Source organism: Coregonus lavaretus (assembly GCF_964263955.1).
Source record: "Coregonus lavaretus genome assembly, chromosome: 17".
Taxonomy (NCBI): Eukaryota; Metazoa; Chordata; class Actinopteri; order Salmoniformes; family Salmonidae; genus Coregonus; species Coregonus lavaretus.
This window is the reverse complement of record NC_140004.1, coordinates 36153474-36297652: the sequence shown is the minus strand read 5'-3', so window position 1 is coordinate 36297652 and position 144179 is coordinate 36153474.

Here is a 144179-nt window from a genome sequence, read left to right as displayed (position 1 = left end):
TTTTCACAGTTGATGACATGTATCAAACTCTTAATCACTGTTATTTTGTTTTCACTTCACCATTTGGAGCAATTATCTGTGTAGAATAACTTCTACTTTTTTTAGGGAAAAGGAATGTCAGAAGTGGGATTTGAACCCACACCTCCTATCGGAGACCAGAATGCCCCTATATTTAGGAAGGCTGCTCACCTTGAGTCTGGCGCCTTAGACCACTCGGCCATCCTGACATCTGTATGAAATCCATTTATTTTTAATTTTTTTACTTTTCTGTAACATGAAGTCTGAACTGTAGGTTGGATACAAGCGGGACTTTAGCAACAAAGAATAGAATAAGAAAAAATGCTAAAACTTAATAAATCATTTCTTAAAAAGTATTTTTTTTAAGGAAATTGCAAAAGTGAATTCAAATGTAGGCAATTGATGACATATCAAACTATTATTCCAGTTTCATGTGTTTTCTTTTCACAGTTGATGACATGTATTAAACTCTTAATCACTGTTATGTTGTTTTCACTTCACCATTTGGAGCAATTCTCTGTGTAGAATAACTTCTACTTTTTTTTGAGAAAAGCAATGTCAGAAGTGTGATTTGAACCCACACCTCCTATCGGAGACCAGAATGCCCCTATATTTAGGAAGGCTGCTCACCTTGAGTCTGGCGCCTTAGACCACTCGGCCATCCTGACATCTGTATGAAATCCATTTATTTTTAATTTTTTTTACTTTTCTGTAACATGAAGTCTGAACTGTAGGTTGGATACAAGCGGGACTTTAGCAACAAAGAATAGAATAAGAAAAAATGCTAAAACTTAATAAATCATATATTAAAAAGTATTTTTTTAAAGGAAATTGCATAAGTGAATTCAAATGTAGGCAATTGATGACATATCAAACTATTATTCCAGTTTCATGTGTTTTCTTTTCACAGTTGATGACATGTATCAAACTCTTAATCACTGTTATTTTGTTTTCACTTCACCATTTGGAGCAATTATCTGTGTAGAATAACTTCTACTTTTTTTAGGGAAAAGGAATGTCAGAAGTGGGATTTGAACCCACACCACCTATCGGAGACCAGAATGCCCCTATATTTAGGAAGGCTGCTCACCTTGAGTCTGGCGCCTTAGACCACTCGGCCATCCTGACATCTGTATGAAATCCATTTATTTTTAATTTTTTTACTTTTCTGTAACATGAAGTCTGAACTGTAGGTTGGATACAAGCGGGACTTTAGCAACAAAGAATAGAATAAGAAAAAATGCTAAAACTTAATAAATCATTTCTTAAAAAGTATTTTTTTTAAGGAAATTGCAAAAGTGAATTCAAATGTAGGCAATTGATGACATATCAAACTATTATTCCAGTTTCATGTGTTTTCTTTTCACAGTTGATGACATGTATTAAACTCTTAATCACTGTTATGTTGTTTTCACTTCACCATTTGGAGCAATTCTCTGTGTAGAATAACTTCTACTTTTTTTTGAGAAAAGCAATGTCAGAAGTGTGATTTGAACCCACACCTCCTATCGGAGACCAGAATGCCCCTATATTTAGGAAGGCTGCTCACCTTGAGTCTGGCGCCTTAGACCACTCGGCCATCCTGACATCTGTATGAAATCCATTTATTTTTAATTTTTTTTACTTTTCTGTAACATGAAGTCTGAACTGTAGGTTGGATACAAGCGGGACTTTAGCAACAAAGAATAGAATAAGAAAAAATGCTAAAACGTAATAAATCATTTCTTAAAAAGTATTTTTTTAAAGGAAATTGCAAAAGTGAATTCAAATGTAGGCAATTGATGACATATCAAACTATTATTCCAGTTTCATGTGTTTTCTTTTCACAGTTGATGACATGTATTAAACTCTTAATCACTGTTATGTTGTTTTCACTTCACCATTTGGAGCAATTCTCTGTGTAGAATAACTTCTACTTTTTTTTGAGAAATCAATGTCAGAAGTGGGATTTGAACCCACGCCTCCTATCGGAGACCAGAATGCCCATATATTTAGGAAGGCTGCTCACCTTGAGTCTGGTGCCTTAGACCACTCGGCCATCCTGACAACTGTGTGAGCATCCATTTATTTATTATTTTTTTACTTTTCTGTAACATGAAGTCTGAACTGTAGGTTGGATACAAGCGGGACTTTAGCAACAAAGAATAGAATAAGAAAAAATGCTAAAACTTAATAAATCATTTCTTAAAAAGTATTTTTTTTAAGGAAATTGCAAAAGTGAATTCAAATGTAGGCAATTGATGACATATCAAACTATTATTCCAGTTTCATGTGTTTTCTTTTCACAGTTGATGACATGTATTAAACTCTTAATCACTGTTATGTTGTTTTCACTTCACCATTTGGAGCAATTCTCTGTGTAGAATAACTTCTACTTTTTTTTGAGAAAAGCAATGTCAGAAGTGGGATTTGAACCCACGCCTCCTTTCGGAGACCAGAATGCCCATATATTTAGGAAGGCTGCTCACCTTGAGTCTTGCGCCTTAGACCACTCAGCCATCCTGACAACTGTATGAGCATCCATTTATTTTTTATTTTTTTACTTTTCTGTAACATGAAGTCTGAACTGTAGGTTGGATACAAGCGGGACTTTAGCAACAAAGAATAGAATAAGAAAAAATGCTAAAACTTAATAAATCATTTCTTAAAAAGTATTTTTTTTAAGGAAATTGCAAAAGTGAATTCAAATGTAGGCAATTGATGACATATCAAACTATTATTCCAGTTTCATGTGTTTTCTTTTCACAGTTGATGACATGTATTAAACTCTTAATCACTGTTATGTTGTTTTCACTTCACCATTTGGAGCAATTCTCTGTGTAGAATAACTTCTACTTTTTTTTGAGAAAAGCAATGTCAGAAGTGTGATTTGAACCCACACCTCCTATCGGAGACCAGAATGCCCCTATATTTAGGAAGGCTGCTCACCTTGAGTCTGGCGCCTTAGACCACTCGGCCATCCTGACATCTGTATGAAATCCATTTATTTTTAATTTTTTTTACTTTTCTGTAACATGAAGTCTGAACTGTAGGTTGGATACAAGCGGGACTTTAGCAACAAAGAATAGAATAAGAAAAAATGCTAAAACGTAATAAATCATTTCTTAAAAAGTATTTTTTTTAAGGAAATTGCAAAAGTGAATTCAAATGTAGGCAATTGATGACATATCAAACTATTATTCCAGTTTCATGTGTTTTCTTTTCACAGTTGATGACATGTATTAAACTCTTAATCACTGTTATGTTGTTTTCACTTCACCATTTGGAGCAATTCTCTGTGTAGAATAACTTCTACTTTTTTTTGAGAAATCAATGTCAGAAGTGGGATTTGAACCCACGCCTCCTATCGGAGACCAGAATGCCCATATATTTAGGAAGGCTGCTCACCTTGAGTCTGGTGCCTTAGACCACTCGGCCATCCTGACAACTGTGTGAGCATCCATTTATTTATTATTTTTTTACTTTTCTGTAACATGAAGTCTGAACTGTAGGTTGGATACAAGCGGGACTTTAGCAACAAAGAATAGAATAAGAAAAAATGCTAAAACTTAATAAATCATTTCTTAAAAAGTATTTTTTTTAAGGAAATTGCAAAAGTGAATTCAAATGTAGGCAATTGATGACATATCAAACTATTATTCCAGTTTCATGTGTTTTCTTTTCACAGTTGATGACATGTATTAAACTCTTAATCACTGTTATGTTGTTTTCACTTCACCATTTGGAGCAATTCTCTGTGTAGAATAACTTCTACTTTTTTTTGAGAAAAGCAATGTCAGAAGTGGGATTTGAACCCACGCCTCCTTTCGGAGACCAGAATGCCCATATATTTAGGAAGGCTGCTCACCTTGAGTCTTGCGCCTTAGACCACTCAGCCATCCTGACAACTGTATGAGCATCCATTTATTTTTTATTTTTTTACTTTTCTGTAACATGAAGTCTGAACTGTAGGTTGGATACAAGCGGGACTTTAGCAACAAAGAATAGAATAAGAAAAAATGCTCAAACTTAATAAATCATATATTAAAAAGTATTTTTTTTAAGGAAATTGCATAAGTGAATTCAAATGTAGGCAATTGATGACATATCAAAATATTATTCCAGTTTCATGTGTTTTCTTTTCACAGTTGATGACATGTATCAAACTCTTAATCACTGTTATGTTGTTTTCACTTCACCATTTGGAGCAATTCTCTGTGTAGAATAACTTCTACTTTTTTTTGAGAAAAGCAATGTCAGAAGTGGGATTTGAACCCACGCCTCCTTTCTGAGACCAGAATGCCCATATATTTAGGAAGGCTGCTCACCTTGAGTCTGGCGCCTTAGACCACTCGGCCATCCTGACAACTGTATGAGCATCCATTTATTTTTTATTTTTTTACTTTTCTGTAACATGAAGTCTGAACTGTAGGTTGGATACAAGCGGGACTTTAGCAACAAAGAATAGAATAAGAAAAAATGCTAAAACTTAATAAATCATTTCTTAAAAAGTATTTTTTTTAAGGAAATTGCAAAATTGAATTCAAATGTAGGCAATTGATGACATATCAAACTATTATTCCAGTATCATGTGTTTTCTTTTCACAGTTGATGACATGTATTAAACTCTTAATCACTGTTATGTTGTTTTCACTTCACCATTTGGAGCAATTCTCTGTGTAGAATAACTTCTACTTTTTTTTGAGAAAAGCAATGTCAGAAGTGGGTTTTGAACCCACGCCTCCTTTCGGAGACCAGAATGCCCATATATTTAGGAAGGCTTCTCACCTTGAGTCTTGTGCCTTAGACCACTCGGCCATCCTGACAACTGTATGAGCATCCATTTATTTTTTATTTTTTTACTTTTCTGTAACATGAAGTCTGAACTGTAGGTTGGATACAAGCGGGACTTTAGCAACAAAGAATAGAATAAGAAAAAATGCTAAAACTTAATAAATCATATATTAAAAAGTATTTTTTTAAAGGAAATTGCATAAGTGAATTCAAATGTAGGCAATTGATGACATATCAAAATATTATTCCAGTTTCATGTGTTTTCTTTTCACAGTTGATGACATGTATTAAACTCTTAATCACTGTTATGTTGTTTTCACTTCACCATTTGGAGCAATTCTCTGTGTAGAATAACTTCTACTTTTAGAAAAGCAATGTCGAAAGTGGGATTTAAACCCACGCCTCCTTTCGGAGACCAGAATGCCCCTATATTTAGGAAGGCTGCTCACCTTGAGTCTGGCGCCTTAGACCACTCGGCCATCCTGACAACTGTATGAGCATCCATTTATTTTTTATTTTTTTACTTTTCTGTAACATGAAGTCTGAACTGTAGGTTGGATACAAGCGGGACTTTAGCAACAAAGAATAGAATAAGAAAAAATGCTAAAACTTAATAAATCATTTCTTAAAAAGTATTTTTTTTAAGGAAATTGCAAAAGTGAATTCAAATGTAGGCAATTGATGACATATCAAACTATTATTCCAGTTTCATGTGTTTTCTTTTCACAGTTGATGACATGTATTAAACTCTTAATCACTGTTATGTTGTTTTCACTTCACCATTTGGAGCAATTCTCTGTGTAGAATAACTTCTACTTTTTTTTGAGAAAAGCAATGTCAGAAGTGGGATTTGAACCCACGCCTCCTATCGGAGACCAGAATGCCCCTATATTTTGGAAGGCTGCTCACCTTGAGTGTGGCGCCTTAGACCACTCGGCCATCCTGACATCTGTATTAAATCAATTTATTTTTAATTTTTTTACTTTTCTGTAACATGAAGTCTGAACTGTAGGATGGATACAAGCGGGACTTTAGCAACAAAGAATAGAATAAGAAAAAATGCTAAAACTTAATAAATCATATATTAAAAAGTATTTTTTTTAAGGAAATTGCATAAGTGAATTCAAATGTAGGCAATTGATGACATATCAAACTATTATTCCAGTTTCATGTGTTTTCTTTTCACAGTTGATGACATATATCAAACTCTTAATCACTGTTATATTGTTTTCACTTCACCATTTGGAGCAATTCTCTGTGTAGAATAACTTCTACTTTTTTTAGGGAAAAGCAATGTCAGTAGTGGGATTTGAACCCACACCTCCTATTGGAGACCAGAATGACCCTATATTTAGGAAGGCTGCTCACCTTCAGTCTGGCGCCTTAGACCACTCGGCCATCCTGACAACTGTATGAAATCCATTTATTTTTTATTTTTTTACTTTTCTGTAACATGAAGTCTGAACTGTAGGTTGGATACAAGCGGGACTTTAGCAATAAAGAATAGAATAAGAAAAAATGCTAAAACTTAATAAATCATATATTAAAAAGTATTTTTTTTAAGGAAATTGCAAAAGTGAATTCAAATGTAGGCAATTGATGACATATCAAACTATTATTCCAGTTTCATGTGTTTTCTTTTCACAGTTGATGACATGTATTAAACTCTTAATCACTGTTATGTTGTTTTCACTTCACCATTTGGAGCAATTCTCTGTGTAGAATAACTTCTACTTTTTTTTGAGAAAAGCAATGTCAGAAGTGGGATTTGAACCCACGCCTCCTATCGGAGACCAGAATGCCCATATATTTAGGAAGGCTGCTCACCTTGAGTCTGGTGCCTTAGACCACTCGGCCATCCTGACAACTGTATGAGCATCCATTTATTTATTATTTTTTTACTTTTCTGTAACATGAAGTCTGAACTGTAGGTTGGATACAAGCGGGACTTTAGCAACAAAGAATAGAATAAGAAAAAATGCTAAAACTTAATAAATCATTTCTTAAAAACTATTTTTTTTAAGGAAATTGCAAAAGTGAATTCAAATGTAGGCAATTGATGACATATCAAACTATTATTCCAGTTTCATGTGTTTTCTTTTCACAGTTGATGACATGTATTAAACTCTTAATCACTGTTATGTTGTTTTCACTTCACCATTTGGAGCAATTCTCTGTGTAGAATAACTTCTACTTTTTTTTGAGAAAAGCAATGTCAGAAGTGGGATTTGAACCCACGCCTCCTTTCGGAGACCAGAATGCCCATATATTTAGGAAGGCTGCTCACCTTGAGTCTTGCGCCTTAGACCACTCAGCCATCCTGACAACTGTATGAGCATCCATTTATTTTTTATTTTTTTACTTTTCTGTAACATGAAGTCTGAACTGTAGGTTGGATACAAGCGGGACTTTAGCAACAAAAAATATAATAAGAAAAAATGCTAAAACTTAATAAATCATATATTAAAAAGTATTTTTTTAAAGGAAATTGCATAAGTGAATTCAAATGTAGGCAATTGATGACATATCAAACTATTATTCCAGTTTCATGTGTTTTCTTTTCACAGTTGATGACATGTATCAAACTCTTAATCACTGTTATGTTGTTTCCACTTCACCATTTGGAGCAATTGTCTGTGTAGAATAACTTCTACTTTTTTTTTTTTGAAAAGCAATGTCAGAAGTGGGATTTGAACCTACGCCTCCTTTCGGAGACCAGAATGCCCATATATTTAGGAAGGCTGCTCACCTTGAGTCTGGCGCCTTAGACCACTCGGCCATCCTGACAACTGTATGAGCATCCATTTATTTTTAATTTTTTTACTTTTCTGTAACATGAAGTCTGAACTGTAGGTTGGATACAAGCGGGACTTTAGCAACAAAGAATAGAATAAGAAAAAATGCTAAAACTTAATAAATCATTTCTTAAAAAGTATTTTTTTTAAAGGAAATTGCAAAAGTGAATTCAAATGTAGGCAATTGATGACATATCAAACTATTATTCCAGTATCATGTGTTTTCTTTTCACAGTTGATGACATGTATTAAACTCTTAATCACTGTTATGTTGTTTTCACTTCACCATTTGGAGCAATTCTCTGTGTAGAATAACTTCTACTTTTTTTTGAGAATAGCAATGTCAGAAGTGGGATTTGAACCCACGCCTCCTTTCAGAGACCAGAATGCCCATATATTTAGGAAGGCTGCTCACCTTGAGTCTTGCGCCTTAGACCACTCAGCCATCCTGACAACTGTATGAGCATCCATTTATTTTTTATTTTTTTACTTTTCTGTAACATGAAGTCTGAACTGTAGGTTGGATACAAGCGGGACTTTAGCAACAAAGAATAGAATAAGAAAAAATGCTAAAACTTAATAAATCATATATTAAAAAGTATTTTTTTAAAGGAAATTGCATAAGTGAATTCAAATGTAGGCAATTGATGACATATCAAAATATTATTCCAGTTTCATGTGTTTTCTTTTCACAGTTGATGACATGTATTAAACTCTTAATCACTGTTATGTTGTTTTCACTTCACCATTTGGAGCAATTCTCTGTGTAGAATAACTTCTACTTTTAGAAAAGCAATCTCAGAAGTGGGATTTATACCCACGCCTCCTTTCGGAGACCAGAATGCCCCTATATTTAGGAAGGCTGCTCACCTTGAGTGTGGCGCCTTAGACCACTCGGCCATCCTGACATCTGTATTAAATCAATTTATTTTTAATTTTTTTACTTTTCTGTAACATGAAGTCTGAACTGTAGGATGGATACAAGCGGGACTTTAGCAACAAAGAATAGAATAAGAAAACATGCTAAAACTTAATAAATCATATATTAAAAAGTATTTTTTTAAGGAAATTGCAAAAGTGAATTCAAATGTAGGCAATTGATGACATATCAAACTATTATTCCAGTTTCATGTGTTTTCTTTTCACAGTTGATGACATGTATCAAACTCTTAATCACTGTTATTTTGTTTTCACTTCACCATTTGGAGCAATTCTCTGTGTAGAATAACTTCTACTTTTTTTAGGGAAAAGCAATGTCAGTAGTGGGATTTGAACCCACGCCTCCTATTGGAGACCAGAATGACCCTATATTTAGGAAGGCTGCTCACCTTGAGTCTGGCGCCTTAGACCACTCGGCCATCCTGACAACTGTATGAAATCCATTTATTTTTTATTTTTTTACTTTTCTGTAACATGAAGTCTGAACTGTAGGTTGGATACAAGCGGGACTTTAGCAATAAAGAATAGAATAAGAAAAAATGCTAAAACTTAATAAATCATATATTAAAAAGTATTTTTTTAAAGGAAATTGCATAAGTGAATTCAAATGTAGGCAATTGATGACATATCAAACTATTATTCCAGTTTCATGTGTTTTCTTTTCACAGTTGATGACATGTATTAAACTCTTAATCACTGTTATGTTGTTTTCACTTCACCATTTGGAGCAATTCTCTGTGTAGAATAACTTCTACTTTTTTTAGGGAAAAGGAATGTCAGAAGTGGGATTTGAACCCACACCTCCTATCGGAGACCAGAATGCCCCTATATTTAGGAAGGCTGCTCACCTTGAGTCTGGCGCCTTAGACCACTCGGCCATCCTGACATCTGTATGAAATCCATTTATTTTTAATTTCTTTACTTTTCTGTAACATGAAGTCTGAACTGTAGGTTGGATACAAGCGGGACTTTAGCAACAAAGAATAGAATAAGAAAAAATGCTAAAACTTAATAAATCATTTCTTAAAAAGTATTTTTTTTAAAGGAAATTGCAAAAGTGAATTCAAATGTAGGCAATTGATGACATATCAAACTATTATTCCAGTATCATGTGTTTTCTTTTCACAGTTGATGACATGTATTAAACTCTTAATCACTGTTATGTTGTTTTCACTTCACCATTTGGAGCAATTCTCTGTGTAGAATAACTTCTACTTTTTTTTGAGAATAGCAATGTCAGAAGTGGGATTTGAACCCACGCCTCCTTTCAGAGACCAGAATGCCCATATATTTAGGAAGGCTGCTCACCTTGAGTCTTGCGCCTTAGACCACTCGGCCATCCTGACAACTGTATGAGCATCCATTTATTTTTTATTTTTTTACTTTTCTGTAACATGAAGTCTGAACTGTAGGTTGGATACAAGCGGGACTTTAGCAACAAAGAATAGAATAAGAAAAAATGCTAAAACTTAATAAATCATATATTAAAAAGTATTTTTTTAAAGGAAATTGCATAAGTGAATTCAAATGTAGGCAATTGATGACATATCAAAATATTATTCCAGTTTCATGTGTTTTCTTTTCACAGTTGATGACATGTATTAAACTCTTAATCACTGTTATGTTGTTTTCACTTCACCATTTGGAGCAATTCTCTGTGTAGAATAACTTCTACTTTTAGAAAAGCAATGTCAGAAGTGGGATTTATACCCACGCCTCCTTTCGGAGACCAGAATGCCCCTATATTTAGGAAGGCTGCTCACCTTGAGTGTGGCGCCTTAGACCACTCGGCCATCCTGACATCTGTATTAAATCAATTTATTTTTAATTTTTTTACTTTTCTGTAACATGAAGTCTGAACTGTAGGATGGATACAAGCGGGACTTTAGCAACAAAGAATAGAATAAGAAAAAATGCTAAAACTTAATAAATCATATATTAAAAAGTATTTTTTTAAGGAAATTGCAAAAGTGAATTCAAATGTAGGCAATTGATGACATATCAAACTATTATTCCAGTTTCATGTGTTTTCTTTTCACAGTTGATGACATGTATCAAACTCTTAATCACTGTTATTTTGTTTTCACTTCACCATTTGGAGCAATTATCTGTGTAGAATAACTTCTACTTTTTTTAGGGAAAAGGAATGTCAGAAGTGGGATTTGAACCCACACCTCCTATCGGAGACCAGAATGCCCCTATATTTAGGAAGGCTGCTCACCTTGAGTCTGGCGCCTTAGACCACTCAGCCATCCTGACATCTGTATGAAATCCATTTATTTTTAATTTCTTTACTTTTCTGTAACATGAAGTCTGAACTGTAGGTTGGATACAAGCGGGACTTTAGCAACAAAGAATAGAATAAGAAAAAATGCTAAAACTTAATAAATCATTTCTTAAAAAGTATTTTTTTTAAGGAAATTGCAAAAGTGAATTCAAATGTAGGCAATTGATGACATATCAAACTATTATTCCAGTTTCATGTGTTTTCTTTTCACAGTTGATGACATGTATCAAACTCTTAATCACTGTTATTTTGTTTTCACTTCACCATTTGGAGCAATTCTCTGTGTAGAATAACTTCTACTTTTTTTAGGGAAAAGCAATGTCAGTAGTGGGATTTGAACCCACGCCTCCTATTGGAGACCAGAATGACCCTATATTTAGGAAGGCTGCTCACCTTGAGTCTGGCGCCTTAGACCACTCGGCCATCCTGACAACTGTATGAAATCCATTTATTTTTTATTTTTTTACTTTTCTGTAACATGAAGTCTGAACTGTAGGTTGGATACAAGCGGGACTTTAGCAATAAAGAATAGAATAAGAAAAAATGCTAAAACTTAATAAATCATATATTAAAAAGTATTTTTTTAAAGGAAATTGCATAAGTGAATTCAAATGTAGGCAATTGATGACATATCAAACTATTATTCCAGTTTCATGTGTTTTCTTTTCACAGTTGATGACATGTATCAAACTCTTAATCACTGTTATTTTGTTTTCACTTCACCATTTGGAGCAATTATCTGTGTAGAATAACTTCTACTTTTTTTAGGGAAAAGGAATGTCAGAAGTGGGATTTGAACCCACACCTCCTATCGGAGACCAGAATGCCCCTATATTTAGGAAGGCTGCTCACCTTGAGTCTGGCGCCTTAGACCACTCGGCCATCCTGACATCTGTATGAAATCCATTTATTTTTAATTTTTTTACTTTTCTGTAACATGAAGTCTGAACTGTAGGTTGGATACAAGCGGGACTTTAGCAACAAAGAATAGAATAAGAAAAAATGCTAAAACTTAATAAATCATTTCTTAAAAAGTATTTTTTTTAAGGAAATTGCAAAAGTGAATTCAAATGTAGGCAATTGATGACATATCAAACTATTATTCCAGTTTCATGTGTTTTCTTTTCACAGTTGATGACATGTATTAAACTCTTAATCACTGTTATGTTGTTTTCACTTCACCATTTGGAGCAATTCTCTGTGTAGAATAACTTCTACTTTTTTTTGAGAAAAGCAATGTCAGAAGTGTGATTTGAACCCACACCTCCTATCGGAGACCAGAATGCCCCTATATTTAGGAAGGCTGCTCACCTTGAGTCTGGTGCCTTAGACCACTCGGCCATCCTGACAACTGTATGAGCATCCATTTATTTATTATTTTTTTACTTTTCTGTAACATGAAGTCTGAACTGTAGGTTGGATACAAGCGGGACTTTAGCAACAAAGAATAGAATAAGAAAAAATGCTAAAACTTAATAAATCATTTCTTAAAAAGTATTTTTTTTAAGGAAATTGCAAAAGTGAATTCAAATGTAGGCAATTGATGACATATCAAACTATTATTCCAGTTTCATGTGTTTTCTTTTCACAGTTGATGACATGTATTAAACTCTTAATCACTGTTATGTTGTTTTCACTTCACCATTTGGAGCAATTCTCTGTGTAGAATAACTTCTACTTTTTTTTGAGAAAAGCAATGTCAGAAGTGGGATTTGAACCCACGCCTCCTTTCGGAGACCAGAATGCCCATATATTTAGGAAGGCTGCTCACCTTGAGTCTTGCGCCTTAGACCACTCAGCCATCCTGACAACTGTATGAGCATCCATTTATTTTTTATTTTTTTACTTTTCTGTAACATGAAGTCTGAACTGTAGGTTGGATACAAGCGGGACTTTAGCAACAAAGAATAGAATAAGAAAAAATGCTAAAACTTAATAAATCATTTCTTAAAAAGTATTTTTTTTAAGGAAATTGCAAAAGTGAATTCAAATGTAGGCAATTGATGACATATCAAACTATTATTCCAGTTTCATGTGTTTTCTTTTCACAGTTGATGACATGTATTAAACTCTTAATCACTGTTATGTTGTTTTCACTTCACCATTTGGAGCAATTCTCTGTGTAGAATAACTTCTACTTTTTTTTGAGAAAAGCAAAGTCAGAAGTGGGATTTGAACCCACGCCTCCTTTCGGAGACCAGAATGCCCATATATTTAGGAAGGCTGCTCACCTTGAGTCTTGCGCCTTAGACCACTCAGCCATCCTGACAACTGTATGAGCATCCATTTATTTTTTATTTTTTTACTTTTCTGTAACATGAAGTCTGAACTGTAGGTTGGATACAAGCGGGACTTTAGCAACAAAGAATAGAATAAGAAAAAATGCTAAAACTTAATAAATCATTTCTTAAAAAGTATTTTTTTTAAGGAAATTGCAAAAGTGAATTCAAATGTAGGCAATTGATGACATATCAAACTATTATTCCAGTTTCATGTGTTTTCTTTTCACAGTTGATGACATGTATTAAACTCTTAATCACTGTTATGTTGTTTTCACTTCACCATTTGGAGCAATTCTCTGTGTAGAATAACTTCTACTTTTTTTTGAGAAAAGCAATGTCAGAAGTGGGATTTGAGCCCACGCCTCCTTTCGGAGACCAGAATGCCCATATATTTAGGAAGGCTGCTCACCTTGAGTCTTGCGCCTTAGACCACTCAGCCATCCTGACAACTGTATGAGCATCCATTTATTTTTTATTTTTTTACTTTTCTGTAACATGAAGTCTGAACTGTAGGTTGGATACAAGCGGGACTTTAGCAACAAAGAATAGAATAAGAAAAAATGCTAAAACTTAATAAATCATTTCTTAAAAAGTATTTTTTTTAAGGAAATTGCAAAAGTGAATTCAAATGTAGGCAATTGATGACATATCAAACTATTATTCCAGTTTCATGTGTTTTCTTTTCACAGTTGATGACATGTATTAAACTCTTAATCACTGTTATGTTGTTTTCACTTCACCATTTGGAGCAATTCTCTGTGTAGAATAACTTCTACTTTTTTTTGAGAAAAGCAAAGTCAGAAGTGGGATTTGAACCCACGCCTCCTTTCGGAGACCAGAATGCCCATATATTTAGGAAGGCTGCTCACCTTGAGTCTTGCGCCTTAGACCACTCAGCCATCCTGACAACTGTATGAGCATCCATTTATTTTTTATTTTTTTACTTTTCTGTAACATGAAGTCTGAACTGTAGGTTGGATACAAGCGGGACTTTAGCAACAAAGAATAGAATAAGAAAAAATGCTAAAACTTAATAAATCATTTCTTAAAAAGTATTTTTTTTAAGGAAATTGCAAAAGTGAATTCAAATGTAGGCAATTGATGACATATCAAACTATTATTCCAGTTTCATGTGTTTTCTTTTCACAGTTGATGACATGTATTAAACTCTTAATCACTGTTATGTTGTTTTCACTTCACCATTTGGAGCAATTCTCTGTGTAGAATAACTTCTACTTTTTTTAGGGAAAAGGAATGTCAGAAGTGGGATTTGAACCCACACCTCCTATCGGAGACCAGAATGCCCCTATATTTAGGAAGGCTGCTCACCTTGAGTCTGGCGCCTTAGACCACTCGGCCATCCTGACATCTGTATGAAATCCATTTATTTTTAATTTCTTTACTTTTCTGTAACATGAAGTCTGAACTGTAGGTTGGATACAAGCGGGACTTTAGCAACAAAGAATAGAATAAGAAAAAATGCTAAAACTTAATAAATCATTTCTTAAAAAGTATTTTTTTTAAGGAAATTGCAAAAGTGAATTCAAATGTAGGCAATTGATGACATATCAAACTATTATTCCAGTTTCATGTGTTTTCTTTTCACAGTTGATGACATGTATCAAACTCTTAATCACTGTTATTTTGTTTTCACTTCACCATTTGGAGCAATTCTCTGTGTAGAATAACTTCTACTTTTTTTAGGGAAAAGCAATGTCAGTAGTGGGATTTGAACCCACGCCTCCTATTGGAGACCAGAATGACCCTATATTTAGGAAGGCTGCTCACCTTGAGTCTGGCGCCTTAGACCACTCGGCCATCCTGACAACTGTATGAAATCCATTTATTTTTTATTTTTTTACTTTTCTGTAACATGAAGTCTGAACTGTAGGTTGGATACAAGCGGGACTTTAGCAATAAAGAATAGAATAAGAAAAAATGCTAAAACTTAATAAATCATATATTAAAAAGTATTTTTTTAAAGGAAATTGCATAAGTGAATTCAAATGTAGGCAATTGATGACATATCAAACTATTATTCCAGTTTCATGTGTTTTCTTTTCACAGTTGATGACATGTATCAAACTCTTAATCACTGTTATTTTGTTTTCACTTCACCATTTGGAGCAATTATCTGTGTAGAATAACTTCTACTTTTTTTAGGGAAAAGGAATGTCAGAAGTGGGATTTGAACCCACACCTCCTATCGGAGACCAGAATGCCCCTATATTTAGGAAGGCTGCTCACCTTGAGTCTGGCGCCTTAGACCACTCGGCCATCCTGACATCTGTATGAAATCCATTTATTTTTAATTTTTTTACTTTTCTGTAACATGAAGTCTGAACTGTAGGTTGGATACAAGCGGGACTTTAGCAACAAAGAATAGAATAAGAAAAAATGCTAAAACTTAATAAATCATTTCTTAAAAAGTATTTTTTTTAAGGAAATTGCAAAAGTGAATTCAAATGTAGGCAATTGATGACATATCAAACTATTATTCCAGTTTCATGTGTTTTCTTTTCACAGTTGATGACATGTATTAAACTCTTAATCACTGTTATGTTGTTTTCACTTCACCATTTGGAGCAATTCTCTGTGTAGAATAACTTCTACTTTTTTTTGAGAAAAGCAATGTCAGAAGTGTGATTTGAACCCACACCTCCTATCGGAGACCAGAATGCCCCTATATTTAGGAAGGCTGCTCACCTTGAGTCTGGCGCCTTAGACCACTCGGCCATCCTGACATCTGTATGAAAGTCATTTATTTTTAATTTTTTTACTTTTCTGTAACATGAAGTCTGAACTGTAGGTTGGATACAAGCGGGACTTTAGCAACAAAGAATAGAATAAGAAAAAATGCTAAAACGTAATAAATCATTTCTTAAAAAGTATTTTTTTTAAGGAAATTGCAAAAGTGAATTCAAATGTAGGCAATTGATGACATATCAAACTATTATTCCAGTTTCATGTGTTTTCTTTTCACAGTTGATGACATGTATTAAACTCTTAATCACTGTTATGTTGTTTTCACTTCACCATTTGGAGCAATTCTCTGTGTAGAATAACTCCTACTTTTTTTTGAGAAAAGCAATGTCAGAAGTGGGATTTGAACCCACGCCTCCTATCGGAGACCAGAATGCCCCTATATTTAGGAAGGCTGCTCACCTTGAGTCTGGCGCCTTAGACCACTCGGCCATCCTGACAACTGTATGAGCATCCATTTATTTATTATTTTTTTACTTTTCTGTAACATGAAGTCTGAACTGTAGGTTGGATACAAGCGGGACTTTAGCAATAAAGAATAGAATAAGAAAAAATGCTAAAACTTAATAAATCATATATTAAAAAGTATTTTTTTAAAGGAAATTGCATAAGTGAATTCAAATGTAGGCAATTGATGACATATCAAACTATTATTCCAGTTTCATGTGTTTTCTTTTCACAGTTGATGACATGTATCAAACTCTTAATCACTGTTATTTTGTTTTCACTTCACCATTTGGAGCAATTCTCTGTGTAGAATAACTTCTACTTTTTTTAGGGAAAAGCAATGTCAGTAGTGGGATTTGAACCCACGCCTCCTATTGGAGACCAGAATGACCCTATATTTAGGAAGGCTGCTCACCTTGAGTCTGGCGCCTTAGACCACTCGGCCATCCTGACAACTGTATGAAATCCATTTATTTTTAATTTTTTTACTTTTCTGTAACATGAAGTCTGAACTGTAGGTTGGATACAAGCGGGACTTTAGCAATAAAGAATAGAATAAGAAAAAATGCTAAAACTTAATAAATCATATATTAAAAAGTATTTTTTTAAAGGAAATTGCATAAGTGAATTCAAATGTAGGCAATTGATGACATATCAAACTATTATTCCAGTTTCATGTGTTTTCTTTTCACAGTTGATGACATGTATCAAACTCTTAATCACTGTTATTTTGTTTTCACTTCACCATTTGGAGCAATTATCTGTGTAGAATAACTTCTACTTTTTTTAGGGAAAAGGAATGTCAGAAGTGGGATTTGAACCCACACCTCCTATCGGAGACCAGAATGCCCCTATATTTAGGAAGGCTGCTCACCTTGAGTCTGGCGCCTTAGACCACTCGGCCATCCTGACATCTGTATGAAATCCATTTATTTTTAATTTTTTTACTTTTCTGTAACATGAAGTCTGAACTGTAGGTTGGATACAAGCGGGACTTTAGCAACAAAGAATAGAATAAGAAAAAATGCTAAAACTTAATAAATCATTTCTTAAAAAGTATTTTTTTTAAGGAAATTGCAAAAGTGAATTCAAATGTAGGCAATTGATGACATATCAAACTATTATTCCAGTTTCATGTGTTTTCTTTTCACAGTTGATGACATGTATTAAACTCTTAATCACTGTTATGTTGTTTTCACTTCACCATTTGGAGCAATTCTCTGTGTAGAATAACTTCTACTTTTTTTTGAGAAAAGCAATGTCAGAAGTGTGATTTGAACCCACACCTCCTATCGGAGACCAGAATGCCCCTATATTTAGGAAGGCTGCTCACCTTGAGTCTGGCGCCTTAGACCACTCGGCCATCCTGACATCTGTATGAAATCCATTTATTTTTAATTTTTTTACTTTTCTGTAACATGAAGTCTGAACTGTAGGTTGGATACAAGCGGGACTTTAGCAACAAAAAATAGAATAAGAAAAAATGCTAAAACGTAATAAATCATTTCTTAAAAAGTATTTTTTTTAAGGAAATTGCAAAAGTGAATTCAAATGTAGGCAATTGATGACATATCAAACTATTATTCCAGTTTCATGTGTTTTCTTTTCAGAGTTGATGACATGTATTAAACTCTTAATCACTGTTATGTTGTTTTCACTTCACCATTTGGAGCAATTCTCTGTGTAGAATAACTTCTACTTTTTTTTGAGAAATCAATGTCAGAAGTGGGATTTGAACCCACGCCTCCTATCGGAGACCAGAATGCCCATATATTTAGGAAGGCTGCTCACCTTGAGTCTGGTGCCTTAGACCACTCGGCCATCCTGACAACTGTATGAGCATCCATTTATTTATTATTTTTTTACTTTTCTGTAACATGAAGTCTGAACTGTAGGTTGGATACAAGCGGGACTTTAGCAACAAAGAATAGAATAAGAAAAAATGCTAAAACTTAATAAATCATTTCTTAAAAAGTATTTTTTTTAAGGAAATTGCAAAAGTGAATTCAAATGTAGGCAATTGATGACATATCAAACTATTATTCCAGTTTCATGTGTTTTCTTTTCACAGTTGATGACATGTATTAAACTCTTAATCACTGTTATGTTGTTTTCACTTCACCATTTGGAGCAATTCTCTGTGTAGAATAACTTCTACTTTTTTTTGAGAAAAGCAATGTCAGAAGTGGGATTTGAACCCACGCCTCCTTTCGGAGACCAGAATGCCCATATATTTAGGAAGGCTGCTCACCTTGAGTCTTGCGCCTTAGACCACTCAGCCATCCTGACAACTGTATGAGCATCCATTTATTTTTTATTTTTTTACTTTTCTGTAACATGAAGTCTGAACTGTAGGTTGGATACAAGCGGGACTTTAGCAACAAAGAATAGAATAAGAAAAAATGCTAAAACTTAATAAATCATTTCTTAAAAAGTATTTTTTTTAAGGAAATTGCAAAATTGAATTCAAATGTAGGCAATTGATGACATATCAAACTATTATTCCAGTATCATGTGTTTTCTTTTCACAGTTGATGACATGTATTAAACTCTTAATCACTGTTATGTTGTTTTCACTTCACCATTTGGAGCAATTCTCTGTGTAGAATAACTTCTACTTTTTTTTGAGAAAAGCAATGTCAGAAGTGGGTTTTGAACCCACGCCTCCTTTCGGAGACAAGAATGCCCATATATTTAGGAAGGCTTCTCACCTTGAGTCTTGTGCCTTAGACCACTCGGCCATCCTGACAACTGTATGAGCATCCATTTATTTTTTATTTTTTTACTTTTCTGTAACATGAAGTCTGAACTGTAGGTTGGATACAAGCGGGACTTTAGCAACAAAGAATAGAATAAGAAAAAATGCTAAAACTTAATAAATCATATATTAAAAAGTATTTTTTTAAAGGAAATTGCATAAGTGAATTCAAATGTAGGCAATTGATGACATATCAAAATATTATTCCAGTTTCATGTGTTTTCTTTTCACAGTTGATGACATGTATTAAACTCTTAATCACTGTTATGTTGTTTTCACTTCACCATTTGGAGCAATTCTCTGTGTAGAATAACTTCTACTTTTAGAAAAGCAATGTCGAAAGTGGGATTTAAACCCACGCCTCCTTTCGGAGACCAGAATGCCCCTATATTTAGGAAGGCTGCTCACCTTGAGTCTGGCGCCTTAGACCACTCGGCCATCCTGACAACTGTATGAGCATCCATTTATTTTTTATTTTTTTACTTTTCTGTAACATGAAGTCTGAACTGTAGGTTGGATACAAGCGGGACTTTAGCAACAAAGAATAGAATAAGAAAAAATGCTAAAACTTAATAAATCATTTCTTAAAAAGTATTTTTTTTAAGGAAATTGCAAAAGTGAATTCAAATGTAGGCAATTGATGACATATCAAACTATTATTCCAGTTTCATGTGTTTTCTTTTCACAGTTGATGACATGTATTAAACTCTTAATCACTGTTATGTTGTTTTCACTTCACCATTTGGAGCAATTCTCTGTGTAGAATAACTTCTACTTTTTTTTGAGAAAAGCAATGTCAGAAGTGGGATTTGAACCCACGCCTCCTATCGGAGACCAGAATGCCCCTATATTTTGGAAGGCTGCTCACCTTGAGTGTGGCGCCTTAGACCACTCGGCCATCCTGACATCTGTATTAAATCAATTTATTTTTAATTTTTTTACTTTTCTGTAACATGAAGTCTGAACTGTAGGTTGGATACAAGCGGGACTTTAGCAACAAAGAATAGAATAAGAAAAAATGCTAAAACTTAATAAATCATATATTAAAAAGTATTTTTTTAAAGGAAATTGCATAAGTGAATTCAAATGTAGGCAATTGATGACATATCAAACTATTATTCCAGTTTCATGTGTTTTCTTTTCACAGTTGATGACATGTTTCAAACTCTTAAACACTGTTATTTTGTTTTCACTTCACCATTTGGAGCAATTCTCTGTGTAGAATAACTTCTACTTTTTTTAGGGAAAAGCAATGTCAGAAGTGGGATTTGAACCCACGCCTCCTATTGGAGACCAGAATGCCCATATATTTAGGAAGGCTGCTCACCTTGAGTCTGGCGCCTTAGACCACTCAGCCATCCTGACAACTGTATGAGCAGCCATTTATTTTTTATTTTTTTACTTTTCTGTAACATGAAGTCTGAACTGTAGGTTGGATACAAGCGGGACTTTAGCAACAAAGAATAGAATAAGAAAAAATGCTAAAACTTAATAAATCATTTCTTAAAAAGTATTTTTTTTAAGGAAATTGCAAAAGTGAATTCAAATGTAGGCAATTGATGACATATCAAACTATTATTCCAGTATCATGTGTTTTCTTTTCACAGTTGATGACATGTATTAAACTCTTAATCACTGTTATGTTGTTTTCACTTCACCATTTGGAGCAATTCTCTGTGTAGAATAACTTCTACTTTTTTTTGGGAAATCAATGTCAGAAGTTGGATTTGAACCCACGCCTCCTTTCGGAGACCAGAATGCCCATATATTTAGGAAGGCTGCTCACCTTGAGTCTTGCGCCTTAGACCACTCGGCCATCCTGACAACTGTATGAGCATCCATTTATTTTTTATTTTTTTACTTTTCTGTAACATGAAGTCTGAACTGTAGGTTGGATACAAGCGGGACTTTAGCAACAAAGAATAGAATAAGAAAAAATGCTAAAACTTAATAAATCATTTCTTAAAAAGTATTTTTTTTAAGGAAATTGCAAAAGTGAATTCAAATGTAGGCAATTGATGACATATCAAACTATTATTCCAGTATCATGTGTTTTCTTTTCACAGTTGATGACATGTATTAAACTCTTAATCACTGTTATGTTGTTTTCACTTCACCATTTGGAGCAATTCTCTGTGTAGAATAACTTCTACTTTTTTTTGAGAAAAGCAATGTCAGAAGTGGGATTTGAACCCACGCCTCCTTTCGGAGACCAGAATGCCCATATATTTAGGAAGGCTGCTCACCTTGAGTCTTGCGCCTTAGACCACTCGGCCATCCTGACAAATGTATGAGCATCCATTTATTTTTTATTTTTTTACTTTTCTGTAACATGAAGTCTGAACTGTAGGTTGGATACAAGCGGGACTTTAGCAACAAAGAATAAAATAAGAAAAAATGCTAAAACTTAATAAATCATATATTAAAAAGTATTTTTTTAAAGGAAATTGCATAAGTGAATTCAAATGTAGGCAATTGATGACATATCAAACTATTATTCCAGTTTCATGTGTTTTCTTTTCACAGCTGATGACATGTATCAAACTCTTAATCACTGTTATTTTGTTTTCACTTCACCATTGGAGCAATTCTCTCTGTAGAATAACTTCTACTTTTTTTAGGGAAAAGGAATGTCAGAAGTGGGATTTGAACCCACGCCTACTATCGGAGACCAGAATGCCCCTAAATTTAGGAAGGCTGCTCACCTTGAGTCTGGCGCCTTAGACCACTCGGCCATCCTGACATCTTTATTAAATCCATTTATTTTTAATTTTTTTACTTTTCTGTAACATGAAGTCTGAACTGTAGGTTGGATACAAGCGGGACTTTAGCAACAAAGAATAGAATAAGAAAAAATGCTAAAACTTAATAAATCATATATTAAAAAGTATTTTTTTAAAGGAAATTGCATAAGTGAATTCAAATGTAGGCAATTGATGACATATCAAAATATTATTCCAGTTTCATGTGTTTTCTTTTCACAGTTGATGACATGTATTAAACTCTTAATCACTGTTATGTTGTTTTCACTTCACCATTTGGAGCAATTCTCTGTGTAGAATAACTTCTACTTTTTTTTTTTTTAGAAAAGCAATGTCAGAAGTGGGATTTGAACCCACGCCTCCTTTCGGAGACCAGAATGCCCATATATTTAGGAAGGCTGCTCACCTTGAGTCTGGCGCCTTAGACCACTCGGCCATCCTGACAACTGTATGAGCATCCATTTATTTATTATTTTTTTACTTTTCTGTAACATGAAGTCTGAACTGTAGGTTGGATACAAGCGGGACTTTAGCAACAAAGAATAGAATAAGAAAAAATGCTAAAACTTAATAAATCATATATTAAAAAGTATTTTTTTAAAGGAAATTGCATAAGTGAATTCAAATGTAGGCAATTGATGACATATCAAACTATTATTCCAGTTTCATGTGTTTTCTTTTCACAGTTGATGACATGTTTCAAACTCTTAAACACTGTTATTTTGTTTTCACTTCACCATTTGGAGCAATTCTCTGTGTAGAATAACTTCTACTTTTTTTAGGGAAAAGCAATGTCAGAAGTGGGATTTGAACCCACGCCTCCTATTGGAGACCAGAATGCCCATATATTTAGGAAGGCTGCTCACCTTGAGTCTGGCGCCTTAGACCACTCAGCCATCCTGACAACTGTATGAGCAGCTATTTATTTTTTATTTTTTTACTTTTCTGTAACATGAAGTCTGAACTGTAGGTTGGATACAAGCGGGACTTTAGCAACAAAGAATAGAATAAGAAAAAATGCTAAAACTTAATAAATCATTTCTTAAAAAGTATTTTTTTTAAGGAAATTGCAAAAGTGAATTCAAATGTAGGCAATTGATGACATATCAAACTATTATTCCAGTATCATGTGTTTTCTTTTCACAGTTGATGACATGTATTAAACTCTTAATCACTGTTATGTTGTTTTCACTTCACCATTTGGAGCAATTCTCTGTGTAGAATAACTTCTACTTTTTTTTGGGAAATCAATGTCAGAAGTTGGATTTGAACCCACGCCTCCTTTCGGAGACCAGAATGCCCATATATTTAGGAAGGCTGCTCACCTTGAGTCTTGTGCCTTAGACCACTCGGCCATCCTGACAACTGTATGAGCATCCATTTATTTTTTATTTTTTTACTTTTCTGTAACATGAAGTCTGAACTGTAGGTTGGATACAAGCGGGACTTTAGCAACAAAGAATAGAATAAGAAAAAATGCTAAAACTTAATAAATCATATATTAAAAAGTATTTTTTTAAAGGAAATTGCATAAGTGAATTCAAATGTAGGCAATTGATGACATATCAAAATATTATTCCAGTTTCATGTGTTTTCTTTTCACAGTTGATGACATGTATTAAACTCTTAATCACTGTTATGTTGTTTTCACTTCACCATTTGGAGCAATTCTCTGTGTAGAATAACTTCTACTTTTAGAAAAGCAATGTCAGAAGTGGGATTTATACCCACGCCTCCTTTCGGAGACCAGAATGCCCCTATATTTAGGAAGGCTGCTCACCTTGAGTCTGGCGCCTTAGACCACTCGGCCATCCTGACAACTGTATGAGCATCCATTTATTTATTATTTTTTTACTTTTCTGTAACATGAAGTCTGAACTGTAGGTTGGATACAAGCGGGACTTTAGCAACAAAGAATAGAATAAGAAAAAATGCTAAAACTTAATAAATCATATATTAAAAAGTATTTTTTTAAAGGAAATTGCATAAGTGAATTCAAATGTAGGCAATTGATGACATATCAAAATATTATTCCAGTTTCATGTGTTTTCTTTTCACAGTTGATGACATGTATTAAACTCTTAATCACTGTTATGTTGTTTTCACTTCACCATTTGGAGCAATTCTCTGTGTAGAATAACTTCTACTTTTTTTTTTTTTAGAAAAGCAATGTCAGAAGTGGGATTTGAACCCACGCCTCCTTTCGGAGACCAGAATGCCCATATATTTAGGAAGGCTGCTCACCTTGAGTCTGGCGCCTTAGACCACTCGGCCATCCTGACAACTGTATGAGCATCCATTTATTTATTATTTTTTTACTTTTCTGTAACATGAAGTCTGAACTGTAGGTTGGATACAAGCGGGACTTTAGCAACAAAGAATAGAATAAGAAAAAATGCTAAAACTTAATAAATCATTTCTTAAAAAGTATTTTTTTTAAGGAAATTGCTAAAGTGAATTCAAATGTAGGCAATTGATGACATATCAAACTATTATTCCAGTATCATGTGTTTTCTTTTCACAGTTGATGACATGTATTAAACTCTTAATCACTGTTATGTTGTTTTCACTTCACCATTTGGAGCAATTCTCTGTGTAGAATAACTTCTACTTTTTTTTTGAGAAAAGCAATGTCAGAAGTGGGATTTGAACCCACGCCTCCTTTCGGAGACCAGAATGCCCATATATTTAGGAAGGCTGCTCACCTTGAGTCTTGCGCCTTAGACCACTCGGCCATCCTGACAACTGTATGAGCATCCGTTAATTTTTTCTTTTTTTTCTTTTCTGTAACATGAAGTCTGAACTGTAGGTTGGATACAAGCGGGACTTTAGCAATAAAGAATAGAATAAGAAAAAATGCTAAAACTTAATAAATCATATATTAAAAAGTATTTTTTTAAAGGAAATTGCATAAGTGAATTCAAATGTAGGCAATTGATGACATATCAAACTATTATTCCAGTTTCATGTGTTTTCTTTTCACAGTTGATGACATGTTTCAAACTCTTAAACACTGTTATTTTGTTTTCACTTCACCATTTGGAGCAATTCTCTGTGTAGAATAACTTCTACTTTTTTTAGGGAAAAGCAATGTCAGAAGTGGGATTTGAACCCACGCCTCCTATTGGAGACCAGAATGCCCATATATTTAGGAAGGCTGCTCACCTTGAGTCTGGCGCCTTAGACCACTCAGCCATCCTGACAACTGTATGAGCAGCTATTTATTTTTTATTTTTTTACTTTTCTGTAACATGAAGTCTGAACTGTAGGTTGGATACAAGCGGGACTTTAGCAACAAAGAATAGAATAAGAAAAAATGCTAAAACTTAATAAATCATTTCTTAAAAAGTATTTTTTTTAAGGAAATTGCAAAAGTGAATTCAAATGTAGGCAATTGATGACATATCAAACTATTATTCCAGTATCATGTGTTTTCTTTTCACAGTTGATGACATGTATTAAACTCTTAATCACTGTTATGTTGTTTTCACTTCACCATTTGGAGCAATTCTCTGTGTAGAATAACTTCTACTTTTTTTTGGGAAATCAATGTCAGAAGTTGGATTTGAACCCACGCCTCCTTTCGGAGACCAGAATGCCCATATATTTAGGAAGGCTGCTCACCTTGAGTCTTGCGCCTTAGACCACTCGGCCATCCTGACAACTGTATGAGCATCCATTTATTTTTTATTTTTTTACTTTTCTGTAACATGAAGTCTGAACTGTAGGTTGGATACAAGCGGGACTTTAGCAACAAAGAATAGAATAAGAAAAAATGCTAAAACTTAATAAATCATATATTAAAAAGTATTTTTTTAAAGGAAATTGCATAAGTGAATTCAAATGTAGGCAATTGATGACATATCAAAATATTATTCCAGTTTCATGTGTTTTCTTTTCACAGTTGATGACATGTATTAAACTCTTAATCACTGTTATGTTGTTTTCACTTCACCATTTGGAGCAATTCTCTGTGTAGAATAACTTCTACTTTTATTTTTTTTAGAAAAGCAATGTCAGAAGTGGGATTTGAACCCACGCCTCCTTTCGGAGACCAGAATGCCCATATATTTAGGAAGGCTGCTCACCTTGAGTCTGGCGCCTTAGACCACTCGGCCATCCTGACAACTGTATGAGCATCCATTTATTTATTATTTTTTTACTTTTCTGTAACATGAAGTCTGAACTGTAGGTTGGATACAAGCGGGACTTTAGCAACAAAGAATAGAATAAGAAAAAATGCTAAAACTTAATAAATCATTTCTTAAAAAGTATTTTTTTTAAGGAAATTGCTAAAGTGAATTCAAATGTAGGCAATTGATGACATATCAAACTATTATTCCAGTATCATGTGTTTTCTTTTCACAGTTGATGACATGTATTAAACTCTTAATCACTGTTATGTTGTTTTCACTTCACCATTTGGAGCAATTCTCTGTGTAGAATAACTTCTACTTTTTTTTGAGAAAAGCAATGTCAGAAGTGGGATTTGAACCCACGCCTCCTTTCGGAGACCAGAATGCCCATATATTTAGGAAGGCTGCTCACCTTGAGTCTTGCGCCTTAGACCACTCGGCCATCCTGACAAATGTATGAGCATCCATTTATTTTTTATTTTTTTACTTTTCTGTAACATGAAGTCTGAACTGTAGGTTGGATACAAGCGGGACTTTAGCAACAAAGAATAAAATAAGAAAAAATGCTAAAACTTAATAAATCATATATTAAAAAGTATTTTTTTAAAGGAAATTGCATAAGTGAATTCAAATGTAGGCAATTGATGACATATCAAACTATTATTCCAGTTTCATGTGTTTTCTTTTCACAGCTGATGACATGTATCAAACTCTTAATCACTGTTATTTTGTTTTCACTTCACCATTGGAGCAATTCTCTCTGTAGAATAACTTCTACTTTTTTTAGGGAAAAGGAATGTCAGAAGTGGGATTTGAACCCACGCCTACTATCGGAGACCAGAATGCCCCTAAATTTAGGAAGGCTGCTCACCTTGAGTCTGGCGCCTTAGACCACTCGGCCATCCTGACATCTTTATTAAATCCATTTATTTTTAATTTTTTTACTTTTCTGTAACATGAAGTCTGAACTGTAGGTTGGATACAAGCGGGACTTTAGCAACAAAGAATAGAATAAGAAAAAATGCTAAAACTTAATAAATCATATATTAAAAAGTATTTTTTTAAAGGAAATTGCATAAGTGAATTCAAATGTAGGCAATTGATGACATATCAAAATATTATTCCAGTTTCATGTGTTTTCTTTTCACAGTTGATGACATGTATTAAACTCTTAATCACTGTTATGTTGTTTTCACTTCACCATTTGGAGCAATTCTCTGTGTAGAATAACTTCTACTTTTTTTTTTTTTAGAAAAGCAATGTCAGAAGTGGGATTTGAACCCACGCCTCCTTTCGGAGACCAGAATGCCCATATATTTAGGAAGGCTGCTCACCTTGAGTCTGGCGCCTTAGACCACTCGGCCATCCTGACAACTGTATGAGCATCCATTTATTTATTATTTTTTTACTTTTCTGTAACATGAAGTCTGAACTGTAGGTTGGATACAAGCGGGACTTTAGCAACAAAGAATAGAATAAGAAAAAATGCTAAAACTTAATAAATCATTTCTTAAAAATTATTTTTTTTAAGGAAATTGCTAAAGTGAATTCAAATGTAGGCAATTGATGACATATCAAACTATTATTCCAGTATCATGTGTTTTCTTTTCACAGTTGATGACATGTATTAAACTCTTAATCACTGTTATGTTGTTTTCACTTCACCATTTGGAGCAATTCTCTGTGTAGAATAACTTCTACTTTTTTTTGAGAAAAGCAATGTCAGAAGTGGGATTTGAACCCACGCCTCCTTTCGGAGACCAGAATGCCCATATATTTAGGAAGGCTGCTCACCTTGAGTCTTGCGCCTTAGACCACTCGGCCATCCTGACAACTGTATGAGCATCCGTTAATTTTTTCTTTTTTTTCTTTTCTGTAACATGAAGTCTGAACTGTAGGTTGGATACAAGCGGGACTTTAGCAATAAAGAATAGAATAAGAAAAAATGCTAAAACTTAATAAATCATATATTAAAAAGTATTTTTTTAAAGGAAATTGCATAAGTGAATTCAAATGTAGGCAATTGATGACATATCAAACTATTATTCCAGTTTCATGTGTTTTCTTTTCACAGTTGATGACATGTTTCAAACTCTTAAACACTGTTATTTTGTTTTCACTTCACCATTTGGAGCAATTCTCTGTGTAGAATAACTTCTACTTTTTTTAGGGAAAAGCAATGTCAGAAGTGGGATTTGAACCCACGCCTCCTATTGGAGACCAGAATGCCCATATATTTAGGAAGGCTGCTCACCTTGAGTCTGGCGCCTTAGACCACTCAGCCATCCTGACAACTGTATGAGCAGCTATTTATTTTTTATTTTTTTACTTTTCTGTAACATGAAGTCTGAACTGTAGGTTGGATACAAGCGGGACTTTAGCAACAAAGAATAGAATAAGAAAAAATGCTAAAACTTAATAAATCATTTCTTAAAAAGTATTTTTTTTAAGGAAATTGCAAAAGTGAATTCAAATGTAGGCAATTGATGACATATCAAACTATTATTCCAGTATCATGTGTTTTCTTTTCACAGTTGATGACATGTATTAAACTCTTAATCACTGTTATGTTGTTTTCACTTCACCATTTGGAGCAATTCTCTGTGTAGAATAACTTCTACTTTTTTTTGGGAAATCAATGTCAGAAGTTGGATTTGAACCCACGCCTCCTTTCGGAGACCAGAATGCCCATATATTTAGGAAGGCTGCTCACCTTGAGTCTTGCGCCTTAGACCACTCGGCCATCCTGACAACTGTATGAGCATCCATTTATTTTTTATTTTTTTACTTTTCTGTAACATGAAGTCTGAACTGTAGGTTGGATACAAGCGGGACTTTAGCAACAAAGAATAGAATAAGAAAAAATGCTAAAACTTAATAAATCATATATTAAAAAGTATTTTTTTAAAGGAAATTGCATAAGTGAATTCAAATGTAGGCAATTGATGACATATCAAAATATTATTCCAGTTTCATGTGTTTTCTTTTCACAGTTGATGACATGTATTAAACTCTTAATCACTGTTATGTTGTTTTCACTTCACCATTTGGAGCAATTCTCTGTGTAGAATAACTTCTACTTTTAGAAAAGCAATGTCAGAAGTGGGATTTATACCCACGCCTCCTTTCGGAGACCAGAATGCCCCTATATTTAGGAAGGCTGCTCACCTTGAGTCTGGCGCCTTAGACCACTCGGCCATCCTGACAACTGTATGAGCATCCATTTATTTATTATTTTTTTACTTTTCTGTAACATGAAGTCTGAACTGTAGGTTGGATACAAGCGGGACTTTAGCAACAAAGAATAGAATAAGAAAAAATGCTAAAACTTAATAAATCATATATTAAAAAGTATTTTTTTAAAGGAAATTGCATAAGTGAATTCAAATGTAGGCAATTGATGACATATCAAAATATTATTCCAGTTTCATGTGTTTTCTTTTCACAGTTGATGACATGTATTAAACTCTTAATCACTGTTATGTTGTTTTCACTTCACCATTTGGAGCAATTCTCTGTGTAGAATAACTTCTACTTTTTTTTTTTTTAGAAAAGCAATGTCAGAAGTGGGATTTGAACCCACGCCTCCTTTCGGAGACCAGAATGCCCATATATTTAGGAAGGCTGCTCACCTTGAGTCTGGCGCCTTAGACCACTCGGCCATCCTGACAACTGTATGAGCATCCATTTATTTATTATTTTTTTACTTTTCTGTAACATGAAGTCTGAACTGTAGGTTGGATACAAGCGGGACTTTAGCAACAAAGAATAGAATAAGAAAAAATGCTAAAACTTAATAAATCATTTCTTAAAAAGTATTTTTTTTAAGGAAATTGCTAAAGTGAATTCAAATGTAGGCAATTGATGACATATCAAACTATTATTCCAGTATCATGTGTTTTCTTTTCACAGTTGATGACATGTATTAAACTCTTAATCACTGTTATGTTGTTTTCACTTCACCATTTGGAGCAATTCTCTGTGTAGAATAACTTCTACTTTTTTTTGAGAAAATCAATGTCAGAAGTGGGATTTGAACCCACGCCTCCTTTCGGAGACCAGAATGCCCATATATTTAGGAAGGCTGCTCACCTTGAGTCTTGCGCCTTAGACCACTCGGCCATCCTGACAACTGTATGAGCATCCGTTAATTTTTTCTTTTTTTTCTTTTCTGTAACATGAAGTCTGAACTGTAGGTTGGATACAAGCGGGACTTTAGCAATAAAGAATAGAATAAGAAAAAATGCTAAAACTTAATAAATCATATATTAAAAAGTATTTTTTTAAAGGAAATTGCATAAGTGAATTCAAATGTAGGCAATTGATGACATATCAAACTATTATTCCAGTTTCATGTGTTTTCTTTTCACAGTTGATGACATGTTTCAAACTCTTAAACACTGTTATTTTGTTTTCACTTCACCATTTGGAGCAATTCTCTGTGTAGAATAACTTCTACTTTTTTTAGGGAAAAGCAATGTCAGAAGTGGGATTTGAACCCACGCCTCCTATTGGAGACCAGAATGCCCATATATTTAGGAAGGCTGCTCACCTTGAGTCTGGCGCCTTAGACCACTCAGCCATCCTGACAACTGTATGAGCAGCTATTTATTTTTTATTTTTTTACTTTTCTGTAACATGAAGTCTGAACTGTAGGTTGGATACAAGCGGGACTTTAGCAACAAAGAATAGAATAAGAAAAAATGCTAAAACTTAATAAATCATTTCTTAAAAAGTATTTTTTTTAAGGAAATTGCAAAAGTGAATTCAAATGTAGGCAATTGATGACATATCAAACTATTATTCCAGTATCATGTGTTTTCTTTTCACAGTTGATGACATGTATTAAACTCTTAATCACTGTTATGTTGTTTTCACTTCACCATTTGGAGCAATTCTCTGTGTAGAATAACTTCTACTTTTTTTTGGGAAATCAATGTCAGAAGTTGGATTTGAACCCACGCCTCCTTTCGGAGACCAGAATGCCCATATATTTAGGAAGGCTGCTCACCTTGAGTCTTGCGCCTTAGACCACTCGGCCATCCTGACAACTGTATGAGCATCCATTTATTTTTTATTTTTTTACTTTTCTGTAACATGAAGTCTGAACTGTAGGTTGGATACAAGCGGGACTTTAGCAACAAAGAATAGAATAAGAAAAAATGCTAAAACTTAATAAATCATATATTAAAAAGTATTTTTTTAAAGGAAATTGCATAAGTGAATTCAAATGTAGGCAATTGATGACATATCAAAATATTATTCCAGTTTCATGTGTTTTCTTTTCACAGTTGATGACATGTATTAAACTCTTAATCACTGTTATGTTGTTTTCACTTCACCATTTGGAGCAATTCTCTGTGTAGAATAACTTCTACTTTTAGAAAAGCAATGTCAGAAGTGGGATTTATACCCACGCCTCCTTTCGGAGACCAGAATGCCCCTATATTTAGGAAGGCTGCTCACCTTGAGTCTGGCGCCTTAGACCACTCGGCCATCCTGACAACTGTATGAGCATCTATTTATTTTTTATTTTTTTACTTTTCTGTAACATGAAGTCTGAACTGTAGGTTGGATACAAGCGGGACTTTAGCAACAAAGAATAGAATAAGAAAAAATGCTAAAACTTAATAAATCATTTCTTAAAAACTATTTTTTTTAAGGAAATTGCAAAAGTGAATTCAAATGTAGGCAATTGATGACATATCAAACTATTATTCCAGTTTCATGTGTTTTCTTTTCACAGTTGATGACATGTATTAAACTCTTAATCACTGTTATGTTGTTTTCACTTCACCATTTGGAGCAATTCTCTGTGTAGAATAAATTCTACTTTTTTTTTTTTTAGAAAAGCAATGTCAGAAGTGGGATTTGAACCCACACCTCCTATCGGAGACCAGAATGCCCCTATATTTAGGAAGGCTGCTCACCTTGAGTCTGGCGCCTTAGACCACTCGGCCATCCTGACAACTGTATGAGCATCCATTTATTTTTTATTTTTTTACTTTTCTGTAACATGAAGTCTGAACTGTAGGTTGGATACAAGCGGGACTTTAGCAACAAAGAATAGAATAAGAAAAAATGCTAAAACTTAATAAATCATTTCTTAAAAAGTATTTTTTTTAAGGAAATTGCAAAAGTGAATTCAAATGTAGGCAATTGATGACATATCAAACTATTATTCCAGTATCATGTGTTTTCTTTTCACAGTTGATGACATGTATTAAACTCTTAATCACTGTTATGTTGTTTTCACTTCACCATTTGGAGCAATTCTCTGTGTAGAATAACTTCTACTTTTTTTTGAGAAAAGCAATGTCAGAAGTGGGATTTAAACCCACGCCTCCTATTGGAGACCAGAATGCCCATATATTTAGGAAGGCTGCTCACCTTGAGTCTGGCGCCTTAGACCACTCAGCCATCCTGACAACTGTATGAGCAGCCATTTATTTTTTATTTTTTTACTTTTCTGTAACATGAAGTCTGAACTGTAGGTTGGATACAAGTGGGACTTTAGCAATAAAGAATAGAATAAGAAAAAATGCTAAAACTTAATAAATCATTTCTTAAAAAGTATTTTTTTTAAGGAAATTGCAAAAGTGAATTCAAATGTAGGCAATTGATGACATATCAAACTATTATTCCAGTATCATGTGTTTTCTTTTCACAGTTGATGACATGTATTAAACTCTTAATCACTGTTATGTTGTTTTCACTTCACCATTTGGAGCAATTCTCTGTGTAGAATAACTTCTACTTTTTTTTGGGAAATCAATGTCAGAAGTTGGATTTGAACCCACGCCTCCTTTCGGAGACCAGAATGCCCATATATTTAGGAAGGCTGCTCACCTTGAGTCTTGCGCCTTAGACCACTCGGCCATCCTGACAACTGTATGAGCATCCATTTATTTTTTATTTTTTTACTTTTCTGTAACATGAAGTCTGAACTGTAGGTTGGATACAAGCGGGACTTTAGCAACAAAGAATAGAATAAGAAAAAATGCTAAAACTTAATAAATCATTTCTTAAAAAGTATTTTTTTTAAGGAAATTGCAAAAGTGAATTCAAATGTAGGCAATTGATGACATATCAAACTATTATTCCAGTATCATGTGTTTTCTTTTCACAGTTGATGACATGTATTAAACTCTTAATCACTGTTATGTTGTTTTCACTTCACCATTTGGAGCAATTCTCTGTGTAGAATAACTTCTACTTTTAGAAAAGCAATGTCTGAAGTTGGATTTGAACCCACGCCTCCTTTCGGAGACCAGAATGCCCATATATTTAGGAAGGCTGCTCACCTTGAGTCTTGCGCCTTAGACCACTCGGCCATCCTGACAACTGTATGAGCATCCATTTATTTTTTATTTTTTTACTTTTCTGTAACATGAAGTCTGAACTGTAGGTTGGATACAAGCGGGACTTTAGCAACAAAGAATAGAATTAGAAAAAATGCTAAAACTTAATAAATCATTTCTTAAAAAGTATTTTTTTTAAGGAAATTGCAAAAGTGAATTCAAATGTAGGCAATTGATGACATATCAAACTATTATTCCAGTATCATGTGTTTTCTTTTCACAGTTGATGACATGTATTAAACTCTTAATCACTGTTATGTTGTTTTCACTTCACCATTTGGAGCAATTCTCTGTGTAGAATAACTTCTACTTTTTTTTGAGAAAAGCAATGTCAGAAGTGGGATTTGAACCCACGCCTCCTTTCGGAGACCAGAATGCCCATATATTTAGGAAGGCTGCTCACCTTGAGTCTTGCGCCTTAGACCACTCGGCCATCCTGACAAATGTATGAGCATCCATTTATTTTTTATTTTTTTACTTTTCTGTAACATGAAGTCTGAACTGTAGGTTGGATACAAGCGGGACTTTAGCAACAAAGAATAAAATAAGAAAAAATGCTAAAACTTAATAAATCATATATTGAAAAGTATTTTTTTAAAGGAAATTGCATAAGTGAATTCAAATGTAGGCAATTGATGACATATCAAACTATTATTCCAGTTTCATGTGTTTTCTTTTCACAGCTGATGACATGTATCAAACTCTTAATCACTGTTATTTTGTTTTCACTTCACCATTGGAGCAATTCTCTCTGTAGAATAACTTCTACTTTTTTTAGGGAAAAGGAATGTCAGAAGTGGGATTTGAACCCACGCCTACTATCGGAGACCAGAATGCCCCTAAATTTAGGAAGGCTGCTCACCTTGAGTCTGGCGCCTTAGACCACTCGGCCATCCTGACATCTGTATTAAATCCATTTATTTTTAATTTTTTTACTTTTCTGTAACATGAAGTCTGAACTGTAGGTTGGATACAAGCGGGACTTTAGCAACAAAGAATAGAATAAGAAAAAATGCTAAAACTTAATAAATCATATATTAAAAAGTATTTTTTTAAAGGAAATTGCATAAGTGAATTCAAATGTAGGCAATTGATGACATATCAAAATATTATTCCAGTTTCATGTGTTTTCTTTTCACAGTTGATGACATGTATTAAACTCTTAATCACTGTTATGTTGTTTTCACTTCACCATTTGGAGCAATTCTCTGTGTAGAATAACTTCTACTTTTTTTTTTTTTAGAAAAGCAATGTCAGAAGTGGGATTTGAACCCACGCCTCCTTTCGGAGACCAGAATGCCCATATATTTAGGAAGGCTGCTCACCTTGAGTCTGGCGCCTTAGACCACTCGGCCATCCTGACAACTGTATGAGCATCCATTTATTTATTATTTTTTTACTTTTCTGTAACATGAAGTCTGAACTGTAGGTTGGATACAAGCGGGACTTTAGCAACAAAGAATAGAATAAGAAAAAATGCTAAAACTTAATAAATCATTTCTTAAAAAGTATTTTTTTTAAGGAAATTGCAAAAGTGAATTCAAATGTAGGCAATTGATGACATATCAAACTATTATTCCAGTATCATGTGTTTTCTTTTCACAGTTGATGACATGTATTAAACTCTTAATCACTGTTATGTTGTTTTCACTTCACCATTTGGAGCAATTCTCTGTGTAGAATAACTTCTACTTTTTTTTGGGAAATCAATGTCAGAAGTTGGATTTGAACCCACGCCTCCTTTCGGAGACCAGAATGCCCATATATTTAGGAAGGCTGCTCACCTTGAGTCTTGCGCCTTAGACCACTCGGCCATCCTGACAACTGTATGAGCATCCATTTTTTTTTTTTTTTTTTACTTTTCTGTAACATGAAGTCTGAACTGTAGGTTGGATACAAGCGGGACTTTAGCAACAAAGAATAGAATAAGAAAAAATGCTAAAACTTAATAAATCATTTCTTAAAAAGTATTTTTTTTAAGGAAATTGCAAAAGTGAATTCAAATGTAGGCAATTGATGACATATCAAACTATTATTCCAGTATCATGTGTTTTCTTTTCACAGTTGATGACATGTATTAAACTCTTAATCACTGTTATGTTGTTTTCACTTCACCATTTGGAGCAATTCTCTGTGTAGAATAACTTCTACTTTTAGAAAAGCAATGTCTGAAGTTGGATTTGAACCCACGCCTCCTTTCGGAGACCAGAATGCCCATATATTTAGGAAGGCTGCTCACCTTGAGTCTTGCGCCTTAGACCACTCGGCCATCCTGACAACTGTATGAGCATCCATTTATTTTTTATTTTTTTACTTTTCTGTAACATGAAGTCTGAACTGTAGGTTGGATACAAGCGGGACTTTAGCAACAAAGAATAGAATTAGAAAAAATGCTAAAACTTAATAAATCATTTCTTAAAAAGTATTTTTTTTAAGGAAATTGCAAAAGTGAATTCAAATGTAGGCAATTGATGACATATCAAACTATTATTCCAGTATCATGTGTTTTCTTTTCACAGTTGATGACATGTATTAAACTCTTAATCACTGTTATGTTGTTTTCACTTCACCATTTGGAGCAATTCTCTGTGTAGAATAACTTCTACTTTTTTTTGAGAAAAGCAATGTCAGAAGTGGGATTTGAACCCACGCCTCCTTTCGGAGACCAGAATGCCCATATATTTAGGAAGGCTGCTCACCTTGAGTCTTGCGCCTTAGACCACTCGGCCATCCTGACAAATGTATGAGCATCCATTTATTTTTTATTTTTTTACTTTTCTGTAACATGAAGTCTGAACTGTAGGTTGGATACAAGCGGGACTTTAGCAACAAAGAATAAAATAAGAAAAAATGCTAAAACTTAATAAATCATATATTGAAAAGTATTTTTTTAAAGGAAATTGCATAAGTGAATTCAAATGTAGGCAATTGATGACATATCAAACTATTATTCCAGTTTCATGTGTTTTCTTTTCACAGCTGATGACATGTATCAAACTCTTAATCACTGTTATTTTGTTTTCACTTCACCATTGGAGCAATTCTCTCTGTAGAATAACTTCTACTTTTTTTAGGGAAAAGGAATGTCAGAAGTGGGATTTGAACCCACGCCTACTATCGGAGACCAGAATGCCCCTAAATTTAGGAAGGCTGCTCACCTTGAGTCTGGCGCCTTAGACCACTCGGCCATCCTGACATCTGTATTAAATCCATTTATTTTTAATTTTTTTACTTTTCTGTAACATGAAGTCTGAACTGTAGGTTGGATACAAGCGGGACTTTAGCAACAAAGAATAGAATAAGAAAAAATGCTAAAACTTAATAAATCATATATTAAAAAGTATTTTTTTAAAGGAAATTGCATAAGTGAATTCAAATGTAGGCAATTGATGACATATCAAAATATTATTCCAGTTTCATGTGTTTTCTTTTCACAGTTGATGACATGTATTAAACTCTTAATCACTGTTATGTTGTTTTCACTTCACCATTTGGAGCAATTCTCTGTGTAGAATAACTTCTACTTTTTTTTTTTTTAGAAAAGCAATGTCAGAAGTGGGATTTGAACCCACGCCTCCTTTCGGAGACCAGAATGCCCATATATTTAGGAAGGCTGCTCACCTTGAGTCTGGCGCCTTAGACCACTCGGCCATCCTGACAACTGTATGAGCATCCATTTATTTATTATTTTTTTACTTTTCTGTAACATGAAGTCTGAACTGTAGGTTGGATACAAGCGGGACTTTAGCAACAAAGAATAGAATAAGAAAAAATGCTAAAACTTAATAAATCATTTCTTAAAAAGTATTTTTTTTAAGGAAATTGCTAAAGTGAATTCAAATGTAGGAAATTGATGACATATCAAACTATTATTCCAGTATCATGTGTTTTCTTTTCACAGTTGATGACATGTATTAAACTCTTAATCACTGTTATGTTGTTTTCACTTCACCATTTGGAGCAATTCTCTGTGTAGAATAACTTCTACTTTTTTTTGAGAAAAGCAATGTCAGAAGTGGGATTTGAACCCACGCCTCCTTTCAGAGACCAGAATACCCATATATTTAGGAAGGCTGCTCACCTTGAGTCTTGCGCCTTAGACCACTCGGCCATCCTGACAACTGTATGAGCATCCGTTAATTTTTTCTTTTTTTTCTTTTCTGTAACATGAAGTCTGAACTGTAGGTTGGATACAAGCGGGACTTTAGCAATAAAGAATAGAATAAGAAAAAATGCTAAAACTTAATAAATCATATATTAAAAACTATTTTTTTAAAGGAAATTGCATAAGTGAATTCAAATGTAGGCAATTGATGACATATCAAACTATTATTCCAGTTTCATGTGTTTTCTTTTCACAGTTGATGACATGTTTCAAACTCTTAAACACTGTTATTTTGTTTTCACTTCACCATTTGGAGCAATTCTCTGTGTAGAATAACTTCTACTTTTTTTAGGGAAAAGCAATGTCAGAAGTGGGATTTGAACCCACGCCTCCTATTGGAGACCAGAATGCCCATATATTTAGGAAGGCTGCTCACCTTGAGTCTGGCGCCTTAGACCACTCAGCCATCCTGACAACTGTATGAGCAGCCATTTATTTTTTATTTTTTTTACTTTTCTGTAACATGAAGTCTGAACTGTAGGTTGGATACAAGCGGGACTTTAGCAACAAAGAATAGAATAAGAAAAAATGCTAAAACTTAATAAATCATTTCTTAAAAAGTATTTTTTTTAAGGAAATTGCAAAAGTGAATTCAAATGTAGGCAATTGATGACATATCAAACTATTATTCCAGTATCATGTGTTTTCTTTTCACAGTTGATGACATGTATTAAACTCTTAATCACTGTTATGTTGTTTTCACTTCACCATTTGGAGCAATTCTCTGTGTAGAATAACTTCTACTTTTTTTTGGGAAATCAATGTCAGAAGTTGGATTTGAACCCACGCCTCCTTTCGGAGACCAGAATGCCCATATATTTAGGAAGGCTGCTCACCTTGAGTCTTGCGCCTTAGACCACTCGGCCATCCTGACAACTGTATGAGCATCCATTTATTTTTTATTTTTTTACTTTTCTGTAACATGAAGTCTGAACTGTAGGTTGGATACAAGCGGGACTTTAGCAACAAAGAATAGAATAAGAAAAAATGCTAAAACTTAATAAATCATATATTAAAAAGTATTTTTTTAAAGGAAATTGCATAAGTGAATTCAAATGTAGGCAATTGATAACATATCAAAATATTATTCCAGTTTCATGTGTTTTCTTTTCACAGTTGATGACATGTATTAAACTCTTAATCACTGTTATGTTGTTTTCACTTCACCATTTGGAGCAATTCTCTGTGTAGAATAACTTCTACTTTTAGAAAAGCAATGTCAGAAGTGGGATTTATACCCACGCCTCCTTTCGGAGACCAGAATGCCCCTATATTTAGGAAGGCTGCTCACCTTGAGTCTGGCGCCTTAGACCACTCGGCCATCCTGACAACTGTATGAGCATCTATTTATTTTTTATTTTTTTACTTTTCTGTAACATGAAGTCTGAACTGTAGGTTGGATACAAGCGGGACTTTAGCAACAAAGAATAGAATAAGAAAAAATGCTAAAACTTAATAAATCATTTCTTAAAAACTATTTTTTTTAAGGAAATTGCAAAAGTGAATTCAAATGTAGGCAATTGATGACATATCAAACTATTATTCCAGTTTCATGTGTTTTCTTTTCACAGTTGATGACATGTATTAAACTCTTAATCACTGTTATGTTGTTTTCACTTCACCATTTGGAGCAATTCTCTGTGTAGAATAACTTCTACTTTTTTTTGAGAAAAGCAATGTCAGAAGTGGGATTTGAACCCACGCCTCCTTTCGGAGACCAGAATGCCCATATATTTAGGAAGGCTGCTCACCTTGAGTCTTGCGCCTTAGACCACTCGGCCATCCTGACAAATGTATGAGCTTCCATTTATTTTTTATTTTTTTACTTTTCTGTAACATGAAGTCTGAACTGTAGGTTGGATACAAGCGGGACTTTAGCAACAAAGAATAGAATAAGAAAAAATGCTAAAACTTAATAAATCATATATTAAAAAGTATTTTTTTAAAGGAAATTGCATAAGTGAATTCAAATGTAGGCAATTGATGACATATCAAAATATTATTCCAGTTTCATGTGTTTTCTTTTCACAGTTGATGACATGTATTAAACTCTTAATCACTGTTATGTTGTTTTCACTTCACCATTTGGAGCAATTCTCTGTGTAGAATAAATTCTACTTTTTTTTTTTTTAGAAAAGCAATGTCAGAAGTGGGATTTGAACCCACGCCTCCTTTCGGAGACCAGAATGCCCATATATTTAGGAAGGCTGCTCACCTTGAGTCTGGCGCCTTAGACCACTCGGCCATCCTGACAACTGTATGAGCATCCATTTATTTTTTATTTTTTTACTTTTCTGTAACATGAAGTCTGAACTGTAGGTTGGATACAAGCGGGACTTTAGCAACAAAGAATAGAATAAGAAAAAATGCTAAAACTTAATAAATCATTTCTTAAAAAGTATTTTTTTTAAGGAAATTGCAAAAGTGAATTCAAATGTAGGCAATTGATGACATATCAAACTATTATTCCAGTATCATGTGTTTTCTTTTCACAGTTGATGACATGTATTAAACTCTTAATCACTGTTATGTTGTTTTCACTTCACCATTTGGAGCAATTCTCTGTGTAGAATAACTTCTACTTTTTTTTGAGAAAAGCAATGTCAGAAGTGGGATTTGAACCCACGCCTCCTTTCGGAGACCAGAATGCCCATATATTTAGGAAGGCTGTTCACCTTGAGTCTTGCGCCTTAGACCACTCGGCCATCCTGACAACTGTATGAGCATCTGTTAATTTTTTCTTTTTTTTCTTTTCTGTAACATGAAGTCTGAACTGTAGGTTGGATACAAGCGGGACTTTAGCAATAAAGAATAGAATAAGAAAAAATGCTAAAACTTAATAAATCATATATTAAAAAGTATTTTTTTAAAGGAAATTGCATAAGTGAATTCAAATGTAGGCAATTGATGACATATCAAACTATTATTCCAGTTTCATGTGTTTTCTTTTCACAGTTGATGACATGTATTAAACTCTTAATCACTGTTATGTTGTTTTCACTTCACCATTTGGAGCAATTCTCTGTGTAGAATAACTTCTACTTTTTTTTGAGAAAAGCAATGTCAGAAGTGGGATTTGAACCCACGCCTCCTTTCGGAGACCAGAATGCCCATATATTTAGGAAGGCTGTTCACCTTGAGTCTTGCGCCTTAGACAACTCGGCCATCCTGACAACTGTATGAGCATCCGTTAATTTTTTATTTTTTTTATTTTCTGTAACATGAAGTCTGAACTGTAGGTTGGATACAAGCGGGACTTTAGCAATAAAGAATAGAATAAGAAAAAATGCTAAAACTTAATAAATCATATATTAAAAAGTATTTTTTTAAAGGAAATTGCATAAGTGAATTCAAATGTAGGCAATTGATGACATATCAAACTATTATTCCAGTTTCATGTGTTTTCTTTTCACAGTTGATGACATGTATCAAACTCTTAAACACTGTTATTTTGTTTTCACTCACCATTTGGAGCAATTCTCTGTGTAGAATAACTTCTACTTTTTTTAGGGAAAAGGAATGTCAGAAGTGGGATTTGAACCCAAACCTCCTATCGAAGACCAGAATGCCCCTATATTTAGGAAGGCTGCTCACCTTGAGTCTGGCGCCTTAGACCACTCGGCCATCCTGACATCTGTATGAAATCCATTTATTTTTAATTTTTTTACTTTTCTGTAACATGAAGTCTGAACTGTAGGTTGGATACAAGCGGGACTTTAGCAACAAAGAATAGAATAAGAAAAAATGCTAAAACTTAATAAATCATTTCTTAAAAAGTATTTTTTTTAAGGAAATTGCAAAAGTGAATTCAAATGTAGGCAATTGATGACATATCAAACTATTATTCCAGTTTCATGTGTTTTCTTTTCACAGTTGATGACATGTATTAAACTCTTAATCACTGTTATGTTGTTTTCACTTCACCATTTGGAGCAATTCTCTGTGTAGAATAACTTCTACTTTTTTTTGAGAAAAGCAATGTCTGAAGTGGGATTTGAACCCACGCCTCCTATCGGAGACCAGAATGCCCATATATTTAGGAAGGCTGCTCACCTTGAGTCTGGCACCATAGACCACGTGGCCATCCTGACAACTGCATGAGCATCAATTTGTTTTTTATTTTTTTACTTTTCTGTAACATGAAGTCTGAACTGTAGGTTGGATAAGAGCGGGACTTTAGCAACAAAGAATAGAATATGAAAAAATGCTAAAACTTAATTAATGATATATTAAAAAGTTTTTTTTTATAGGAAAGTACGTAAGTGAATTCAAATGTAGGCAATTGATGACATATCAAACTATTATTCCAGTTTCATGTGTTTTCTTTTCACAGTTGATGACATGTGGGGGCGGCAGGTAGCTTAGTGGGTAAGAGTGTTGTGCCAGTAACCGAAAGGTCGCTGGTTCTAATCCCTGAGCTGACTAGGTGAAAAATCTGTCGATGTTCTCTTAAGCAAGGCACTTAACCCTAATTGCTCATGTAAGTCGCTCTGGATAAGAGCCTCTGCTAAATGACTAAAATGTAATGTATTAAACTCTTAATCACTGTTATATTGTTTTCACTTCACCATTGGAGCAATTCTCTGTGTAGAATAACTTCTACTTTTTTTTAGAGAAAAGCAATGCCAGAAGTGGGATTTGAACCCAAGCCTCGTATCATAGACCAGAATGCCCATATATTTAGGAAGGCTGCTCAACTTGAGTCTGGCGCCTTAGACCACTCGGCCATCCTGACAACTGTATGAGCATCCATTTATTTTTTATTTTTTACTTTTCTGTAACATGAAGTCTGAACTGTAGGTTGGACACAAGCGGGACTTTAGCAACAAAGAATAGAATAAGAAAAAATGCTAAAACTTAATAAATCATATCTTAAAAAGTATTTTTTTTAAGGAAATTGCATAAATGAATTCAAATGTAGGGAATTGATGACATATCAAACTATTATTCCAGTTTCATGTGTTTTCTTTTCACAGTTGATGACATGTATCAAACTCTTAATCACTGTTATTTTGTTTTCACTTCACCATTTGGAGCAATTCTCTGTGTAGAATAACTTCTACTTTTTTTAGGGAAAAGCAATGTCAGAAGTGGGATTTGAACCCACGCCTCCTATCGGAGACCAGAATGCCCCTATATTTAGGAAGGCTGCTCACCTTGAGTCTGGCGCCTTAGACCACTCGGCCATCCTGACAACTGTATGAAATCCATTTATTTTTTATTTTTTTTACTTTTCTGTAACATGAAGTCTGAACTGTAGGTTGGATACAAGCGGGAATTTAGCAACAAAGAATAGAATAAGAAAAAATGCTAAAACTTAATAAATCATATATTAAAAAGTATTTTTTAAAGGAAATTGCATAAGTGAATTCAAATGTAGGCAATTGATGACATATCAAACTATTATTCCAGTTTCATGTGTTTTCTTTTCACAGTTGATGACATGTATTAAACTCTTAATCACTGTTATATTGTTTTCACTTCACCATTTGGAGCAATTCTCTGTGTAGAATAACTTCTACTTTTTTTTAGAGAAAAGCAATGTCAGAAGTGGGATTTGAACCCAAGCCTCGTATCATAGACCAGAATGCCCATATATTTAGGAAGGCTGCTCAACTTGAGGCTGGCGCCTTAGACCACTCGGCCATCCTGACAACTGTATGAGCATCCATTTATTTTTTATTTTTTACTTTTCTGTAACATGAAGTCTGAACTGTAGGTTGGACACAAGCGGGACTTTAGCAACAAAGAATAGAATAAGAAAAAATGCTAAAACTTAATAAATCATATCTTAAAAAGTATTTTTTTTAAGGAAATTGCATAAATGAAGTCAAATGTAGGGAATTGATGACATATCAAACTATTATTCCAGTTTCATGTGTTTTCTTTTCACAGTTGATGACATGTATCAAACTCTTAATCACTGTTATTTTGTTTTCACTTCACCATTTGGAGCAATTCTCTGTGTAGAATAACTTCTACTTTTTTTAGGGAAAAGCAATGTCAGAAGTGGGATTTGAACCCACGCCTCCTATCGGAGACCAGAATGCCCCTATATTTAGGAAGGCTGCTCACCTTGAGTCTGGCGCCTTAGACCACTCGGCCATCCTGACAACTGTATGAAATCCATTTATTTTTTATTTTTTTACTTTTCTGTAACATGAAGTCTGAACTGTAGGTTGGATACAAGCGGGAATTTAGCAACAAAGAATAGAATAAGAAAAAATGCTAAAACTTAATAAATCATATATTAAAAAGTATTTTTTAAAGGAAATTGCATAAGTGAATTCAAATGTAGGCAATTGATGACATATCAAACTATTATTCCAGTTTCATGTGTTTTCTTTTCACAGTTGATGACATGTATTAAACTCTTAATCACTGTTATATTGTTTTCACTTCACCATTTGGAGCAATTCTCTGTGTAGAATAACTTCTACTTTTTTTTAGAGAAAAGCAATGTCAGAAGTGGGATTTGAACCCAAGCCTCGTATCATAGACCAGAATGCCCATATATTTAGGAAGGCTGCTCAACTTGAGTCTGGCGCCTTAGACCACTCTGCCATCCTGACAAATGTATGAGCATCCATTTATTTTTAATTTTTTACTTTTCTGTAACATGAAGTCTGAACTGTAGGTTGGACACAAGCGGGACTTTAGCAACAAAGAATAGAATAAGAAAAAATGCTAAAACTTAATAAATCATATCTTAAAAAGTATTTTTTTTAAGGAAATTGCATAAATGAAGTCAAATGTAGGGAATTGATGACATATCAAACTATTATTCCAGTTTCATGTGTTTTCTTTTCACAGTTGATGACATGTATCAAACTCTTAATCACTGTTATTTTGTTTTCACTTCACCATTTGGAGCAATTCTCTGTGTAGAATAACTTCTACTTTTTTTAGGGAAAAGCAATGTCAGAAGTGGGATTTGAACCCACGCCTCCTATCGGAGACCAGAATGCCCCTATATTTAGGAAGGCTGCTCACCTTGAGTCTGGCGCCTTAGACCACTCGGCCATCCTGACAACTGTATGAAATCCATTTATTTTTTATTTTTTTACTTTTCTGTAACATGAAGTCTGAACTGTAGGTTGGATACAAGCGGGAATTTAGCAACAAAGAATAGAATAAGAAAAAATGCTAAAACCTAATAAATCATATATTAAAAAGTATTTTTTAAAGGAAATTGCATAAGTGAATTCAAATGTAGGCAATTGATGACATATCAAACTATTATTCCAGTTTCATGTGTTTTCTTTTCACAGTTGATGACATGTATTAAACTCTTAATCACTGTTATATTGTTTTCACTTCACCATTTGGAGCAATTCTCTGTGTAGAATAACTTCTACTTTTTTTTAGAGAAAAGCAATGTCAGAAGTGGGATTTGAACCCAAGCCTCGTATCATAGACCAGAATGCCCATATATTTAGGAAGGCTGCTCAACTTGAGTCTGGCGCCTTAGACCACTCGGCCATCCTGACAACTGTATGAGCATCCATTTATTTTTTATTTTTTACTTTTCTGTAACATGAAGTCTGAACTGTAGGTTGGACACAAGCGGGACTTTAGCAACAAAGAATAGAATAAGAAAAAATGCTAAAACTTAATAAATCATATCTTAAAAAGTATTTTTTTTAAGGAAATTGCATAAATGAAGTCAAATGTAGGGAATTGATGACATATCAAACTATTATTCCAGTTTCATGTGTTTTCTTTTCACAGTTGATGACATGTATCAAACTCTTAATCACTGTTATTTTGTTTTCACTTCACCATTTGGAGCAATTCTCTGTGTAGAATAACTTCTACTTTTTTTAGGGAAAAGCAATGTCAGAAGTGGGATTTGAACCCACGCCTCCTATCGGAGACCAGAATGCCCCTATATTTAGGAAGGCTGCTCACCTTGAGTCTGGCGCCTTAGACCACTCGGCCATCCTGACAACTGTATGAAATCCATTTATTTTTTATTTTTTTACTTTTCTGTAACATGAAGTCTGAACTGTAGGTTGGATACAAGCGGGAATTTAGCAACAAAGAATAGAATAAGAAAAAATGCTAAAACTTAATAAATCATATATTAAAAAGTATTTTTTAAAGGAAATTGCATAAGTGAATTCAAATGTAGGCAATTGATGACATATCAAACTATTATTCCAGTTTCATGTGTTTTCTTTTCACAGTTGATGACATGTATTAAACTCTTAATCACTGTTATATTGTTTTCACTTCACCATTTGGAGCAATTCTCTGTGTAGAATAACTTCTACTTTTTTTTAGAGAAAAGCAATGTCAGAAGTGGGATTTGAACCCAAGCCTCGTATCATAGACCAGAATGCCCATATATTTAGGAAGGCTGCTCAACTTGAGTCTGGCGCCTTAGACCACTCGGCCATCCTGACAACTGTATGAGCATCCATTTATTTTTTATTTTTTACTTTTCTGTAACATGAAGTCTGAACTGTAGGTTGGACACAAGCGGGACTTTAGCAACAAAGAATAGAATAAGAAAAAATGCTAAAACTTAATAAATCATATCTTAAAAAGTATTTTTTTTAAGGAAATTGCATAAATGAAGTCAAATGTAGGGAATTGATGACATATCAAACTATTATTCCAGTTTCATGTGTTTTCTTTTCACAGTTGATGACATGTATCAAACTCTTAATCACTGTTATTTTGTTTTCACTTCACCATTTGGAGCAATTCTCTGTGTAGAATAACTTCTACTTTTTTTAGGGAAAAGCAATGTCAGAAGTGGGATTTGAACCCACGCCTCCTATCGGAGACCAGAATGCCCCTATATTTAGGAAGGCTGCTCACCTTGAGTCTGGCGCCTTAGACCACTCGGCCATCCTGACAACTGTATGAAATCCATTTATTTTTTATTTTTTTACTTTTCTGTAACATGAAGTCTGAACTGTAGGTTGGATACAAGCGGGAATTTAGCAACAAAGAATAGAATAAGAAAAAATGCTAAAACTTAATAAATCATATATTAAAAAGTATTTTTTAAAGGAAATTGCATAAGTGAATTCAAATGTAGGCAATTGATGACATATCAAACTATTATTCCAGTTTCATGTGTTTTCTTTTCACAGTTGATGACATGTATTAAACTCTTAATCACTGTTATATTGTTTTCACTTCACCATTTGGAGCAATTCTCTGTGTAGAATAACTTCTACTTTTTTTTAGAGAAAAGCAATGTCAGAAGTGGGATTTGAACCCAAGCCTCGTATCATAGACCAGAATGCCCATATATTTAGGAAGGCTGCTCAACTTGAGTCTGGCGCCTTAGACCACAGGGCCATCCTGACAACTGTATGAGCATCCATTTATTTTTTATTTTTTACTTTTCTGTAACATGAAGTCTGAACTGTAGGTTGGACACAAGCGGGACTTTAGCAACAAAGAATAGAATAAGAAAAAATGCTAAAACTTAATAAATCATATCTTAAAAAGTATTTTTTTTAAGGAAATTGCATAAATGAATTCAAATGTAGGGAATTGATGACATATCAAACTATTATTCCAGTTTCATGTGTTTTCTTTTCACAGTTGATGACATGTATCAAACTCTTAATCACTGTTATTTTGTTTTCACTTCACCATTTGGAGCAATTCTCTGTGTAGAATAACTTCTACTTTTTTTAGGGAAAAGCAATGTCAGAAGTGGGATTTGAACCCACGCCTCATATCGGAGACCAGAATGCCCCTATATTTAGGAAGGCTGCTCACCTTGAGTCTGGCGCCTTAGACCACTCGGCCATCCAGACAACTGTATGAAATCCATTTATTTTTTATTTTTTTACTTTTCTGTAACATGAAGTCTGAACTGTAGGTTGGATACAAGCGGGAATTTAGCAACAAAGAATAGAATAAGAAAAAATGCTAAAACTTAATAAATCATATATTAAAAAGTATTTTTTAAAGGAAATTGCATAAGTGAATTCAAATGTAGGCAATTGATGACATATCAAACTATTATTCCAGTTTCATGTGTTTTCTTTTCACAGTTGATGACATGTATCAAACTCTTAATCACTGTAGGTTGGATACGAGCGGGACTTTAGCAACAAAGAATTGAATATGAAAAAATGCTAAAACTTAATTAATCATATATTAAAAAGTATTTTTTTAAAGGAAATTACGTAAGTGAATACAAATGTAGGCAATTGATGACATATCAAACTATTATTCCAGTTTCATGTGTTTTCTTTTCACAGTTGATGACATGTATCAAACTCTTAAACACTGTTATTTTGTTTTCACTTCACCATTTGGAGCAATTCTCTGTGTAGAATAACTTCTACTTTTTTTAGAGAAAAGCAATGTCAGAAGTGGGATTTGAACCCACGTCTCCTATCGGAGACCAGAATGCCCCTATATTTAGGAAAGCTGCTCCCCTTGAGTCTGGCGCCTTAGACCACTCGGCCATCCTGACAACTGTATGAAATCCATTTATTTTTAATTGTTTTACTTTTCTGTAACATGAAGTCTGAACTGTAGGTTGGATACAAGCGGGACTTTAGCAACAAAGAATAGAATAAGAAAAAATGCTAAAACGTAATAAATCATATATTAAAAAGTATTTTTTTAAAGGAAATTGCATAAGTGAATTCAAATGTAGGCAACTGATGACATATCAAACTATTATTCCAGTTTCATGTGTTTTCTTTTCACAGTTGATGACATGTATCAAACTCTTAAACACTGTTATTTTGTTTTCACTTCACCATTTGGAGCAATTCTCTGTGTAGAATAACTTCTACTTTTTTTAGAGAAAAGCAATGTCAGAAGTGGGATTTGAACCCACGTCTCCTATCGGAGACCAGAATGCCCCTATATATAGGAAAGCTTGAGTCTGGCGCCTTAGACCACTCAGCCATCCAGACAACTGTATGAAATCCATTTATTTTTTATTTTTTTACTTTTCTGTAACATGAAGTCTGAACTGTAGGTTGGATACAAGCGGGAATTTAGCAACAAAGAATAGAATAAGAAAAAATGCTAAAACTTAATAAATCATATATTAAAAAGTATTTTTTAAAGGAAATTGCATAAGTGAATTCAAATGTAGGCAATTGATGACATATCAAACTATTATTCCAGTTTCATGTGTTTTCTTTTCACAGTTGATGACATGTATCAAACTCTTAATCACTGTAGGTTGGATACGAGCGGGACTTTAGCAACAAAGATTTGAATATGAAAAAATGCTAAAACTTAATTAATCATATATTAAAAAGTATTTTTTTAAAGGAAATTACGTAAGTGAATTCAAATGTAGGCAATTGATGACATATCAAACTATTATTCCAGTTTCATGTGTCTTCTTTTCACAGTTGATGACATGTATCAAACTCTTAATCACTATTATTTTGTTTTCAATTCACCATTTGGAGCAATTCTCTGTGTAGAATAACTTCCACTTTTTTAGGGAAAAGAACTGTCAGATGTGGGATTTGAACCCACGCCCCCTATCGGAAACCAGAATACCCCTATATCTAGGAAGGCTGCTCACCTTGAGTCTGGCACCTTAGACCACGTGGCCATCCTGACAACTGCAAGAGCATCAATTTATTTTTTATTTTTTTACTTTTCTGTAACATGAAGTCTGAACTGTAGGTTGGATAAGAGCGGGACTTTAGCAACAAAGAATAGAATATGAAAAAATGCTAAAACTTAATTAATCATATATTAAAAAGTTTTTTTTTAAAGGAAATTACGTAAGTGAATTCAAAAGTAGGCAATTGATGACATATCAAACTATTATTCCAGTTTCATGTGTTTTCTTTTCACAGTTGATGACATGTATTAAACTCTTAATCACTGTTATATTGTTTTCACTTCACCATTTGGAGCAATTCTCTGTGTAGAATAACTTCTACTTTTTTTAGAGAAAAGCAATGTCAGAAGTGGGATTTGAACCCACGTCTCCTATCGGAGACCAGAATGCCCCTATATTTAGGAAAGCTGCTCCCCTTGAGTCTGGCGCCTTAGACCACTCAGCCATCCTGACAACTGTATGAAATCCATTTATTTTTAATTGTTTTACTTTTCTGTAACATGAAGTCTGAACTGTAGGTTGGATACAAGAGGAACTTTAGCAACAAAGAATAGAATAAGAAAAAATGCTAAAACTCAATAAATCATATCTTAAAAAGTATTTTTTTTAAGGAAATTGCATAAGTGAATTCAAATGTAGGCAATTGATGACATATCAAACTATTATTCCAGTTTCATGTGTTTTCTTTTCACAGTTGATGACATGTATCAAACTCTTAATCACTGTAGGTTGGATACGAGCGGGACTTTAGCAACAAAGAATTGAATATGAAAAACTGCTAAAACTTAATTAATCATATATTAAAAAGTATTTTTTTAAAGGAAATTACGTAAGTGAATTCAAATGTAGGCAATTGATGACATATCAAACTATTATTCCAGTTTCATGTGTTTTCTTTTCACAGTTGATGACATGTATCAAACTCTTAATCACTATTATTTTGTTTTCAATTCACCATTTGGAGCAATTCTCTGTGTAGAATAACTTCTACTTTTTTAGGGAAAAGAACTGTCAGATGTGGGATTTGAACCCACGCCCCCTATCGGAAACCAGAATACCCCTATATCTAGGAAGGCTGCTCACCTTGAGTCTGGCACCTTAGACCACATGGCCATCCTGACAACTGCATGAGCATCAATTTATTTTTTATTTTTTTACTTTTCTGTAACATGAAGTCTGAACTGTAGGTTGGATAAGAGCGGGACTTTAGCAACAAAGAATAGAATATGAAAAAATGCTAAAACTTAATTAATCATATATTAAAAAGTTTTTTTTTAAAGGAAATTACGTAAGTGAATTCAAATGTAGGCAATTGATGACATATCAAACTATTATTCCAGTTTCATGTGTTTTCTTTTCACAGTTGATGACATGTATTAAACTCTTAATCACTGTTATATTGTTTTCACTTCACCATTTGGAACAATTCTCTGTGTAGAATAACTTCTACTTTTTTTTAGAGAAAAGCAATGTCAGAAGTGGGATTTGAACCCACGCCTCCTATCGTAGATCAGAATGCCCATATATTTAGGAAGGCTGCTCAACTTGAGTCTGGCGCCTTAGACCACTCGGCCATCCTGACAACTGTATGAGCATCCATTTATTTTTTATTTTTTACTTTTCTGTAACATGAAGTCTGAACTGTAGGTTGGATACAAGCGGGACTTTAGCAACAAAGAATAGAATAAGAAAAAATGCTAAAACGTAATAAATCATATATTAAAAAGTATTTTTTTAAAGGAAATTGCATAAGTGAATTCAAATGTAGGCAACTGATGACATATCAAACTATTATTCCAGTTTCATGTGTTTTCTTTTCACAGTTGATGACATGTATCAAACTCTTAATCACTGTTATTTTGTTTTCACTTCACCATTTGGAGCAATTCTCTGTGTAGAATAACTTCTACTTTTTTTTAGGGAAAAGGAATGTCAGAAGTGGGATTTGAACCCACACCTCCTATCAGAGACCAGAACACCCCTATATTTAGGAAGGCTGCTCACCTTGAGTCTGGCGCCTTAGACCACTCAGCCATCCTGACAACTGTATGAAATCCATTTATTTTTAATTTTTTTACTTTTCTGTAACATGAAGTCTGAACTGTAGGTTGGATACAAGCGGGACTTTAGCAACAAAGAATAGAATAAGAAAAAATGCTAAAACTTAATAAATCATATCTTAAATTTTTTTTTTTTTAAGGAAATTGCATAAGTGAATTCAAATGTAGGCAATTGATGACATATCAAACTATTATTCAAGTTTCATGTGTTTTCTTTTCACAGTTGATGACATATATCAAACTCTTAATCACTGTTATTTTGTTTTCAATTGACCATTTGGAGCAATTCTCTGTGTAGAATAACTTCTACTTTTTTAGGGAAAAGAACTGTCAGATGTGGGATTTGAACCCACGCCCCCTATCGGAGACCAGAATACCCCTATATCTAGGAAGGCTGCTCACCTTGAGTCTGGCGCCTTAGACCACGTGGCCATCCTGACAACTGCATGAGCATCAATTTGTTTTTAATTTTTTTACTTTTCTGTAACATGAAGTCTGAACTGTAGGTTGGATAAGAGAAGGACTTTAGCAACAAAAAATAAAATATGAAAAAATGCTAAAACTTAATTAATCATATATTTAAAAAAAATTTTTTATAGGAAAGTACGTAAGTGAATTCAAATGTAGGCAATTGATGACATATCAAACTATTATTCCAGTTTCAGGTGTTTTCTTTTCACAGTTGATGACATGTATTAAACTCTTAATCACTGTTATATTGTTTTCACTTCACCATTTGGAGCAATTCTCTGTGTAGAATAACTTCTACTTTTTTTTAGAGAAAATCAATGTCAGAAGTGGGATTTGATCCCAAGCCTCCTATCATAGACCAGAATGCCCATATATTTAGGAAGGCTGCTCAACTTGAGTCTGGCGCCTTAGACCACTCGCCCATCCTGACAACTGTATGAGCATCCATTTATTTTTTATTTTTTACTTTTCTGTAACATGAAGTCTGAACTGTAGGTTGGATACAAGCGGGACTTTAGCAACAAAGAATAGAATAAGAAAAAATGCTAAAACTTAATAAATCATATCTTAAAAAGTATATTTTTTAAGGAAATTGCATAAATGAATTCAAATGTAGGCAATTGATGACATATCAAACTATTATTCCAGTTTCATGTGTTTTCTTTTCACAGTTGATGACATGTATCAAAGTCTTAAACACTGTTATTTTGTTTTCACTTCACCATTTGGAGCAATTCTCTGTGTAGAATAACTTCTACTTTTTTTAGAGAAAAGCAATGTCAGAAGTGGGATTTGAACCCACGCCTCCTATCGGAGACCAGAATGCCCCTATATTTAGGAAAGCTGCTCCCCTTGAGTCTGGCGCCTTAGACCACTCGGCCATCCTGACAACTGTATGAAATCCATTTATTTTTAATTTTCTTACTTTTCTGTAACATGAAGTCTGAACTGTAGGTTGGATACAAGCGGGACTTTAGCAACAAAGAATAGAATAAGAAAAAATGCTAAAACTTAATAAATCATATCTTAAAATTTTTTTTTTTAAAGGAAATTGCATAAGTGAATTCAAATGTAGGCAATTGATGACATATCAAACTATTATTCCAGTTTCATGTGTTTTCTTTTCACAGTTGATGACATGTATCAAACTCTTAATCACTGTAGGTTGGATACGAGCGGGACTTTAGCAACAAAGAATTGAATATGAAAAAATGCTAAAACTTAATTAATCATATATTAAAAAGTATTTTTTTAAAGGAAATTACGTAAGTGAATTCAAATGTAGGCAATTGATGACATATCAAACTATTATTCCAGTTTCATGTGTTTTCTTTTCACAGTTGATGACATGTATCAAACTCTTAATCACTATTATTTTGTTTTCAATTCACCATTTGGAGCAATTCTCTGTGTAGAATAACTTCTACTTTTTTAGGGAAAAGGAATGTCAGAATTGGGATTTGAACCCAAGCCTCCTATCATAGACCAGAATGCCCATATATTTAGGAAGGCTGCTCACCTTGAGTCTGGCGCCTTAGACCACTCGGCCATCCTGACAACTGTATGAAATCCATTTATTTTTAATTTATTTACTTTTCTGTAACATGAAGTCTGAACTGTAGGTTGGATACAAGCGGGACTTTAGCAACAAAGAATAGAATAAGAAAAAATGCTAAAACTTAATAAATAATATCTTAAAAAGTATTTTTTTTTAAGGAAATTGCATAAGTGAATTCAAATGTAGGCAATTGATGACATATCAAACTATTATTCCAGTTTCATGTGTTTTCTTTTCACAGTTGATGACATGTATTAAACTCTTAATCACTCTTATATTGTTTTCACTTCACCATTTGGAGCAATTCTCTGTGTAGAATAACTTCTACTTTTTTTTAGAGAAAATCAATGTCAGAAGTGGGATTTGAACCCAAGCCTCCTATCATAGACCAGAATGCCCATATATTTAGGAAGGCTGCTCAACTTGAGTCTGGCGCCTTAGACCACTCGGCCATCCTGACAACTGTATGAGCATCCATTTATTTTATATTTTTTACTTTTCTGTAACATGAAGTCTGAACTGTAGGTTGGATACAAGCGGGACTTTAGCAACAAAGAATAGAATAAGAAAAAATGATAAAACTTAATAAATCATATCTTAAAAAGTATATTTTTTAAGGAAATTGCATAAATGAATTCAAATGTAGGCAATTGATGACATATCAAACTATTATTCCAGTTTCATGTGTTTTCTTTTCACAGTTGATGACATGTATCAAACTCTTAATCACTGTAGGTTGGATACGAGCGGGACTTTAGCAACAAAGAATTGAATATGAAAAAATGCTAAAACTTAATTAATCATATATTAAAAAGTATTTTTTTAAAGGAAATTACGTAAGTGAATTCAAATGTAGGCAATTGATGACATATCAAACTATTATTCCAGTTTCATGTGTTTTCTTTTCACAGTTGATGACATGTATCAAACTCTTAATCACTGTTATTTTGTTTTCACTTCACCATTTGGAGCAATTCTCTGTGTAGAATAACTTCTACTTTTTTTAGGGAAAAGGAATGTCAGAAGTGGGATTTGAACCCACGCCTCCTATCGGAGACCAGAATGCCCCTATATTTAGGAAGGCTGCTCACCTTGAGTCTGGCGCCTTAGACCACTCGGCCATCCTGACAACTGTATGAAGTCCATTTATTTTTTATTTTTTTACTTTTCTGTAACATGAAGTCTGAACTGTAGGTTGGATACAAGCGGGAATTTAGCAACAAAGAATAGAATAAGAAAAAATGCTAAAACTTAATAAATCATATATTAAAAAGTATTTTTTAAAGGAAATTGCATAAGTGAATTCAAATGTAGGCAATTGATGACATATCAAACTATTATTCCAGTTTCATGTGTTTTCTTTTCACAGTTGATGACATGTATCAAACTCTTAATCACTGTTATTTTGTTTTCACTTCACCATTTGGAGCAATTCTCTGTGTAGAATAACTTCTACTTTTTTTAGGGAAAAGGAATGTCAGAAGTGGGATTTGAACCCACGCCTCCTATCGGAGACCAGAATGCCCCTATATTTAGGAAGGCTGCTCACCTTGAGTCTGGCGCCTTAGACCACTCGGCCATCCTGACAACTGTATGAAGTCCATTTATTTTTTATTTTTTTACTTTTCTGTAACATGAAGTCTGAACTGTAGGTTGGATAAGAGCGGGACTTTAGCAACAAAGAATAGAATATGAAAAAATGCTAAAACTTAATTAATCATATATTAAAACGTTTTTTTTTAAAGGAAATTACGTAAGTGAATTCAAATGTAGGCAATTGATGACATATCAAACTATTATTCCATTTTCATGTGTTTCTTTTCACAGTTGATGACATGTATTAAACTCTTAATCACTGTTATGTTGTTTTCACTTCACCATTTGGAGCAATTCTCTGTGTAGAATAACTTCTACTTTTTTTAGAGAAAAGCAATGTCAGAAGTGGGATTTGAACCCACGCCTCCTATCGGAGACCAGAATGCCCCTACATTTAGGAAAGCTGCTCCCCTTGAGTCTGGCGCCTTAGACCACTCGGCCATCCTGACAACTGTATGAAATCCATTTATTTTTAATATTTTTACTTTTCTGTAACATGAAGTCTGAACTGTAGGTTGGATACAAGCGGGACTTAAGCAACAAAGAATAGAATAAGAAAAAATGCTAAAACTTAATAAATCATATCTTAAAAAGTATTTTTTTTAAGGAAATTGCATAAGTGAATTCAAATGTAGGCAATTGATGACATATCAAACTATTATTCCAGTTTCATGTGTTTTCTTTTCACAGTTGATGACATGTATCAAACTCTTAATCACTGTAGGTTGGATACGAGCGGGACTTTAGCAACAAAGAATTGAATATGAAAAAATGCTAAAACTTAATTAATCATATATTAAAAAGTATTTTTTTAAAGGAAATTACGTAAGTGAATTCAAATGTAGGCAATTGATGACATATCAAACTATTATTCCAGTTTCATGTGTTTTTTTTTCACAGTTGATGACATGTATCAAACTCTTAATCACTGTTATTTTGTTTTCACTTCACCATTTGGAGCAATTCTCTGTGTAGAATAACTTCTACTTTTTTTAGGGAAAAGGAATGTCAGAAGTGGGATTTGAACCCACGCCTCCTATCGGAGACCAGAATGCCCCTATATTTAGGAAGGCTGCTCACCTTGAGTCTGGCGCCTTAGACCACTCGGCCATCCTGACAACTGTATGAAGTCCATTTATTTTTTATTTTTTTACTTTTCTGTAACATGACGTCTGAAATGTAGGTTGGATACAAGCGGGAATTTAGCAACAAAGAATAGAATAAGAAAAAATGCTAAAACTTAATAAATCATATATTAAAAAGTATTTTTTAAAGGAAATTGCATAAGTGAATTCAAATGTAGGCAATTGATGACATATCAAACTATTATTCCAGTTTCATGTGTTTTCTTTTCACAGTTGATGACATGTATCAAACTCTTAAATACTGTTATTTTGTTTTCACTTCACCATTTGGAGCAATTCTCTGTGTAGAATAACTTCTACTTTTTTTAGAGAAAAGCAATGTCAGAAGTGGGATTTGAACCCACGCCTCCTATCGGAGACCAGAATGCCCCTATATTTAGGAAAGCTGCTCCCCTTGAGTGTGGCGCCTTAGACCACTCGGTCATCCTGACAACTGTATGAAATCCATTTATTTTTAATTTTTTTACTTTTCTGTAACATGAAGTCTGAACTGTAGGTTGGATACAAGCGGGACTTAAGCAACAAAGAATAGAATAAGAAAAAATGCTAAAACTTAATAAATCATATCTTAAAAAGTATTTTTTTAAAGGAAATTGCATAAGTGAATTCAAATGTAGGCAATTGATGACATATCAAACTATTATTCCAGTTTCATGTGTTTTCTTTTCACAGTTGATGACATGTATCAAACTCTTAATCACTGTAGGTTGGATACGAGCGGGACTTTAGCAACAAAGAATTGAATATGAAAAAATGCTAAAACTTAATTAATCATATATTAAAAAGTATTTTTTTAAAGGAAATTACGTAAGTGAATTCAAATGTAGGCAATTGATGACATATCAAACTATTATTCCAGTTTCATGTGTTTTCTTTTCACAGTTGATGACATGTATCAAACTCTTAATCACTGTTATTTTGTTTTCACTTCACCATTTGGAGCAATTCTCTGTGTAGAATAACTTCTACTTTTTTTAGGGAAAAGGAATGTCAGAAGTGGGATTTGAACCCACGCCTCCTATCGGAGACCAGAATGCCCCTATATTTAGGAAGGCTGCTCACCTTGAGTCTGGCGCCTTAGACCACTCGGCCATCCTGACAACTGTATGAAATCCATTTATTTTTTATTTTTTTACTTTTCTGTAACATGAAGTCTGAACTGTAGGTTGGATACAAGCGGGACTTTAGCAACAAAGAATAGAATAAGAAAAAATGCTAAAACTTAATAAATCATATCTTAAAAAATATTTTTTTAAAGGAAATTGCATAAGTGAATTCAAATGTAGGCAATTGATGACATATCAAACTATTATTCCAGTTTCATGTGTTTTCTTTTCACAGTTGATGACATGTATCAAACTCTTAATCACTGTAGGTTGGATACGAGCGGGACTTTAGCAACAAAGAATTGAATATGAAAAAATGCTCAAACTTAATTAATCATATATTAAAAAGTATTTTTTTAAAGGAAATTACGTAAGTGAATTCAAATGTAGGCAATTGATGACATATCAAACTATTATTCCAGTTTCATGTGTTTTCTTTTCACAGTTGATGACATGTATCAAACTCTTAATCACTATTATTTTGTTTTCAATTCACCATTTGGAGCAATTCTCTGTGTAGAATAACTTCTACTTTTTTAGGGAAAAGAACTGTCAGATGTGGGATTTGAACCCACGACCCCTATCGGAGACCAGAATACCCCTATATCTAGGAAGGCTGCTCACCTTGAGTCTGGCACCTTAGACCACGTGGCCATCCTGACAACTGCATGAGCATCCATTTATTTTTAATTGTTCTACTTTTCTGTAACATGAAGTCTGAACTGTAGGTTGGATACAAGCGGGACTTTAGCAACAAAAATAGAATAAGAAAAAATGCTAAAACTTAATAAATCATATCTTAAAAAGTATTTTTTTTTAAGGAAATTGCATAAGCGAATTCAAATGTAGGCAATTGATGACATATCAAACTATTATTCCAGTTTCATGTGTTTTCTTTTCACAGTTGATGACATGTATCAAACTCTTAATCACTGTTATTTTGTTTTCACTTCACCATTCGGAGCAATTCTCTGTGTAGAATAACTTCTACTTTTTTTTAGAGAAAAGCAATGTCAGAAGTGGGATTTGAACCCACACCTCCTATCGGAGACCAGAATGCCAATATATTTAGGAAGGCTGCTCACCTTGAGTCTGGCGCCTTAGACCACTCGGCCATCCTGACAACTGTATGAAATCCATTTATTTTATTTTTTTTACTTTTCTGTAACATGAAGTCTGAACTGTAGGTTGGATACAAGCGGGAATTTAGCAACAAAGAATAGAATAAGAAAAAATGCTAAAACTTAATAAATCATATATTAAAAAGTATTTTTTAAAGGAAATTGCATAAGTGAATTCAAATGTAGGCAATTGATGACATATCAAACTATTATTCCAGTTTCATGTGTTTTCTTTTCACAGTTGATGACATGTATCAAACTCTTAAACACTGTTATTTTGTTTTCACTTCACCATTTGGAGCAATTCTCTGTGTAGAATAACTTCTACTTTTTTTAGAGAAAAGCAATGTCAGAAAAGGGATTTGAACCCACGCCTCCTATCGGAGACCAGAATGCCCCTATATTTAGGAAAGCTGCTCCCCTTGAGTCTGGCGCCTTAGACCACTCGGCCATCCTGACAACTGTATGAAATCCATTTATTTTTAATTTTTTTACTTTTCTGTAACATGAAGTCTGAACTGTAGGTTGGATACAAGCGGGACTTAAGCAACAAGGAATAGAATAAGAAAAAATGCTAAAACTTAATAAATCATATCTTAAAAAGTATTTTTTTAAAGGAAATTGCATAAGTGAATTCAAATGTAGGCAATTGATGACATATCAAACTATTATTCCAGTTTCATGTGTTTTCTTTTCACAGTTGATGACATGTATCAAACTCTTAATCACTGTAGGTTGGATACGAGCGGGACTTTAGCAACAAAGAATTGAATATGAAAAAATGCTAAAACTTAATTAATCATATATTAAAAAGTATTTTTTTATAGGAAATTACGTAAGTGAATTCAAATGTAGGCAATTGATGACATATCAAACTATTATTCCACTTTCATGTGTTTTCTTTTCACAGTTGATGACATGTATCAAACTCTTAATCACTGTTATTTTGTTTTCACTTCACCATTTGGAGCAATTCTCTGTGTAGAATAACTTCTACTTTTTTTAGGGAAAAGGAATGTCAGAATTGGGATTTGAACCCACAACTCCTATCGGAGACCAGAACGCCCCTATATTTAGGAAGGCTGCTCACCTTGAGTCTGGCGCCTTAGACCACTCGGCCATCCTGACAACTGTATGAAATTCATTTATTTTTATTTTTTTACTTTTCTGTAACATGAAGTCTGAACTGTAGGTTGGATACAAGCGGGAATTTAGCAACAAAGAATAGAATAAGAAAAAATGCTAAAACTTAATAAATCATATATTAAAAAGTATTTTTTAAAGGAAATTGCATAAGTGAATTCAAATGTAGGCAATTGATGACATATCAAACTATTATTCCAGTTTCATGTGTTTTCTTTTCACAGTTGATGACATGTATCAAACTCTTAAACACTGTTATTTTGTTTTCACTTCACCATTTGGAGCAATTCTCTGTGTAGAATAACTTCTACTTTTTTTAGAGAAAAGCAATGTCAGAAGTGGGATTTGAACCCACCCCTCCTATCGGAGACCAGAATGCCCCTATATTTAGGAAGGCTGCTCCCCTTGAGTCTGGCGCCTTAGACCACTCGGCCATCCTGACAACTGTATGAAATCCATTTATTTTTAATTTTTTTACTTTTCTGTAACATGAAGTCTGAACTGTAGGTTGGATACAAGCGGGACTTTAGCAACAAAGAATAGAATAAGAAAAAATGCTAAAACTTAATAAATCATATCTTAAAAAGTATTTCTTTAAAGGAAATTGCATAAGTGAATTAAAATGTAGGCAATTGATGACATATCAAACTATTATTCCAGTTTCATGTGTTTTCTTTTCACAGTTGATGACATGTATTAAACTCTTAATCACTGTTATATTGTTTTCACTTTACCATTTGGAGCAATTCTCTGTGTAGAATAACTTCTACTTTTTTTAGAGAAAAGCAATGTCAGAAGTGGGATTTGAACCCACGCCTCCTATCGGAGACCAGAATGCCCATATATTTAGGAAGGCTGCTCACCTTGAGTCTGGCGCCTTAGACCACTCGGCCATCCTGACAACTGTATGAGTATCCATTTATTTTTTATTTTTTTACTTTTCTGTAACATGAAGTCTGAACTGTAGGTTGGATACAAGCGGGACTTTAGCAACAAAGAATAGAATAAGAAAAAATGCTAAAACTTAATAAATCATATATTAAAAAGTATTTTTTTAAAGGAAATTGCATAAGTGAATTCAAATGTAGGCAATTGATGACATATCAAACTATTATTCCAGTTTCATGTGTTTTCTTTTCACAGTTGATGACATGTATCAAACTCTTAATCACTGTAGGTTGGATACGAGCGGGACTTTAGCAACAAAGAATTGAATATGAAAAAATGCTAAAACTTAATTAATCATATATTAAAAAGTATTTTTTTAAAGGAAATTACGTAAGTGAATTCAAATGTAGGCAATTGTTGACATATCAAACTATTATTCCAGTTTCATGTGTTTTCTTTTCACAGTTGATGACATGTATCAAACTCTTAATCACTGTTATTTTGTTTTCAATTCACCATTTGGAGCAATTCTCTGGGTAGAATAACTTCTACTTTTTTAGGGAAAAGAACTGTCAGATGTGGGATTTGAACACACGCCCCCTATCGGAGACCAGAATACCCCTATATCTAGGAAGGCTGCTCACCTTGAGTCTGGCACCTTAGACCACGTGGCCATCCTGACAACTGCATGAGCATCAATTTATTTAAAAAATGTTTACTTTTCTGTAACATGAAGTCTGAACTGTAGGTTGGATAAGAGCGGGACTTTAGCAACAAAGAATAGAATAAGAAAAAATGCTAAAACTTAATTAATCATATATTAAAAAGTTTTTTTAAAAAGGAAATTACGTAAGTGAATTCAAATGTAGGCAATTGATGACATATCAAACTATTATTCCAGTTTCATGTGTTTTCTTTTCACAGTTGATGACATGTATTAAACTCTTAATCACTGTTATATTGTTTTCACTTCACCATTTGGAGCAATTCTCTGTGTAGAATAACTTCTACTTTTTTTAGAGAAAAGCAATGTCAGAAGTGGGTTTTGAACCCACGCCTCCTATCATAGACCAGAATGCCCATATATTTAGGAAGGCTGCTCACCTTGAGTCTGGCGCCTTAGACCACTCGGCCACCCTGACAACTGTATGAGTATCCATTTATTTTTTATTTTTTTACTTTTCTGTAACATGAAGTCTGAACTGTAGGTTGGATAAAAGCGGGACTTTAGCAACAAAGAATAGAATAAGAAAAAATGCTAAAACGTAATAAATCATATATTAAAAAGTATTTTTTTAAAGGAAATTGCATAAGTGAATTCAAATGTAGGCAATTGATGACATATCAAACTATTATTCCAGTTTCATGTGTTTTCTTTTCACAGTTGATGACATGTATCAAACTCTTAATCACTGTAGGTTGGATACGAGCGGGACTTTAGCAACAAAGAATTGAATATGAAAAAATGCTAAAACTTAATTAATCATATATTAAAAAGTATTTTTTTAAAGGAAATTACGTAAGTGAATTCAAATGTAGGCAATTGTTGACATATCAAACTATTATTCCAGTTTCATGTGTTTTCTTTTCACAGTTGATGACATGTATTAAACTCTTAATCACTGTTATATTGTTTTCACTTCACCATTTGGAGCAATTCTCTGTGTAGAATAACTTCTACTTTTTTTAGGGAAAAGTAATGTCAGAAGTGGGATTTGAACCCACGCCTCCTATCGTAGACCAGAATGCCCATATATTTAGGAAGGCTGACTCAACTTGAGTCTGGCGCCTTAGACCACTCGGCCATCCTGACAACTGTATTAGCATCCATTAATTTTTTATTTTTTACTTTTCTGTAACATGAAGTCTGAACTGTAGGTTGGATAAAAGCGGGACTTTAGCAACAAAGAATAGAATAAGAAAAAATGCTAAAACGTAATAAATCATATATTAAAAAGTATTTTTTTTAAAGGAAATTGCATAAGTGAATTCAAATGTAGGCAATTGATGACATATCAAACTATTATTCCAGTTTCATGTGTTTTCTTTTCACAGTTGATGACATGTATCAAACTCTTAATCACTGTAGGTTGGATATGAGCGGGACTTTAGCAACAAAGAATTGAATATGAAAAAATGCTAAAACTTAATTAATCATATATTAAAAAGTATTTTTTTAAAGGAAATTACGTAAGTGAATTCAAATGTAGGCAATTGATGACATATCAAACTATTATTCCAGTTTCATGTGTTTTCTTTTCACAGTTGATGACATGTATCAAACTCTTAATCACTATTATTTTGTTTTCAATTCACCATTTGGAGCAATTCTCTGTGTAGAATAACTTCTACTTTTTTAGGGAAAAGAACTGTCAGATGTGGGATTTGAACCCACGCCCCCTATCGGAGACCAGAATACCCCTATATCTAGGAAGGCTGCTCACCTTGAGTCTGGCACCTTAGACCACGTGGCCATCCTGACAACTGCATGAGCATCAATTTATTTTTTATTTTTTTACTTTTCTGTAACATGAAGTCTGAACTGTAGGTTGGATAAGCGCGGGACTTTAGCAACAAAGAATAGAATAAGAAAAAATGCTAAAACTTAATTAATCACATATTAAAAAGTTTTAAAAAAAAGGAAATTACGTAAGTGAATTCAAATGTAGGCAATTGATGACATATCAAACTATTATTCCAGTTTCATGTGTTTTCTTTTCACAGTTGATGACATGTATTAAACTCTTAATCACTGTTATATTGTTTTCACTTCACCATTTGGAGCAATTCTCTGTGTAGAATAACTTCTACTTTTTTTAGAGAAAAGCAATGTCAGAAGTGGGATTTGAACCCACGCCTCCTATCGGAGACCAGAATGCCCATATATTTAGGAAGGCTGCTCACCTTGAGTCTGGCGCCTTAGGCCACTCGGCCATCCTGACAACTGTATGAGAATCCATTTATTTTTTATTTTTTTACTTTTCTGTAACATGAAGTCTGAACTGTAGGTTGGATACAAGCGGGACTTTAGCAACAAAGAATAGAATAAGAAAAAATGCTAAAACTTAATAAATCATATATTAAAAAGTATTTTTTTAAAGGAAATTGCATAAGTGAATTCAAATGTAGGCAATTGATGACATATCAAACTATTATTCCAGTTTCATGTGTTTTCTTTTCACAGTTGATGACATGTATCAAACTCTTAATCACTGTAGGTTGGATACGAGCGGGACTTTAGCAACAAAGAATTGAATATGAAAAAATGCTAAAACTTAATTAATCATATATTAAAAAGTATTTTTTTAAAGGAAATTACGTAAGTGAATTCAAATGTAGGCAATTGTTGACATATCAAACTATTATTCCAGTTTCATGTGTTTTCTTTTCACAGTTGATGACATGTATCAAACTCTTAATCACTGTTATTTTGTTTTCAATTCACCATTTGGAGCAATTCTCTGGGTAGAATAACTTCTACTTTTTTAGGGAAAAGAACTGTCAGATGTGGGATTTGAACACACGCCCCCTATCGGAGACCAGAATACCCCTATATCTAGGAAGGCTGCTCACCTTGAGTCTGGCACCTTAGACCACGTGGCCATCCTGACAACTGCATGAGCATCAATTTATTTAAAAAATGTTTACTTTTCTGTAACATGAAGTCTGAACTGTAGGTTGGATAAGAGCGGGACTTTAGCAACAAAGAATAGAATAAGAAAAAATGCTAAAACTTAATTAATCATATATTAAAAAGTTTTTTTAAAAAGGAAATTACGTAAGTGAATTCAAATGTAGGCAATTGATGACATATCAAACTATTATTCCAGTTTCATGTGTTTTCTTTTCACAGTTGATGACATGTATTAAACTCTTAATCACTGTTATATTGTTTTCACTTCACCATTTGGAGCAATTCTCTGTGTAGAATAACTTCTACTTTTTTTAGAGAAAAGCAATGTCAGAAGTGGGATTTGAACCCACGCCTCTTATCATAGACCAGAATGCCCATATATTTAGGAAGGCTGCTCACCTTGAGTCTGGCGCCTTAGACCACTCGGCCACCCTGACAACTGTATGAGTATCCATTTATTTTTTATTTTTTTACTTTTCTGTAACATGAAGTCTGAACTGTAGGTTGGATAAAAGCGGGACTTTAGCAACAAAGAATAGAATAAGAAAAAATGCTAAAACGTAATAAATCATATATTAAAAAGTATTTTTTTAAAGGAAATTGCATAAGTGAATTCAAATGTAGGCAATTGATGACATATCAAACAATTATTCCAGTTTCATGTGTTTTCTTTTCACAGTTGATGACATGTATCAAACTCTTAATCACTGTAGGTTGGATACGAGCGGGACTTTAGCAACAAAGAATTGAATATGAAAAAATGCTAAAACTTAATTAATCATATATTAAAAAGTATTTTTTTAAAGGAAATTACGTAAGTGAATTCAAATGTAGGCAATTGTTGACATATCAAACTATTATTCCAGTTTCATGTGTTTTCTTTTCACAGTTGATGACATGTATTAAACTCTTAATCACTGTTATATTGTTTTCACTTCACCATTTGGAGCAATTCTCTGTGTAGAATAACTTCTACCTTTTTTAGGGAAAATTAATGTCAGAAGTGGGATTTGAACCCACGCCTCCTATCGTAGACCAGAATGCCCATATATTTAGGAAGGCTGACTCAACTTGAGTCTGGCGCCTTAGACCACTCGGCCATCCTGACAACTGTATTAGCATCCATTAATTTTTTATTTTTTACTTTTCTGTAACATGAAGTCTGAACTGTAGGTTGGATAAAAGCGAGACTTTAGCAACAAAGAATAGAATAAGAAAAAATGCTAAAACGTAATAAATCATATATTAAAAAGTATTTTTTTTAAAGGAAATTGCATAAGTGAATTCAAATGTAGGCAATTGATGACATATCAAACTATTATTCCAGTTTCATGTGTTTTCTTTTCACAGTTGATGACATGTATCAAACTCTTAATCACTGTAGGTTGGATATGAGCGGGACTTTAGCAACAAAGAATTGAATATGAAAAAATGCTAAAACTTAATTAATCATATATTAAAAAGTATTTTTTTAAAGGAAATTACGTAAGTGAATTCAAATGTAGGCAATTGATGACATATCAAACTATTATTCCAGTTTCATGTGTTTTCTTTTCACAGTTGATGACATGTATCAAACTCTTAATCACTATTATTTTGTTTTCAATTCACCATTTGGAGCAATTCTCTGTGTAGAATAACTTCTACTTTTTTAGGGAAAAGAACTGTCAGATGTGGGATTTGAACCCACGCCCCCTATCGGAGACCAGAATACCCCTATATCTAGGAAGACTGCTCACCTTGAGTCTGGCACCTTAGACCACGTGGCCATCCTGACAACTGCATGAGCATCAATTTATTTTTAATTTTTTTACTTTTCTGTAACATGAAGTCTGAACTGTAGGTTGGATAAGCGCGGGACTTTAGCAACAAAGAATAGAATAAGAAAAAATGCTAAAACTTAATTAATCATATATTAAAAAGTTTTTAAAAAAAGGAAATTACGTAAGTGAATTCAAATGTAGGCAATTGATGACATATCAAACTATTATTCCAGTTTCATGTGTTTTCTTTTCACAGTTGATGACATGTATTAAACTCTTAATCACTGTTATATTGTTTTCACTTCACCATTTGGAGCAATTCTCTGTGTAGAATAACTTCTACTTTTTTTAGAGAAAAGCAATGTCAGAAGTGGGATTTGAACCCACGCCTCCTATCATAGACCAGAATGCCCATATATTTAGGAAGGCTGCTCACCTTGAGTCTGGCGCCTTAGACCACTCAGCCATCCTGACAACTGTATGAGTATCCATTCATTTTTTATTTTTTTATTTTTCTGTAACATGAAGTCTGAAGTGTAGGTTGGATACAAGCGGGACTTTAGCAACAAAGAATAGAATAAGAAAAAATGCTAAAAATTAATAAATCATATATTAAAAAGTATTTTTTAAAGGAAATTGCATAAGTGAATTCAAATGTAGGCAATTGATGACATATCAAACTATTATTCCAGTTTCATTTGTTTTCTTTTCACAGTTGATGACATGTATCAAACTCTTAAACATTGTTATTTTGTTTTCACTTCACCATTTGGAGCAATTCTCTGTGTAGAATAACTTCTACTTTTTTTAGAGAAAAGCAATGTCCGAAGTGGGATTTGAACCCATGCCTCCTATCGGAGACCAGAATGCCCCTATATTTAGGAAGGCTGCTCCCCTTGAGTCTGGCGCCTTAGAACACTCGGCCATCCTGACAACTGTATGAAATCCATTTATTTTTAATTTTTTTACTTTTCTGTAACATGAAGTCTGAACTGTAGGTTGGATACAAGCGGGACTTTAGCAACAAAGAATAAAATATGAAAAAATGCTAAAACTTAATTATTCATATATTAAAACGTTTTTTTTAAAGGAAATTACGTAAGTGAATTCAAATGTAGGCAATTGTTGACATATCAAACTATTATTCCAGTTTCATGTGTTTTCTTTTCACAGTTGATGACATGTATTAAACTCTTAATCACTGTTATATTGTTTTCACTTCACCATTTGGAGCAATTCTCTGTGTAGAATAACTTCTACTTTTTTTAGGGAAAAGGAATGTCAGAAGTGGGATTTGAACCAACGCCTCCTATCGTAGACCAGAATGCCCATATATTTAGGAAGGCTGCTCAACTTGAGTCTGGCGCCTTAGACCACTCGGCCATCCTGACAACTGTATTAGCATCCATTAATTTTTTATTTTTTACTTTTCTGTAACATGAAGTCTGAACTGTAGGTTGGATAAAAGCGGGACTTTAGCAACAAAGAATAGAATAAGAAAAAATGCTAAAACGTAATAAATCATATATTAAAAAGTATTTTTTTAAAGGAAATTGCATAAGTGAATTCAAATGTAGGCAATTGATGACATATCAAACTATTATTCCAGTTTCATGTGTTTTCTTTTCACAGTTGATGACATGTATCAAACTCTTAATCACTGTTATTTTGTTTTCACTTCACCATTTGGAGCAATTCTCTGTGTAGAATAACTTCTACTTTTTTTAGGGAAAAGGAATGTCAGAATTGGGATTTGAACCCACACCTCCTATCGGAGAGCAGAACGCCCCTATATTTAGGAAGGCTGCTCACCTTGAGTCTGGCGCCTTAGACCACTCAGCCATCCTGACAACTGTATGAAATCCATTTATTTTTAATTGTTTTACTTTTCTATAACATGAAGTCTGAACTGTAGGTTGGATACAAGCGGGACTTTAGCAACAAAGAATAGAATAAGAAAAAATGCTAAAACTTAATAAATCATATCTTAAAAAGTATTTTTTTAAGGAAATTGCATAAGTGAATTCAAATGTAGGCAATTGATGACATATCAAACTATTATTCCAATTTCATGTGTTTTCTTTTCACAATTGATGACATGTATCAAACTCTTAATCACTGTAGGTTGGATACGAGCGGGACTTTAGCAACAAAGAATTGAATATAAAAAAATGCTAAAACTTAATTAATCATATATTAAAAAGTATTTTTTTAAAGGAAATTACGTAAGTGAATTCAAATGTAGGCAATTGATGACATATCAAACTATTATTCCAGTTTCATGTGTTTTCTTTTCACAGTTGATGACATGTATCAAACTCTTAATCACTGTTATTTTGTTTTCAATTCACCATTTGGAGCAATTCTCTGGGTAGAATAACTTCTACTTTTTTAGGGAAAAGAACTGTCAGATGTGGGATTTGAACACACGCCCCCTATCGGAGACCAGAATACCCCTATATCTAGGAAGGCTGCTCACCTTGAGTCTGGCACCTTAGACCACGTGGCCATCCTGACAACTGCATGAGCATCAATTTATTTAAAAAATGTTTACTTTTCTGTAACATGAAGTCTGAACTGTAGGTTGGATAAGAGCGGGACTTTAGCAACAAAGAATAGAATAAGAAAAAATGCTAAAACTTAATTAATCATATATTAAAAAGTTTTTTTAAAAAGGAAATTACGTAAGTGAATTCAAATGTAGGCAATTGATGACATATCAAACTATTATTCCAGTTTCATGTGTTTTCTTTTCACAGTTGATGACATGTATTAAACTCTTAATCACTGTTATATTGTTTTCACTTCACCATTTGGAGCAATTCTCTGTGTAGAATAACTTCTACTTTTTTTAGAGAAAAGCAATGTCAGAAGTGGGTTTTGAACCCACGCCTCCTATCATAGACCAGAATGCCCATATATTTAGGAAGGCTGCTCACCTTGAGTCTGGCGCCTTAGACCACTCGGCCACCCTGACAACTGTATGAGTATCCATTTATTTTTTATTTTTTTACTTTTCTGTAACATGAAGTCTGAACTGTAGGTTGGATAAAAGCGGGACTTTAGCAACAAAGAATAGAATAAGAAAAAATGCTAAAACGTAATAAATCATATATTAAAAAGTATTTTTTTAAAGGAAATTGCATAAGTGAATTCAAATGTAGGCAATTGATGACATATCAAACTATTATTCCAGTTTCATGTGTTTTCTTTTCACAGTTGATGACATGTATCAAACTCTTAATCACTGTAGGTTGGATACGAGCGGGACTTTAGCAACAAAGAATTGAATATGAAAAAATGCTAAAACTTAATTAATCATATATTAAAAAGTATTTTTTTAAAGGAAATTACGTAAGTGAATTCAAATGTAGGCAATTGTTGACATATCAAACTATTATTCCAGTTTCATGTGTTTTCTTTTCACAGTTGATGACATGTATTAAACTCTTAATCACTGTTATATTGTTTTCACTTCACCATTTGGAGCAATTCTCTGTGTAGAATAACTTCTACTTTTTTTAGGGAAAAGTAATGTCAGAAGTGGGATTTGAACCCACGCCTCCTATCGTAGACCAGAATGCCCATATATTTAGGAAGGCTGACTCAACTTGAGTCTGGCGCCTTAGACCACTCGGCCATCCTGACAACTGTATTAGCATCCATTAATTTTTTATTTTTTACTTTTCTGTAACATGAAGTCTGAACTGTAGGTTGGATAAAAGCGGGACTTTAGCAACAAAGAATAGAATAAGAAAAAATGCTAAAACGTAATAAATCATATATTAAAAAGTATTTTTTTTAAAGGAAATTGCATAAGTGAATTCAAATGTAGGCAATTGATGACATATCAAACTATTATTCCAGTTTCATGTGTTTTCTTTTCACAGTTGATGACATGTATCAAACTCTTAATCACTGTAGGTTGGATATGAGCGGGACTTTAGCAACAAAGAATTGAATATGAAAAAATGCTAAAACTTAATTAATCATATATTAAAAAGTATTTTTTTAAAGGAAATTACGTAAGTGAATTCAAATGTAGGCAATTGATGACATATCAAACTATTATTCCAGTTTCATGTGTTTTCTTTTCACAGTTGATGACATGTATCAAACTCTTAATCACTATTATTTTGTTTTCAATTCACCATTTGGAGCAATTCTCTGTGTAGAATAACTTCTACTTTTTTAGGGAAAAGAACTGTCAGATGTGGGATTTGAACCCACGCCCCCTATCGGAGACCAGAATACCCCTATATCTAGGAAGGCTGCTCACCTTGAGTCTGGCACCTTAGACCACGTGGCCATCCTGACAACTGCATGAGCATCAATTTATTTTTTATTTTTTTACTTTTCTGTAACATGAAGTCTGAACTGTAGGTTGGATAAGCGCGGGACTTTAGCAACAAAGAATAGAATAAGAAAAAATGCTAAAACTTAATTAATCATATATTAAAAAGTTTAAAAAAAAAGGAAATTACGTAAGTGAATTCAAATGTAGGCAATTGATGACATATCAAACTATTATTCCAGTTTCATGTGTTTTCTTTTCACAGTTGATGACATGTATTAAACTCTTAATCACTGTTATATTGTTTTCACTTCACCATTTGGAGCAATTCTCTGTGTAGAATAACTTCTACTTTTTTTAGAGAAAAGCAATGTCAGAAGTGGGATTTGAACCCACGCCTCCTATCGGAGACCAGAATGCCCATATATTTAGGAAGGCTGCTCACCTTGAGTCTGGCGCCTTAGACCACTCGGCCATCCTGACAACTGTATGAGTATCCATTTATTTTTTATTTTTTTACTTTTCTGTAACATGAAGTCTGAACTGTAGGTTGGATACAAGCGGGACTTTAGCAACAAAGAATAGAATAAGAAAAAATGCTAAAACTTAATAAATCATATATTAAAAAGTATTTTTTTAAAGGAAATTGCATAAGTGAATTCAAATGTAGGCAATTGATGACATATCAAACTATTATTCCAGTTTCATGTGTTTTCTTTTCACAGTTGATGACATGTATCAAACTCTTAATCACTGTAGGTTGGATACGAGCGGGACTTTAGCAACAAAGAATTGAATATGAAAAAATGCTAAAACTTAATTAATCATATATTAAAAAGTATTTTTTTAAAGGAAATTACGTAAGTGAATTCAAATGTAGGCAATTGTTGACATATCAAACTATTATTCCAGTTTCATGTGTTTTCTTTTCACAGTTGATGACATGTATCAAACTCTTAATCACTGTTATTTTGTTTTCAATTCACCATTTGGAGCAATTCTCTGGGTAGAATAACTTCTACTTTTTTAGGGAAAAGAACTGTCAGATGTGGGATTTGAACACACGCCCCCTATCGGAGACCAGAATACCCCTATATCTAGGAAGGCTGCTCACCTTGAGTCTGGCACCTTAGACCACGTGGCCATCCTGACAACTGCATGAGCATCAATTTATTTAAAAAATGTTTACTTTTCTGTAACATGAAGTCTGAACTGTAGGTTGGATAAGAGCGGGACTTTAGCAACAAAGAATAGAATAAGAAAAAATGCTAAAACTTAATTAATCATATATTAAAAAGTTTTTAAAAAAAGGAAATTACGTAAGTGAATTCAAATGTAGGCAATTGATGACATATCAAACTATTATTCCAGTTTCATGTGTTTTCTTTTCACAGTTGATGACATGTATTAAACTCTTAATCACTGTTATATTGTTTTCACTTCACCATTTGGAGCAATTCTCTGTGTAGAATAACTTCTACTTTTTTTAGAGAAAAGCAATGTCAGAAGTGGGATTTGAACCCACGCCTCCTATCATAGACCAGAATGCCCATATATTTAGGAAGGCTGCTCACCTTGAGTCTGGCGCCTTAGACCACTCGGCCACCCTGACAACTGTATGAGTATCCATTTATTTTTTATTTTTTTACTTTTCTGTAACATGAAGTCTGAACTGTAGGTTGGATAAAAGCGGGACTTTAGCAACAAAGAATAGAATAAGAAAAAATGCTAAAACGTAATAAATCATATATTAAAAAGTATTTTTTTAAAGGAAATTGCATAAGTGAATTCAAATGTAGGCAATTGATGACATATCAAACTATTATTCCAGTTTCATGTGTTTTCTTTTCACAGTTGATGACATGTATCAAACTCTTAATCACTGTAGGTTGGATACGAGCGGGACTTTAGCAACAAAGAATTGAATATGAAAAAATGCTAAAACTTAATTAATCATATATTAAAAAGTATTTTTTTAAAGGAAATTACGTAAGTGAATTCAAATGTAGGCAATTGTTGACATATCAAACTATTATTCCAGTTTCATGTGTTTTCTTTTCACAGTTGATGACATGTATTAAACTCTTAATCACTGTTATATTGTTTTCACTTCACCATTTGGAGCAATTCTCTGTGTAGAATAACTTCTACTTTTTTTAGGGAAAAGTAATGTCAGAAGTGGGATTTGAACCCACGCCTCCTATCGTAGACCAGAATGCCCATATATTTAGGAAGGCTGACTCAACTTGAGTCTGGCGCCTTAGACCACTCGGCCATCCTGACAACTGTATTAGCATCCATTAATTTTTTATTTTTTACTTTTCTGTAACATGAAGTCTGAACTGTAGGTTGGATAAAAGCGGGACTTTAGCAACAAAGAATAGAATAAGAAAAAATGCTAAAACGTAATAAATCATATATTAAAAAGTATTTTTTTTTAAGGAAATTGCATAAGTGAATTCAAATGTAGGCAATTGATGACATATCAAACTATTATTCCAGTTTCATGTGTTTTCTTTTCACAGTTGATGACATGTATCAAACTCTTAAACATTGTTATTTTGTTTTCACTTCACCATTTGGAGCAATTCTCTGTGTAGAATAACTTCTACTTTTTTTAGAGAAAAGCAATGTCCGAAGTGGGATTTGAACCCATGCCTCCTATCGGAGACCAGAATGCCCCTATATTTAGGAAGGCTGCTCCCCTTGAGTCTGGCGCCTTAGAACACTCGGCCATCCTGACAACTGTATGAAATCCATTTATTTTTAATTTTTTTACTTTTCTGTAACATGAAGTCTGAACTGTAGGTTGGATACAAGCGGGACTTTAGCAACAAAGAATAAAATATGAAAAAATGCTAAAACTTAATTATTCATATATTAAAACGTTTTTTTTAAAGGAAATTACGTAAGTGAATTCAAATGTAGGCAATTGTTGACATATCAAACTATTATTCCAGTTTCATGTGTTTTCTTTTCACAGTTGATGACATGTATTAAACTCTTAATCACTGTTATATTGTTTTCACTTCACCATTTGGAGCAATTCTCTGTGTAGAATAACTTCTACTTTTTTTAGGGAAAAGGAATGTCAGAAGTGGGATTTGAACCCACGCCTCCTATTGTAGACCAGAATGCCCATATATTTAGGAAGGCTGCTCAACTTGAGTCTGGCGCCTTAGACCACTCGGCCATCCTGACAACTGTATTAGCATCCATTAATTTTTTATTTTTTACTTTTCTGTAACATGAAGTCTGAACTGTAGGTTGGATAAAAGCGGGACTTTAGCAACAAAGAATAGAATAAGAAAAAATGCTAAAACGTAATAAATCATATATTAAAAAGTATTTTTTTAAAGGAAATTGCATAAGTGAATTCAAATGTAGGCAATTGATGACATATCAAACTATTATTCCAGTTTCATGTGTTTTCTTTTCACAGTTGATGACATGTATCAAACTCTTAATCACTGTTATTTTGTTTTCACTTCACCATTTGGAGCAATTCTCTGTGTAGAATAACTTCTACTTTTTTTAGGGAAAAGGAATGTCAGAATTGGGATTTGAACCCACACCTCCTATCGGAGAGCAGAACGCCCCTATATTTAGGAAGGCTGCTCACCTTGAGTCTGGCGCCTTAGACCACTCAGCCATCCTGACAACTGTATGAAATCCATTTATTTTTAATTGTTTTACTTTTCTGTAACATGAAGTCTGAACTGTAGGTTGGATACAAGCGGGACTTTAGCAACAAAGAATAGAATAAGAAAAAATGCTAAAACTTAATAAATCATATCTTAAAAAGTATTTTTTTAAGGAAATTGCATAAGTGAATTCAAATGTAGGCAATTGATGACATATCAAACTATTATTCCAATTTCATGTGTTTTCTTTTCACAGTTGATGACATGTATCAAACTCTTAATCACTGTAGGTTGGATACGAGCGGGACTTTAGCAACAAAGAATTGAATATAAAAAAATGCTAAAACTTAATTAATCATATATTAAAAAGTATTTTTTTAAAGGAAATTACGTAAGTGAATTCAAATGTAGGCAATTGATGACATATCAAACTATTATTCCAGTTTCATGTGTTTTCTTTTCACAGTTGATGACATGTATCAAACTCTTAATCACTGTTATTTTGTTTTCAATTCACCATTTGGAGCAATTCTCTGGGTAGAATAACTTCTACTTTTTTAGGGAAAAGAACTGTCAGATGTGGGATTTGAACACACGCCCCCTATCGGAGACCAGAATACCCCTATATCTAGGAAGGCTGCTCACCTTGAGTCTGGCACCTTAGACCACGTGGCCATCCTGACAACTGCTTGAGCATCAATTTATTTTTAATTTTTTTACTTTTCAGTAACATGAAGTCTGAACTGTAGGTTGGATAAGAGCGGGACTTTAGCAACAAAGAATAAAATATGAAAAAATGCTAAAACTTAATTATTCATATATTAAAAAGTTTTTTTTAAAGGAAATTACGTAAGTGAATTCAAATGTAGGCAATTGATGACATATCAAACTATTATTCCAGTTTCATGTGTTTTCTTTTCACAGTTGATGACATGTATTAAACTCTTAATCACTGTTATATTGTTTTCACTTCACCATTTGGAGCAATTCTCTGTGTAGAATAACTTCTACTTTTTTAGAGAGAAGCAATGTCAGAAGTGGGATTTGAACCCACGCCTCCTATTGGAGACCAGAACGCCCATATATTTAGGAAGGCTGCTCACCTTGAGTCTGGCGCCTTAGACCACTCGGCCATCCTGACAACTGTATGAGCATCCATTTATTTTTTATTTTTTTACTTTTCTGTAACATGAAGTCTGAACTGTAGGTTGGATACAAGCGGGACTTTAGCAACAAAGAATAGAATAAGAAAAAATGCTAAAACTTAATAAATCATATATTAAAAAGTATTTTTTTTTAAGGAAATTGCATAAGTGAATTCAAATGTAGGCAATTGATGACATATCAAACTATTATTCCAGTTTCATGTGTTTTCTTTTCACAGTTGATGACATGTATCAAACTCTTAATCACTGTAGGTTGGATACGAGCGGGACTTTAGCAACAAAGAATTGAATATAAAAAAATGCTAAAACTTAATTAATCATATATTAAAAAGTATTTTTTTAAAGGAAATTACGTAAGTGAATTCAAATGTAGGCAATTGATGACATATCAAACTATTATTCCAGTTTCATGTGTTTTCTTTTCACAGTTGATGACATGTATCAAACTCTTAATCACTGTTATTTTGTTTTCAATTCACCATTTGGAGCAATTCTCTGGGTAGAATAACTTCTACTTTTTTAGGGAAAAGAACTGTCGGATGTGGGATTTGAACACACGCCCCCTATCGGAGACCAGAATACCCCTATATCTAGGAAGGCTGCTCACCTTGAGTCTGGCACCTTAGACCACGTGGCCATCCTGACAACTGCTTGAGCATCAATTTATTTTTAATTTTTTTACTTTTCTGTAACATGAAGTCTGAACTGTAGGTTGGATAAGAGCGGGACTTTAGCAACAAAGAATAAAATATGAAAAAATGCTAAAACTTAATTATTCATATATTAAAAAGTTTTTTTTAAAGGAAATTACGTAAGTGAATTCAAATGTAGGCAATTGATGACATATCAAACTATTATTCCAGTTTCATGTGTTTTCTTTTCACAGTTGATGACATGTATTAAACTCTTAATCACTGTTATATTGTTTTCACTTCACCATTTGGAGCAATTCTCTGTGTAGAATAACTTATACTTTTTTAGAGAAAAGCAATGTCAGAAGTGGGATTTGAACCCACGCCTCCTATTGGAGACCAGAATGCCCATATATTTAGGAAGGCTGCTCACCTTGAGTCTGGCGCCTTAGACCACTCGGCCATCCTGACAACTGTATAAGCATCCATTTATTTTTTATATTTTTACTTTTCTGTAACATGAAGTCTGAACTGTAGGTTGGATACAAGCGGGACTTTAGCAACAAAGAATAGAATAAGAAAAAATGCTAAAACTTAATAAATCATATATTAAAAAGTATTTTTTTAAAGGAAATTGCATAAGTGAATTCAAATGTAGGCAATTGATGACATATCAAACTATTATTCCAGTTTCATGTGTTTTCTTTTCACAGTTGATGACATGTATCAAACTCTTAATCACTGTTATTTTTTTTTCACTTCACCATTTGGAGCAATTCTCTGTGTAGAATAACTTCTACTTTTATTAGGGAAAAGGAATGTCAGCAGTGGGATTTGAACACACGCCTCCTATCGGAGACCAGAATGCCCCTATATTTAGGAAGGCTGCTCAACTTGAGTCTGGCGCCTTAGACCACTCGGCCATCCTGACAACTGTATTAGCATCCATTAATTTTTAATTTTTTACTTTTCTGTATCATGAAGTCTGAACTGTAGGTTGGATAAAAGCGGGACTTTAGCAACAAAGAATAGAATAAGAAAAAATGCTAAAACTTAATAAATCATATATTAAAAAGTATTTTTTTAAAGGAAATTGCATAAGTAAATTCAAATGTAGGCAACTGATGACATATCAAACTATTATTCCAGTTTCATGTGTTTTCTTTTCACAGTTGATGACATGTATCAAACTCTTAATCACTGTTATTTTGTTTTCACTTCACCATTTGGAGCAATTCTCTGTGTAGAATAACTTCTACTTTTTTTAGAGAGAAGCAATGTCAGAAGTGGGATTTGAACCCACGCCTCCTATCGTAGACCAGAATGCCCATATATTTAGGAAGGCTGCTCAACTTGAGTCTGGCGCCTTAGACCACTCGGCCATCCTGACAACTGTATTAGCATCCATTAATTTTTAATTTTTTACTTTTCTGTAACATGAAGTCTGAACTGTAGGTTGGATAAAAGCGGGACTTTAGCAACAAAGAATAGAATAAGAAAAAATGCTAAAACGTAATAAATCATATATTAAAAAGTATTTTTTTAAAGGAAATTGCATAAGTGAATTCAAATGTAGGCAATTGATGACATATCAAACTATTATTCCAGTTTCATGTGTTTTCTTTTCACAGTTGATGACATGTATCAAACTCTTAATCACTGTTATTTTGTTTTCACTTCACCATTTGGAGCAATTCTCTGTGTAGAATAACTTCTACTTTTTTTAGGGAAAAGGAATGTCAGAATTGGGATTTGAAGCCACACCTCCTATCGGAGAGCAGAACGCCCCTATATTTAGGAAGGCTGCTCACCTTGAGTCTGGCGCCTTAGACCACTCAGCCATCCTGACAACTGTATGAAATCCATTTATTTTTAATTGTTTTACTTTTCTGTAACATGAAGTCTGAACTGTAGGTTGGATACAAGCGGGACTTTAGCAACAAAGAATAGAATAAGAAAAAATGCTAAAACGTAATAAATCATATATTAAAAAGTATTTTTTTAAAGGAAATTGCATAAGTGAATTCAAATGTAGGCAATTGATGACATATCAAACTATTATTCCAGTTTCATGTGTTTTCTTTTCACAGTTGATGACATGTATCAAACTCTTAATCACTGTAGGTTGGATACGAGCGGGACTTTAGCAACAAAGAATTGAATATGAAAAAATGCTAAAACTTAATTAATCATATATTAAAAAGTATTTTTTTAAAGGAAATTACGTAAGTGAATTCAAATGTAGGCAATTGTTGACATATCAAACTATTATTCCAGTTTCATGTGTTTTCTTTTCACAGTTGATGACATGTATTAAACTCTTAATCACTGTTATATTGTTTTCACTTCACCATTTGGAGCAATTCTCTGTGTAGAATAACTTCTACTTTTTTTAGGGAAAAGTAATGTCAGAAGTGGGATTTGAACCCACGCCTCCTATCGTAGACCAGAATGCCCATATATTTAGGAAGGCTGCTCCCCTTGAGTCTGGCGCCTTAGAACACTCGGCCATCCTGACAACTGTATGAAATCCATTTATTTTTTATTTTTTACTTTTCTGTAACATGAAGTCTGAACTGTAGGTTGGATAAAAGCGGGACTTTAGCAACAAAGAATAGAATAAGAAAAAATGCTAAAACGTAATAAATCATATATTAAAAAGTATTTTTTTTAAAGGAAATTGCATAAGTGAATTCAAATGTAGGCAATTGATGACATATCAAACTATTATTCCAGTTTCATGTGTTTTCTTTTCACAGTTGATGACATGTATCAAACTCTTAAACATTGTTATTTTGTTTTCACTTCACCATTTGGAGCAATTCTCTGTGTAGAATAACTTCTACTTTTTTTAGAGAAAAGCAATGTCCGAAGTGGGATTTGAACCCATGCCTCCTATCGGAGACCAGAATGCCCCTATATTTAGGAAGGCTGCTCCCCTTGAGTCTGGCGCCTTAGAACACTCGGCCATCCTGACAACTGTATGAAATCCATTTATTTTTAATTTTTTTACTTTTCTGTAACATGAAGTCTGAACTGTAGGTTGGATACAAGCGGGACTTTAGCAACAAAGAATAAAATATGAAAAAATGCTAAAACTTAATTATTCATATATTAAAACGTTTTTTTTAAAGGAAATTACGTAAGTGAATTCAAATGTAGGCAATTGTTGACATATCAAACTATTATTCCAGTTTCATGTGTTTTCTTTTCACAGTTGATGACATGTATTAAACTCTTAATCACTGTTATATTGTTTTCACTTCACCATTTGGAGCAATTCTCTGTGTAGAATAACTTCTACTTTTTTTAGGGAAAAGGAATGTCAGAAGTGGGATTTGAACCCACGCCTCCTATTGTAGACCAGAATGCCCATATATTTAGGAAGGCTGCTCAACTTGAGTCTGGCGCCTTAGACCACTCGGCCATCCTGACAACTGTATTAGCATCCATTAATTTTTTATTTTTTACTTTTCTGTAACATGAAGTCTGAACTGTAGGTTGGATAAAAGCGGGACTTTAGCAACAAAGAATAGAATAAGAAAAAATGCTAAAACGTAATAAATCATATATTAAAAAGTATTTTTTTAAAGGAAATTGCATAAGTGAATTCAAATGTAGGCAATTGATGACATATCAAACTATTATTCCAGTTTCATGTGTTTTCTTTTCACAGTTGATGACATGTATCAAACTCTTAATCACTGTTATTTTGTTTTCACTTCACAATTTGGAGCAATTCTCTGTGTAGAATAACTTCTACTTTTTTTAGGGAAAAGGAATGTCAGAATTGGGATTTGAACCCACACCTCCTATCGGAGAGCAGAACGCCCCTATATTTAGGAAGGCTGCTCACCTTGAGTCTGGCGCCTTAGACCACTCAGCCATCCTGACAACTGTATGAAATCCATTTATTTTTAATTGTTTTACTTTTCTGTAACATGAAGTCTGAACTGTAGGTTGGATACAAGCGGGACTTTAGCAACAAAGAATAGAATAAGAAAAAATGCTAAAACTTAATAAATCATATCTTAAAAAGTATTTTTTTAAGGAAATTGCATAAGTGAATTCAAATGTAGGCAATTGATGACATATCAAACTATTATTCCAATTTCATGTGTTTTCTTTTCACAGTTGATGACATGTATCAAACTCTTAATCACTGTAGGTTGGATACGAGCGGGACTTTAGCAACAAAGAATTGAATATAAAAAAATGCTAAAACTTAATTAATCATATATTAAAAAGTATTTTTTTAAAGGAAATTACGTAAGTGAATTCAAATGTAGGCAATTGATGACATATCAAACTATTATTCCAGTTTCATGTGTTTTCTTTTCACAGTTGATGACATGTATCAAACTCTTAATCACTGTTATTTTGTTTTCAATTCACCATTTGGAGCAATTCTCTGGGTAGAATAACTTCTACTTTTTTAGGGAAAAGAACTGTCAGATGTGGGATTTGAACACACGCCCCCTATCGGAGACCAGAATACCCCTATATCTAGGAAGGCTGCTCACCTTGAGTCTGGCACCTTAGACCACGTGGCCATCCTGACAACTGCTTGAGCATCAATTTATTTTTAATTTTTTTACTTTTCAGTAACATGAAGTCTGAACTGTAGGTTGGATAAGAGCGGGACTTTAGCAACAAAGAATAAAATATGAAAAAATGCTAAAACTTAATTATTCATATATTAAAAAGTTTTTTTTAAAGGAAATTACATAAGTGAATTCAAATGTAGGCAATTGATGACATATCAAACTATTATTCCAGTTTCATGTGTTTTCTTTTCACAGTTGATGACATGTATTAAACTCTTAATCACTGTTATATTGTTTTCACTTCACCATTTGGAGCAATTCTCTGTGTAGAATAACTTCTACTTTTTTAGAGAGAAGCAATGTCAGAAGTGGGATTTGAACCCACGCCTCCTATTGGAGACCAGAACGCCCATATATTTAGGAAGGCTGCTCACCTTGAGTCTGGCGCCTTAGACCACTCGGCCATCCTGACAACTGTATGAGCATCCATTTATTTTTTATTTTTTTACTTTTCTGTAACATGAAGTCTGAACTGTAGGTTGGATACAAGCGGGACTTTAGCAACAAAGAATAGAATAAGAAAAAATGCTAAAACTTAATAAATCATATATTAAAAAGTATTTTTTTTTAAGGAAATTGCATAAGTGAATTCAAATGTAGGCAATTGATGACATATCAAACTATTATTCCAGTTTCATGTGTTTTCTTTTCACAGTTGATGACATGTATCAAACTCTTAATCACTGTAGGTTGGATACGAGCGGGACTTTAGCAACAAAGAATTGAATATAAAAAAATGCTAAAACTTAATTAATCATATATTAAAAAGTATTTTTTTAAAGGAAATTACGTAAGTGAATTCAAATGTAGGCAATTGATGACATATCAAACTATTATTCCAGTTTCATGTGTTTTCTTTTCACAGTTGATGACATGTATCAAACTCTTAATCACTGTTATTTTGTTTTCAATTCACCATTTGGAGCAATTCTCTGGGTAGAATAACTTCTACTTTTTTAGGGAAAAGAACTGTCGGATGTGGGATTTGAACACACGCCCCCTATCGGAGACCAGAATACCCCTATATCTAGGAAGGCTGCTCACCTTGAGTCTGGCACCTTAGACCACGTGGCCATCCTGACAACTGCTTGAGCATCAATTTATTTTTAATTTTTTTACTTTTCTGTAACATGAAGTCTGAACTGTAGGTTGGATAAGAGCGGGACTTTAGCAACAAAGAATAAAATATGAAAAAATGCTAAAACTTAATTATTCATATATTAAAAAGTTTTTTTTAAAGGAAATTACGTAAGTGAATTCAAATGTAGGCAATTGATGACATATCAAACTATTATTCCAGTTTCATGTGTTTTCTTTTCACAGTTGATGACATGTATTAAACTCTTAATCACTGTTATATTGTTTTCACTTCACCATTTGGAGCAATTCTCTGTGTAGAATAACTTATACTTTTTTAGAGAAAAGCAATGTCAGAAGTGGGATTTGAACCCACGCCTCCTATTGGAGACCAGAATGCCCATATATTTAGGAAGGCTGCTCACCTTGAGTCTGGCGCCTTAGACCACTCGGCCATCCTGACAACTGTATAAGCATCCATTTATTTTTTATATTTTTACTTTTCTGTAACATGAAGTCTGAACTGTAGGTTGGATACAAGCGGGACTTTAGCAACAAAGAATAGAATAAGAAAAAATGCTAAAACTTAATAAATCATATATTAAAAAGTATTTTTTTAAAGGAAATTGCATAAGTGAATTCAAATGTAGGCAATTGATGACATATCAAACTATTATTCCAGTTTCATGTGTTTTCTTTTCACAGTTGATGACATGTATCAAACTCTTAATCACTGTTATTTTTTTTTCACTTCACCATTTGGAGCAATTCTCTGTGTAGAATAACTTCTACTTTTATTAGGGAAAAGGAATGTCAGCAGTGGGATTTGAACACACGCCTCCTATCGGAGACCAGAATGCCCCTATATTTAGGAAGGCTGCTCTCCTTGAGTCTGGCGCCTTAGACCACTCGGCCATCCTGACAACTGTATTAGCATCCATTAATTTTTAATTTTTTACTTTTCTGTATCATGAAGTCTGAACTGTAGGTTGGATAAAAGCGGGACTTTAGCAACAAAGAATAGAATAAGAAAAAATGCTAAAACTTAATAAATCATATATTAAAAAGTATTTTTTTAAAGGAAATTGCATAAGTAAATTCAAATGTAGGCAACTGATGACATATCAAACTATTATTCCAGTTTCATGTGTTTTCTTTTCACAGTTGATGACATGTATCAAACTCTTAATCACTGTTATTTTGTTTTCACTTCACCATTTGGAGCAATGCTCTGTGTAGAATAACTTCTACTTTTTTTAGAGAGAAGCAATGTCAGAAGTGGGATTTGAACCCACGCCTCCTATCGTAGACCAGAATGCCCATATATTTAGGAAGGCTGCTCAACTTGAGTCTGGCGCCTTAGACCACTCGGCCATCCTGACAACTGTATTAGCATCCATTAATTTTTAATTTTTTACTTTTCTGTAACATGAAGTCTGAACTGTAGGTTGGATAAAAGCGGGACTTTAGCAACAAAGAATAGAATAAGAAAAAATGCTAAAACGTAATAAATCATATATTAAAAAGTATTTTTTTAAAGGAAATTGCATAAGTGAATTCAAATGTAGGCAATTGATGACATATCAAACTATTATTCCAGTTTCATGTGTTTTCTTTTCACAGTTGATGACATGTATCAAACTCTTAATCACTGTTATTTTGTTTTCACTTCACCATTTGGAGCAATTCTCTGTGTAGAATAACTTCTACTTTTTTTAGGGAAAAGGAATGTCAGAATTGGGATTTGAAGCCACACCTCCTATCGGAGAGCAGAACGCCCCTATATTTAGGAAGGCTGCTCACCTTGAGTCTGGCGCCTTAGACCACTCAGCCATCCTGACAACTGTATGAAATCCATTTATTTTTAATTGTTTTACTTTTCTGTAACATGAAGTCTGAACTGTAGGTTGGATACAAGCGGGACTTTAGCAACAAAGAATAGAATAAGAAAAAATGCTAAAACGTAATAAATCATATATTAAAAAGTATTTTTTTAAAGGAAATTGCATAAGTGAATTCAAATGTAGGCAATTGATGACATATCAAACTATTATTCCAGTTTCATGTGTTTTCTTTTCACAGTTGATGACATGTATCAAACTCTTAATCACTGTAGGTTGGATACGAGCGGGACTTTAGCAACAAAGAATTGAATATGAAAAAATGCTAAAACTTAATTAATCATATATTAAAAAGTATTTTTTTAAAGGAAATTACGTAAGTGAATTCAAATGTAGGCAATTGTTGACATATCAAACTATTATTCCAGTTTCATGTGTTTTCTTTTCACAGTTGATGACATGTATTAAACTCTTAATCACTGTTATATTGTTTTCACTTCACCATTTGGAGCAATTCTCTGTGTAGAATAACTTCTACTTTTTTTAGGGAAAAGTAATGTCAGAAGTGGGATTTGAACCCACGCCTCCTATCGTAGACCAGAATGCCCATATATTTAGGAAGGCTGCTCCCCTTGAGTCTGGCGCCTTAGAACACTCGGCCATCCTGACAACTGTATGAAATCCATTTATTTTTTATTTTTTACTTTTCTGTAACATGAAGTCTGAACTGTAGGTTGGATAAAAGCGGGACTTTAGCAACAAAGAATAGAATAAGAAAAAATGCTAAAACGTAATAAATCATATATTAAAAAGTATTTTTTTTAAAGGAAATTGCATAAGTGAATTCAAATGTAGGCAATTGATGACATATCAAACTATTATTCCAGTTTCATGTGTTTTCTTTTCACAGTTGATGACATGTATCAAACTCTTAAACATTGTTATTTTGTTTTCACTTCACCATTTGGAGCAATTCTCTGTGTAGAATAACTTCTACTTTTTTTAGAGAAAAGCAATGTCCGAAGTGGGATTTGAACCCATGCCTCCTATCGGAGACCAGAATGCCCCTATATTTAGGAAGGCTGCTCCCCTTGAGTCTGGCGCCTTAGAACACTCGGCCATCCTGACAACTGTATGAAATCCATTTATTTTTAATTTTTTTACTTTTCTGTAACATGAAGTCTGAACTGTAGGTTGGATACAAGCGGGACTTTAGCAACAAAGAATAAAATATGAAAAAATGCTAAAACTTAATTATTCATATATTAAAACGTTTTTTTTAAAGGAAATTACGTAAGTGAATTCAAATGTAGGCAATTGTTGACATATCAAACTATTATTCCAGTTTCATGTGTTTTCTTTTCACAGTTGATGACATGTATTAAACTCTTAATCACTGTTATATTGTTTTCACTTCACCATTTGGAGCAATTCTCTGTGTAGAATAACTTCTACTTTTTTTAGGGAAAAGGAATGTCAGAAGTGGGATTTGAACCCACGCCTCCTATTGTAGACCAGAATGCCCATATATTTAGGAAGGCTGCTCAACTTGAGTCTGGCGCCTTAGACCACTCGGCCATCCTGACAACTGTATTAGCATCCATTAATTTTTTATTTTTTACTTTTCTGTAACATGAAGTCTGAACTGTAGGTTGGATAAAAGCGGGACTTTAGCAACAAAGAATAGAATAAGAAAAAATGCTAAAACGTAATAAATCATATATTAAAAAGTATTTTTTTAAAGGAAATTGCATAAGTGAATTCAAATGTAGGCAATTGATGACATATCAAACTATTATTCCAGTTTCATGTGTTTTCTTTTCACAGTTGATGACATGTATCAAACTCTTAATCACTGTTATTTTGTTTTCACTTCACCATTTGGAGCAATTCTCTGTGTAGAATAACTTCTACTTTTTTTAGGGAAAAGGAATGTCAGAATTGGGATTTGAACCCACACCTCCTATCGGAGAGCAGAACACCCCTATATTTAGGAAGGCTGCTCACCTTGAGTCTGGCGCCTTAGACCACTCAGCCATCCTGACAACTGTATGAAATCCATTTATTTTTAATTGTTTTACTTTTCTGTAACATGAAGTCTGAACTGTAGGTTGGATACAAGCGGGACTTTAGCAACAAAGAATAGAATAAGAAAAAATGCTAAAACTTAATAAATCATATCTTAAAAAGTATTTTTTTAAGGAAATTGCATAAGTGAATTCAAATGTAGGCAATTGATGACATATCAAACTATTATTCCAATTTCATGTGTTTTCTTTTCACAGTTGATGACATGTATCAAACTCTTAATCACTGTAGGTTGGATACGAGCGGGACTTTAGCAACAAAGAATTGAATATAAAAAAATGCTAAAACTTAATTAATCATATATTAAAAAGTATTTTTTTAAAGGAAATTACGTAAGTGAATTCAAATGTAGGCAATTGATGACATATCAAACTATTATTCCAGTTTCATGTGTTTTCTTTTCACAGTTGATGACATGTATCAAACTCTTAATCACTGTTATTTTGTTTTCAATTCACCATTTGGAGCAATTCTCTGGGTAGAATAACTTCTACTTTTTTAGGGAAAAGAACTGTCAGATGTGGGATTTGAACACACGCCCCCTATCGGAGACCAGAATACCCCTATATCTAGGAAGGCTGCTCACCTTGAGTCTGGCACCTTAGACCACGTGGCCATCCTGACAACTGCTTGAGCATCAATTTATTTTTAATTTTTTTACTTTTCTGTAACATGAAGTCTGAACTGTAGGTTGGATAAGAGCGGGACTTTAGCAACAAAGAATAAAATATGAAAAAATGCTAAAACTTAATTATTCATATATTAAAAAGTTTTTTTTAAAGGAAATTACGTAAGTGAATTCAAATGTAGGCAATTGATGACATATCAAACTATTATTCCAGTTTCATGTGTTTTCTTTTCACAGTTGATGACATGTATTAAACTCTTAATCACTGTTATATTGTTTTCACTTCACCATTTGGAGCAATTCTCTGTGTAGAATAACTTCTACTTTTTTAGAGAGAAGCAATGTCAGAAGTGGGATTTGAACCCACGCCTCCTATTGGAGACCAGAACGCCCATATATTTAGGAAGGCTGCTCACCTTGAGTCTGGCGCCTTAGACCACTCAGCCATCCTGACAACTGTATGAGCATCCATTTATTTTTTATTTTTTTACTTTTCTGTAACATGAAGTCTGAACTGTAGGTTGGATACAAGCGGGACTTTAGCAACAAAGAATAGAATAAGAAAAAATGCTAAAACTTAATAAATCATATATTAAAAAGTATTTTTTTTTAAGGAAATTGCATAAGTGAATTCAAATGTAGGCAATTGATGACATATCAAACTATTATTCCAGTTTCATGTGTTTTCTTTTCACAGTTGATGACATGTATCAAACTCTTAATCACTGTAGGTTGGATACGAGCGGGACTTTAGCAACAAAGAATTGAATATAAAAAAATGCTAAAACTTAATTAATCATATATTAAAAAGTATTTTTTTAAAGGAAATTACGTAAGTGAATTCAAATGTAGGCAATTGATGACATATCAAACTATTATTCCAGTTTCATGTGTTTTCTTTTCACAGTTGATGACATGTATCAAACTCTTAATCACTGTTATTTTGTTTTCAATTCACCATTTGGAGCAATTCTCTGGGTAGAATAACTTCTACTTTTTTAGGGAAAAGAACTGTCGGATGTGGGATTTGAACACACGCCCCCTATCGGAGACCAGAATACCCCTATATCTAGGAAGGCTGCTCACCTTGAGTCTGGCACCTTAGACCACGTGGCCATCCTGACAACTGCTTGAGCATCAATTTATTTTTAATTGTTTTACTTTTCTGTAACATGAAGTCTGAACTGTAGGTTGGATAAGAGCGGGACTTTAGCAACAAAGAATAAAATATGAAAAAATGCTAAAACTTAATTATTCATATATTAAAAAGTTTTTTTTAAAGGAAATTACGTAAGTGAATTCAAATGTAGGCAATTGATGACATATCAAACTATTATTCCAGTTTCATGTGTTTTCTTTTCACAGTTGATGACATGTATTAAACTCTTAATCACTGTTATATTGTTTTCACTTCACCATTTGGAGCAATTCTCTGTGTAGAATAACTTATACTTTTTTAGAGAAAAGCAATGTCAGAAGTGGGATTTGAACCCACGCCTCCTATTGGAGACCAGAATGCCCATATATTTAGGAAGGCTGCTCACCTTGAGTCTGGCGCCTTAGACCACTCGGCCATCCTGACAACTGTATAAGCATCCATTTATTTTTTATATTTTTACTTTTCTGTAACATGAAGTCTGAACTGTAGGTTGGATACAAGCGGGACTTTAGCAACAAAGAATAGAATAAGAAAAAATGCTAAAACTTAATAAATCATATATTAAAAAGTATTTTTTTAAAGGAAATTGCATAAGTGAATTCAAATGTAGGCAATTGATGACATATCAAACTATTATTCCAGTTTCATGTGTTTTCTTTTCACAGTTGATGACATGTATCAAACTCTTAATCACTGTTATTTTTTTTTCACTTCACCATTTGGAGCAATTCTCTGTGTAGAATAACTTCTACTTTTATTAGGGAAAAGGAATGTCAGCAGTGGGATTTGAACACACGCCTCCTATCGGAGACCAGAATGCCCCTATATTTAGGAAGGCTGCTCTCCTTGAGTCTGGCGCCTTAGACCACTCGGCCATCCTGACAACTGTCTTAGCATCCATTAATTTTTAATTTTTTACTTTTCTGTAACATGAAGTCTGAACTGTAGGTTGGATAAAAGCGGGACTTTAGCAACAAAGAATAGAATAAGAAAAAATGCTAAAACTTAATAAATCATATATTAAAAAGTATTTTTTTAAAGGAAATTGCATAAGTAAATTCAAATGTAGGCAACTGATGACATATCAAACTATTATTCCAGTTTCATGTGTTTTCTTTTCACAGTTGATGACATGTATCAAACTCTTAATCACTGTTATTTTGTTTTCACTTCACCATTTGGAGCAATTCTCTGTGTAGAATAACTTCTACTTTTTTTAGAGAGAAGCAATGTCAGAAGTGGGATTTGAACCCACGCCTCCTATCGTAGACCAGAATGCCCATATATTTAGGAAGGCTGCTCAACTTGAGTCTGGCGCCTTAGACCACTCGGCCATCCTGACAACTGTATTAGCATCCATTAATTTTTAATTTTTTACTTTTCTGTAACATGAAGTCTGAACTGTAGGTTGGATAAAAGCGGGACTTTAGCAACAAAGAATAGAATAAGAAAAAATGCTAAAACGTAATAAATCATATATTAAAAAGTATTTTTTTAAAGGAAATTGCATAAGTGAATTCAAATGTAGGCAATTGATGACATATCAAACTATTATTCCAGTTTCATGTGTTTTCTTTTCACAGTTGATGACATGTATCAAACTCTTAATCACTGTTATTTTGTTTTCACTTCACCATTTGGAGCAATTCTCTGTGTAGAATAACTTCTACTTTTTTTAGGGAAAAGGAATGTCAGAATTGGGATTTGAAGCCACACCTCCTATCGGAGAGCAGAACGCCCCTATATTTAGGAAGGCTGCTCACCTTGAGTCTGGCGCCTTAGACCACTCAGCCATCCTGACAACTGTATGAAATCCATTTATTTTTAATTGTTTTACTTTTCTGTAACATGAAGTCTGAACTGTAGGTTGGATACAAGCGGGACTTTAGCAACAAAGAATAGAATAAGAAAAAATGCTAAAACTTAATAAATCATATCTTAAAAAGTATTTTTTTTTAAGGAAATTGCATAAGTGAATTCAAATGTTGGCAATTGATGACATATCAAACTATTATTCCAGTTTCATGTGTTTTCTTTTCACAGTTGATGACATGTATCAAACTCTTAATCACTGTAGGTTGGATACGAGCGGGACTTTAGCAACAAAGAATTGAATATAAAAAAATGCTAAAACTTAATTAATCATATATTAAAAAGTATTTTTTTAAAGGAAATTACGTAAGTGAATTCAAATGTAGGCAATTGATGACATATCAAACTATTATTCCAGTTTCATGTGTTTTCTTTTCACAGTTGATGACATGTATCAAACTCTTAATCACTGTTATTTTGTTTTCAATTCACCATTTGGAGCAATTCTCTGGGTAGAATAACTTCTACTTTTTTAGGGAAAAGAACTGTCAGATGTGGGATTTGAACACACGCCCCCTATCAGAGACCAGAATACCCCTATATCTAGGAAGGCTGCTCACCTTGAATCTGGCACCTTAGACCACGTGGCCATCCTGACAACTGCATGAGCATCAATTTATTTTTAATTTTTTTACTTTTCTGTAACATGAAGTCTGAACTGTAGGTTGGATAAGAGCGGGACTTTAGCAACAAAGAATAAAATATGAAAAAATGCTAAAACTTAATTATTCATATATTAAAACGTTTTTTTTAAAGGAAATTACGTAAGTGAATTCAAATGTAGGCAATTGATGACATATCAAACTATTATTCCAGTTTCATGTGTTTTCTTTTCACAGTTGATGACATGTATTAAACTCTTAATCACTGTTATATTGTTTTCACTTCACCATTTGGAGCAATTCTCTGTGTAGAATAACTTCTACTTTTTTTAGGGAAAAGGAATGTCAGAAGTGGGATTTGAACCCACGCCTCCTATCGTAGACCAGAATGCCCATATATTTAGGAAGGCTGCTCAACTTGAGTCTGGCGCCTTAGACCACTCGGCCATCCTGACAACTGTATTAGCATCCATTAATTTTTTAATTTTTACTTTTCTGTAACATGAAGTCTGAACTGTAGGTTGGATAAATGCGGGACTTTAGCAACAAAGAATAGAATAAGAAAAAATGCTAAAACGTAATAAATCATATATTAAAAAGTATTTTTTTAAAGGAAATTGCATAAGTGAATTCAAATGTAGGCAATTGATGACATATCAAACTATTATTCCAGTTTCATGTGTTTTCTTTTCACAGTTGATGACATGTATCAAACTCTTAATCACTGTTATTTTGTTTTCACTTCACCATTTGGAGCAATTCTCTGTGTAGAATAACTTCTACTATTTTTAGGGAAAAGGAATGTCAGAATTGGGATTTGAACCCACACCTCCTATCGGAGAGCAGAACGCCCCTATATTTAGGAAGGCTGCTCACCTTGAGTCTGGCGCCTTAGACCACTCAGCCATCCTGACAACTGTATGAAATCCATTTATTTTTAATTGTTTTACTTTTCTGTAACATGAAGTCTGAACTGTAGGTTGGATACAAGCGGGACTTTAGCAACAAAGAATAGAATAAGAAAAAATGCTAAAACTTAATAAATCATATCTTAAAAAGTATTTTTTTAAGGAAATTGCATAAGTGAATTCAAATGTAGGCAATTGATGACATATCAAACTATTATTCCAATTTCATGTGTTTTCTTTTCACAATTGATGACATGTATCAAACTCTTAATCACTGTAGGTTGGATACGAGCGGGACTTTAGCAACAAAGAATTGAATATAAAAAAATGCTAAAACTTAATTAATCATATATTAAAAAGTATTTTTTTAAAGGAAATTACGTAAGTGAATTCAAATGTAGGCAATTGATGACATATCAAACTATTATTCCAGTTTCATGTGTTTTCTTTTCACAGTTGATGACATGTATCAAACTCTTAATCACTGTTATTTTGTTTTCAATTCACCATTTGGAGCAATTCTCTGGGTAGAATAACTTCTACTTTTTTAGGGAAAAGAACTGTCAGATGTGGGATTTGAACACACGCCCCCTATCGGAGACCAGAATACCCCTATATCTAGGAAGGCTGCTCACCTTGAGTCTGGCACCTTAGACCACGTGGCCATCCTGACAACTGCATGAGCATCAATTTATTTAAAAAATGTTTACTTTTCTGTAACATGAAGTCTGAACTGTAGGTTGGATAAGAGCGGGACTTTAGCAACAAAGAATAAAATATGAAAAAATGCTAAAACTTAATTATTCATATATTAAAACGTTTTTTTTAAAGGAAATTACGTAAGTGAATTCAAATGTAGGCAATTGATGACATATCAAACTATTATTCCAGTTTCATGTGTTTTCTTTTCACAGTTGATGACATGTATTAAACTCTTAATCACTGTTATATTGTTTTCACTTCACCATTTGGAGCAATTCTCTGTGTAGAATAACTTCTACTTTTTTTAGGGAAAAGGAATGTCAGAAGTGGGATTTGAACCCACGCCTCCTATCGTAGACCAGAATGCCCATATATTTAGGAAGGCTGCTCAACTTGAGTCTGGCGCCTTAGACCACTCGGCCATCCTGACAACTGTATTAGCATCCATTAATTTTTTAATTTTTACTTTTCTGTAACATGAAGTCTGAACTGTAGGTTGGATAAATGCGGGACTTTAGCAACAAAGAATAGAATAAGAAAAAATGCTAAAACGTAATAAATCATATATTAAAAAGTATTTTTTTAAAGGAAATTGCATAAGTGAATTCAAATGTAGGCAATTGATGACATATCAAACTATTATTCCAGTTTCATGTGTTTTCTTTTCACAGTTGATGACATGTATCAAACTCTTAATCACTGTTATTTTGTTTTCACTTCACCATTTGGAGCAATTCTCTGTGTAGAATAACTTCTACTATTTTTAGGGAAAAGGAATGTCAGAATTGGGATTTGAACCCACACCTCCTATCGGAGAGCAGAACGCCCCTATATTTAGGAAGGCTGCTCACCTTGAGTCTGGCGCCTTAGACCACTCAGCCATCCTGACAACTGTATGAAATCCATTTATTTTTAATTGTTTTACTTTTCTGTAACATGAAGTCTGAACTGTAGGTTGGATACAAGCGGGACTTTAGCAACAAAGAATAGAATAAGAAAAAATGCTAAAACTTAATAAATCATATCTTAAAAAGTATTTTTTTAAGGAAATTGCATAAGTGAATTCAAATGTAGGCAATTGATGACATATCAAACTATTATTCCAATTTCATGTGTTTTCTTTTCACAATTGATGACATGTATCAAACTCTTAATCACTGTAGGTTGGATACGAGCGGGACTTTAGCAACAAAGAATTGAATATAAAAAAATGCTAAAACTTAATTAATCATATATTAAAAAGTATTTTTTTAAAGGAAATTACGTAAGTGAATTCAAATGTAGGCAATTGATGACATATCAAACTATTATTCCAGTTTCATGTGTTTTCTTTTCACAGTTGATGACATGTATCAAACTCTTAATCACTGTTATTTTGTTTTCAATTCACCATTTGGAGCAATTCTCTGGGTAGAATAACTTCTACTTTTTTAGGGAAAAGAACTGTCAGATGTGGGATTTGAACACACGCCCCCTATCGGAGACCAGAATACCCCTATATCTAGGAAGGCTGCTCACCTTGAGTCTGGCACCTTAGACCACGTGGCCATCCTGACAACTGCATGAGCATCAATTTATTTAAAAAATGTTTACTTTTCTGTAACATGAAGTCTGAACTGTAGGTTGGATAAGAGCGGGACTTTAGCAACAAAGAATAAAATATGAAAAAATGCTAAAACTTAATTATTCATATATTAAAACGTTTTTTTTAAAGGAAATTACGTAAGTGAATTCAAATGTAGGCAATTGATGACATATCAAACTATTATTCCAGTTTCATGTGTTTTCTTTTCACAGTTGATGACATGTATTAAACTCTTAATCACTGTTATATTGTTTTCACTTCACCATTTGGAGCAATTCTCTGTGTAGAATAACTTCTACTTTTTTTAGGGAAAAGGAATGTCAGAAGTGGGATTTGAACCCACGCCTCCTATCGTAGACCAGAATGCCCATATATTTAGGAAGGCTGCTCAACTTGAGTCTGGCGCCTTAGACCACTCGGCTATCCTGACAACTGTATTAGCATCCATTAATTTTTTATTTTTTACTTTTCTGTAACATGAAGTCTGAACTGTAGGTTGGATAAAAGCGGGACTTTAGCAACAAAGAATATAATAAGAAAAAATGCTAAAACGTAATAAATCATATATTAAAAAGTATTTTTTTAAAGGAAATTGCATAAGTGAATTCAAATGTAGGCAATTGATGACATATCAAACTATTATTCCAGTTTCATGTGTTTTCTTTTCACAGTTGATGACATGTATCAAACTCTTAATCACTGTTATTTTGTTTTCACTTCACCATTTGGAGCAATTCTCTGTGTAGAATAACTTCTACTTTTTTTAGGGAAAAGGAATGTCAGAATTGGGATTTGAACCCACACCTCCTATCGGAGAGCAGAACACCCCTATATTTAGGAAGGCTGCTCACCTTGAGTCTGGCGCCTTAGACCACACAGCCATCCTGACAACTGTATGAAATCCATTTATTTTTAATTGTTTTACTTTTCTGTAACATGAAGTCTGAACTGTAGGTTGGATACAAGCGGGACTTTAGCAACAAAGAATAGAATAAGAAAAAATGCTAAAACTTAATAAATCATATCTTAAAAAGTAATTTTTTTAAGGAAATTGCATAAGTGAATTCAAATGTAGGCAATTGATGACATATCAAACTATTATTCCAGTTTCATGTGTTTTCTTTTCACAGTTGATGACATGTATCAAACTCTTAATCACTGTAGGTTGGATACGAGCGGGACTTTAGCAACAAAGAATTGAATATAAAAAAATGCTAAAACTTAATTAATCATATATTAAAAAGTATTTTTTTAAAGGAAATTACGTAAGTGAATTCAAATGTAGGCAATTGATGACATATCAAACTATTATTCCAGTTTCATGTGTTTTCTTTTCACAGTTGATGACATGTATCAAACTCTTAATCACTGTTATTTTGTTTTCAATTCACCATTTGGAGCAATTCTCTGGGTAGAATAACTTCTACTTTTTTAGGGAAAAAACTGTCAGATGTGGGATTTGAACACACACCCCCTATCGGAGACCAGAATACCCCTATATCTAGGAAGGCTGCTCACCTTGAGTCTGGCACCTTAGACCACGTGGCCATCCTGACAACTGCTTGAGCATCAATTTTTTTTTTTTTTTTTTACTTTTCTGTAACATGAAGTCTGAACTGTAGGTTGGATAAGAGCGGGACTTTAGCAACAAAGAATAAAATATGAAAAAATGCTAAAACTTAATTATTCATATATTAAAACGTTTTTTTTTAAAGGAAATTACGTAAGTGAATTCAAATGTAGGCAATTGATGACATATCAAACTATTATTCCAGTTTCATGTGTTTTCTTTTCACAGTTGATGACATGTATTAAACTCTTAATCACTGTTATATTGTTTTCACTTCACCATTTGGAGCACTTCTCTGTGTAGAATAACTTCTACTTTTTTTAGAGAAAAGCAATGTCAGAAGTGGGATTTGAACCCACGCCTCCTATCGGAGACCAGAATGCCCCTATATTTAGGAAGGCTGCTCACCTTGAGTCTGGCGCCTTAGACCACTCGGCCATCCTGACAACTGTATGAGCATCCATTTATTTTTTATTTTTTTACTTTTCTGTATCATGAAGTCTGAACTGTAGGTTGGATACAAGCGGGACTTTAGCAACAAAGAATAGAATAAGAAAAAATGCTAAAACTTAATAAATCATATATTAAAAAGTATTTTTTTAAAGGAAATTGCATAAGTGAATTCAAACGTAGGCAATTGATGACATATCAAACTATTATTCCAGTTTCATGTGTTTTCTTTTCACAGTTGATGACATGTATCAAACTCTTAATCACTGTAGGTTGGATACGAGCGGGACTTTAGCAACAAAGAATTGAATATAAAAAAATGCTAAAACTTAATTAATAATATATTAAAAATTATTTTTTTAAAGGAAATTACGTAAGTGAATTCAAATGTAGGCAATTGATGACATATCAAACTATTATTCCAGTTTCATGTGTTTTCTTTTCACAGTTGATGACATGTATCAAACTCTTAATCACTGTTATTTTGTTTTCAATTCACCATTTGGAGCAATTCTCTGGGTAGAATAACTTCTACTTTTTTAGGGAAAAGAACTGTCAGATGTGGGATTTGAACACACACCCCCTATCGGAGACCAGAATACCCCTATATCTAGGAAGGCTGCTCACCTTGAGTCTGGCACCTTAGACCACGTGGCCATCCTGACAACTGCTTGAGCATCAATTTATTTTTATTTTTTTTACTTTTCTGTAACATGAAGTCTGAACTGTAGGTTGGATAAGAGCGGGACTTTAGCAACAAAGAATAAAATATGAAAAAATGCTAAAACTTAATTATTCATTTATTAAAAAGTTTTTTTTAAAGGAAATTACGTAAGTGAATTCAAATGTAGGCAATTGATGACATATCAAACTATTATTCCAGTTTCATGTGTTTTCTTTTCACAGTTGATGACATGTATTAAACTCTTAATCACTGTTATATTGTTTTCACTTCACCATTTGGAGCAATTCTCTGTGTAGAATAACTTCTACTTTTTTTAGAGAAAAGCAATGTCAGAAGTGGGATTTGAACCCACGCCTCCTATTGGAGACCAGAATGCCCATATATTTAGGAAGGCTGCTCACCTTGAGTCTGGCGCCTTAGACCACTCAGCCATCCTGACAACTGTATGAAATCCATTTATTTTTTATTTTTTTACTTTTCTGTAACATGAAGTCTGAACTGTAGGTTGGATACAAGCGGGACTTTAGCAAGAAAGAATAGAATAAGAAAAAATGCTAAAACTTAATAAATCATATATTAAAAAGTATTTTTTTAAAGGAAATTGCATAAGTAAATTCAAATGTAGGCAACTGATGACATATCAAACTATTATTCCAGTTTCATGTGTTTTCTTTTCACAGTTGATGACATGTATCAAACTCTTAATCACTGTTATTTTGTTTTCACTTCACCATTTGGAGCAATTCTCTGTGTAGAATAACTTCTACTTTTTTTAGGGAAAAGGAATGTCAGAAGTGGGATTTGAACACACACCTCCTATCGGAGACCAGAATGCCCCTATATTTAGGAAGGCTGCTCACCTTGAGTCAGGCGCCTTAGACCACTCGGCCATCCTGACAACTGTATGACATCCATTTATTTTTAATTTTTTTACTTTTCTGTAACATGAAGTCTGAACTGTAGGTTGGATACAAGCGGGACTTTAGCAACAAAGAATAGAATAAGAAAAAATGCTAAAACGTAATAAATCATATCTTAAAAAGTATTTTTTTAAAGGAAATTGCATAAGTGAATTCAAATGTAGGCAATTGATGATATATCAAACTATTATTCCAGTTTCATGTGTTTTCTTTTCACAGTTGATGACATGTATCAAACTCTTAATCACTGTAGGTTGGATACGAGCGGGACTATAGCAACAAAGAATTGAATATGAAAAAATGCTAAAACTTAATTAATCATATATTAAAAACTATCTTTTTAAAGGAAATTACGTAAGTGAATTCAAATGTAGGCAATTGATGACATATCAAACTATTATTCCAGTTTCATGTGTTTTCTTTTCACAGTTGATGACATGTATCAAACTCTTAATCACTGTAGTTTGGATACGAGCGGGACTTTAGCAACAAATAATTGAATATGAAAAAATTCTAAAACTTAATTAATCATATATTAAAAAGTATTTTTTTAAAGGAAATTGCATAAGTGAATTCAAACGTAGGCAATTGATGACATATCAAACTATTATTCCAGTTTCATGTGTTTTCTTTTCAGAGTTGATGACATGTATCAAACTCTTAATCACTGTTATTTTTTTTTCACTTCACCATTTGGAGCAATTCTCTGTGTAGAATAACTTCTACTTTTTTTAGGGAAAAGGAATGTCAGAAGTGGGATTTGAACACACGCCTCCTATCGGAGACCAGAATGCCCCTATATTTAGGAAGGCTGCTCACCTTGAGTCTTGCGCCTTAGACCACTCGGCCATCCTGACAACTGTATGACATCCTTTTATTTGTAATTTTTTTACTTTTCTGTAACATGAAGTCTGAACTGTAGGTTGGATACAAGCGGGACTTTAGCAACAAAGAATAGAATAAGAAAAAATGCTAAAACGTAATAAATCATATCTTAAAAAGTATTTTTTTAAAGGAAATTGCATAAGTGAATTCAAATGTAGGCAATTGATGATATATCAAACTATTATTCCAGTTTCATGTGTTTTCTTTTCACAGTTGATGACATGTATCAAACTCTTAATCACTGTAGGTTGGATACGAGCGGGACTATAGCAACAAAGAATTGAATATGAAAAAATGCTAAAACTTAATTAATCATATATTAAAAACTATCTTTTTAAAGGAAATTACGTAAGTGAATTCAAATGTAGGCAATTGATGACATATCAAACTATTATTCCAGTTTCATGTGTTTTCTTTTCACAGTTGATGACATGTATCAAACTCTTAATCACTGTAGTTTGGATACGAGCGGGACTTTAGCAACAAATAATTGAATATGAAAAAATTCTAAAACTTAATTAATCATATATTAAAAAGTATTTTTTTAAAGGAAATTGCATAAGTGAATTCAAACGTAGGCAATTGATGACATATCAAACTATTATTCCAGTTTCATGTGTTTTCTTTTCAGAGTTGATGACATGTATCAAACTCTTAATCACTGTTATTTTTTTTTCACTTCACCATTTGGAGCAATTCTCTGTGTAGAATAACTTCTACTTTTTTTAGGGAAAAGGAATGTCAGAAGTGGGATTTGAACACACGCCTCCTATCGGAGACCAGAATGCCCCTATATTTAGGAAGGCCGCTCACCTTGAGTCTGGCGCCTTAGACCACTCAGCCATCCTGACAACTGTATGAAATCCATTTATTTTTAATTGTTTTACTTTTCTGTAACATGAAGTCTGAACTGTAGGTTGGATAAGAGCGGGACTTTAGCAACAAAGAATAAAATATGAAAAAATGCTAAAACTTAATTATTCATATATTAAAAAGTTTTTTTTAAAGGAAATTACGTAAGTGAATTCAAATGTAGGCAATTGATGACATATCAAACTATTATTCCAGTTTCATGTGTTTTCTTTTCACAGTTGATGACATGTATTAAACTCTTAATCACTGTTATATTGTTTTCACTTCACCATTTGGAGCAATTCTCTGTGTAGAATAACTTCTACTTTTTTTAGAGAAAAGCAATGTCAGAAGTGGGATTTGAACCCACGCCTCCTATTGGAGACCAGAATGCCCATATATTTAGGAAGGCTGCTCACCTTGAGTCTGGTGCCTTAGACCACTCGGCCATCCTGACAACTGTATGAGCATCCAATAATATTTTTTATTTTTTTACTTTTCTGTATCATGAAGTCTGAACTGTAGGTTGGATACAAGCGGGACTTTAGCAACAAAGAATAGAATAAGAAAAAATGCTAAAACTTAATAAATCATATATTAAAAAGTATTTTTTTAAAGGAAATTGCATAAGTGAATTCAAACGTAGGCAATTGATGACATATCAAACTATTATTCCAGTTTCATGTGTTTTCTTTTCACAGTTGATGACATGTATCAAACTCTTAATCACTGTTATTTTTTTTTCACTTCACCATTTGGAGCAATTCTCTGTGTAGAATAACTTCTACTTTTATTAGGGAAAAGGAATGTCAGAAGTGGGATTTGAACCCACGCCTCCTATCGGAGATTAGAATGCCCATATATTTAGGAAGGCTGCTCACCTTGAGTCTGGCGCCTTAGACCACTCGGCCATCCTGACAACTGTATGAAATCCATTTATTTTTTATTTTTTTACTTTTCTGTAACATGAAGTCTGAACTGTAGGTTGGATACAAGCGGGACTTTAGCAACAAAGAATAGAATAAGAAAAAATGCTAAAACTTAATAAATCATATATTAAAAAGTATTTTTTAAAGGAAATTGCATAAGTAAATTCAAATGTAGGCAATTGATGACATATCAAACTATTATTCCAGTTTCATGTGTTTTCTTTTCACAGTTGATGACATGTATCAAACTCTTAATCACTGTTATTTTGTTTTCACTTCACCATTTGGAGCAATTCTCTGTGTAGAATAACTTCTACTTTTTTTAGGGAAAAGGAATGTCAGAAGTGGGATTTGAACACACGCCTCCTATCGGAGACCAGAATGCCCCTATATTTAGGAAGGCTGCTCACCTTGACTCTGGCGCCTTAGACCACTCGGCCATCCTGCCAACTGTATGAAATACATTTATTTTTAATTTTTTTACTTTTCTGTAACATGAAGTCTGACCTGTAGGTTGGATACAAGCGGGACTTTAGCAAGAAAGAATAGAATAAGAAAAAATGCTAAAACTTAATAAATCATATATTAAAAAGTATTTTTTTAAAGGAAATTGCATAAGTAAATTCAAATGTAGGCAACTGATGACATATCAAACTATTATTCCAGTTTCATGTGTTTTCTTTTCACAGTTGATGACATGTATCAAACTCTTAATCACTGTTATTTTGTTTTCACTTCACCATTTGGAGCAATTCTCTGTGTAGAATAACTTCTACTTTTTTTAGGGAAAAGGAATGTCAGAAGTGGGATTTGAACACACGCCTCCTACCGGAGACCAGAATGCCCCTATATTTAGGAAGGCTGCTCACCTTGAGTCTGGCGCCTTAGACCACTCGGCCATCCTGACAACTGTATGACATCCATTTATTTTTAATTTTTTTACTTTTCTGTAACATGAAGTCTGAACTGTAGGTTGGATACAAGCGGGACTTTAGCAACAAAGAATAGAATAAGAAAAAATGCTAAAACGTAATAAATCATATCTTAAAAAGTATTTTTTTAAAGGAAATTGCATAAGTGAATTCAAATGTAGGCAATTGATGACATATCAAACTATTATTCCAGTTTCATGTGTTTTCTTTTCACAGTTGATGACATGTATCAAACTCTTAATCACTGTAGGTTGGATACGAGCGGGACTATAGCAACAAATAATTGAATATGAAAAAATGCTAAAACTTAATTAATCATATATTAAAAAGTATCTTTTTAAAGGAAATTACGTAAGTGAATTCAAATGTAGGCAATTGATGACATATCAAACTATTATTCCAGTTTCATGTGTTTTCTTTTCACAGTTGATGACATGTATCAAACTCTTAATCACTGTAGTTTGGATACGAGCGGGACTTTAGCAACAAATAATTGAATATGAAAAAATTCTAAAACTTAATTAATCATATATTAAAAAGTATTTTTTTAAAGGAAATTACGTAAGTGAATTCAAATGTAGGCAATTGATGACATATCAAACTATTATTCCAGTTTCATGTGTTTTCTTTTCACAGTTGATGACATGTATCAAACTCTTAATCACTGTAGGTTGGATATGAGCGGGACTTTAGCAACAAAGAATTGAATATGAAAAAATGGTAAAACTTAATTAATCATATATTAAAAAGTATTTTTTTAAAGGAAATTACGTAAGTGAATTCAAATGTAGGCAATTGATGACATATCAAACTATTATTCCAGTTTCATGTGTTTTCTTTTCACAGTTGATGACATATATCAAACTCTTAATCACTGTTATATTGTTTTCACTTCACCATTTGGAGCAATTCTCTGTGTAGAATAACTTCTACTTTTTTTAGGGAAAAGCAATGTCAGAAGTGGGATTTGAACCCACGCCTCCTATCTGAGACCAGAATGCCCCTATATTTAGGAAGGCTGCTCACCTTGAGTCTGGCGCCTTAGACCACTCGGCCATCCTGACAACTGTATGAGTATCCATTTATTTTTTATTTTTTTACTTTTCTGTAACATGAAGTCTGAACTGTAGGTTGGATACAAGTGGGACTTTAGCAACAAAGAATAGAATAAGAAAAAATGCTAAAACTTAATAAATCATATATTAAAAAGTATTTTTTTAAAGGAAATTGCATAAGTGAATTCAAATGTAGGCAAATGATGACATATCAAAATGTCATTCCAGTTTCATGTGTTTTCTTTTCACGGTTGATGACATGTATCAAACTCTTAATCACTGTTATTTTGTTTTCACTTCACCATTTGGAGCAATTCTCTGGGTAGAATAACTTCTACTTTTTTAGGGAAAAGAACTGTCAGATGTGGGATTTGAACACACACCCCCTATCGGAGACCAGAATACCCCTATATTTAGGAAGGCTGCTCACCTTGAGTCTGGCGCCTTAGACCACTCGGCCATCCTGACAACTGTATGAGTATCCATTTATTTTTTATTTTTTTACTTTTCTGTAACATAAAGTCTGAACTGTAGGTTGGATACAAGCGGGACTTTAGCAACAAAGAATAGAATAAGAAAAAATGCTAAAACTTAATAAATCATATCTTAAAAAGTATTTTTTTTAAGGAAATTGCATAAGTGAATTCAAATGTAGGCAATTGATGACATATCAAACTATTATTCCAGTTTCATGGGTTTTCTTTTCACAGTTGATGACATATATCAAACTCTTAATCACTGTTATATTGTTTTCACTTCACCATTTGGAGCAATTCTCTGTGTAGAATAACTTCTACTTTTTTTAGGGAAAAGCAATGTCAGAAGTGGGATTTGAACCAACGCCTCCTATCGGAGACCAGAATGCCCATATATTTAGGAAGGCTGCTCACCTTGAGTCTGGCGCCTTAGACCACTCAGCCATCCTGACAACTGTATGAGCATCCATTTATTTTTATTTTTTTTACTTTTCTGTAACATGAAGTCTGAACTGTAGGTTGGATACAAGCGGGACTTTAGCAACAAAGAATAGAATAAGAAAAAATGCTAAAACTTAATAAATCATATATTAAAAAGTATTTTTTAAAGGAAATTGCATAAGTAAATTCAAATGTAGGCAATTGATGACATATCAAACTATTATTCCAGTTTCATGTGTTTTCTTTTCACAGTTGATGACATGTATCAAACTCTTAATCACTGTTATTTTGTTTTCACTTCACCATTTGGAGCAATTCTCTGTGTAGAATAACTTCTACTTTTTTTAGGGAAAAGGAATGTCAGAAGTGGGATTTGAACACACGCCTCCTATCGGAGACCAGAATGCCCCTATATTTAGGAAGGCTGCTCACCTTGACTCTGGCGCCTTAGACCACTCGGCCATCCTGCCAACTGTATGAAATACATTTATTTTTAATTTTTTTACTTTTCTGTAACATGAAGTCTGACCTGTAGGTTGGATACAAGCGGGACTTTAGCAAGAAAGAATAGAATAAGAAAAAATGCTAAAACTTAATAAATCATATATTAAAAAGTATTTTTTTAAAGGAAATTGCATAAGTAAATTCAAATGTAGGCAACTGATGACATATCAAACTATTATTCCAGTTTCATGTGTTTTCTTTTCACAGTTGATGACATGTATCAAACTCTTAATCACTGTTATTTTGTTTTCACTTCACCATTTGGAGCAATTCTCTGTGTAGAATAACTTCTACTTTTTTTAGGGAAAAGGAATGTCAGAAGTGGGATTTGAACACACGCCTCCTACCGGAGACCAGAATGCCCCTATATTTAGGAAGGCTGCTCACCTTGAGTCTGGCGCCTTAGACCACTCGGCCATCCTGACAACTGTATGACATCCATTTATTTTTAATTTTTTTACTTTTCTGTAACATGAAGTCTGAACTGTAGGTTGGATACAAGCGGGACTTTAGCAACAAAGAATAGAATAAGAAAAAATGCTAAAACGTAATAAATCATATCTTAAAAAGTATTTTTTTAAAGGAAATTGCATAAGTGAATTCAAATGTAGGCAATTGATGACATATCAAACTATTATTCCAGTTTCATGTGTTTTCTTTTCACAGTTGATGACATGTATCAAACTCTTAATCACTGTAGGTTGGATACGAGCGGGACTATAGCAACAAATAATTGAATATGAAAAAATGCTAAAACTTAATTAATCATATATTAAAAAGTATATTTTTAAAGGAAATTACGTAAGTGAATTCAAATGTAGGCAATTGATGACATATCAAACTATTATTCCAGTTTCATGTGTTTTCTTTTCACAGTTGATGACATGTATCAAACTCTTAATCACTGTAGTTTGGATACGAGCGGGACTTTAGCAACAAATAATTGAATATGAAAAAATTCTAAAACTTAATTAATCATATATTAAAAAGTATTTTTTTAAAGGAAATTACGTAAGTGAATTCAAATGTAGGCAATTGATGACATATCAAACTATTATTCCAGTTTCATGTGTTTTCTTTTCACAGTTGATGACATGTATCAAACTCTTAATCACTGTAGGTTGGATATGAGCGGGACTTTAGCAACAAAGAATTGAATATGAAAAAATGGTAAAACTTAATTAATCATATATTAAAAAGTATTTTTTTAAAGGAAATTACGTAAGTGAATTCAAATGTAGGCAATTGATGACATATCAAACTATTATTCCAGTTTCATGTGTTTTCTTTTCACAGTTGATGACATATATCAAACTCTTAATCACTGTTATATTGTTTTCACTTCACCATTTGGAGCAATTCTCTGTGTAGAATAACTTCTACTTTTTTTAGGGAAAAGCAATGTCAGAAGTGGGATTTGAACCCACGCCTCCTATCTGAGACCAGAATGCCCCTATATTTAGGAAGGCTGCTCACCTTGAGTCTGGCGCCTTAGACCACTCGGCCATCCTGACAACTGTATGAGTGTCCATTTATTTTTTATTTTTTTACTTTTCTGTAACATGAAGTCTGAACTGTAGGTTGGATACAAGTGGGACTTTAGCAACAAAGAATAGAATAAGAAAAAATGCTAAAACTTAATAAATCATATATTAAAAAGTATTTTTTTAAAGGAAATTGCATAAGTGAATTCAAATGTAGGCAAATGATGACATATCAAAATGTCATTCCAGTTTCATGTGTTTTCTTTTCACAGTTGATGACATGTATCAAACTCTTAATCACTGTTATTTTGTTTTCACTTCACCATTTGGAGCAATTCTCTGGGTAGAATAACTTCTACTTTTTTAGGGAAAAGAACTGTCAGATGTGGGATTTGAACACACACCCCCTATCGGAGACCAGAATACCCCTATATTTAGGAAGGCTGCTCACCTTGAGTCTGGCGCCTTAGACCACTCGGCCATCCTGACAACTGTATGAGTATCCATTTATTTTTTATTTTTTTACTTTTCTGTAACATAAAGTCTGAACTGTAGGTTGGATACAAGCGGGACTTTAGCAACAAAGAATAGAATAAGAAAAAATGCTAAAACTTAATAAATCATATCTTAAAAAGTATTTTTTTTAAGGAAATTGCATAAGTGAATTCAAATGTAGGCAATTGATGACATATCAAACTATTATTCCAGTTTCATGGGTTTTCTTTTCACAGTTGATGACATATATCAAACTCTTAATCACTGTTATATTGTTTTCACTTCACCATTTGGAGCAATTCTCTGTGTAGAATAACTTCTACTTTTTTTAGGGAAAAGCAATGTCAGAAGTGGGATTTGAACCAACGCCTCCTATCGGAGACCAGAATGCCCATATATTTAGGAAGGCTGCTCACCTTGAGTCTGGCGCCTTAGACCACTCAGCCATCCTGACAACTGTATGAGCATCCATTTATTTTTATTTTTTTTACTTTTCTGTAACATGAAGTCTGAACTGTAGGTTGGATACAAGCGGGACTTTAGCAACAAAGAATAGAATAAGAAAAAATGCTAAAACTTAATAAATCATATATTAAAATGTATTTTTTTTATAGGAAATTGCATAAGTGAATTCAAATGTAGGCAATTGATGACATATCAAACTATTATTCCAGTTTCATGTGTTTTCTTTTCACAGTTGATGACATGTATCAAACTCTTAATCACTGTTATTTTGTTTTCACTTCACCATTTGGAGCAATTCTCTGTGTAGAATAACTTCTACTTTTTTTAGGGAAAAGCAATGTCAGAAGTGGGATTTGAACCCACGCCTCCTATCGGAGACCAGAATGCCCCTATATTTAGGAAGGCTGCTCACCTTGAGTCTGGCGCCTTAGACCACTCGGCCATCCTGACAACTGTAAGAAATCCATTTATTTTTAATTTTTTTACTTTTCTGTAACATGAAGTCTGAACTGTAGGTTGGATACAAGCGGGACTTTAGCAACAAAGAATAGAATAAGAAAAAATGCTAAAACTTAATAAATCATATCTTAAAAAGTATTTTTTTAAAGGAAATTGCATAAGTGAATTCAAATGTAGGCAATTGATGACATATCAAACTATTATTCCAGTTTCATGTGTTTTCTTTTCACAGTTGATGACATGTATCAAACTCTTAATCACTGTAGGTTGGATACGAGCGGGACTTTAGCAACAAAGAATTGAATATGAAAAAATGCTAAAACTTAATTAATCATATATTAAAAAGTATATTTTTAAAGGAAATTACGTAAGTGAATTCAAATGTAGGCAATTGATGACATATCAAACTATTATTCCAGTTTCATGTGTTTTCTTTTCACAGTTGATGACATGTATCAAACTCTTAATTACTGTTATTTTGTTTTCACTTCACCATTTGGAGCAATTCTCTGTGTAGAATAACTTCTACTTTTTTTAGGGAAAAGCAATGTCAGAAGTTGGATTTGAACCCACGCCTCCTATCGGAGACCAGAATGCCCCTATATTTAGGAAGGCTGCTCACCTTGAGTCTGGCGCCTTAGACCACTCGGCCATCCTGACAACTGTATGAGCATCCATTTATTTTTTATTTTTTTACTTTTCTGTAACATGAAGTCTGAACTGTAGGTTGGATACAAGCGGGACTTCAGCAACAAAGAATAGAATAAGAAAAAATGCTAAAACTTAATAAATCATATCTTAAAAAGTATTTTTTTAAGGAAATTGCATAAGTGAATTCAAATGTAGGCAATTGATGACATATCAAACTATTATTCCAGTTTCATGGGTTTTCTTTTCACAGTTGATGACATATATCAAACTCTTAATCACTGTTATATTGTTTTCACTTCACCATTTGGAGCAATTCTCTGTGTAGAATAACTTCTACTTTTTTTAGGGAAAAGCAATATCAGAAGTGGGATTTGAACCCACGCCTCCTATCGGAGACCAGAATGCCCCTATATTTAGGAAGGCTGCTCACCTTGAGTCTGGCGCCTTAGACCACTCGGCCATCCTGACAACTGTATGAGCATCCATTTATTTTTTAATTTTTTACTTTTCTGTAACATGAAGTCTGAACTGTAGGTTGGATACAAGCGGGACTTTAGCAACAAAGAATAGAATAAGAAAAAATGCTAAAACTTAATAAATCATGTCTTAAAAAGTATTTTTTTTAAGGAAATTGCATAAGTGAATTCAAATGTAGGCAATTGATGACATATCAAACTATTATTCCAGTTTCATGTGTTTTCTTTTCACAGTTGATGACATGTATCAAACTCTTAATCACTGTAGGTTGGATACGAGCGGGACTTTAGCAACAAAGAATTGAATATGAAAAAATGCTAAAACTTAATTAATCATATATTAAAAAGTATTTTTTTAAAGGAAATTACGTAAGTGAATTCAAATGTAGGCAATTGATGACATATCCAACTATTATTCCAGTTTCATGGGTTTTCTTTTCACAGTTGATGATATATATCAAACTCTTAATCACTGTTATATTGTTTTCACTTCACCATTTGGAGCAATTCTCTGTGTAGAATAACTTCTACTTTTTTTAGGGAAAAGCAATGTCAGAAGGGGGATTTGAACCCACGCCTCCTATCGGAGACCAGAATGCCCATATATTTAGGAAGGCTGCTCACCTTGAGTCTGGCGCCTTAGACCACTCAGCCATCCTGACAACTGTATGAAACCCATTTATTTATAATTTTTTTACTTTTCTGTAACATGAAGTCTGAACTGTAGGTTGGATACAAGCGGGACTTTAGCAACAAAGAATAGAATAAGAAAAAATGCTAAAACTTAATAAATCATATCTTAAAAAGTATTTTTTTAAAGGAAATTGCATAAGTGAATTCAAATGTAGGCAATTGATGACATATCAAACTATTATTCCAGTTTCATGGGTTTTCTTTTCACAGTTGATGACATGTATCAAACTCTTAATCACTGTTATTTTGTTTTCAATTCACCATTTGGAGCAATTCTCTGTGTAGAATAACTTCTACTTTTTTAGGGAAAAGAACTGTCAGATGTGGGATTTGAACCCACACCCCCTATCGGAGACCAGAATACCCCTATATTTAGGAAGGCTGCTCACCTTGAGTCTGGCGCCTTAGACCACTCAGCCATCCTGACAACTGTATGAAATCCATTTATTTTTAATTTTTTTACTTTTCTGTAACATGAAGTCTGAACTGTAGGTTGGATACAAGCGGGACTTTAGCAAAAAAGAATAGAATAAGAAAAAATGCTAAAACTTAATAAATCATATCTTAAAAAGTATTTTTTTTAAGGAAATTGCATAAGTGAATTCAAAGGTAGGCAATTGATGACATATCAAACTATTATTCCAGTTTCATGTGTTATCTTTTCACAGTTGATGACATGTGTCAAACTCTTAATCACTGTAGGTTGGATACGAGCGGGACTTTAGCAACAAAGAATTGAATATGAAAAAATGCTAAAACTTAATAAATCATATATTAAAAAGTATTTTTTTAAAGGAAATTGCATAAGTAAATTCAAATGTAGGCAACTGATGACATATCAAACTATTATTCCAGTTTCATGTGTTTTCTTTTCACAGTTGATGACATGTATCAAACTCTTAATCACTGTTATTTTGTTTTCACTTCACCATTTGGAGCAATTCTCTGTGTAGAATAACTTCTACTTTTTTTAGGGAAAAGGAATGTCAGAAGTGGGATTTGAACACACACCTCCTATCGGAGACCAGAATGCCCCTATATTTAGGAAGGCTGCTCACCTTGAGTCTGGCGCCTTAGACCACTCGGCCATCCTGACAACTGTATGACATCCATTTATTTTTAATTTTTTTACTTTTCTGTAACATGAAGTCTGAACTGTAGGTTGGATACAAGCGGGACTTTAGCAACAAAGAATAGAATAAGAAAAAATGCTAAAACGTAATAAATCATATCTTAAAAAGTATTTTTTTAAAGGAAATTGCATAAGTGAATTCAAATGTAGGCAATTGATGATATATCAAACTATTATTCCAGTTTCATGTGTTTTCTTTTCACAGTTGATGACATGTATCAAACTCTTAATCACTGTAGGTTGGATACGAGCGGGACTATAGCAACAAAGAATTGAATATGAAAAAATGCTAAAACTTAATTAATCATATATTAAAAACTATCTTTTTAAAGGAAATTACGTAAGTGAATTCAAATGTAGGCAATTGATGACATATCAAACTATTATTCCAGTTTCATGTGTTTTCTTTTCACAGTTGATGACATGTATCAAACTCTTAATCACTGTAGTTTGGATACGAGCGGGACTTTAGCAACAAATAATTGAATATGAAAAAATTCTAAAACTTAATTAATCATATATTAAAAAGTATTTTTTTAAAGGAAATTGCATAAGTGAATTCAAACGTAGGCAATTGATGACATATCAAACTATTATTCCAGTTTCATGTGTTTTCTTTTCAGAGTTGATGACATGTATCAAACTCTTAATCACTGTTATTTTTTTTTCACTTCACCATTTGGAGCAATTCTCTGTGTAGAATAACTTCTACTTTTTTTAGGGAAAAGGAATGTCAGAAGTGGGATTTGAACACACGCCTCCTATCGGAGACCAGAATGCCCCTATATTTAGGAAGGCTGCTCACCTTGAGTCTGGCGCCTTAGACCACTCGGCCATCCTGACAACTGTATGACATCCATTTATTTTTAATTTTTTTACTTTTCTGTAACATGAAGTCTGAACTGTAGGTTGGATACAAGCGGGACTTTAGCAACAAAGAATAGAATAAGAAAAAATGCTAAAACGTAATAAATCATATCTTAAAAAGTATTTTTTTAAAGGAAATTGCATAAGTGAATTCAAATGTAGGCAATTGATGATATATCAAACTATTATTCCAGTTTCATGTGTTTTCTTTTCACAGTTGATGACATGTATCAAACTCTTAATCACTGTAGGTTGGATACGAGCGGGACTATAGCAACAAAGAATTGAATATGAAAAAATGCTAAAACTTAATTAATCATATATTAAAAACTATCTTTTTAAAGGAAATTACGTAAGTGAATTCAAATGTAGGCAATTGATGACATATCAAACTATTATTCCAGTTTCATGTGTTTTCTTTTCACAGTTGATGACATGTATCAAACTCTTAATCACTGTAGTTTGGATACGAGCGGGACTTTAGCAACAAATAATTGAATATGAAAAAATTCTAAAACTTAATTAATCATATATTAAAAAGTATTTTTTTAAAGGAAATTGCATAAGTGAATTCAAACGTAGGCAATTGATGACATATCAAACTATTATTCCAGTTTCATGTGTTTTCTTTTCAGAGTTGATGACATGTATCAAACTCTTAATCACTGTTATTTTTTTTTCACTTCACCATTTGGAGCAATTCTCTGTGTAGAATAACTTCTACTTTTTTTAGGGAAAAGGAATGTCAGAAGTGGGATTTGAACACACGCCTCCTATCGGAGACCAGAATGCCCCTATATTTAGGAAGGCCGCTCACCTTGAGTCTGGCGCCTTAGACCACTCAGCCATCCTGACAACTGTATGAAATCCATTTATTTTTAATTGTTTTACTTTTCTGTAACATGAAGTCTGAACTGTAGGTTGGATAAGAGCGGGACTTTAGCAACAAAGAATAAAATATGAAAAAATGCTAAAACTTAATTATTCATATATTAAAAAGTTTTTTTTAAAGGAAATTACGTAAGTGAATTCAAATGTAGGCAATTGATGACATATCAAACTATTATTCCAGTTTCATGTGTTTTCTTTTCACAGTTGATGACATGTATTAAACTCTTAATCACTGTTATATTGTTTTCACTTCACCATTTGGAGCAATTCTCTGTGTAGAATAACTTCTACTTTTTTTAGAGAAAAGCAATGTCAGAAGTGGGATTTGAACCCACGCCTCCTATTGGAGACCAGAATGCCCATATATTTAGGAAGGCTGCTCACCTTGAGTCTGGTGCCTTAGACCACTCGGCCATCCTGACAACTGTATGAGCATCCAATAATATTTTTTATTTTTTTACTTTTCTGTATCATGAAGTCTGAACTGTAGGTTGGATACAAGCGGGACTTTAGCAACAAAGAATAGAATAAGAAAAAATGCTAAAACTTAATAAATCATATATTAAAAAGTATTTTTTTAAAGGAAATTGCATAAGTGAATTCAAACGTAGGCAATTGATGACATATCAAACTATTATTCCAGTTTCATGTGTTTTCTTTTCACAGTTGATGACATGTATCAAACTCTTAATCACTGTTATTTTTTTTTCACTTCACCATTTGGAGCAATTCTCTGTGTAGAATAACTTCTACTTTTATTAGGGAAAAGGAATGTCAGAAGTGGGATTTGAACCCACGCCTCCTATCGGAGATTAGAATGCCCATATATTTAGGAAGGCTGCTCACCTTGACTCTGGCGCCTTAGACCACTCGGCCATCCTGACAACTGTATGAAATCCATTTATTTTTTATTTTTTTACTTTTCTGTAACATGAAGTCTGAACTGTAGGTTGGATACAAGCGGGACTTTAGCAACAAAGAATAGAATAAGAAAAAATGCTAAAACTTAATAAATCATATATTAAAAAGTATTTTTTAAAGGAAATTGCATAAGTAAATTCAAATGTAGGCAATTGATGACATATCAAACTATTATTCCAGTTTCATGTGTTTTCTTTTCACAGTTGATGACATGTATCAAACTCTTAATCACTGTTATTTTGTTTTCACTTCACCATTTGGAGCAATTCTCTGTGTAGAATAACTTCTACTTTTTTTAGGGAAAAGGAATGTCAGAAGTGGGATTTGAACACACGCCTCCTATCGGAGACCAGAATGCCCCTATATTTAGGAAGGCTGCTCACCTTGACTCTGGCGCCTTAGACCCCTCGGCCATCCTGCCAACTGTATGAAATACATTTATTTTTAATTTTTTTACTTTTCTGTAACATGAAGTCTGACCTGTAGGTTGGATACAAGCGGGACTTTAGCAAGAAAGAATAGAATAAGAAAAAATGCTAAAACTTAATAAATCATATATTAAAAAGTATTTTTTTAAAGGAAATTGCATAAGTAAATTCAAATGTAGGCAACTGATGACATATCAAACTATTATTCCAGTTTCATGTGTTTTCTTTTCACAGTTGATGACATGTATCAAACTCTTAATCACTGTTATTTTGTTTTCACTTCACCATTTGGAGCAATTCTCTGTGTAGAATAACTTCTACTTTTTTTAGGGAAAAGGAATGTCAGAATTGGGATTTGAACCCACACCTCCTATCGGAGAGCAGAACGCCCCTATATTTAGGAAGGCTGCTCACCTTGAGTCTGGCGCCTTATACCACTCAGCCATCCTGACAACTGTATGAAATCCATTTATTTTTAATTGTTTTACTTTTCTGTAACATGAAGTCTGAACTGTAGGTTGGATACAAGCGGGACTTTAGCAACAAAGAATAGAATAAGAAAAAATGCTAAAACGTAATAAATCATATCTTAAAAAGTATTTTTTTAAAGGAAATTGCATAAGTGAATTCAAATGTAGGCAATTGATGACATATCAAAATATTATTCCAGTTTCATGTGTTTTCTTTTCACAGTTGATGACATGTATCAAACTCTTAATCACTGTAGGTTGGATACGAGCGGGACTATAGCAACAAATAATTGAATATGAAAAAATGCTAAAACTTAATTAATCATATATTAAAAAGTATCTTTTTAAAGGAAATTGCATAAGTGAATTCAAATGTAGGCAATTGATGACATATCAAACTATTATTCCAGTTTCATGTGTTTTCTTTTCACAGTTGATGACATGTATTAAACTCTTAATCACTGTTATATTGTTTTCACTTCACCATTTGGAGCAATTCTCTGTGTAGAATAACTTCTACTTTTTTTAGAGAAAAGCAATGTCAGAAGTGGGATTTGAACCCACGCCTCCTATTGGAGACCAGAATGCCCATATATTTAGGAAGGCTGCTCACCTTGAGTCTGGTGCCTTAGACCACTCGGCCATCCTGACAACTGTATGAGCATCCAATAATATTTTTTATTTTTTTACTTTTCTGTATCATGAAGTCTGAACTGTAGGTTGGATACAAGCGGGACTTTAGCAACAAAGAATAGAATAAGAAAAAATGCTAAAACTTAATAAATCATATATTAAAAAGTATTTTTTTAAAGGAAATTGCATAAGTGAATTCAAACGTAGGCAATTGATGACATATCAAACTATTATTCCAGTTTCATGTGTTTTCTTTTCACAGTTGATGACATGTATCAAACTCTTAATCACTGTTATTTTTTTTTCACTTCACCATTTGGAGCAATTCTCTGTGTAGAATAACTTCTACTTTTATTAGGGAAAAGGAATGTCAGAAGTGGGATTTGAACCCACGCCTCCTATCGGAGATTAGAATGCCCATATATTTAGGAAGGCTGCTCACCTTGAGTCTGGCGCCTTAGACCACTCGGCCATCCTGACAACTGTATGAAATCCATTTATTTTTTATTTTTTTACTTTTCTGTAACATGAAGTCTGAACTGTAGGTTGGATACAAGCGGGACTTTAGCAACAAAGAATAGAATAAGAAAAAATGCTAAAACTTAATAAATCATATATTAAAAAGTATTTTTTAAAGGAAATTGCATAAGTAAATTCAAATGTAGGCAATTGATGACATATCAAACTATTATTCCAGTTTCATGTGTTTTCTTTTCACAGTTGATGACATGTATCAAACTCTTAATCACTGTTATTTTGTTTTCACTTCACCATTTGGAGCAATTCTCTGTGTAGAATAACTTCTACTTTTTTTAGGGAAAAGGAATGTCAGAAGTGGGATTTGAACACACGCCTCCTATCGGAGACCAGAATGCCCCTATATTTAGGAAGGCTGCTCACCTTGACTCTGGCGCCTTAGACCCCTCGGCCATCCTGCCAACTGTATGAAATACATTTATTTTTAATTTTTTTACTTTTCTGTAACATGAAGTCTGACCTGTAGGTTGGATACAAGCGGGACTTTAGCAAGAAAGAATAGAATAAGAAAAAATGCTAAAACTTAATAAATCATATATTAAAAAGTATTTTTTTAAAGGAAATTGCATAAGTAAATTCAAATGTAGGCAACTGATGACATATCAAACTATTATTCCAGTTTCATGTGTTTTCTTTTCACAGTTGATGACATGTATCAAACTCTTAATCACTGTTATTTTGTTTTCACTTCACCATTTGGAGCAATTCTCTGTGTAGAATAACTTCTACTTTTTTTAGGGAAAAGGAATGTCAGAAGTGGGATTTGAACACACGCCTCCTACCGGAGACCAGAATGCCCCTATATTTAGGAAGGCTGCTCACCTTGAGTCTGGCGCCTTAGACCACTCGGCCATCCTGACAACTGTATGAAATCCATTTATTTTTTATTTTTTTACTTTTCTGTAACATGAAGTCTGAACTGTAGGTTGGATACAAGCGGGACTTTAGCAACAAAGAATAGAATAAGAAAAAATGCTAAAACTTAATAAATCATATATTAAAAAGTATTTTTTAAAGGAAATTGCATAAGTAAATTCAAATGTAGGCAATTGATGACATATCAAACTATTATTCCAGTTTCATGTGTTTTCTTTTCACAGTTGATGACATGTATCAAACTCTTAATCACTGTTATTTTGTTTTCACTTCACCATTTGGAGCAATTCTCTGTGTAGAATAACTTCTACTTTTTTTAGGGAAAAGGAATGTCAGAAGTGGGATTTGAACACACGCCTCCTATCGGAGACCAGAATGCCCCTATATTTAGGAAGGCTGCTCACCTTGACTCTGGCGCCTTAGACCCCTCGGCCATCCTGCCAACTGTATGAAATACATTTATTTTTAATTTTTTTACTTTTCTGTAACATGAAGTCTGACCTGTAGGTTGGATACAAGCGGGACTTTAGCAAGAAAGAATAGAATAAGAAAAAATGCTAAAACTTAATAAATCATATATTAAAAAGTATTTTTTAAAGGAAATTGCATAAGTAAATTCAAATGTAGGCAATTGATGACATATCAAACTATTATTCCAGTTTCATGTGTTTTCTTTTCACAGTTGATGACATGTATCAAACTCTTAATCACTGTTATTTTGTTTTCACTTCACCATTTGGAGCAATTCTCTGTGTAGAATAACTTCTACTTTTTTTAGGGAAAAGGAATGTCAGAAGTGGGATTTGAACACACGCCTCCTATCGGAGACCAGAATGCCCCTATATTTAGGAAGGCTGCTCACCTTGACTCTGGCGCCTTAGACCCCTCGGCCATCCTGCCAACTGTATGAAATACATTTATTTTTAATTTTTTTACTTTTCTGTAACATGAAGTCTGACCTGTAGGTTGGATACAAGCGGGACTTTAGCAAGAAAGAATAGAATAAGAAAAAATGCTAAAACTTAATAAATCATATATTAAAAAGTATTTTTTTAAAGGAAATTGCATAAGTAAATTCAAATGTAGGCAACTGATGACATATCAAACTATTATTCCAGTTTCATGTGTTTTCTTTTCACAGTTGATGACATGTATCAAACTCTTAATCACTGTTATTTTGTTTTCACTTCACCATTTGGAGCAATTCTCTGTGTAGAATAACTTCTACTTTTTTTAGGGAAAAGGAATGTCAGAAGTGGGATTTGAACACACGCCTCCTACCGGAGACCAGAATGCCCCTATATTTAGGAAGGCTGCTCACCTTGAGTCTGGCGCCTTAGACCACTCGGCCATCCTGACAACTGTATGAGTATCCATTTATTTTTTATTTTTTTACTTTTCTGTAACATGAAGTCTGAACTGTAGGTTGGATACAAGTGGGACTTTAGCAACAAAGAATAGAATAAGAAAAAATGCTAAAACTTAATAAATCATATATTAAAAAGTATTTTTTTAAAGGAAATTGCATAAGTGAATTCAAATGTAGGCAAATGATGACATATCAAAATGTCATTCCAGTTTCATGTGTTTTCTTTTCACAGTTGATGACATGTATCAAACTCTTAATCACTGTTATTTTGTTTTCACTTCACCATTTGGAGCAATTCTCTGGGTAGAATAACTTCTACTTTTTTAGGGAAAAGAACTGTCAGATGTGGGATTTGAACACACACCCCCTATCGGAGACCAGAATACCCCTATATTTAGGAAGGCTGCTCACCTTGAGTCTGGCGCCTTAGACCACTCGGCCATCCTGACAACTGTATGAGTATCCATTTATTTTTTATTTTTTTACTTTTCTGTAACATAAAGTCTGAACTGTAGGTTGGATACAAGCGGGACTTTAGCAACAAAGAATAGAATAAGAAAAAATGCTAAAACTTAATAAATCATATCTTAAAAAGTATTTTTTTTAAGGAAATTGCATAAGTGAATTCAAATGTAGGCAATTGATGACATATCAAACTATTATTCCAGTTTCATGGGTTTTCTTTTCACAGTTGATGACATATATCAAACTCTTAATCACTGTTATATTGTTTTCACTTCACCATTTGGAGCAATTCTCTGTGTAGAATAACTTCTACTTTTTTTAGGGAAAAGCAATGTCAGAAGTGGGATTTGAACCAACGCCTCCTATCGGAGACCAGAATGCCCATATATTTAGGAAGGCTGCTCACCTTGAGTCTGGCACCTTAGACCACTCAGCCATCCTGACAACTGTATGAGCATCCATTTATTTTTATTTTTTTTACTTTTCTGTAACATGAAGTCTGAACTGTAGGTTGGATACAAGCGGGACTTTAGCAACAAAGAATAGAATAAGAAAAAATGCTAAAACTTAATAAATCATATATTAAAATGTATTTTTTTTATAGGAAATTGCATAAGTGAATTCAAATGTAGGCAATTGATGACATATCAAACTATTATTCCAGTTTCATGTGTTTTCTTTTCACAGTTGATGACATGTATCAAACTCTTAATCACTGTTATTTTGTTTTCACTTCACCATTTGGAGCAATTCTCTGTGTAGAATAACTTCTACTTTTTTTAGGGAAAAGCAATGTCAGAAGTGGGATTTGAACCCACGCCTCCTATCGGAGACCAGAATGCCCCTATATTTAGGAAGGCTGCTCACCTTGAGTCTGGCGCCTTAGACCACTCGGCCATCCTGACAACTGTAAGAAATCCATTTATTTTTAATTTTTTTACTTTTCTGTAACATGAAGTCTGAACTGTAGGTTGGATACAAGCGGGACTTTAGCAACAAAGAATAGAATAAGAAAAAATGCTAAAACTTAATAAATCATATCTTAAAAAGTATTTTTTTAAAGGAAATTGCATAAGTGAATTCAAATGTAGGCAATTGATGACATATCAAACTATTATTCCAGTTTCATGTGTTTTCTTTTCACAGTTGATGACATGTATCAAACTCTTAATCACTGTAGGTTGGATACGAGCGGGACTTTAGCAACAAAGAATTGAATATGAAAAAATGCTAAAACTTAATTAATCATATATTAAAAAGTATTTTTTTAAAGGAAATTACGTAAGTGAATTCAAATGTAGGCAATTGATGACATATCAAACTATTATTCCAGTTTCATGTGTTTTCTTTTCACAGTTGATGACATGTATCAAACTCTTAATTACTGTTATTTTGTTTTCACTTCACCATTTGGAGCAATTCTCTGTGTAGAATAACTTCTACTTTTTTTAGGGAAAAGCAATGTCAGAAGTTGGATTTGAACCCACGCCTCCTATCGGAGACCAGAATGCCCCTATATTTAGGAAGGCTGCTCACCTTGAGTCTGGCGCCTTAGACCACTCGGCCATCCTGACAACTGTATGAGCATCCATTTATTTTTTATTTTTTTACTTTTCTGTAACATGAAGTCTGAACTGTAGGTTGGATACAAGCGGGACTTTAGCAACAAAGAATAGAATAAGAAAAAATGCTAAAACTTAATAAATCATATATTAAAATGTATTTTTTTTATAGGAAATTGCATAAGTGAATTCAAATGTAGGCAATTGATGACATATCAAACTATTATTCCAGTTTCATGTGTTTTCTTTTCACAGTTGATGACATGTATCAAACTCTTAATCACTGTTATTTTGTTTTCACTTCACTATTTGGAGCAATTCTCTGTGTAGAATAACTTCTACTTTTTTTAGGGAAAAGCAATGTCAGAAGTGGGATTTGAACCCACGCCTCCTATCGGAGACCAGAATGCCCCTATATTTAGGAAGGCTGCTCACCTTGAGTCTGGCGCCTTAGACCACTCGGCCATCCTGACAACTGTAAGAAATCCATTTATTTTTAATTTTTTTACTTTTCTGTAACATGAAGTCTGAACTGTAGGTTGGATACAAGCGGGACTTTAGCAACAAAGAATAGAATAAGAAAAAATGCTAAAACTTAATAAATCATATCTTAAAAAGTATTTTTTTAAAGGAAATTGCATAAGTGAATTCAAATGTAGGCAATTGATGACATATCAAACTATTATTCCAGTTTCATGTGTTTTCTTTTCACAGTTGATGACATGTATCAAACTCTTAATCACTGTAGGTTGGATACGAGCGGGACTTTAGCAACAAAGAATTGAATATGAAAAAATGCTAAAACTTAATTAATCATATATTAAAAAGTATTTTTTTAAAGGAAATTACGTAAGTGAATTCAAATGTAGGCAATTGATGACATATCAAACTATTATTCCAGTTTCATGTGTTTTCTTTTCACAGTTGATGACATGTATCAAACTCTTAATTACTGTTATTTTGTTTTCACTTCACCATTTGGAGCAATTCTCTGTGTAGAATAACTTCTACTTTTTTTAGGGAAAAGCAATGTCAGAAGTTGGATTTGAACCCACGCCTCCTATCGGAGACCAGAATGCCCCTATATTTAGGAAGGCTGCTCACCTTGAGTCTGGCGCCTTAGACCACTCGGCCATCCTGACAACTGTATGAGCATCCATTTATTTTTTATTTTTTTACTTTTCTGTAACATGAAGTCTGAACTGTAGGTTGGATACAAGCGGGACTTCAGCAACAAAGAATAGAATAAGAAAAAATGCTAAAACTTAATAAATCATATCTTAAAAAGTATTTTTTTAAGGAAATTGCATAAGTGAATTCAAATGTAGGCAATTGATGACATATCAAACTATTATTCCAGTTTCATGGGTTTTCTTTTCACAGTTGATGACATATATCAAACTCTTAATCACTGTTATATTGTTTTCACTTCACCATTTGGAGCAATTCTCTGTGTAGAATAACTTCTACTTTTTTTAGGGAAAAGCAATATCAGAAGTGGGATTTGAACCCACGCCTCCTATCGGAGACCAGAATGCCCCTATATTTAGGAAGGCTGCTCACCTTGAGTCTGGCGCCTTAGACCACTCGGCCATCCTGACAACTGTATGAGCATCCATTTATTTTTTATTTTTTTACTTTTCTGTAACATGAAGTCTGAACTGTAGGTTGGATACAAGCGGGACTTTAGCAACAAAGAATAGAATAAGAAAAAATGCTAAAACTTAATAAATCATGTCTTAAAAAGTATTTTTTTTAAGGAAATTGCATAAGTGAATTCAAATGTAGGCAATTGATGACATATCAAACTATTATTCCAGTTTCATGTGTTTTCTTTTCACAGTTGATGACATGTATCAAACTCTTAATCACTGTAGGTTGGATACGAGCGGGACTTTAGCAACAAAGAATTGAATATGAAAAAATGCTAAAACTTAATTAATCATATATTAAAAAGTATTTTTTTAAAGGAAATTACGTAAGTGAATTCAAATGTAGGCAATTGATGACATTTCCAACTATTATTCCAGTTTCATGGGTTTTCTTTTCACAGTTGATGATATATATCAAACTCTTAATCACTGTTATATTGTTTTCACTTCACCATTTGGAGCAATTCTCTGTGTAGAATAACTTCTACTTTTTTTAGGGAAAAGCAATGTCAGAAGGGGGATTTGAACCCACGCCTCCTATCGGAGACCAGAATGCCCATATATTTAGGAAGGCTGCTCACCTTGAGTCTGGCGCCTTAGACCACTCAGCCATCCTGACAACTGTATGAAACCCATTTATTTATAATTTTTTTACTTTTCTGTAACATGAAGTCTGAACTGTAGGTTGGATACAAGCGGGACTTTAGCAACAAAGAATAGAATAAGAAAAAATGCTAAAACTTAATAAATCATATCTTAAAAAGTATTTTTTTAAGGAAATTGCATAAGTGAATTCAAATGTAGGCAATTGATGACATATCAAACTATTATTCCAGTTTCATGGGTTTTCTTTTCACAGTTGATGACATATATCAAACTCTTAATCACTGTTATATTGTTTTCACTTCACCATTTGGAGCAATTCTCTGTGTAGAATAACTTCTACTTTTTTAGGGAAAAGAACTGTCAGATGTGGGATTTGAACCCACACCCCCTATCAGAGACCAGAATACCCTATATTTAGGAAGGCTGCTCACCTTGAGTCTGGCGCCTTAGACCACTCAGCCATCCTGACAACTGTATGAAATCCATTTATTTTTAATTTTTTTACTTTTCTGTAACATGAAGTCTGAACTGTAGGTTGGATACAAGCGGGACTTTAGCAACAAAGAATAGAATAAGAAAAAATGCTAAAACTTAATAAATCATATCTTAAAAAGTATTTTTTTAAGGAAATTGCATAAGTGAATTCAAAGGTAGGCAATTGATGACATATCAAACTATTATTCCAGTTTCATGTGTTATCTTTTCACAGTTGATGACATGTATCAAACTCTTAATCACTGTAGGTTGGATACGAGCGGGACTTTAGCAACAAAGAATTGAATATGAAAAAATGCTAAAACTTAATTAATCATATATTAAAAAGTATTTTTTTAAAGGAAATTACATAAGTGAATTCAAATGTAGGCAATTGATGACATATCAAACTATTATTCCAGTTTCATGTGTTTTCTTTTCACAGTTGATGACATGTATCAAACTCTTAATCACTGTTATTTTGTTTTCAATTCACCATTTGGAGCAATTCTCTGTGTAGAATAACTTCTACTTTTTTAGGGAAAAGAACTGTCAGATGTGGGATTTGAACCCACTCCCCCTATCGGAGACCAGAATACCCCTATATCTAGGAAGGCTGCTCACCTTGAGTCTGGAGCCTTAGACCACTCGGCCATCCTGACAACTGTATGAGCATCCATTTATTTTTTATTTTTTTGCTTTTCTGTAACATGAAGTCTGAACTGTAGGTTGGATACAAGCGGGACTTTAGCAACAAAGAATAGAATAAGAAAAATGCTAAAACTTAATAAATCATATCTTAAAAATTATTTTTTTTAAGGAAATTGCATAAGTGAATTCAAATGTAGGCAATTGATGACATATCAAACTATTATTCCAGTTTCATGGGTTTTCTTTTCACAGTTGATGATATATATCAAACTCTTAATTACTGTTATATTGTTTTCACTTCACCATTTGGAGCAATTCTCTGTGTAGAATAACTTCTACTTTTTTTAGGGAAAAGCAATGTCAGAAGTGGGATTTGAACCCACACCTCCTATTGGAGACCAGAATGCCCATATATTTAGGAAGGCTGCTCACCTTGAGTCTGGCGCCTTAGACCACTCGGCCATCCTGACAACTGTATGAGCATCCATTTATTTTTTATTTTTTTACTTTTCTGTAACATGAAGTCTGAACTGAAGGTTGGATACAAGCGGGACTTTAGCAACAAAGAATAGAATAAGAAAAAATGCTAAAACTTAATAAATCATATATTAAAATGTATTTTTTTATATGAAATTGCATAAGTGAATTCAAATGTAGGCAATTGATGACATATCAAACTATTATTCCAGTTTCATGTGTTTTCTTTTCACAGTTGATGACATGTATCAAACTCTTAATCACTGTTATTTTGTTTTCACTTCACCATTTGGAGCAATTCTCTGTGTAGAATAACTTCTACTTTTTTTAGGGAAAAGGAATGTCAGAAGTGGGATTTGAACCCACACCTCCTATCGGAGACCAGAATGCCCCTATATTTAGGAAGGCTGCTCACCTTGAGTCTGGCGCCTTAGACCACTCGGCCATCCTGACAACTGTATGAAATCCATTTATTTTAAATTGTTTTACTTTTCTGTAACATGAAGTCTGAACTGTAGGTTGGATACAAGCGGGACTTTAGCAACAAAGAATAGAATAAGAAAAAATGCTAAAACTTAATAAATCATATCTTAAAAAGTATTTTTTTAAAGGAAATTGCATAAGTGAATTCAAATGTAGGCAATTGATGACATATCAAACTATTATTCCAGTTTCATGTGTTTTCTTTTCACAGTTGATGAAATGTATCAAACTCTTAATCACTGTAGGTTGGATACGAGCGGGACTTTAGCAACAAAGAATTGAATAAGAAAAAATGCTAAGACTTAATAAATCATATATTAAAAAGTATTTTATTAAAGGAAATTGCATTAGTGAAATCAAATGTAGGCAATTGATGACATATCAAACTATTATTCCAGTTTCATGTGTTTTCTTTTCACAGTTGATGACATGTATTAAACTTTTAATCACTGTTATTTTGTTTTCACTTCACCATTTGGAGAAATTCTCTGTGTAGAATAACTTCTACTTTTTTTAGGGAAAAGCAATGTCAGAAGTGGGATTTGAACCCACACCTCCTATCGGAGAACAGAATGCCCATATATTTAGGAAGGCTGCTCCCCTTGAGTCTGGCGCCTTAGACCACTCGGCCATCCTGACAACTGTATGAGCATCCATTTATTTTTTATTTTTTTACTTTTCTGTAACATGAAGTCTGAACTGTAGGTTGGATACAAGCGGGACTTTAGCAACAAAGAATAGAATAAGAAAAAATGCAAAAACTTAATAAATCATATCTTAAAAAGTATTTTTTTTAAGGAAATTGCATAAGTGAATTCAAAGGTAGGCAATTGATGACATATCAAACTATTATTCCAGTTTCATGTGTTTTCTTTTCACAGTTGATGACATGTATCAAACTCTTAATCACTGTAGGTTGGATACGAGCGGGAATTTAGCAACAAAGAATTGAATATGAAAAAATGCTAAAACTTAATTAATCATATATTAAAAAGTATTTTTTTAAAGGAAATTACGTAAGTGAATTCAAATGTAGGCAATTGATGACATATCAAACTATTATTAAAGTTTCATGTGTTTTCTTTTCACAGTTGATGACATGTATCAAACTCTTAATCACTGTTATTTTGTTTTCAATTCACCATTTGGAGCAATTTTCTGTGTAGAATAACTTCTACTTTTTTAGGGAAAAGAACTGTCAGATGTGGGATTTCAACCCACACCCCCTATCGGAGACCAGAATACCCCTATATTTAGGAAGGCTGCTCACATTGAGTCTGGCGCCTTAGACCACTCGGCCATCCTGACAACTGTATGAAATCCATTTATTTTAAATTTTTTTACTTTTCTTTAACATGAAGTCTGAACTGTAGGTTGGATACAAGCGGGACTTTAGCAACAAAGAATAGAATAAGAAAAAATGCTAAAACTTAATAAATCATATCTTAAAAAGTATTTTTTTAAAGGAAATTGCATAAGTGAATTCAAAGGTAGGCAATTGATGACATATCAAACTATTATTCCAGTTTCATGTGTTATCTTTTCACAGTTGATGACATGTATCAAACTCTTAATCACTGTAGGTTGGATACGAGCGGGACTTTAGCAACAAAGAATTGAATATGAAAAAATGCTAAAACTTAATTAATCATATATTAAAAAGTATTTTTTTAAAGGAAATTACATAAGTGAATTCAAATGTAGGCAATTGATGACATATCAAACTATTATTCCAGTTTCATGTGTTTTCTTTTCACAGTTGATGACATGTATCAAACTCTTAATCACTGTTATTTTGTTTTCAATTCACCATTTGGAGCAATTCTCTGTGTAGAATAACTTCTACTTTTTTAGGGAAAAGAACTGTCAGATGTGGGATTTGAACCCACTCCCCCTATCGGAGACCAGAATACCCCTATATCTAGGAAGGCTGCTCACCTTGAGTCTGGCACGTTAGACCACGTGTCCATCCTGACAACTGCATGAGCATCAATTTATTTTTTATTTTTTTACTTTTCTGTAACATGAAGTCTGAACTGTAGGTTGGATAAGAGCGGGACTTTAGCAACAAAGAATAGAATAAGAAAAAATGCTAAAACTTAATAAATCATATCTTAAAAAGTATTTTTTTTAAGGAAATTGCATAAGTGAATTCAAATGTAGGCAATTGATGACATATCAAACTATTATTCCAGTTTCATGGGTTTTCTTTTCACAGTTGATGATATATATCAAACTCTTAATTACTGTTATATTGTTTTCACTTCACCATTTGGAGCAATTCTCTGTGTAGAATAACTTCTACTTTTTTAGGGAAAAGAACTGTCAGATGTGGGATTTGAACCCACACCCCCTATCAGAGACCAGAATACCCTATATTTAGGAAGGCTGCTCACCTTGAGTCTGGCGCCTTAGACCACTCAGCCATCCTGACAACTGTATGAAATCCATTTATTTTTAATTTTTTTACTTTTCTGTAACATGAAGTCTGAACTGTAGGTTGGATACAAGCGGGACTTTAGCAACAAAGAATAGAATAAGAAAAAATGCTAAAACTTAATAAATCATATCTTAAAAAGTATTTTTTTAAGGAAATTGCATAAGTGAATTCAAAGGTAGGCAATTGATGACATATCAAACTATTATTCCAGTTTCATGTGTTATCTTTTCACAGTTGATGACATGTATCAAACTCTTAATCACTGTAGGTTGGATACGAGCGGGACTTTAGCAACAAAGAATTGAATATGAAAAAATGCTAAAACTTAATTAATCATATATTAAAAAGTATTTTTTTAAAGGAAATTACATAAGTGAATTCAAATGTAGGCAATTGATGACATATCAAACTATTATTCCAGTTTCATGTGTTTTCTTTTCACAGTTGATGACATGTATCAAACTCTTAATCACTGTTATTTTGTTTTCAATTCACCATTTGGAGCAATTCTCTGTGTAGAATAACTTCTACTTTTTTAGGGAAAAGAACTGTCAGATGTGGGATTTGAACCCACTCCCCCTATCGGAGACCAGAATACCCCTATATCTAGGAAGGCTGCTCACCTTGAGTCTGGAGCCTTAGACCACTCGGCCATCCTGACAACTGTATGAGCATCCATTTATTTTTTATTTTTTTACTTTTCTGTAACATGAAGTCTGAACTGTAGGTTGGATACAAGCGGGACTTTAGCAACAAAGAATAGAATAAGAAAAATGCTAAAACTTAATAAATCATATCTTAAAAATTATTTTTTTTAAGGAAATTGCATAAGTGAATTCAAATGTAGGCAATTGATGACATATCAAACTATTATTCCAGTTTCATGGGTTTTCTTTTCACAGTTGATGATATATATCAAACTCTTAATTACTGTTATATTGTTTTCACTTCACCATTTGGAGCAATTCTCTGTGTAGAATAACTTCTACTTTTTTTAGGGAAAAGCAATGTCAGAAGTGGGATTTGAACCCACACCTCCTATTGGAGACCAGAATGCCCATATATTTAGGAAGGCTGCTCACCTTGAGTCTGGCGCCTTAGACCACTCGGCCATCCTGACAACTGTATGAGCATCCATTTATTTTTTATTTTTTTACTTTTCTGTAACATGAAGTCTGAACTGAAGGTTGGATACAAGTGGGACTTTAGCAACAAAGAATAGAATAAGAAAAAATGCTAAAACTTAATAAATCATATATTAAAATGTATTTTTTTATATGAAATTGCATAAGTGAATTCAAATGTAGGCAATTGATGACATATCAAACTATTATTCCAGTTTCATGTGTTTTCTTTTCACAGTTGATGACATGTATCAAACTCTTAATCACTGTTATTTTGTTTTCACTTCACCATTTGGAGCAATTCTCTGTGTAGAATAACTTCTACTTTTTTTAGGGAAAAGGAATGTCAGAAGTGGGATTTGAACCCACACCTCCTATCGGAGACCAGAATGCCCCTATATTTAGGAAAGCTGCTCACCTTGAGTCTGGCGCCTTAGACCACTCGGCCATCCTGACAACTGTATGAAATCCATTTATTTTAAATTGTTTTACTTTTCTGTAACATGAAGTCTGAACTGTAGGTTGGATACAAGCGGGACTTTAGCAACAAAGAATAGAATAAGAAAAAATGCTAAAACTTAATAAATCATATCTTAAAAAGTATTTTTTTAAAGGAAATTGCATAAGTGAATTCAAATGTAGGCAATTGATGACATATCAAACTATTATTCCAGTTTCATGTGTTTTCTTTTCACAGTTGATGAAATGTATCAAACTCTTAATCACTGTAGGTTGGATACGAGCGGGACTTTAGCAACAAAGAATTGAATAAGAAAAAATGCTAAGACTTAATAAATCATATATTAAAAAGTATTTTATTAAAGGAAATTGCATTAGTGAAATCAAATGTAGGCAATTGATGACATATCAAACTATTATTCCAGTTTCATGTGTTTTCTTTTCACAGTTGATGACATGTATTAAACTTTTAATCACTGTTATTTTGTTTTCACTTCACCATTTGGAGAAATTCTCTGTGTAGAATAACTTCTACTTTTTTTAGGGAAAAGCAATGTCAGAAGTGGGATTTGAACCCACACCTCCTATCGGAGACCAGAATGCCCATATATTTAGGAAGGCTGCTCCCCTTGAGTCTGGCGCCTTAGACCACTCGGCCATCCTGACAACTGTATGAGCATCCATTTATTTTTTATTTTTTTACTTTTCTGTAACATGAAGTCTGAACTGTAGGTTGGATACAAGCGGGACTTTAGCAACAAAGAATAGAATAAGAAAAAATGCTAAAACTTAATAAATCATATCTTAAAAAGTATTTTTTTTAAGGAAATTGCATAAGTGAATTCAAAGGTAGGCAATTGATGACATATCAAACTATTATTCCAGTTTCATGTGTTTTCTTTTCACAGTTGATGACATGTATCAAACTCTTAATCACTGTAGGTTGGATACGAGCGGGAATTTAGCAACAAAGAATTGAATATGAAAAAATGCTAAAACTTAATTAATCATATATTAAAAAGTATTTTTTTAAAGGAAATTACGTAAGTGAATTCAAATGTAGGCAATTGATGACATATCAAACTATTATTAAAGTTTCATGTGTTTTCTTTTCACAGTTGATGACATGTATCAAACTCTTAATCACTGTTATTTTGTTTTCAATTCACCATTTGGAGCAATTTTCTGTGTAGAATAACTTCTACTTTTTTAGGGAAAAGAACTGTCAGATGTGGGATTTCAACCCACACCCCCTATCGGAGACCAGAATACCCCTATATTTAGGAAGGCTGCTCACATTGAGTCTGGCGCCTTAGACCACTCGGCCATCCTGACAACTGTATGAAATCCATTTATTTTAAATTTTTTTACTTTTCTTTAACATGAAGTCTGAACTGTAGGTTGGATACAAGCGGGACTTTAGCAACAAAGAATAGAATAAGAAAAAATGCTAAAACTTAATAAATCATATCTTAAAAAGTATTTTTTTAAAGGAAATTGCATAAGTGAATTCAAAGGTAGGCAATTGATGACATATCAAACTATTATTCCAGTTTCATGTGTTATCTTTTCACAGTTGATGACATGTATCAAACTCTTAATCACTGTAGGTTGGATACGAGCGGGACTTTAGCAACAAAGAATTGAATATGAAAAAATGCTAAAACTTAATTAATCATATATTAAAAAGTATTTTTTTAAAGGAAATTACATAAGTGAATTCAAATGTAGGCAATTGATGACATATCAAACTATTATTCCAGTTTCATGTGTTTTCTTTTCACAGTTGATGACATGTATCAAACTCTTAATCACTGTTATTTTGTTTTCAATTCACCATTTGGAGCAATTCTCTGTGTAGAATAACTTCTACTTTTTTAGGGAAAAGAACTGTCAGATGTGGGATTTGAACCCACTCCCCCTATCGGAGACCAGAATACCCCTATATCTAGGAAGGCTGCTCACCTTGAGTCTGGCACGTTAGACCACGTGTCCATCCTGACAACTGCATGAGCATCAATTTATTTTTTATTTTTTTACTTTTCTGTAACATGAAGTCTGAACTGTAGGTTGGATAAGAGCGGGACTTTAGCAACAAAGAATAGAATAAGAAAAAATGCTAAAACTTAATAAATCATATCTTAAAAAGTATTTTTTTTAAGGAAATTGCATAAGTGAATTCAAATGTAGGCAATTGATGACATATCAAACTATTATTCCAGTTTCATGGGTTTTCTTTTCACAGTTGATGATATATATCAAACTCTTAATTACTGTTATATTGTTTTCACTTCACCATTTGGAGCAATTCTCTGTGTAGAATAACTTCTACTTTTTTTAGGGAAAAGGAATGTCAGAAGTGGGATTTGAACCCACGCCTCTTATCGGAGACCAGAATGCCCATATATTTAGGAAGGCTGCTCACCTTGAGTCTGGCGCCTTAGACCACTCAGCCATCCTGACAACTGTATGAGCATCCATTTATTTTTTATTTTTTTACTTTTCTGTAACATGAAGTCTGAACTGAAGGTTGGATACAAGCGGGACTTTAGCAACAAAGAATAGAATAAGAAAAAATGCTAAAACTTAATAAATCATATATTAAAATGTATTTTTTTATAGGAAATTGCATAAGTGAATTCAAATGTAGGCAATTGATGACATATCAAACTATTATTCCAGTTTCCTGTGTTTTCTTTTCACAGTTGATGACATGTATCAAACTCTTAATCACTGTAGGTTGGATACGAGCAGGACTTTAGCAACAAAGAATTGAATAAGAAAAAATGCTAAAACTTAATAAATCATATATTAAAAAGTATTTTATTAAAGGAAATTGCATAAGTGAAATCAAATGTAGGCAATTGATGACATATCAAACTATTATTCCAGTTTCATGTGTTTTCTTTTCACAGTTGATAACATGTATTAAACTTTTAATCACTGTTATTTTGTTTTCACTTCACCATTTGGAGAAATTCTTTGTGTAGAATAACTTCTACTTTTTTTGGGGAAAATTAATGTCAGAAGTGGGATTTGAACCCACGCCTCCTATCGGAGACCAGAATACCCCTATATCTAGGAAGGCTGCTCACCTTGAGTCTGGCACCTTAGACCACGTGGCCATCCTGACAACTGCATGAGCATCAATTTATTTTTTATTTTTTTACTTTTCTGTAACATGAAGTCTGAACTGTAGGTTGGATACAAGCGGGACTTTAGCAACAAAGAATAGAATAAGAAAAAATGCTAAAACTTAATAAATCATATCTTAAAAAGTATTTTTTTTAAGGAAATTGCATAAGTGAATTCAAATGTAGGCAATTGATGACATATCAAACTATTATTCCAGTTTCATGGGTTTTCTTTTCACAGTTGATGATATATATCAAACTCTTAATCACTGTTATATTGTTTTCACTTCACCATTTGGAGCAATTCTCTGTGTAGAATAACTTCTACTTTTTTTAGGGAAAAGCAATGTCAGAAGTGGGATTTGAACCCACGCCTCCTATCGGAGACCAGAATGCCCATATATTTAGGACGGCTGCTCACCTTGAGTCTGGCGCCTTAGACCACACGGCCATCCTGACAACTGTATGAGCATCCATTATTTTTTTATTTTTTTTACTTTTCTGTAACATGAAGTCTGAACTGAAGGTTGGATACAAGCGGGACTTTAGCAACAAAGAATAGAATAAGAAAAAATGCTAAAACTTAATAAATCATATATTAAAAAGTATTTTATTAAAGGAAATTGCATAAGTGAAATCAAATGTAGGCAATTGATGACATATCAAACTATTATTCCAGTTTCATGTGTTTTCTTTTCACAGTTGATGACATGTATTAAACTTTTAATCACTGTTATTTTGTTTTCACTTCACCATTTGGAGAAATTCTCTGTGTAGAATAACTTCTACTTTTTTTAGGGAAAAGGAATGTCAGAAGTGGAATTTGAACCCACGCCTCCTATCGGAGACCGGAATGCCCCTATATTTAGGAAGGCTGCTCACCTTGAGTCTGGCGCCTTAGACCACTCGGCCATCCTGACAACTGTATGAAATCCATTTATTTTAAATAGTTTTACTTTTCTGTAACATGAAGTCTGAACTGTAGGTTGGATACAAGCGGGACTTTAGCAACAAAGAATAGAATAAGAAAAAATGCTAAAACTTAATAAATCATATCTTAAAAAGTATTTTTTTAAAGGAAATTGCATAAGTGAATTCAAATGTAGGCAATTGATGACATAACAAACTCTTATTCCAGTTTCATGTGTTTTCTTTTCACAGTTGATGACATGTATCAAACTCTTAATCACTGTAGGTTGGATGCGAGAAGGACATTAGCAACAAAGAATTGAATAAGAAAAAATGCTAAAACTTAATAAATCATATATTAAAAAGTATTTTATTAAAGGAAATTGCATAAGTGAAATCAAATGTAGGCAATTGATGACATATCAAACTATTATTCCAGTTTCATGTGTTTTCTTTTCACAGTTGATGACATGTATTAAACTTTTAATCACTGTTATTTTGTTTTCACTTCACCATTTGGAGAAATTCTCTGTGTAGAATAACTTCTACTTTTTTTAGGGAAAAGCAATGTCAGAAGTGGGATTTGAACCCACGCCTCCTATCGGAGACCAGAATGCCCATATATTTAGGAAGGCTGCTCACCTTGAGTCTGGCGCCTTAGACCACTCGGCCATCCTGACAACTGTATGAGCATCCATTTATTTTTTATTTTTTTACTTTTCTGTAACATGAAGTCTGAACTGAAGGTTGGATACAAGCGGGACTTTAGCAACAAAGAATAGAATAAGAAAAAATGCTAAAACTTAATTAATCATATATTAAAAAGTATTTTTTTAAAGGAAATTACATAAGTGAATTCAAATGTAGGCAATTGATGACATATCAAACTATTATTCCAGTTTCATGTGTTTTCTTTTCACAGTTGATGACATGTATCAAACTCTTAATCACTGTTATTTTGTTTTCAATTCACCATTTGGAGCAATTCTCTGTGTAGAATAACTTCTACTTTTTTAGGGAAAAGAACTGTCAGATGTGGGATTTGAACCCACTCCCCCTATCGGAGACCAGAATACCCCTATATCTAGGAAGGCTGCTCACCTTGAGTCTGGCACGTTAGACCACGTGTCCATCCTGACAACTGCATGAGCATCAATTTATTTTTTATTTTTTTACTTTTCTGTAACATGAAGTCTGAACTGTAGGTTGGATAAGAGCGGGACTTTAGCAACAAAGAATAGAATAAGAAAAAATGCTAAAACTTAATAAATCATATCTTAAAAAGTATTTTTTTTAAGGAAATTGCATAAGTGAATTCAAATGTAGGCAATTGATGACATATCAAACTATTATTCCAGTTTCATGGGTTTTCTTTTCACAGTTGATGATATATATCAAACTCTTAATTACTGTTATATTGTTTTCACTTCACCATTTGGAGCAATTCTCTGTGTAGAATAACTTCTACTTTTTTTAGGGAAAAGGAATGTCAGAAGTGGGATTTGAACCCACGCCTCTTATCGGAGACCAGAATGCCCATATATTTAGGAAGGCTGCTCACCTTGAGTCTGGCGCCTTAGACCACTCAGCCATCCTGACAACTGTATGAGCATCCATTTATTTTTTATTTTTTTACTTTTCTGTAACATGAAGTCTGAACTGAAGGTTGGATACAAGCGGGACTTTAGCAACAAAGAATAGAATAAGAAAAAATGCTAAAACTTAATAAATCATATATTAAAATGTATTTTTTTATAGGAAATTGCATAAGTGAATTCAAATGTAGGCAATTGATGACATATCAAACTATTATTCCAGTTTCCTGTGTTTTCTTTTCACAGTTGATGACATGTATCAAACTCTTAATCACTGTAGGTTGGATACGAGCAGGACTTTAGCAACAAAGAATTGAATAAGAAAAAATGCTAAAACTTAATAAATCATATATTAAAAAGTATTTTATTAAAGGAAATTGCATAAGTGAAATCAAATGTAGGCAATTGATGACATATCAAACTATTATTCCAGTTTCATGTGTTTTCTTTTCACAGTTGATGATATATATCAAACTCTTAATCACTGTTATATTGTTTTCACTTCACCATTTGGAGCAATTCTCTGTGTAGAATAACTTCTACTTTTTTTAGGGAAAAGCAATGTCAGAAGTGGGATTTGAACCCACGCCTCCTATCGGAGACCAGAATGCCCATATATTTAGGACGGCTGCTCACCTTGAGTCTGGCGCCTTAGACCACACGGCCATCCTGACAACTGTATGAGCATCCATTATTTTTTTATTTTTTTTACTTTTCTGTAACATGAAGTCTGAACTGAAGGTTGGATACAAGCGGGACTTTAGCAACAAAGAATAGAATAAGAAAAAATGCTAAAACTTAATAAATCATATATTAAAAAGTATTTTATTAAAGGAAATTGCATAAGTGAAATCAAATGTAGGCAATTGATGACATATCAAACTATTATTCCAGTTTCATGTGTTTTCTTTTCACAGTTGATGACATGTATTAAACTTTTAATCACTGTTATTTTGTTTTCACTTCACCATTTGGAGAAATTCTCCGTGTAGAATAACTTCTACTTTTTTTAGGGAAAAGGAATGTCAGAAGTGGAATTTGAACCCACGCCTCCTATCGGAGACCAGAATGCCCCTATATTTAGGAAGGCTGCTCACCTTGAGTCTGGCGCCTTAGACCACTCGGCCATCCTGACAACTGTATGAAATCCATTTATTTTAAATAGTTTTACTTTTCTGTAACATGAAGTCTGAACTGTAGGTTGGATACAAGCGGGACTTTAGCAACAAAGAATAGAATAAGAAAAAATGCTAAAACTTAATAAATCATATCTTAAAAAGTATTTTTTTAAAGGAAATTGCATAAGTGAATTCAAATGTAGGCAATTGATGACATAACAAACTCTTATTCCAGTTTCATGTGTTTTCTTTTCACAGTTGATGACATGTATCAAACTCTTAATCACTGTAGGTTGGATGCGAGAAGGACATTAGCAACAAAGAATTGAATAAGAAAAAATGCTAAAACTTAATAAATCATATATTAAAAAGTATTTTATTAAAGGAAATTGCATAAGTGAAATCAAATGTAGGCAATTGATGACATATCAAACTATTATTCCAGTTTCATGTGTTTTCTTTTCACAGTTGATGACATGTATTAAACTTTTAATCACTGTTATTTTGTTTTCACTTCACCATTTGGAGAAATTCTCTGTGTAGAATAACTTCTACTTTTTTTAGGGAAAAGCAATGTCAGAAGTGGGATTTGAACCCACGCCTCCTATCGGAGACCAGAATGCCCATATATTTAGGAAGGCTGCTCACCTTGAGTCTGGCGCCTTAGACCACTCGGCCATCCTGACAACTGTATGAGCATCCATTTATTTTTTATTTTTTTACTTTTCTGTAACATGAAGTCTGAACTGAAGGTTGGATACAAGCGGGACTTTAGCAACAAAGAATAGAATAAGAAAAAATGCTAAAACTTAATAAATCATATCTTAAAAAGTATTTTTTTTAAGGAAATTGCATAAGTGAATTTAAAATGTAGGCAATTGATGACATATCAAACTATTATTCCAGTTTCATGTGTTTTCTTTTCACAGTTGATGACATGTATCAAACTCTTAATCACTGTAGGTTGGATACGAGCGGGACTTTAGCAACAAAGAATAGAATAAGAAAAAATGCTAAAACTTAATAAATCATATATTAAAATGTATTTTTTTATAGGAAATTGCATAAGTGAATTCAAATGTAGGCAATTGATGACATATCAAACTATTATTCCAGTTTCATGTGTTTTCTTTTCACAGTTGATGACATGTATCAAACTCTTAATCACTGTTATTTTGTTTTCACTTCACCATTTGGAGCAATTCTCTGTGTAGAATAACTTCTACTTTTTTTAAGGAAAAGGAATGTCAGAAGTGGGATTTGAACCCACGCCTCCTATCGGAGACCAGAATGCCCCTATATTTAGGAAGGCTGCTCACCTTGAGTCTGGCGCCTTAGACCACTCGGCCATCCTGACAACTGTATGAAATCCATTTATTTTAAAAAAAATTACTTTTCTGTAACATGAAGTCTGAACTGTAGGTTGGATACAAGCGGGACTTTAGCAACAAAGAATAGAATAAGAAAAAATGCTAAAACTTAATAAATCATATCTTAAAAAGTATTTTTTTAAAGGAAATTGCATAAGTGAATTCAAATGTAGGCAATTGATGACATATCAAACTATTATTCCAGTTTCATGTGTTTTCTTTTCACAGTTGATGACATGTATCAAACTCTTAATCACTGTAGGTTGGATACGAGCGGGACTTTAGCAACAAAGAATTGAATATGAAAAAATGCTAAAACTTAATTAATCATATATTAAAAAGTATTTTTTTAAAGGAAATTACGTAAGTGAATTCAAATGTAGGCAATTGATGACATATCAAACTATTATTCCAGTTTCATGTGTTTTCTTTTCACAGTTGATGACATGTATCAAACTCTTAATCACTGTTATTTTGTTTTCAATTCACCATTTGGAGCAATTCTCTGTGTAGAATAACTTCTACTTTTTTAGGGAAAAGAACTGTCAGATGTGGGATTTGAACCCACGCCCCCTATCGGAGACCAGAATACCCCTATATCTAGGAAGGCTGCTCACCTTGAGTCTGGCACCTTAGACCACGTGGCCATCCTGACAACTGCATCAGCATCAATTTATTTTTATTTTTTTACTTTTCTGTAACATGAAGTCTGAACTGTAGGTTGGATACAAGCGGGACTTGAGCAACAAAGAATAGAATAAGAAAAAATGCTAAAACTTAATAAATCATACATTAAAAAGTATTTTATTAAAGGAAATTGCATAAGTGAAATCAAATGTAGGCAATTGATGACATATCAAACTATTATTCCAGTTTCATGTGTTTTCTTTTCACAGTTGATGACATGTATTAAACATTTAATCACTGTTATTTTGTTTTCACTTCACCATTTGGAGCAATTCTCTGTGTAGAATAACTTCTACTTTTTTTAAGGAAAAGGAATGTCAGAAGTGGGATTTGAACCCACGCCTCCTATCGGAGACCAGAATGCCCCTATATTTAGAAAGGCTGCTCACCTTGAGTCTGGCGCCTTAGACCACTCGGCCATCCTGACAACTGTATGAAATCCATTTATTTTAAAAAAATTTACTTTTCTGTAACATGAAGTCTGAACTGTAGGTTGGATACAAGCGGGACTTTAGCAACAAAGAATAGAATAAGAAAAAATGCTAAAACTTAATAAATCATATCTTAAAAAGTATTTTTTTTAAAGGAAATTGCATAAGTGAATTCAAATGTAGGCAATTGATGACATATCAAACTATTATTCCAGTTTCATGGGTTTTCTTTTCACAGTTGATGATATATATCAAACTCTTAATCACTGTTATATTGTTTTCACTTCACCATTTGGAGCAATTCTCTGTGTAGAATAACTTCTACTTTTTTTAAGGAAAAGGAATGTCAGATGTGGGATTTGAACCCACGCCTCCTATCGGAGACCAGAATGCCCCTATATTTAGGAAGGCTGCTCACCTTGAGTCTGGCGCCTTAGACCACTCGGCCATCCTGACAACTGTATGAGCAGCCATTTATTTTATTTTTTTTACTTTTCTGTAACATGAAGTCTGAACTGTAAGTTGGATACAAGCGGGACTTTAGCAACAAAGAATAGAATAAGAAAAAATGCTAAAACTTAATAAATCATATATTAAAAAGTATTTTTTTAAAGGAAATTGCATAAGTGATATCAAATGTAGGCAATTGATGACATATCAAACTATTATTCCAGTTTCATGTGTTTTCTTTTCACAGTTGTTGACATGTATTAAACTCTTAATCACTGTTATTTTGTTTTCACTTCACCATTTGGAGCAATTCTCTGTGTAGAATATCTTCTACTTTTTTTAGGGAAAAGCAATGTCAGAAGTGGGATTTGAACCCACGCCTCCTATCGGAGACCAGAATGCCCCTATATTTAGGAAGGCTGCTCACCTTGAGTCTGGCGCCTTAGACCACTCAGCCATCCTGACAACCGTATGACATAGGCAATTGATGACATATCACACTATTATTCCAGTTTCATGTGTTTTCTTTTCACAGTTGATGACATTTATTAAACTCTAAATCACTGTTATTTTGTTTTCACTTCACCATTTGGAGCAATTCTCTGTGTAGAATAACTTCTCCTTTTTTTAGGGAAAAGAAATGTCAGAATTGGGATTTGAACCCACGCCTCCTATCGGAGACCAGAATGCACCTATATTTAAGAAGGCTGTTCACCTTGAGTCCTGCGCCTTAGACCACTCGGCCATCCTGACAACTGTATGAGCATCCATTTACTTTTTATTTTTTTACTTTTCTGTAACATGAAGTCTGAACTGTAGGTTGGATACAAGCAGGACTTTAGCAACAAAGAATAGAATAAGAAAAAATGCTAAAACTTAATAAATCATATATTAAAAAGTATTTTTTTAAAGGAAATTGCACAAGTGAATTCAAATGTAGGCAATTGATGACATATCAAACTATTATTCCAGTTTCATGTGTTTTCTTTTCACAGTTGATGACATGTATTAAACTCTTAATCACTGTTATTTTGTTTTCACTTCACCATTTGGAGCAATTCTCTGTGTAGAATAACTTCTACTTTTTTTAGGGAAAAGCAATGTCCTCTGTGGTCCTCTGTAGCTCAGCTGGCAGAGCACGGCGCTTGTAACGCCAAGGTAGTGGGTTCGATCCCCGGGACCACCCATACACAAAAATGTATGCACGCATGACAGTAAGTCGCTTTGGATAAAAGCGTCTGCTAAATGGCATATTATTATAAGTGGGATTTGAACCCACGCCTCCTATCGGAGACCAGAATGCCCCTATACTTAGGAAGGCTGCTCACCTTGAGTCGGGCGCCTTAGACCACTCGGCCATCCTGACAACTGTATGAGCAGCCATTTATTTTTTATTTTTTTACTTTTCTGTAACATGAAGTCTGAACTGTAGGTTGGATACAAGCAGGACTTTAGCAACAAAGAATAGAATAAGAAAAAATGCTAAAACTTAATAAATCATATATTAAAAAGTATTTCTTTAAAGGAAATTGCACAAGTGAATTCAAATGTAGGCAATTGAGGACATATCAAACTATTATTCCAGTTTCATGTGTTTTCTTTTCACAGTTGATGACATGTATTAAACTCTTAATCACTGTTATTTTGTTTTCACTTCACCATTTGGAGCAATTCTCTGTGTAGAATAACTTCTACTTTTTTTAGGGAAAAGCAATGTCAGAAGTGGGATTTGAACCCACGCCCCCTATCGGAGACCAGAATACCCCTATATCTAGGAAGGCTGCTCACCTTGAGTCTGGCACCTTAGACCACGTGGCCATCCTGACAACTGCATCAGCATCAATTTATTTTTATTTTTTTACTTTTCTGTAACATGAAGTCTGAACTGTAGGTTGGATACAAGCGGGACTTGAGCAACAAAGAATAGAATAAGAAAAAATGCTAAAACTTAATAAATCATACATTAAAAAGTATTTTATTAAAGGAAATTGCATAAGTGAAATCAAATGTAGGCAATTGATGACATATCAAACTATTATTCCAGTTTCATGTGTTTTCTTTTCACAGTTGATGACATGTATTAAACATTTAATCACTGTTATTTTGTTTTCACTTCACCATTTGGAGCAATTCTCTGTGTAGAATAACTTCTACTTTTTTTAAGGAAAAGGAATGTCAGAAGTGGGATTTGAACCCACGCCTCCTATCGGAGACCAGAATGCCCCTATATTTAGAAAGGCTGCTCACCTTGAGTCTGGCGCCTTAGACCACTCGGCCATCCTGACAACTGTATGAAATCCATTTATTTTAAAAAAATTTACTTTTCTGTAACATGAAGTCTGAACTGTAGGTTGGATACAAGCGGGACTTTAGCAACAAAGAATAGAATAAGAAAAAATGCTAAAACTTAATAAATCATATCTTAAAAAGTATTTTTTTTAAAGGAAATTGCATAAGTGAATTCAAATGTAGGCAATTGATGACATATCAAACTATTATTCCAGTTTCATGGGTTTTCTTTTCACAGTTGATGATATATATCAAACTCTTAATCACTGTTATATTGTTTTCACTTCACCATTTGGAGCAATTCTCTGTGTAGAATAACTTCTACTTTTTTTAAGGAAAAGGAATGTCAGATGTGGGATTTGAACCCACGCCTCCTATCGGAGACCAGAATGCCCCTATATTTAGGAAGGCTGCTCACCTTGAGTCTGGCGCCTTAGACCACTCGGCCATCCTGACAACTGTATGAGCAGCCATTTATTTTATTTTTTTTACTTTTCTGTAACATGAAGTCTGAACTGTAAGTTGGATACAAGCGGGACTTTAGCAACAAAGAATAGAATAAGAAAAAATGCTAAAACTTAATAAATCATATATTAAAAAGTATTTTTTTAAAGGAAATTGCATAAGTGATATCAAATGTAGGCAATTGATGACATATCAAACTATTATTCCAGTTTCATGTGTTTTCTTTTCACAGTTGTTGACATGTATTAAACTCTTAATCACTGTTATTTTGTTTTCACTTCACCATTTGGAGCAATTCTCTGTGTAGAATATCTTCTACTTTTTTTAGGGAAAAGCAATGTCAGAAGTGGGATTTGAACCCACGCCTCCTATCGGAGACCAGAATGCCCCTATATTTAGGAAGGCTGCTCACCTTGAGTCTGGCGCCTTAGACCACTCAGCCATCCTGACAACCGTATGACATAGGCAATTGATGACATATCACACTATTATTCCAGTTTCATGTGTTTTCTTTTCACAGTTGATGACATTTATTAAACTCTAAATCACTGTTATTTTGTTTTCACTTCACCATTTGGAGCAATTCTCTGTGTAGAATAACTTCTCCTTTTTTTAGGGAAAAGAAATGTCAGAATTGGGATTTGAACCCACGCCTCCTATCGGAGACCAGAATGCACCTATATTTAAGAAGGCTGTTCACCTTGAGTCCTGCGCCTTAGACCACTCGGCCATCCTGACAACTGTATGAGCATCCATTTACTTTTTATTTTTTTACTTTTCTGTAACATGAAGTCTGAACTGTAGGTTGGATACAAGCAGGACTTTAGCAACAAAGAATAGAATAAGAAAAAATGCTAAAACTTAATAAATCATATATTAAAAAGTATTTTTTTAAAGGAAATTGCACAAGTGAATTCAAATGTAGGCAATTGATGACATATCAAACTATTATTCCAGTTTCATGTGTTTTCTTTTCACAGTTGATGACATGTATTAAACTCTTAATCACTGTTATTTTGTTTTCACTTCACCATTTGGAGCAATTCTCTGTGTAGAATAACTTCTACTTTTTTTAGGGAAAAGCAATGTCCTCTGTGGTCCTCTGTAGCTCAGCTGGCAGAGCACGGCGCTTGTAACGCCAAGGTAGTGGGTTCGATCCCCGGGACCACCCATACACAAAAATGTATGCACGCATGACAGTAAGTCGCTTTGGATAAAAGCGTCTGCTAAATGGCATATTATTATAAGTGGGATTTGAACCCACGCCTCCTATCGGAGACCAGAATGCCCCTATACTTAGGAAGGCTGCTCACCTTGAGTCGGGCGCCTTAGACCACTCGGCCATCCTGACAACTGTATGAGCAGCCATTTATTTTTTATTTTTTTACTTTTCTGTAACATGAAGTCTGAACTGTAGGTTGGATACAAGCAGGACTTTAGCAACAAAGAATAGAATAAGAAAAAATGCTAAAACTTAATAAATCATATATTAAAAAGTATTTCTTTAAAGGAAATTGCACAAGTGAATTCAAATGTAGGCAATTGAGGACATATCAAACTATTATTCCAGTTTCATGTGTTTTCTTTTCACAGTTGATGACATGTATTAAACTCTTAATCACTGTTATTTTGTTTTCACTTCACCATTTGGAGCAATTCTCTGTGTAGAATAACTTCTACTTTTTTTAGGGAAAAGCAATGTCAGAAGTGGGATTTGAACCCACGCCTCCTATCGGAGACCAGAATGCCCCTATACTTAGGAAGGCTGCTCACCTTGAGTCCAGCGCCTTAGACCACTCGGCCATCCTGACAACTGTATGATGTAGGCAATTGATGACATATCAAACTATTTTTCCAGTTTCATGTGTTTTCTTTTCACAGTTGATGACATGTATTAAACTCTAAATCACTGTTATTTTGTTTTCACTTCACCATTTGGAGCAATTCTCTGTGTAGAATAACTTCTACTTTTTTTAGGGAAAAGCAATGTCAGAAGTGGGATTTAAACCCACGCCTCCTATCGGAGACCAGAATGCAAATATATTTAGGAAGGCTGTTCACCTTGAGTCCTGCGCCTTAGACCACTCGGCCATCCTGACAACTGTATGAGCATCAATTTATTTTTTCTTTTTTTTCTTTTCTGTAACATGAAGTCTGAACTGTAGGTTGGATAAAAGCGGGACTTTAGCAACAAAGAATAGAATAAGAAAAAATGCTAAAACTTAATAAATCATATATTAAAAAGTATTTTTTAAAAGGAAATTGCACAAGTGAATTCAAATGTAGGCAATTGATGACATATCAAACTGTTATTCCAGTTTCATGTGTTTTCTTTTCACAGTTGATGACATTTATTAAACTCTAAATCACTGTTATTTTGTTTTCACTTCACCATTTGGAGCAATTCTCTGTGTAGAATAACTTCTACTTTTTTTAGGGAAAAGCAATGTCAGAAGTAGGATTTGAACCCACGCCTCCTATCGGAGACCAGAATGCCCCTATACTTAGGAAGGCTGCTCACCTTGAGTCCAGCGCCTTAGACCACTCGGCCATCCTGACAACTGTATGATGTAGGCAATTGATGACATATCAAACTATTTTTCCAGTTTCATGTGTTTTCTTTTCACAGTTGATGACATGTATTAAACTCTTAATCACTGTTATTTTGTTTTCACTTCACCATTTGGAGCAATTCTCTGTGTAGAATAACTTCTACTTTTTTTAGGGAAAAGCAATGTCAGAAGTAGGATTTGAACCCACGCCTCCTATCGGAGACCAGAATGCCCCTATACTTAGGAAGGCTGCTCACCTTGAGTCCAGCGCCTTAGACCACTCGGCCATCCTGACAACTGTATGATGTAGGCAATTGATGACATATCAAACTGTTATTCCAGTTTCATGTGTTTTCTTTTCACAGTTGATGACATGTATTAAACTCTAAATCACTGTTATTTTGTTTTCACTTCACCATTTGGAGCAATTCTCTGTGTAGAATAACTTCTACTTTTTTTAGGGAAAAGCAATGTCAGAAGTGGGATTTAAACCCACGCCTCCTATCGGAGACCAGAATGCAAATATATTTAGGAAGGCTGTTCACCTTGAGTCCTGCGCCTTAGACCACTCGGCCATCCTGACAACTGTATGAGCATCAATTTATTTTTTATTTTTTTTCTTTTCTGTAACATGAAGTCTGAACTGTAGGTTGGATAAAAGCGGGACTTTAGCAACAAAGAATAGAATAAGAAAAAATGCTAAAACTTAATAAATCATATATTAAAAAGTATTTTTTTAAAGGAAATTGCACAAGTGAATTCAAATGTAGGCAATTGATGACATATCAAACTATTATTCCAGTTTCATGTGTTTTCTTTTCACAGTTGATGACATGTATTAAACTCTTAATCACTGTTATTTTGTTTTCACTTCACCATTTGGAGCAATTCTCTGTGTAGAATAACTTCTACTTTTTTTAGGGAAAAGCAATGTCCTCTGTGGTCCTCTGTAGCTCAGCTGGCAGAGCACGGCGCTTGTAACGCCAAGGTAGTGGGTTCGATCCCCGGGACCACCCATACACAAAAATGTATGCACGCATGACAGTAAGTCGCTTTGGATAAAAGCGTCTGCTAAATGGCATATTATTATAAGTGGGATTTGAACCCACGCCTCCTATCGGAGACCAGAATGCCCCTATACTTAGGAAGGCTGCTCACCTTGAGTCGGGCGCCTTAGACCACTCGGCCATCCTGACAACTGTATGAGCAGCCATTTATTTTTTATTTTTTTACTTTTCTGTAACATGAAGTCTGAACTGTAGGTTGGATACAAGCAGGACTTTAGCAACAAAGAATAGAATAAGAAAAAATGCTAAAACTTAATAAATCATATATTAAAAAGTATTTCTTTAAAGGAAATTGCACAAGTGAATTCAAATGTAGGCAATTGAGGACATATCAAACTATTATTCCAGTTTCATGTGTTTTCTTTTCACAGTTGATGACATGTATTAAACTCTTAATCACTGTTATTTTGTTTTCACTTCACCATTTGGAGCAATTCTCTGTGTAGAATAACTTCTACTTTTTTTAGGGAAAAGCAATGTCAGAAGTGGGATTTGAACCCACGCCTCCTATCGGAGACCAGAATGCCCCTATACTTAGGAAGGCTGCTCACCTTGAGTCCAGCGCCTTAGACCACTCGGCCATCCTGACAACTGTATGATGTAGGCAATTGATGACATATCAAACTATTTTTCCAGTTTCATGTGTTTTCTTTTCACAGTTGATGACATGTATTAAACTCTAAATCACTGTTATTTTGTTTTCACTTCACCATTTGGAGCAATTCTCTGTGTAGAATAACTTCTACTTTTTTTAGGGAAAAGCAATGTCAGAAGTGGGATTTAAACCCACGCCTCCTATCGGAGACCAGAATGCAAATATATTTAGGAAGGCTGTTCACCTTGAGTCCTGCGCCTTAGACCACTCGGCCATCCTGACAACTGTATGAGCATCAATTTATTTTTTCTTTTTTTTCTTTTCTGTAACATGAAGTCTGAACTGTAGGTTGGATAAAAGCGGGACTTTAGCAACAAAGAATAGAATAAGAAAAAATGCTAAAACTTAATAAATCATATATTAAAAAGTATTTTTTAAAAGGAAATTGCACAAGTGAATTCAAATGTAGGCAATTGATGACATATCAAACTGTTATTCCAGTTTCATGTGTTTTCTTTTCACAGTTGATGACATTTATTAAACTCTAAATCACTGTTATTTTGTTTTCACTTCACCATTTGGAGCAATTCTCTGTGTAGAATAACTTCTACTTTTTTTAGGGAAAAGCAATGTCAGAAGTAGGATTTGAACCCACGCCTCCTATCGGAGACCAGAATGCCCCTATACTTAGGAAGGCTGCTCACCTTGAGTCCAGCGCCTTAGACCACTCGGCCATCCTGACAACTGTATGATGTAGGCAATTGATGACATATCAAACTATTTTTCCAGTTTCATGTGTTTTCTTTTCACAGTTGATGACATGTATTAAACTCTTAATCACTGTTATTTTGTTTTCACTTCACCATTTGGAGCAATTCTCTGTGTAGAATAACTTCTACTTTTTTTAGGGAAAAGCAATGTCAGAAGTAGGATTTGAACCCACGCCTCCTATCGGAGACCAGAATGCCCCTATACTTAGGAAGGCTGCTCACCTTGAGTCCAGCGCCTTAGACCACTCGGCCATCCTGACAACTGTATGATGTAGGCAATTGATGACATATCAAACTGTTATTCCAGTTTCATGTGTTTTCTTTTCACAGTTGATGACATGTATTAAACTCTAAATCACTGTTATTTTGTTTTCACTTCACCATTTGGAGCAATTCTCTGTGTAGAATAACTTCTACTTTTTTTAGGGAAAAGCAATGTCAGAAGTGGGATTTAAACCCACGCCTCCTATCGGAGACCAGAATGCAAATATATTTAGGAAGGCTGTTCACCTTGAGTCCTGCGCCTTAGACCACTCGGCCATCCTGACAACTGTATGAGCATCAATTTATTTTTTATTTTTTTTCTTTTCTGTAACATGAAGTCTGAACTGTAGGTTGGATAAAAGCGGGACTTTAGCAACAAAGAATAGAATAAGAAAAAATGCTAAAACTTAATAAATCATATATTAAAAAGTATTTTTTAAAAGGAAATTGCACAAGTGAATTCAAATGTAGGCAATTGATGACATATCAAACTGTTATTCCAGTTTCATGTGTTTTCTTTTCACAGTTGATGACATTTATTAAACTCTAAATCACTGTTATTTTGTTTTCACTTCACCATTTGGAGCAATTCTCTGTGTAGAATAACTTCTACTTTTTTTAGGGAAAAGAAATGTCAGAATTGTGATTTGAACCCACGCCTCCTATCTGAGACCAGAATGCCCCTATATTTAAGAAGGCTGTTCACCTTGAGACCTGCGCCTTAGACCACTCGGCCATCCTGACAACTGTATGAGCATCCATTTATTTTTTATTTTTTTACTTTTCTGTAACATGAAGTCTGAACTGTAGGTTGGATACAAGCAGGACTTTAGCAACAAAGAATAGAATAAGAAAAAATGCTAAAACTTAATAAATCATATATTAAAAAGTATTTTTTTAAAGGAAATTGCACAAGTGAATTCAAATGTAGGCAATTGATGACATTTCAAACTATTATTCCAGTTTCATGTGTTTTCTTTTCACAGTTGATGACATGTATTAAACTCTTAATCACTGTTATTTTGTTTTCACTTCACCATTTGGAGCAATTCTCTGTGTAGAATAACTTCTACTTTTTTTAGGGAAAAGCAATGTCAGAAGTAGGATTTGAACCCACGCCTCCTATCGGAGACCAGAATGCCCCTATACTTAGGAAGGCTGCTCACCTTGAGTCCAGCGCCTTAGACCAC